This window comes from Diplotaxodon limnothrissa, linkage group LG11 (assembly GCF_057381915.1).
Source record: "Diplotaxodon limnothrissa isolate DT_005_m linkage group LG11, D_limnothrissa_male_GT1.1, whole genome shotgun sequence".
In the NCBI taxonomy this organism is placed as follows: domain Eukaryota; kingdom Metazoa; phylum Chordata; class Actinopteri; order Cichliformes; family Cichlidae; genus Diplotaxodon; species Diplotaxodon limnothrissa.
In genome coordinates this window covers 6,682,104-6,826,282 of record NC_140606.1, presented here as the reverse complement: position 1 = coordinate 6,826,282, position 144,179 = coordinate 6,682,104, and the positions used below count along the sequence as shown (strand labels likewise).

Below are 144,179 nucleotides of genomic sequence, written 5' to 3'. Positions count from 1 at the left end.
ATACTACACGATGCACGATGAAGGCCAAAATCGGGCCGATCACCAAATCGGTCGCACGACTCAAAAATCGGCTCAAAATGGGCCAAAAATCGCACAGTGTAAGCCCAGCATTAGAGCAGCAATGTTTGTTCGCTCAGAGAAAGAAAAAAAAGGCTGCAAAAGTACAGGGAGGAATGGGAAAAGGAAAACACCTGGCTGGAAAAGTGCACTATAAAGCGCACTGCACTGTGTGCTGGCGCACTTTTTCCATAGGCATGCTTCTAATGGTGGGCACATGAAGAACACGAGGGGCGTGAAAGCTCGGGGAACCCTTAACCAATTTCTTGTCCACCAGGCATGGCAGAAGCAGATATGGTATGTAAACACTGGTTTGTTGTTTAAACCCTCTGGTTAAGGTTAATATGGGCATGTGCGGTGAATATCAGCGCTATGTGGCCAGAAGTGTGATAATATAATTTATTTTGTGTAATAAACAACTGTAAGGATAGATGATTACAACAAATACATGACTAATACATAAAAGTAATACATAGATGAATAATGATGATGAGTTAAGATGCGTAATCATGGGAACAAGCGGGTTTACAAACAGGAGCAGCTGCTTAGCATTAGAAAAGCTGAAATAATACCTCAGCTGAAGCCAATTGTACTAAATGCACTATATGTGCACTGTTACAAGAATATTTTTGTTCTATTGCTTTCTATTAATTTATATAATTTTAAGTTAAGCAGGACAGAGTTCTTTTAAAGAAAGATTTACTTATATTCTCAAAAGTTAAGCATGACAGGCTTCTGTTTAAGAAAGAGACCTGTTTTACTGTGTTAATGTTGTCATTTTGAGCTAGAAATAAATGGCTAAATGATCATTTGTTTCACATATAGTCATATCACAAAGAATATGCATCTGCTTAAATCAAGTTCAAGTCAAATGGTTAAAAAATTATTTCACACACAAAAAAAGAGCTACCACACTGGGAAGGGTGAAGACAACTGGGTTGCCCAGCCCTGGCCACGAGGTGTCCCTTATTTATTTTTCAGGGAGTTGGCAACCCTAGTCACCATCATCATCATCATCAATGATTTCACAAGGTACATGCTTTAGTTTCGCCATGATCCTGTGATAAAAAGAAACAATGCAAAGAAAATTCAACTATAATTCATTTTTTATCTACTCCGTTTTTTGCAAAGACTAGTCAGACAGTAAAGAAAAAAACAAACAATTTTACATTGGTAAATGTTGACACTGACTTGTCAAATAGTCCAGTACTCTGAATAATTCAGTGCTATCTACCAGGATAAATAATTAATTCTTATACTTACAAACCTGTCCGTTTTTGTGGGAGAACAAAATGTCAGAATATTGAGGCTTGAATTCATTGAGATGAAATGGTAAATGGTAAATGGCCTGTATTTATATAGCGCTTTACTAGTCCCTAAGGACCCCAAAGCGCTTTACATATCCAGTCATCCACCCATTCACACACACATTCCCACACTGGTGATGGCAAGCTACATTGTAGCCACAGCCGCCCTGGGGCGCACTGACAGAGGCGAGGCTGCCGGACACTGGCGCCACCGGGCCCTCTGACCACCACCAGTAGGCAACGGGTGAAGTGTCTTGCCCAAGGACACAACGACCGAGACTGTCCAAGCCGGGGCTCGAACCGGCAACCTTCCAATTACAAGGCGAACTCCCAACTCTTGAGCCACAAGATGAAATGTAGCGAGGGCCACGTGGGCATGAGCTGATAACATACCGAGCACATGGTTTGGATCTTTGTCTGACCCATCTGGATACGCTACATATGTCACAGTGGGGCAATGCTCCTGTAAGTATGAGTATATCCTATTTTTATTTAATTACACAACGGCCAAATCGGCCAGTGTATTCTTAAGCCTTTTGTCATCGTGACCTGAGTCATGATGACGATGTTTCTTTTTTTGTTGATGATTATGAGACCGATTATTGTTATAGTGACAATGCTAAATTACACTGATCACTGCCTTTGCTGCCACAGTGTATGGCTGATAATGATAAAATATTCGGTGCTCTTAGACACAGAAAGAGAGAACGAGAGATGAAAAGATACAGGCTGAGAGGGGAGGCTGACTCACCCGAAGGTAAGGAGGTAAGGGAGATGACAAGTGGACAGCTGGTGACTGGTGTCTGGTGGCTGTCATATTAATGACTACGGAGACTCAGAGATACTGGGACGTTCCACCTGCAGTCTTCGTACAGGGGTGTTTGCAAAGCACGACTGTGCACAAGCCATTTCACTTTGGCAGGCACAGCTACAGTGTAACAGAAAGTTACAAACACAGATAATATTAAAAGGAAGCTGTGACTCGCTGTTAAAGTCCAGGGGAATTCAGCCTCGGGTCCTGTAACAGCTCCTCCTGTGAAAGGATGCTGCTGATGCAACTGTCTGCACCTCACTGCGTATTTTTTTGTATCACAGTCTCCAGTCACACTGAACTGCCAGCTATACTGAGTAATATTCAGTAACTACAGTTTTAAGTAAAGCAAAACTATAGTTAAATATAATTAATTAAGTGCATGTGTACTAAATGCATCTTGAATAAAAATTATTTTATGTTTACCAGATGAATATTTTTTCATGCTGATTTGCCTTAAAGGCTAAATGCCACATGGTGAACTTGTTGGTGCTACTTTAAAGTACAAATAAGTACAGGTAAGGTTAAGCGCCCCCCGCGACCCTGAAAAGGATAAGCGGAAGCGAATGGATGGATAAGGGTTAAAAAAGTACACCCTACTCAATTTAGTCCTTAGTCTTAAAAATGGATAAATAGATCCTCAGATGAGCAAAAACATAGAACATATTCCACGTTGTCATTACTTATTTAACAAAAACTAGGTATGCTGTTTTCCTAAATATGGTTCAGTCGCTTGCAGCTCAAAGTAATTGTTTTCAGTATGACTTGATCAGCCTGTCACACTGTTGTGGAGGAATTGTGTCCCAGTCTTCGTAACACCTGATTTCATTGAGGTTTATAGGCATCTATACATCGCTTCTCTTAAGACACAATAATATTTCAATGAGGTTGAGGTCTGGAATTTAACTGGGCCATTGCAACACTTTGTTATATTTCTTTTTCACCTTTCTCTGTTGTAGATTTGCAACAGGTCCTGTTGCACAAACCAATTTTGACCAAGTTTTAGCTGTGAGACAGATGGCTACACATTTGATTATAGAATACTTAAGCATAGAGATTTCATGACTGCAAGGCTCCCAGGCCCTCTGGCTGCAAAACAAACCCAAATCATCACCCAAAGATTTTCTCCTGGCAACACTTCCAGACAAACCGCACTCACTGTCTTACTTTTACTTGTCATGATCTTTAACATTTAATGTGCTAACTGAGGTCTACTCTGAAGTGTATCTCTTGTATGTATATATATATATATATATATTAGTGCTGTCAATAGATTAAAAAAAATTAACTAACTAATCTCACAATTTTCTGTTATTAATTGCGATTAATCTCAATTACTTTATTAATAGCCTGGCTCCAATTACATTTTTTTATTCTTTATATTTTAAGTAATTATCGTTGTTCACCGAAGTCCAGTGGTCTCCGGTGAGAGTGACATTCCTTACTTGCACAAGCTTGCTGGACTGCTGAGCCCTCTGGTCCCCATACAAAGTGTGCAGTCTCGACACAATGGTTCCTCTCGAGGGCAGATTGTAACACTCATCTCCTGATGCAGCACGAATGACTTCTCTCAGTCCATCATCTTCTACTATGCTAACTGGTCGGCAGTTTTTAGCTATCCAAACAACCAAGGAATTGGTTACCTTTTCTCTCACATTTTTTGTTATTCGTCCACAAGCACCATACTCCTGAAGCGTAGACTGGCGAGGTCCCGTAGAGGTGGATTCAGTTGGGTGTTTTGCTCTCAGGTGATACGCCAGTGATGAACTGCTTCTGTGGTACTTGAATTCAGCGTTGCAAATTGTGCATCTTACTCTCGTTTTGTCCAACAAGCCATCAGGCAACTTCTTAAAGAGAAACTTTCCACCCAAAAGTCCGCCCTCGTCCATGCTTGCGTGTGTTAGCTAGTGTTAGCTAGATAGTAGCATGGTGTCACTTCTTCTTCTTCTTCTAATCATTTCTGTCAGGCCAAATGCCAGCATAGCACACTGTTGCCCCCTCCTCCAGAGGTGCTCATGAATTTAAAGGTCTTAGATTACAGGAAATTAATAAAAAAAACAAAATCAGCGTTAAATTTTTTTAATGCATTAAACATTTCGTGTTGATCTTAACAATTAACGCGATAATTTTGACAGCACTAATATATATATATATATATATATATATATATATATATATATATCCATCTTCATCCGCTTTATCCGGGGCCGGGTCGCGGGGGCAGCAGAGAGGCCCAGACCTCCCTCTCCCCAGCCACCTCCTCCAGCTTATCCGGGGGAATACCAAGGCGTTCCCAGGCCAGCCGAGAGATATAATCTCTCCAGCGTGTCCTGGGTCTGCCCCGGGGCTTCCTCCCGGTGGGACATGCCTGGAACACCTCACCCAGGAGGCGCCCAGGGGGCATCCTTGTCAGATGCCCGAACCACCTCAGCTGGCTCCTTTCGATGTGGAGCAGCAGCTGCTCTACTCTGAGCCCCTCCCGGATGGCCGAACTTCTCACCCTATCTCTAAGGGAGAGGCCAGCCACCCTTCGGAGGAAGCTCATTTCTGCCGCTTGTATCCGCGATCTCGTTCTTTCGGTCACTACCCACAGCTCGTGGCCATAGGTGAGGGTAGGGACGTAGATCGACCAGTAAATTGAGAGCTTCGCTTTTACACTCAGCTCCCTCTTCACCACGACGGACCGGTGCAGCGTCCGCATTACTGCAGCTGCAGCCCCAATCCGTCTGTCGATCTCCGGCTCCCTTCTCCCATCACTCGCGAACAAGACCCCGAGATACTTGAACTCCTCCACTTGGGGCAGGAACTCATCCCCGACCCGGAGTGGGCACTCCACCCTTTTCCGGGTGAGAACCATGGCCTCAGATTTGGAGGTGCTGATCCTCATTCCCGCTGCTTCACACTCGGCTGCGAACCGTTCCAGTGCGAGCTGGAGGCCCTCACCCGATGAAGCCAACAGAACCACATCATCTGCAAAAATCAGAAATGAGATTCTGAGGCCACCAAAGTGAAAGCCCTCCGCCACTTGGCTGCGCCTAGAAATTCTGTCCATAAAAATTATGAACAGAACCGGAGACAAAGGGCAGCCCTGGCGGAGCCCATCACCCACCGGGAACGAGTCCGACTTATTGCCGGCAATGCGAACCAAGCTCCTGCAACGGTTGTATAGGGATCGAATGGCCCGTAGCAATGGGCCAGACACCCCATATTCCCGCAATACCTCCCACAGGACACCCCGAGGGACACGGTCGAATGCCTTCTCCAAGTCCACAAAACACATGTAGACTGGTTGGGCAAACTCCCATGCACCCTCAAGTATCCTGGAGAGGATAAAGAGCTGGTCCAGTGTTCCGCGACCAGGACGAAAACCGCATTGTTCCTCCTGTATCCGAGGTTCGACTAACGGATGAACTCTCCTTTCCAGCACCCTGGCATAGACTTTCCCAGGGAGGCTGAGGAGTGTGATCCCCCTGTAGTTGGAACACACCCTCCGGTCCCCCTTCTTAAAGATGGGGACCACCACCCCGGTCTGCCAGTCCACAGGTACTGCCCCTGATCTCCACGCAACATTGCAGAGGCGTGTCAACCAGGACAGCCCTACAACGTCCAGAGCCTTCAGGAACTCGGGGCGGACCTCATCAACACCAGGGACTCTGCCACCAAGGAGTTGTTAAACTGCCTCAGTGACCTCGCCCCCGGAAATTGGCGGGTCATTCCCCTCATCCCCAGACTCTGCTTCCTCCTCGGAAGACGTGTCAGTGGGATTAAGGAGGTCCTCGAAGTATTCCTTCCACCGCCTGACAATTTTCTCAGTCGACGTCAGCAGCGCTCCGCCAGCACTATACACAGTGCAGGTAGAGCACCGCTTTCCCCTCCTGAGACGTCTGACGGTTTGCCAGAATCTCTTCGAGGCAGTCCGAAAGTCTTTTTCCATGGCCTCTCCGAACTCCTCCCACACCCGAGTTTTTGCTTCAGCCACTGCCCGAGCCGCATTCCGCTTGGCCTGTCGATACCTGTCGGCTGCCTCCGGAGTCCCACAGGCTAACCAAGCCTGATAGGACTCCTTCTTCAGCCTGGTGGCTCCCTTCACCTCTGGTGTCCACCATTTGGTTTGGGGATTACCACCACGGCAGGCACCAACCACCGGTAACCCTATCCCGGGCAGGGTAAACTGTTCCCTCGGTGTCCTTTTCATAAGGGTCTTATGAATCGCTCCTTGTCTGGTCCCTCACCCAGGGCCAGTTTGCCATGGGAGACCCTACCAGGGGGCAAAAGCCCCCAGACAACATAGCCCCTGGGATCCCTGGGACACACAAACCCCTCCACCACGATAAGGTACATTAAGGTACAAGGAGGGGTATATATATATATATAATTTTTTATTTTTTATTTTTTGGAGGGGGGGGGGGGGGGGGGGGGGTCTCTGAGTATTGCACAGTAGCACACCTGAATGCCTTCAACCAGCTTCTGCTTTTGTTCTTTGCACAGTTGCTGATGATAACTGAAATCCCTTTTCGTAAGCCTGCATAGTCCTGTGATAACTTAGGGCTTCTCTCCACATTTTCATACTTTACTTGAGCGTCACTCTGGATCTGAGGGTGTGTAGCTGCTAGATTTGTGTTAGGATCATAGACAGTGTGTAAAATAGCATGTCTTTTGCAGGTGCTTGTAGATCTTCGATGTTGTGTCCACAGCAGTGAACTATGGATTCTGGACTGAGTAAATGTGCTTTTTATTTGCATATTCTTCTCCCCTTATGGTTGAGAAGTTATCAATAAGTGTCTCACTTGAACTAAAGTCAAGTGGTGGTTGTCTCAGTGTCCATAAAAAGGCAAGCTGAAATATTTATTGTCTATCCATTCATTTGTGCACACATTTGAAGAATATATTTAGCACTGTCAGTTGATGCCAACCATGTGCTTTGATTTTTTTTTTACAGCTCTGCAGGACTATGGTATATTCCAGGGGTCGGCAACCTGCAGCTCCGGAGCCCTCTTTAGTCCTTTTAATGCGGCGGTGGTTTGGGAAAATAAATTAGAAGTATTTAGCTGAAGTGTATTTATTTGTGTTTAGTTCTTTTTTTAACTTGTAGTTCTAAATTGGAAGATTATTGTGATTTTGAAATATAAAAATAAAATTATATCTTATTATTTTTTCATCGCTCAAAATAAGCGTCACACTCGCAGAAGCCGGTATACCCGCCGAAACGCCGTGCAATTAATCGAGACTTTCGACCACAGGTAGGCCAATTATGGATCTTCGGATCCACAGTATGTCGGCAGCTCCACTTAGCTGCTGCAGCTGAACTTAAAAACAAACACCGCTCACGCCCCACAGATGACAGCTTACAGTCCCGCGTAAAGATGAAAGCCCCAATTTGCAGACGCTGTGCGCAGAGGTTCGGGACCATAAGTCTTATTGTAAACATATCACGGCAGACCCGACGATGTTTCCATGAACACGCTTTTCAGCATCTCTTTATTGACCACTTTTCACACACGGTTGCTGTACGCACACAGCCGGCTGTAGCTTTTCAGCTCACAGTCTGACAACACAACAGCATAGATAGCACAGACTTTAAGGCGGTGAGGCATGATTGCGGGTGCCGCTCAGGTGCGTCCGACTCCCCTGCAGCGGTGCTGCAGACCACGCCCTGCCACACACATTAACCAGGTAAAATACATATTTAGGCAGAATTTTGCAAATATCTATTTTTTTTTTAGCGCCATAGTGCTTTTTTCCAATTATTTTTTAAAAGTCAGGTCAAAGCTCCAAAAGCCCAAAGGCAATATAAGAGTGGCGGCTCACAACAGTTTTTGTTTGCTACTTGGATCATTTTAGTTCAGCTGGGTGCCTTTCCTTTTTTTATATTTCTTTAAGAGTTCAAAATGTGTTAATTACATAAATAAAATGTAATTTTCTCTGTAGCACTTCTTGGATTTCATAAGCAACACACTTTAGTTGCTCTGTGGATTCTTTTAAAAAGCAGTTAAAAACTTTTCTGTTCAAACAAGCCTTTTGTTGATCTACGTATTTTATATTCTTTACATTATTTACATTTGATCTTTTACATTGTGTATAATGTCTATTGATTGCATTGTTTATTTTAATATTTGTGTACAGCACTTTGTGAATGCATGTCTGTGAAAAGCGCTTAATAAGTAAACTTTACTTACTTACTTTAGTTGTTCACACAAAGCATAAAGGTAAAAAAACCAAAAAAAAAAAAACAATATATGCAATGTTTTTTTCATTTTAGATGTCAAAAAGTATTTGCGGCTCACAGTGTTTTCTTTTGCGTGGAAACCGGGTCCAAATGGCTCTTTGGGTGTAAAAGGTTGCAGACCCCTGGTATATTCTATCCTGTCCCTTATATGTAATTTTTTTTTCCAATTTAATAATACACTTTGAATTAAACAAAAATGAAATAAATTCCATCTCTAATTCATATTCAGTCAGTAAGATGTAAGATGTCACTGGTACCACCTAGACTGAGTTTGATTATCTGTTATTCATCATGAATAACTACACACCTTCACATTGCCTTCTGCTAGCTTATTCTGCAGCTGCAGCTAAATGTTCCCTGTCTCAGTGCCTCATATCCAGCCATTTCAATACACATTTCCTGATTCACCATTTTGTCTTCCACAGAATAATATGAATATGCTAACATACGTCCACATAGCAGTGGTTTTGGAGATGATGAATTTAGCAAAATACAAAAACATGCAATCTGCCTCACAAAAGAAAGTAATTACAAGTTTAGTGGCTTGTTGCCTGCGGCCATGTTGGTTATGAGACAATCTGAAAACATACAAAGACATCCACTTCATGGTGCTACAGTTTGTCTCTCCTTATCTTTAATTGGTATGCCAGTGGCCTCGACTTTCTGAAACCCCCTACTGGAGCTTTTACAAGTCTTTCTCGTGTGTGTCCTGTATGACTCAGCCACTCTGTAAAAATGTTTTGAAGTGCCTCTTGTAGGTTCATACTCGAGCCCTGATGAATATCAGTGATGAGGTTTTATTTCTGCATATTTTCTCTTTTAACCTCTTGATGTGCAGATGACTATTACCTCAAAACGTGTAATGTGACTCTTCCAGGGTCCCTTTTGAGTGTCAAATTGTGGTCATGACTAGTACTAAAATGTTGCCCAGGTTCGTCCATATTGCTGCTTTGTGTGCAGTCTGTCTCTCCATTTTTATAGTCTAACAAACAGACATAATAAGGCTTTGCTTTACTCACAGCCTCAGTCCTCAGCTTAGAGTCCTTGATATTACTTATTTATCTTCCTTCAGGGAGAATCATGAGAGCTGGCAGCTGTATACAACAAGGACAAACATATAGAACCCTATAAAGAAGGCTCAAAATTAACTTGAGACAAATTCCATCTGATTTTATGTCAGTGTGGTCTCAAATCTAAAAATAATTTGACTTTTAAAATAAGAAATATTAAACATTTCATATCGAAAAATTCAAGACCATAAATCTTTACCCACTGAAAGCCTACCAGGAGTAAAGCTTGAAGCTCTTTTGTTAACTGAGTGTTTTCTGTCATATTTCAGGCCAAAATATCCATCAGAAGTTAGTGAGGGTGGTTTCTGCCTATGCAGCTACCCTTTGAAAAATCCGAAGTTATTCTAATGGTCAGCAAACCATGTCTTTATTGATATCTAATGAAGTATCAAATCTCATCATTAAGGATACTGGAGAGGTTGTCAAATGTTATCTATATGGGGGAAAGACAAAATTTTGTAATCACAACTTTAAGATAATATAATGCACAAAGAAATGCAAGAAGAGAATGCAAAAAAAATACCATTTGTGCTTCCTGTCCTTTATTGTTTTAAATAAGCTTGCAGACTCCTGCACCTTGTAGCACTCTATGTGGAAATTTTCACCTTTCTGCACTCCTTCCTGGCTGAAGAGCTGTAAAATATCATTACTTCTTCAGGTGAATAAATATCTATTATATTACCAAAACAATTTTAGTGGTGGAAGACTATTTAAAACATTCCTACAGGAAAAGAAAACAACATGAAGACACTAAAATAAAACTATATTATTGTAAAAAGTGTCAAAAGTAAAACTAAATAATTAATGATGATTACAAATTATTCTGCAGAGAAAAATGTTTACCATTAATGTTAAATAAATTAATATTTGTGCTGCATATCCTTTCAGGCAGAGCTCATTTTGAATGCTTTATACTTTTATACAGCATCAAGTTATATAAATCATATCACAGGCTTGTTGTACTGTCCTGTGAGGACACCATATCTCTGAAATAGAAAGTTGTTCATTAACTCAGAAACACAGGCCAAAATCTTGATTTTAAAAAGTCAGACATTAATTAGCAAAATAATCAGCTAAATCCCCTCCGTGAATCACCACCTTATCACGGTGGAGGGATTTATGTGTTTCAGTAATCTCAGGAGCTTTGTTGTTTGGGGCAGTTTACCTCTGGTAGGGCTCCTGAGGCAAATTGGTCCTGGGCGAGCAGTCAGAGCGTAAAAGTTGTTAGATACATTTACCAGTCAGTCTGTGTTCTTACCCTCACCTGTGGTCACAAGCTTTGGGTAGTCACCGAAAGACTGAGGTTGCAGATGCAAGTAATGAAAATTAGTTTCCTTTAAAGGGTAGCTGGGCTCTCCATTAGAGATGAGAGAAGCTTGGTCATTTAAGAGCAACTAAGAGTAGAGACACTGTTTTTCCACATCGAGAGGAGCCAGTTCTGCTGGTTTGCGCGTCTGATTTGGACACCTCACAGGAGAGGTGTTTCGGGCATGTCCTTCAGAGAGGAGACTCTGGGGCAAGCCCAGAACTTGTCAGAGAGATTATATACCTCAGGTGGCTTGGAACGACTCAGTTTCCTCCCAGAAAATGAGCTGGAAGGGCTGAGTCTGGGCTTCTGCGCTCATCTGCTGCTGCCACGGCCCAAATGAGTGGCAGAAAATGGATGGATCGATGGATCAGCTTAAGCATTCTGCCACAAAGTTAACTGTCAATTTCTTCAGAGAGATTCAAAATATTACTGAAAAATGTAAGTGGAGTGCTAGAAAAACAGACAATTAAATGTATTGTATTTATTCAACTGAGTCATTTCTCATAGTTGCTGATTTGAAAGTGCTGTTGAGCCTGCATCTGGTGAGCTTTTCTGTTTTATTAGACCAGTCAGACATGGTCAGAGCTATCATCCCTTCTCCATCATCGTCAGAGCGTTCTTTCCTAATGTGCTAAAGAAGTTCTAAACAAGTTTTCCAAACCCCACCTTCTCTACATTGCACATGTTGGACAAGGTGAAACACATCTGTCACAATGACAAATCACTGGATCTTGTCTGGTTGAGAGCTGGTTCTCTATTAATCAGAAGGTTGGTAGCTTGGCTGCTCAAGTCTGCATGTCAAAGTACACTAGGGTGATGCCTCTGATGCATTCATCAGTGCGTGTGGTCATTAGGTAAAGCACTTAGGGACAGAATAACAGTTCTATATAAATGTGTGTAAATGAGATGTGTCGTAAATAAACATACTGAGTGCTCAATTAGAGTAGAAAAGTGCTTTATAACTATTATCCATTTGCATACTGTCACTTGAGCAGAACCCATGTATGGACTGGGTATTAGTCCTGAAACTAAATAAAGCAGAGTCTACACATGAATTTAAAAGTGGTCTAACATAATACTCTAACCCTAGTGCCCTGTATAAAAATCCACTATTTGTCACTTTCACATCCAAATGTGAAGCTTTTGCTTCTTTGCCAAGAGAAAGCCATTCTGTTTCTGTCTTTCTGTAAGAAAATATTTTTCCCATTCAACCTTATTGTATATTGCATGTCCGATTTTGCCAAATAGTTATTCAGTCAGTGTTACTAGGCAGGTAATAACAATTACCCTTTTAGATTAGTATCTTCTACCATAGAGGTAGGATTAACTTGTACAGGTTAGCTAAGAAGGTTGCTAACAGCTAAAACTAACTAAGCATTATATATAAAAATGCATCTGGTGCTGTGCAAATTGGAGTTCCTGCTTTCCATAGTATTTCAATACGAAATGGCAATTGGTGGAATTGTCAGCCAGTACTGTATACAATAAATAAAACTGAATCTAACTGAACTGAACTTACCACCAGTCATTTGTTACAAGGTCAAAATAGAGATTAGAGGACGTGGTTTAAGTTAAGGACAGTTGGCCACTCTTTCTGTCTCTCACACACACTTAAGTTTATAAAGTATGCCACAAAGTTATTGAAAATTAAACTGCATGGCTTAATTGTTCTTAATCATTACATCTGTAATATGACATCTACACACACATATACACATCACATGCAAGATAACTCCAGAAAACTGCATGGCAAGAAATTCTCTCCCTATAGAGGAGATAATCTGATTAGATTTTGGATCACCCTGATGCCTGCATTTGCATATTAATGAGAAAAATTTCCTTCAAAACTACCATACTGATGATGGCTCCATAAGACCAAAGTGGGTTAAATGAAGACAAGAGTGGAAAGATAGAAAGACAGATTTGCTCATTTATATCATTTAATTACCATAGTTTGTTTTGGTTAATAATAATAGTAATTATGTTTTCAAGCACCCATGTTTTTCTCACTCCTCAAGCAACACAGGTAGGGAAAAAGTCAACTGCATAAACTCACACCAGCAGATGTAAACAGATGTGGAAGGCTCCCTCTAAAAGCAGATATTTTGTGTTTGTCTTTAATGGTACAAATGGTTCTTTTCTATGAAAGAAAGCATTTTACGCTGCACATTGGTAAAGGAAATAAAGCGAGGGTGACCAATTTACCAACACACTTAATTGTTTACTTAAAAGCCACATTTGGAAAATATAAGAAAACCACAAACTCAGCTGTCATTTCAGCATTCACAGAATCTTTCTGCATCTTACTCTTTTCTCCATCCCATTAGCATTGTTGGGTATGATAATATAGCAGCTAGCTTATGTAATCATAACAGACAGAGGAGTGGGTTTACAGCCTCCTAATGGCCTCATCACTGTTAATCTCTTGGATAATAATGAGATGAAATGTGGGTACATGCACAAGCTAATGCACTGCACTGAGAAGAAAATAATTAACGCACATAACTTAATACTTAGACTAGTTTGCTAACATGGACTCATGTACTCTATAGTCTATAATTTGGTTGTAGGTGTCATTTTGGTGTTAATACCCACAAAACTGCTGTGGTGGTTTCATTTTGGTATAGCTGTGTATAGAGGTTGAGCAGTTAAAAAGACAATCTGTTATACTAGCACAGCTTTAATTGTAATTTAAGTGAACTTAATTGGTTCTGCTTTTTTCTAACATTTGTAAAGGTTACAGTTACAGTAACGGAAACTCATATTAAACATGGCTAAATTTCCACTAATGGGGTCACAATATGTACAAGTAATACCTGTAAGCCAAATGCCCAAGTTTGAGATTTCTCTAAACACTCGATTTTAAGTGATTTTTGTTTCATCTCTTGTGCCTGGATGATGCCAACTGGAGGTAATTCACTGTGCTGGTGGAGCACTTCGACCCTCCTGTTAATGTTCAATCAGATTTGGAAATATTTATGCTCTACTTATGAGTACTATTCAAGATTTGGAGGATAACCAAAAAATGTTTGTGGAGTAAATTGAACTTAGTCAGTGGGGATTACAAGCAGGTGCACTTCTAATGTTGGTCCCAAACCAAGATAAATAGGAAGGGTTGCATTAAGAAGGGCAATTGGTATAAAATATTTGAATAAACAACTTTGCAGATTATCTTTTCATACTAGATGGGTGGCGGCTGGAGTTAACAATCACAGCCACAGGTATGACTGACCAGCAGGTTATTGGTGGAAACTCTGCTACTGATAACCAGAAACATTTGGCAATGATAAAGATAATTGACAGGGCTATTACATCAATATAAGACAATACTGAGAGGTCCAAACAAGGATGAGCAATGGTGATACTATGCAGTCACAAAGTAACAGCACTAGCTACGTGCTACATTATCTTCCGAATTTCCTGATAGAAGTTGTGTACTTCGGTCAGCATTTTAGCACATTATTTTCCATGCATAAACTTATTGACTAAGACATGCAGTATACTGACAAAATACAGTTTTTGACTAAAAAGATTACATCCATTGTTATGTCCTTTGCAGATAATGAAAGTAGCATTTACCAGACATGATCATGCAGTAATCATTTTTGCTGTAGGTGTTTTTTTTTTTACTGTTTTCCAGTGTCACTCAGCTTTTTTTCCACTAGTACCTACTCAGCTTGACTCAACTTGGTTTCAGTTGTAGGTCACGTAGGTCACTTGACATTACTTGTATGCAAAAGAAACAACGCAACAATAGAAGACATTGAAGCGATGCTATACCTGCCACCTCATCAGTGGACAACACAGGGAAATGGTTTGTCTGCAGCCATTTAACTCATTCCTCGGTTTCAAAAATGGCGGTTTTAATTTTAGTAAAAGAGTCCCTCTCATGTCTCATTGAGTGATGCCACTGACTGGCCAATCAATGGCATGCAGTCTATTGACGTCACATTTTCAGAATGACTCATCCCACGTGGAACCACAGCTGAGCAGGTAAAAAAGTACCTGGTAACAGGTCCTACCAGCTAATGGAAAATGGGTACAAATGGAAACCAATTTACTTCTCTCAAAAAACTATCGGTCTTCTTCCAAAATGTGAAAATTAGTATCACTAAAAGAGTGCAGATGTGTAGCTCAGTCTTGTTCTGGTGAGACGGCTCTGTTTTGTTGTGAAGTGCGCTTGGAGTTGTTTGGTCTCTCCTATGTAGAGTCTAAGCACTCCTCAGTGCGCTCACAGCCTCTGGAATGAGAGGTGAAATGGCTTCACAAACCCAAACCATTTCAAACCCTCAAGAATTCACATGACACATATGTTCTGTTCGAGGTTTAGATTCTGACCTAAGAATGGTCTAGTAATAAAAACCGAGGAAGAGGCTGAGGTATTTATACTGGAAGCCTCAGAATTCGGACATCAGAGTTCCAGAAAAAATGAGGAAAACAGGATTTGTATTGGTCCTTACCAAAGTACAGACATTCAGATTACACAATACAAGACAATTACTTTTTTCAAACACTGCTGCATCACAGTTATGGATAGAGCCATGGTAATGCCCTGCATATGCCCAGGCTCTGTCCATGCCAAAGTGCATTTACTCCATCATAAACAAGCAACAATGGCAGTAGAGATGAAAGGTTTTATAGTTTTACTACTGTTTGCATTCAGCATTGTAATCTTGGATTGTTAACTCTGATTACTATCTGTTACACGGCACTAAGTTGGCAGTTTTAGCAACAGTTAACTTCAATGTTTAACCTAATTGAACCTATTTTAGAACTAGTATTTTACTATCAACACAAGAGACAAAAATGTTTATGAGTATGCCAAATTTAATCATTAGCATTAATAATTTAATAGGTATTCATTTAAAAATACCTATTAAAAAAACTATGAAAGATTTGTGGACCTGTGACTATTGCTCATGTATAGATATAGACATAAATGCATTACCAAGTCCAGCTCCTCTTAAACAATATGGTGGCTGCTTTGACACATCACTCAAAGGTATAGCAGCAACCAGTGTGCCATCTGTGTGTATATACCTTTGTAACATAAGATAGCTACAAGAAGCTCCACTTAGGGGGGTGGTGCAAAGAACACCAGCTGTTTCAGAATCTGAGAGTGTGCTGCACAGTTCTATAAAGTGCTGTTGTGTTTGTGTGCATGCACATAGTTTGATCATGCAGTTGACCCCACTTTTTCACTTGATGCCGTTTTTGTAGGAGCAACGACTGACATGTGCCATAATGCACCATAATATGCATATTTATGGTGTGTATTGTTCATGTCAGTTTGTATGCAAAGAGAAATATTGCAGTCAGTTGTACACCCCCACTGCTGGAACAATGCGCAGCCTGCATTATTTTTCATATGTTTATGTGAAACTGTTGTATCCAATTAGTGGCAGTGTGGTAATAAGGTTTTTTTCTTTAACAACAACAAAATTAAATATTGTTTAAAAAAATAATTTTCAGAGGAAATAACAACAGCTGATTTTCATATTGCAGACAAAATGAGGATCCCTAAAACTGCCATAGCATGCTCACTATGTGGTGGCAGTGCATGTGCAGATGTGCCACATCTGTTAGCTCAGGAATCAGAATAGCAGACACACCACATCACGTCTGGACGCTCTCATACAATGTTTCGCTTTATGGATATCGTAGACATACAGTGCTGCATACAATACACTTACAACTGGAAGTATACACACTCACGAAATGTCTCAAACACACAACAAACTGTCTGTGGATACGAGCATGAGTGCTTTGTCTCGCTTCTGTCATTCTCCCTGACCGACACACAGGCAGAAGTACAGAACACGACATCAACTGATGCACTCTTGACACAGCTACGTGAAAATGCACATGGATAATAATGTGCACATTAACATAACTGGATGGTACACGTTCTGTCTTATGTTCTTTAAAATGCAGCATAGAAAGATGTTGATATCTGTGCCTGAGCCGCAGCACTTCTTTTGCAACAGAATGTCACAGAGATGCAGTGTGACTGAAATTAAGGCTTTAGAAAAACACTTCACATTTTTGAGTGGCATCTAGCAGCGGCATCCTCCTCAAAGAAGGCTACTTAGCTTAACATGCGGCTCATGAAGCTAAAATAGGTTAATGATACAATTTGTTACACAAGCATAGTGGTTAAAATCGGTTTCCGAGCTGCAAGTTACTCCACATGGCGGCATGTAAATGGGGCAGTGAAGAATATGGCTGCAGCGAGCTCAGCCTTGACTGCAGGGCTTCTTTGTGCACCTGTCAATCATACAGCCTGTCGATATGAGCCCCGGCGCCCATTAGCCTTGCCTTATGGTGCCAGTAACTGCAGGAATCTGCTGTATGCACTTATCTTGTGTGTTGAGTACAACACTGATATATATCTGTAGATAGAATGATAGATAGTTATGCTGTAGGCATAACACATATGCCTACAGCATGCCTACAACATGTCTACTAGCTATGTAGACATGTTTCTAAAACAGAAGGAATTTTCTTTGTTTTCCAGTTGTAGTTCACTGATTTGCCGTTCTGTTTTTAATCATATATGCATTGTTTTGCGGATTGTTTTTCTTCTGAGTGTGTCTGTGTGTTCTTCCGTGTTTGCAGTGTATTCATTTCTTTTTGGCCCTCCTTTTGCTTACTTCCAAAAGGGTTAGTTTCTTATGTGGTTTTCTGTGTTTTACTTCCCTCCTTTGTTGTTTTCCCACCCACATTAGTGTCTGTTCCTTGTGTCTCTACACTTCCTAATGTGTGTATTTAATGTGCATTCTCACTCAGTCTTTGTCAAGTTGCTGTCACTGCATCTCCCTCATGTGAATCCACATTATTTCATCTCCTCTGTCCTTTGTCTGTCTCCTTCTTCTTGCCAAAGGAACTATTATCGAGGGTGCATAAGATGTATCCTTTGCTGATGAGTTTGTTGAGTTTTTTATTATCTTCAGAATGCAAAAGAGCACACCGTTGGAATATACAAACTATGGCAGGAGGAGGCCTCTTTAAATGGCTTTTTATTCATAAGCTGGTTAATTTATTTAAGTTAATCAGACTTTGTACTGTTCCGTGATTCTGCATGTGCGAAATGTAACAGTAATAAACCGCTGTTGTGAATGTTGTCAGTTTTACATTATTATGTTTCAGATCACAAAATACAGCTATAGGTGGGCAACAAGCATAAATGTTTATGATGCAGTTTTGTCAAATGTCATGTTTACAATGATGGACCCCCTCATGCCTCTTCTCCATCCGCTCACTTCTCTGTGGGAGGGACTAAGATGCCAGGAAATGAAGGTGAGCTTTCATGGTTCTTGGATGGTTACTGTTCGACGTTGGATTCTTTTATTGAATTGTCATTGGATTTTCCTCTCTCTGTCTATAGTTAAGGCCACAAGTCCAATATTTTTAACAAAACTGCCGGTCTCTGTTGTCTACAACTTGGCTTTTCTTGAGGTAATATACCCAGTGTTGGTCAAGTTACTTGAAAAAAGTAATCAGTAACTAATTACTGATTACTTCCCCCAAAAAGTAATCCTGTTACTTTACTGATTACTTATTTTCAAAAGTAATTAATTACTTAGTTACTCCGTTACTTTTTAAAAACACGATTTACAACCTGAATAGGTGATAAAGCAATAGATTTTTCAGCCCAATTCTACTTTTTCTGCATAATCCATCATACAAAATGTAATCAAATGGAAAAGTCTCTTTTTAAAACTTGTTTTATTAGTTTTAATCTTTTAACTTTATGCATCAAGCAAAAATTTTATTAAATGCAACATTCTCTGACTGGAAGAAATTTGTTTAATATTTAAACCTATCTTCTGCACATTCCAGCACATAAATTTTTTTTTTTGTGTTTGTGTTTACACTCAGTCTTTCAAATAGATGCAAGTAAAACACAGCAGAAAATAAATAAAGTCAAAGACTAGCGGTCCTGTCGCTCTACTTTCACCTGTAAAGCAGGAGCAGGGTAGGCGGAGGTTTACCCTGGTGCAGGTGTGCCGCAGCGGTCAGTTGAAGAATCCGCGAGTTTCTCTGTGAGTTTCCCATTACGTCGTTGCGCACTCGGTACTTGCTTGGAAGTTTAGGGGGGTTTTTCGCTGTAAAAAGAAGTTTTCTTCCCACGCACAACGGACACTAATGTTTTTGTCACTTTTTATGGAATCAAACTCAAAGTAAGGTCAGTACTTCCACGCTTTAAACGCTGCACGCTCATACTCTCTCCCGCACTCGATATATGATCCACTGTTGATCTGCACACAGCTGTTGTCACGAACGTCGCACTCGCTTACGTCACTGTCATGAGACACTCTTGCAAGAAAATCACGGTTTTTGTAACGCAGTAACGCAGCGTTCCTACGGGTAAGTAACGGTAATCTAATTACCGTTTTTGCAATAGTAATCCCTTACTTTACTCGTTACTTGAAAAAAGTAATCGAATTACAGTAACGCGTTACAAGTAACGCATTACTGCCCATCTCTGAATATACCAATACGGCACAATTGTGTACATCACAGAAAAAAAAATTGTTTTAAAAAAGTCTTCAAAGCTACACAGAATTGTAACCCATTTTAACACATATGGTTAGGAAAGTTTCACAATTGCTTGCAGACATTTAGGCACACATGACTTCATAAGCAAACATGATTAGATTGGTGAATGTGAAATTGGAAATACGTTCAATACTGACATTTATTCAAGTTGTTAAGTACTTTTTTATGGGAATGGCAGGAAAGTTTAATGGACCCAAATGCAGGAATGATCTTTAAACAAGCTTTAGTTCTTTGTGGTCCAAAAATCCAAAATCCCAAACATAGCAAAGACTCCTAACACCCAGAATATGGTTGTCCTTATATGAGGTCCTTGTCAAAACTATTTCACAGACTAAACTTAAGTCTGGTGGCAACAGAGCCTTCTCTGTGGCAGGTCCCAGACTCTGGAATAGCCTTCCTCTTAATATTAGATCTGCACAAACACTCGAACATTTTAAATTATTACTAAAGACACATTTTTAAGGTCTGGCTTTAAACACACTGATAGGTTTGTAGCTTGAACCTATTCGCTGGAACGTTGAAGACAATATAATTACACAGCAAGCAAGACACGAAGTAGGCAAAGTTCTTCATGTTTCTCGTGCACGGGAGAGAACCGGACAAACGCCGTTCCTTCGCTTGACCCCAGTTGCTCTCGTCCGCTCCCCCGTAACACTGCTGTTTTATTGAGGTTACATGAATATGCATAGGTTCATTAACATACGACGTCTACATACAAACAAAGAGTACCTTGCCTGTGTGTGTGCGTGGTGGTGGTGGTGGTGGTGGTGGTGGGGGGGGGGGGGGGGGGTCAGAGTGTGACCCCATAAATGACTTCCCTAAACCTGCTGGTCTGGAAGTCCAACAGTTCATCTAAACAAAAGGCACTTAGCCTAAAACAGATATAGATACGTTTATCCTACCATAAAACAATAAAACAAGGTACGACCTCTTCCCATGCTCCCAGGCTGTAGGTGTGCAGAATGCACACCAAGCCTTTGCGGCCTGCTAAAGATCACACATCCTATCACTACACAATTGATTATACACCTCTAAGCATATATGGTTAAATATTTCTAAGCATAAATGACAATCAACAATACAAAACACAAATCTAATTAAGCATGCACTCAGTACCCTAAGAATTATTATGGTAGTTAAACACAGTGATAGTTGTATATCATATTATATCACTTCAAACAGAGGTGACCCAATAATGCTGCACTAATGAATTAGACTAACTATTCACTTTAGCTAAAGTTATTAAGTTAGCTAAAGAGTTGGGATGCTGTGTAAGACATAAATAAAGCTAAAATACAAAGGTTTGGACACCGTTTTGCATGTTTCCCTACTGTAGGGGTCTCTGCAAGCATACAGAGGGGGTACTCTGAGAGGGTACAAGATGACAACTTTGGAATTCTACTAGAAACAGTCGATCATATTTGTTTGTCAAAGCTGAATCCAGGGCAAACAACGCTAAATTAGCGTTTTTAGCTAACAGCTACAATAAGCATAAAAGTTACCTTACGGCTATCATTTGTTAACATTGACGCTTGTTCTTATACATGTAATACATTTATTACCAACCTGAGAGTTTATCCGCTGGTCATTCGACATGACGAATGACTTCTGAAGTCTTAATTCAGCTCAAGACGCTGTAGATTCCCGTCGGTAACACTTTCGGTCCGCTAGTAAAACGTAGTTCTATTAATCTGCGCTTGAACCGGAACCGGATGTAAGTTCCAAAAAACTGAATTTTGGAACTGAAACTGAATGGTGAGAAGTGAAACTGAAATTATTTGAGAGCTGAATTTTTAAAGGATAAAATGTAGTTTCAAAGAAAATAAATTCATTTTCAAAATTTAAAATGCAATTTGAATTTAGTGATGATCATTTTCAAACCATAAATTCAATTTCAAATTAGACTAATTCAAATTCAGTTTTCAAAAGCATTTATTCAAGTTACAATTCAGATTTAATCTGAGCAATTCAAATTCAAATTTAACTTATTCAAATTCAGTTTCTGATGGCACAGATTTCTGCCCATACTCAAGTAATAAGAGAAATTATGAAGTCTAATATGTATATACAAGGTCTGAATGATGTCAGTTAGTGTGGTGTGGGCTAGGCTCATTTCCCAGTCCATTGTGATTGCATGTGGATGACGATCGATACCTCCTCTCACAGGCATAACTAACTGACTTCATCCATAGCTGAGCATGTGCATCAATCCATAGGTGGCACATAGTTGTGGTGACTGATGTATTTGGGTAAATGAATTGGAATGAGTGTTTTCAAATGGTTGAAGAAAAAAACCCTTCAGTCAAAATGCTGCCTTCATCTTTGCATTCGTCTCTGCTTAAGATGTAAAAGGAGGATGGAGCCGCGGACGCTGGGAGCTTTTTCCTTTTAACCACCATAAAAGTAAACAGCTTTGCTCTAAATAATGTTTGCCTATGTGTTCTCAGCACCATACTGTATCTTACATTCATGGATAATCCCTTTCACTTTCTCGTTCTTAAACAAAAATATATGGTTTTATTGTCTCCTTTTTACATAGTTTGACTATACTTCAGTGTTGTAGTGTTGTCACAGCTTTACGCCTCTGAAAACTATTCATATTTATTATCTTTAAATAATTTATATTAGTAATAATGAGGCATTTGCAATAAATAAGAATTAGATTAGAAAATTTCTTCCAATCCACCCTGGAAGGCTGCTCTTCATTTAGAGAGGAGGTGAACCCTTAGCTGGGCACAGATGTCAAGCCAGCTGTAGAAATACTCCTGCTCAAGACTTTTTATTCAGGCACATGCACACTCTGGTCACCTTCCTTCATGGTTTGGTGGGTATTCATTCAATCTGACCACCTTCCCTCTTCCAAACACACACACATAGTCATTCACACTGTACACATTAGCATGTCTCACCCCAGCAATTAAACCCAGCCTACTGTAACATATAGGCAAAGCTTGGTCATTAACAACTGATTAAAATATGCTTACATGAATTAATACAAGCAGTTACATATCAATGTGAGAATCAGTATTTTAAGGATAAAGCAACACTGAGGACATAATACTATGTTCAAGTGGTCTATGTTCAAAAGAGTGCCTACACAACTGAGATAATTGAGACAACAGGTTGGGTCATTAGAAATATGGTCAAATATATGAGATTAAAATTATATCTAATGGATAAAATTGTCAACTGTCATGTAGTCCAATTTTTATGCCTATTTATAATCACTGTATTCAGTTCTGTCTGAGTAGTCTCGCAAGCAGAATCTGATCAGTGAAGGATAAAGGTATGTGAGAGTTTGGTGAATCATTAAACAATATATGAAACCCTCTTCACAGCTCACATCTTGGACTTTGATGGACAGTGTCTGGTTTTTAAACCTGCTGGAATAAGACCACATATGACATTAAGTCAGGTGCAGCATGAAAAGGAGCAGCTAGGATGGAGGTTGGTTGCAAAGCAGCTTGCAGATGCACAGCAACTGTAGACAGCCCAAAGCAGTTTAATAGCATGTTTCTATACATTTATTCAAGGTGTGACAATTGGATGTGCAAAGGGGTATTAGCTTAGCTAATGTTGGCTTTGGTGAGATCAGCTGTTCTATAGGGATTGAGACTGAGTTACACTTTGTGGTTTGCCACAAGTTAACACTATGGCATTTATCCACCTATCAGTCTGACGTCATTAGCCGTTTCTGGGTCCAAACTCCTCGTCAGGTCCCAAAGTGAAACAAACACTGCAGTATCACTGAGAGTTACAAAGTGTCTAAATTCTTTAATCTTTAATAAAATGATCAGTGTGGCTGCTCTACCAGGTGAGTTTAACATCCAGGCATCCATGAGAAAGGGAATTTGTGAAATTTAACTGATTAATAAGTTCGCAGGGAGTTAGCTTGCTAGTTTCCATTTTAAGATAATATAACATATTCTGACTGAGGGATTTCTGTAAAAATTAAAATGTACAGCTCTGCTATTATATAAACACATTAGCTCAGTGAAGCTGGAGGATGAACGCTAACTTGATAAAAATTAACATGAGGGTTCTCGATGGTTAGGGACAAATGCGATCGCCAGGATCCTGTAAATGGACCAAACTTCAGACAGGAGAACAAGTGAGATAATGCATCCACAATACGAGGTTAGTCAGTAAAATACTGCTGCATGCTCTGGACTGTAGTTACAGCGTAAGGTTTTAAAAACTGAGCTTTAAAACATGCTGCTGATGAATATTGGTAATAAAAACCGAGAGATCACTGACCAATGATCACTGACTTTTTTTTAAGGGCTTGTTCCGATTAAATACAATAAGACAAAAACTGAACAGCCTTAATAAATGCAGAGTAGTTTGGACCCGGAAGCAGAGTTCATACACATCACTTAAAGATAATAGATAAGGAAATTTCTCCCCAATTCTGCTCCATAAGTAGCATTAAATGCAGGCATAATGTCCAGGCTCAAAATGGTAGCAGGATCTGGCAAATCTGTCATATCAATCACACTGTAACTGCTGAAGAGCAGCATCTTCCTGAACTGACTGTGGTGAAAGTGAGGATGAATGGACAGCAATTTGACCAACTGCAGGAGAGATGACAGCTCACAGCGAGGCAGACAGTCGCTTAGCCACTGAGTCCTAACCTCTGTCTTTTTCTTTGGCTGTCTTTCTACCGCTCTCTTTCTGCTCATCTGTTTGTTCCTTGCATCACCAAATCATGACTGCTCTCCTTGTTCCCGTTTTATCACACATTTGATTCCTATACTTAAAAAATATCTCCTGAAGAGGCATCATTGATTCAGTCTACAACCCTTCGAGGCATCCCTCTCCCATTCCTTTCCTCTATTCATCAGTATCTTTTCCTCTTCCTTTTCATCCCTCCTTTCATTCCCACACTTCCTTCCACTCCCATTCTCCCTCATCCTTCTTTCCTTCCTTCTTTCCTTCCTTCATCTCCTTCTTAAAACCTCAAACTCGCAGAGAGGATGTAGTGAGGCGAGACCTCGGCGTCGATGGGAAAAAAAAGGGAGAGACCATCAGCTCGCAGACGGAGGGATGCAGAAAAGGTATAGGTTGGAAGGTAGTAGTATAGGCCTTCTAAGTCCTCCCTCACCCCTCCCCTCCCTCTGTGCATCCCATCAGCCCCCCCCCCCCCCTTTTCCTGTGCCAGGGTGGTATGACCTGCTGGATTACAAAACAGCCCTCCCATGTGTCTGCCTGTTCTCTGTGCCAGCCGAGAGACAAGCGATACCAAGCTCCTGGAGCACTGATGAGGGCGACAGAGAGGAGGAGAAGAAGAGCGGGAGGAAAAAAGAAGGAGATGAGTAAAGAAGAAAGTGAGTGAGAAAGTGAATAAAGAGTTTCCAAATGGAAAGTAAGAGAGTAAGAGAAAGATGAGAAGAAAGAAGAGGAACGTAGTAGAAAAAGAGGCAGGAAGTATGAAGATATAGCACGGGAAGATAAACACTATAGAAACAAAAAAGAGTGTTCAGGAAGCAGAGGAGGGAGTTTTGAGTGATAACGAACATACTGTAGATGAAAGCTGTCGGAGGAGTGGGACGCTGAGAAGCGTCAGCATTGTCAGAGCATGTTCAGCCCTCAGGGACAGCCAGGGGTAAGTCACACACTACTCTGCTGCACATGCATGCATTCGATATCCACCGCTCTACACGCACGCACGCACACACACACACACACACACTTTCACTCAGGCGTTTACACACTACAGCATCTCAGTGTATGGATATGCTCCCCTTTCGGAAAGGCCTAAAGGCTACATTTCATACCTAGTGGACACTTGACAATCTTTCAACAAAGTCTTAAATGCTGTTCCAGTCAGGTTAAACGGTTTTCCAGTCGGTAGGAACATTCTCCTGATGTGGCCAGCCCTGCAGGTTAGAAGCTTTATCGCGCGTTTAGCGAAGGAAGATCTCACAGACCTGAAAGGTACCAACTTCTGCACGCAAAATCAACTGTGACAGTGTTTAACGGACATTAACGATGCCTCCATTTGTGATCTGTACTTTTCTTTGTCTTTGTTAGGATACTGTAGCATGTTATCACATAATAGGATTGATCAAGAGCGGAGTCATCAGGGGACAATGGTGTAGAGAGAGTGAGGGGAGCTTTGGCTGCATGGAATCAATTTCATATGATGTCTGACAGGCTGTCATGGAATCATTATGCAACCCCCCGACACAAAGAGATGCTTTAAAAAGCTGTGTGTGTGTGTGTTTGGATTGTAGTTGTAGTGCACTTACACATTCCTGTAGCACACAATCAACCTGTCATTTGAGCTCAGTTTCAAAATAAGCAAGACCCAAACCAGGTTACAGAAGCCATTTAGAAATTTTTCTGGATGGGAGAGTAATCATGGGTAGAGTTTTTCATGTGAGAGAGGCTTGCCAGTTCTAAGGAGTTGTTAGGCTGATAGTTAGCAGCACTGGACATCAAATTGATTCCTATGCTAGCAGGCAATGGGTCACTAAACCCAGTGGAACTGAAGGGTAGAGTGGGTTTTATTGTCTGAATGACTCCTTGGATTGAGTTGCTTTAACCCCCTGGGGTGGAGGAATTACAGGAAAGGAGGAGGAGAGGGCTGGTGCTCTCAGTGTCGCTGGGCGCTCCGCAGCAGCAGCCATATTAGCTCAGTTACAGGCCTCGGGAGGACAGCTGGGTGGCAGAGGTCGTCATGGTGAAAGGGGATGGGGGGGGGGAGGCGTCATGGTAAGTGGTTGTCATGGAGACTGTGCATGTGCTTATGATGAAGTTGAGTGGGTGGGGACCCTGTGGACGAGGCTCACCTGGTCTAGTGAGATCATTATGATTGTTTTCTACCTGGAGCAGTTTTCTTTTTTCATTATTCACAATGTAAGCATTCACATTGCTACTTGGTTTAGTATCTCTGAAAGTCTTAATACTTAATGTTTATTATTTATTCACCAAGAGTAAAAGAAACAGGTGTTAACATGGCAGGACTGGAGAGACAAGGCGGGGTCAGTGGTTTTTTGTCTAAGCTCTGGAAACAAGCTTGCAGCTTGTGTTGATATTGACAGAGTATCAACGCAGCTCTGACACCGTGTGCTTCATTCATTAATCCACAGATAAATTCAGCCTTGCACATGCTCAGAGCTGCACATGCAGAGATGCATTCAGAAAGCTGTTTTAAACAAAAAAGTTTTTTTTAAAAACCCCGCAAGGTCTTTTCATCGTTTAAACTGAGCTGAGTGTCAATTCTGGTGAAGTAAAATATCTCAAAGATGTTTAAATGATCGTGTTCGTGGGCTTGGGATCTCCTTATTTGCATTGAATGGCACAGAGAGGAGTACACAGAGCTGGGTAGCTCATTACTATGCCAAGATAGGGCAGGTACTGTACATGTGGCACCAGCCCACCCTGCCTCATCCTCCCCCACAGGTTCCGTTTATCTAAGCTGATATCACACGCGCAAAAACATATTTTTTCTCTTATCCTGTTTTCTTTTTCATACTCTATCATAGTACGATCAGTTTACACCCCCATCCCCCCATGTATCTAAAAGCTTCTTTTATGTGTTAATAATTGCCCAAAGCATTGATACTGATAGCTTATGAGTTTGTATATTTGGCCAGCTTTTATGCCATGAAGCCTCTGTGCTCTCACATGCCAGCGAGCACAAGCGAGAGATAATTTGAATATCTGAAATACACGGAGCAGTTGCTGTATGCAGCGGTGTACTGCAAAACCCCTCCACTCTTCTGTGAATCACACAAACACTTATTGGAAAACGTTTGAATATTTCTCATTAATTCCTATTGTTTCCCTGCTTTGTCGTGACAGGTGTTTGGAACCAGAGCGGAGCTCCAAGCTGGTTTAAAAACGTTGCATTTCTATTATAAAATCCAATAAAAAATTAATCCATACTAAGCATTTATATTTAAAAAAATCTGATTAGTTTTGTATGTTTTATTTGATCCGATCTGCACTAATTCAGTCTGCTTGTCTCGCTGACTGTTTGGTCATCCTTGTGCTCTCTTGTCAAGAGGCTGTGAGGCGGCAGCCTCGGTGGCCAGGCCATCTCAGAGAATACAGCGGTGTCATCATACACGGGGAAACTTGTATTTCACTGAGACTGGCCACTGACCCTGCTGCTGTGTGTGTGTGTGTGTTTGTGTGTGTCAGTGAGATGGCCTCTGAAGGAAAAGGAGTGGTTATCCATATACTGTGCTTGAGTGAGGGACCTTGGGTGTGGCATGCACTGACTGAACGCCTTTGTGCCACTCCGATGTGTTTAATCCTCTCGAAATTTGTCTGCATCCTTTTTCTTTTCCTTTAGCTTTGTTAGTTTTATTAAAAGCATTTTCAGAGAATGACATGGAGTGGTGGAAGGGCATGTGTAATAGAACACAGTGTACTATAAAGAGTCATATCTTCCACCGGGATCGCATTGAAGCTGAGAAAATGCAGACCATCAAAGAAGCTCTCACATACTCATACATTATTTTAAAGCGCTGCTTGATTATGGTTGCAATTAAAGGCTGTAATATATTTATAATGTTTTTCAGTCTATCAAAGAATTTCCTGACATTTAACAGTAAATACAGTAAAGTTTTCTGATGTTAATAAATACTATTCATTTAAAACATTTTTACACATTACATATAAACGCCTGCAGGTGAAATGTCTGTGTGACAAACTTTAACTCTTCATGGCTCCAAAGTCAGATCTCATTGTGTTCACATTAAATCCCAGACAGTAGACAAGTGCTTCTGCACTGCTCTCTACAGGTGAAAACACATTATGATATATATAATATATATATATATATATATGATATACTGATGAAATCTCACTGCTCACTGGATTTCACCTGCATGTGATCTTTAACAAAAAGGTAATATATGTATGTTAAGTGAAAGAGTACCTACTAGTTAGTAGAAGGACAATTACAATTATATAGATTTTTCAAATCTATCTTGGTTATAAAAAACGGACAATGGTACACATGGGTCAAGTTTCCTTGAGAACAAACTAACATTTGTATCTGTAGTAGAGCGAGCAATAATTATCATATATAAGCTGCACTAAGTGAACTTTGTGAAAATGGCAACTCCTCTACTCCACTTCATTCCCATTCACATCCTTGTCCATAGTTTTGTTTTGTTTTTGTTTCTTTACCATAAACCCAATTCCTACTAATACGTATTTGTTATTTCAAATGTATATAACAAGCTTGACCTAAAAAGAAATAGTAAGTAACGCTAAAATATACAGAAAATATGGATATGAAATGTAAGCCTTTTTAAAATAGTAAAAATGTTCATTCATTCTTAATGTTTCCATTATTTGCAGAAAATACCTGCAAGAAAAAGTAGTGAAAATTACCAACAGGTAGGTGTAAGTTCTGTACAGGTAACAGAGTAGAAGGCACATCAGACAACGCTTACTTGAGAATGCACGTGTATTCGTGCACGTTGCTGAAATCCTTTGTTCTCCAACACAGAGTCGATAACAAAGACACTTACCCACAAATCCAATTAGAGTTTTTTTTAAATGGGTGTTTCAACACATCTGTACTTGCAGACATGTTGCAAAATTGTCTAAATTTCACTTTCACTGCAGAGTTAATAATTACAAATGTGACTTCATTTGCACCCTTTTATTTTATTTAATTACACTTCATTTGAAAACTTGTTTAACAAAGCTGCTGAGGAAAGTACAAAGGCTTATCAGATAGGAAGTAAATTAATTTCATCTTATAATTAAAAAAAAGAAATCAAGCCAAAGCAAAAATACGATTTACAAACTTCAGCAGGTGTGTTCTGATTTATTTTAAATAAAAGCCATGAAAAAAAAAAACATAATGCACTTTGGTGCTGGATCAACACAGTATGGTGTGTTCATGGGAGAGCAGAGTGTCTTTTCTTGCATGTGTGTGTGTGTTTTTCTAATTAGTAAGACAGATTGTAAATGTTGCTTGGATAAAATCCTGACCCTCACAACCTGTCTTGTTTCCACAGCAGTGCTGCCTGCTACAAATGCAGCCGGTATGCAGATCAGAACAGGAAGCCAGCTCGGCTTTTTGTCACACACAACCACTTTGCTAAAAGGTAGCCGTCTGCTGTTTTTAAGATTTACGTCTATAAGATTTACACCCCATGTCTGCACATTCAAAAAATACAGACGGCTAAGTTGACGACTTGGCTGGACTCAAACGCCTCGGTCAGCAGGATATAAACCACAGTGGCTCGGCTCAGACCAGTACTATCACACCAAACTGCCATATCTTAGAACATTAATTAGCTGTCTATCTTTTTTATAAAGGCCTAGAAAATAGCTGAGCTGTGTTAGCGCTTGGACCACCATTCTTTTAGTAACCCTCATTCTCTGTGAAAACACTCCACTCTGCTTCCTGCTCCTCTCCCTTTAAAATGCCAAAGTTGGCCCAGTGGACTTTAATTCCTTAACGCTTCCTCATTAGCCCTGTGTTAAAACATCAGCAGCTTCCTATCCTTGTAACTATCCTTGTAATGGCACCATTACATCCATCAATAATGCAGTGGGGGTAAGTACAGGTAGCTTTACTGCCCCTCAGGACTAATAGAACGGACATGAGAGCAGTTTCCTCGCCCAAGTGGCCTCGCCAAACAAGGGCTTGTAAGGGTGTGTGTTTGTTTATCCTCACCCATAATGCCTTTAGTGGATAACACACAAATACGCGCTTATGTAGTCACATGTTACACAGTGTGTACGTGCGAGGAAAACACACATCCTACATTGCTGTATCACAGCAGGCTGCAAAAAGGAAATGTGCGCAATGTAGACAAAGTAACTGTGGAAATATACCACATGCTCTCACAAGCATTGTGCATCACACGCATCACATGATCACATGGTGTGTGAGTGGGAGTCTTTGTGTGCTGTAAGCATATAGAGTGGAGAAAGTGTGTGTGTGTGTGTTGGAATTCCTAGAGTAAAGAGAGGGTACAAGAAGATAGATTGTTGATGCTGCGTGTTTCTTTTTTACTAGACACTGAGAGAAAGTGTGTGTGTGTGTGTGTGTGTGTGTGTGTGTGTGTGTGTGTGTGTGTGTGTGTGTGTGTGTGTGTGTGTGTGTGTGTGTGTGTGTGTGTGTGGGAGAGTGCTACTCCTACATGTATCCATCCAGACAGAGCTACGCAGCCGTGTGGGAGGGGTTATGAGAACAATGATGGGTTCTCGTCTCTCCCTCCCTGCACACAGTGTGTATGAGCGCGTGGGAGCACATGCATGATGACTGTGTGTGTGCATGTGTGTGTGTGAGGGTGATGGACTCTCACATGTGGCTGTGGAACTGAAAGGTAAGCCATTTTTCTTTATCTTGGTGGACTCCTTCAGTCTACGGACTTTAAGAATGTTTTGAAATTAATTTTCATATTCTCTCTACACACCTGGAAGATATTTGACTCCTATCTATCACCCTAACATGTCTTAACTGTATGCTCATCTTTCTTTGTTCACGTTGCCTGCCTCTCCACTTTGAGCACTTAGGTACTTAGTGTGTCTAAGCGGGATTGAACATATTAAAGAGATTATTGGCTCACAGTAACTCCATCATCCACACCTACCATTTGTCATGTGTCAGTTTCATGTGTGCGTATATTAGCTGTGGGCTGCGACAAACCCTCTGAGACAGTTTACCCTCAGTCCCAATTTCTCCAAACGGTTTACGACAGGGTTCCCCGAGGATACACCTTCCATTTTTCATTGTCTTCCCACGCTTGTCTCGCTCTGTCTGACACACATACATACACACACACACACACACACACACAGAAGCACACAAATGCAGTGCATATGTGTGCATCGTACATGGTGGCAGTGGTGGCATTTCCATATCAAAGACTGTCTCCCATCAAAGGAGCTGTAATGGGCGGTAAACTTTCCATAATCATTTGTTGTGGGCTAATATTAGCTCCTGGCTGTGTAGTGGAATGACATCTGAGGCACAGACAGGAAGAGGAAGCATGGCGGGAGGTGGGAGAATTAGAAGGGAGTAGAGGGTGAAAGGTAGAGGGGTCGTGGAGATGAGGCGAGCGTGAATGAGATGAAGGAAAAGGACAGTGGAAAGAAAAGAAACAGAGCACAAAGGCGTCAGGAGGAAGAGGAAAGAGACAGGCAGTGTGGAGTAATTTCACACGCCTGGTTGCTCCCCGCAGACAGCACACCCCCCTCCACTCCAAAATCTCACACACATGCACACACACCCACATACTACATCTCTGCCCCCCACCCCCACTGGCTGGCGGGGTGGGGGTGGGGGGCAGGCATAGCGGCCCTTTGTTTGACATATAGCTGCACACAAAGACATTCAGACCTGAAATAGCAATGGAGAGTACACCCCTCCACACACACAGAGTCAGACACTCTCATCAGGACCACTTCTGATTGGCTCAAACTAAACAACGTGCTGATGCTGGAGGTTGCCTCTATAATCAAACAATGCTTCTGGTTGCATTTCTCTTTCCAAACGTCTGCACTCTTCTTCTCTGACATTATAAAATGCACTAATAATGAAGCTGCTTCCAAGAGAAGCTGCAAGAGACCTTTGTCTCCCCTCAGACAAAAGAGGAGCTATTGACTCTACAGAGCACATCAGCTCGCTCTGAGACCATTCCTGTCCTGAGGTGATGCGAGTCGACTGTCACTGGCATCCTCGCAGAGACCCTACATGAATCATTACACTGACTGTACAGTTCTCAGCGATCAATGTTTTTTTTTTCGTCTTCTAGTTTTGTATTCAGAACTGAAGCCAGAGTGTCTGTTGTGGGAAGGATTTTTTTTAAAGGTTTGATGCATATTGATCGTGAGTAAGAGCAGCATTTTGCCTCCATATGGTGCCTGAACGATGGAGGGGCATTCAGTGATAACCCGGCATGAAAGTGATTGTTGCACCAGCGTGCATGTCTGATGAAATCAGCCATAGGTTGTTGCATTGTCGGGGCACGGGAGCAGAAGTGCTGTAGTAAATGAAATGTTAAAGCTTTACTTACACCTGTTAGTGCTACTGTGCCGCGCACAAGGGGGCGGCTGCATACTGCATACAGACTTTATGAAAGATTAACGCCACCATGACAGAGACGCGGCAGCCATCTTTGTTTACTACCAGCTTTTCTTTTTGTGTATTACACTGAAGAAGAAACAAAGGTTCGGTCTCGAGGGTTGTGGTGGGGCTGATTTTGTGGCAGTAAAAGAACATCCTACTTTTTTTCTGTTTTGTAGTTAAGGCTTCTTTCCATATTTCAGGGGGGATCTTTTCAATGAGATGACAAGCTTTCTGCAGGAATCTGTGCTAAATGGATTTCACACCACACTCCTCGCAACAGGGGATTTATGGCGCTGGCGGGCAAGAGAGCAGTATCTGCCACCAGAATGTCAGCACTTTCCAATCCGCCATTTGAACTGCAAAACACTGTGGGAAAACACTGTACAAGATAGTTCACGGCATCAGCCCCCCTTGGAATCCTTTAAAAAAAAAAACACCAAAAAACCAAACTTGAAACATAAAACGCAGCTGGAGTTTCTCCACAATAAAACCAGAATAAAACCCACAGAGGACACGAAGTCTGTGGGTATATACAAAGTGTAAGGCATTTCTGTTTCTAAGAAGTCTTTGTGAACGTGAGGAAGCCCAACCCTGCATTTTTTTTTCAATATGGAAGTTATTACCACAGTGCTTAATCCTGCACACTGTGTGCAGCTACTTAGAGAGAGAGAGAGTTAAAGAGAGAGAGAGAGAGAAAGTGTGTGCATGAAGGGGAGGGGAGAGAGGGGGGAGAAAGAGGTGAGGCTTTAATTCCAGCTGAGGATGGCAGGTATGTTAAAACCAGATAAAACGAGACATTAATTGAGTGACAGAGTTTGCCAGTGGGTTTTATCACAGGATACGTGAGTGTGTGTGTGTGTGTGTGTGTGTGTGTGTGTGTGTGTGTGTGTGTGTGTGTGTGTGTGTGTGTGTGTGTGTGTGTGTGCAGGCTTGTGAGAAAAAGAGGATTTATGCTTGTGTGGTCTTACTGAGTCTCTCTTTTTTTGGTTTGCTGGTTTTGGGCCATTCCTAGGAGCCCGGTGTGTAGGCAGGAGGTGTGAGAGCGAGGATGGGTGAACCAGGTGCCGCTTCCTTCCTCAGCGTGTGCAGCTGTCTCAAAAGCCTCTTGATCCCAACAGAAACTTGAAATCAGAGAGCTTTGATAGGCCACTCGGAGGGGAGGCTTTAAAAGATGTGAACGTCCTTGCACGTCATTTCTCTTCAGATGCTGTGGTTTGTGTCGAAACCTTCAGATTCTCACACAGTTCGAATCACCTCCAGGAAAGAGCAAAAGTGACCCTTTTCTCATACACGGACATACGTGAGTCCCGAGTTTGTTAATCAGTGCTCAAAATGTTTTTGCCTTGTGTGAGTGCGTCTCCAGCAGCCTCCGTCTGACGCTTTTAGCGGGGCTTTGAGGACACATTTGCTTTCATTTGAGGAGCAGACCGAGGTAATTTTGACCAGACCCTGGAGCCTCTGTGCTCATCTTTTCTATTCCCATCTCTTTTTTAGGCTGCCCTGATTCCATATCCTGGTTTTTTTGTAGAGGAGGTGAGGGACTATTGTAGCACAAAGTACAGCATTCACTCCGATGGTAACAGAGATACATGTGAACATAACGCACCCCTGAGTGCGCCATATGACGGCTCATTATATTTCACTGACTGATACAGTTCAGGCTTTACAGGAATTAAAGGCTCGGTTTGCCTAAAATACAAACAACACTGTTAGCAAAGTCAGATAAAAGCAACATTATCCACATGGATGCATTAACCTAACCATGGATTTAAGAGTTGTTGATAATTATAAATGGTTTAAACAGCTTCTTGGTTCTTCTTCTTCTTCTTCTTCTTTTTTTTTTTTTTTTTACAAATACTAATATCAGTTTGTGTGATCAGTCAGATGATCTGCATATGCCTTTGAGCTGACAACGAGCAAAATGGGCCTCATTCATGCATTTGTAAGCCGAATTAATTAAAGCGCAATGTATGGAAGCCTAATAGGTGATTATGTATATGAATGTTATTTGCATAATATATCCAATATATCCATTTTGTTAATGCTGGTAATCGATTTTTGTGATTGCAGCCTATTTCCAAACATACACAAGAATAATAGCAAACAGTCACTTTTTAATGTGCTTACAAACAACGATAAACTACATTAATGACTTTTGTTATTTATTGTTATTGTTATAGTTCATTATTATTATTATTCACCCTGAATGAATAACTCTGTTGCATAGGATTTTGAATGACATAAACAGAATATGCATAAAACACAATAAAGATAAAAAAGAAATAAATCCCTGCATCAGTGGCATCCAGTACAACATGACATGATGTAAGCATGAAAAAGTGAATCGTATTTATCATTTAACATAAGAATTTATATTTTAGTAGCTCCATAATGTAAAGATTATCCACCATACAGTCTTTTCACTTCATAATGTGAAGCTTAAAATTTAAAATTCTATTTAGACGCTTCTTCCTTCCAAGCAACATTTTCAGATTAGTTTGTTGTTAAAAATGAAATATTAATACTTGATAAAATTGTAAATAGTTATGTAATTATTCTATAGCTTTTGCACAGTTATTGTCTTTTTCCACCTCCGTACAGTTCTGAGTAAATTCATTTGCCAAAAAATTGACAAACACATATTAAAGATGAGTTTTACACAGTATAAGTGTATATATAGTAATTACATTTTCTACTGCCATTTTAAGGAAATCATTATTGTGAGTCATTTTGAATGCAATAATCATGCTGTGGAAATTTGATATCATGACAGTCTGCAGCTGCACCCTGTCACAGAAGCAGGTAATCACCTTTCAGATACCTGTTATGAAGAAATCGTGGAAAAATTCAAATTTTTTACACAATATTTTTTATTGTAGGGTCTACCTTACATTATTAAGCACCTTGAGGCGACTGCTGTTGTGATTTTGCGCTGTATAAATAAGGTTGAATTGAATTGAATTGATGATATTTTTTACCATCTTTAATTCCATGTTGTGGTAAATATATTTTAGCCCTTTGTAATCTGCTATGACAGCACAACTTTTGTTATATTAAAAATTATAATAATAATTAATTCAAACAAAAAAAACAACCAGATGAGGTGTATTATTTTGGAACTTTTCAGTGTAATCAAAGTGATGTTTTACCGCTTTTGCAAGACTGGTTTAGAATCTAATGCATACAATAAAATCAACAGAATTGAATAAGAGTACAAAAACATATTTGCAGGGAATTTTGTGATCAAGCTGTTTAATTATTATAGACTCTTAATTAATATGAAGTTATTATATCCTGAGTGCAAAACTGAATCCATCCTTTTGGGGACTGTGTCTTGCTGACACACCCAGCACCACCAATAACTGTCTCATCTCTGAGGAAAAATATTCAGATTCCATTTAGTCTCCTCTGACACTTAAATCAATAACCATCCACTCTGTTACACCCCAACAACCTCTGCCTCCATTGGTCCAAAGACGGCAGTTGCTTTTTCTCTGAGCCAATTGATGCTGATAATCATAGGTATGGAGCTGCAGGCTGTGCGTGTGCATGATTAACGAGACTGCTATCAACACAAAACGGACCTCAGCGCCGCAGCGCTGCTTGGGACAGACATGGTCAACAGGGAGGTGCATGTATATGTACACACAGATGCAAAGCACATGCATCATATGCCTGTGTGCAGTCGCTGACCATGCTTATGTGATTTATTACAGTTAATTAATACAAAGATTCTATATGTGTGAGGAGTCCCAGTCCAGCCTGTTTAACACACACCACTGGCCCTCTATTATTATTCTTAAAGGAAAACAAATTAATTACTCTGACATTTGCTTTCCTCCCACAGGCCGGCCGTCAGCCTTTATTTGGAGAGCAGAAGCTTTTCCACACTACCTGAAATCAGCTGAGAGGTAGGAATTACTGCAAATGAGTCTGTTTACTGCCTGTTTGCTTCAGCCGTGTGAACATGAAGGTCACTTTCATTTGGCTTTGATTGCACTCAGTTGATTGCAATAAATTTATACTTCAAGTTTCTCCTTTTCAGATGTAATAGTTGCAGTGACACCTTGTAACCAAACTCTGTGTGAGAAAAGAAAAAAACAATGCTGTTCCACCCATGTCGGAATTTAATTGCACCTAATCATGGGTCCAAATTGAATAATAATATTTTTATTATATTTTATTTTTATATATATATATATATATATAGTATTTTAATTGAATAAAATAAATTACATTTAACAAGTATAGCTCCATAAATCAATGAAAAGCATTTGCTTTTTTGTGGTTTCCACTGGTTACTCTGGTTGGCAGTCAGGTCAAGGTCACACTCTGCATGCCTCCTCTGTATAAAACTGCCTGTTTGTTCAGTCGGGCTGGTTCCACTGCTGATTAGGAGGCCACTGTGGCTGATAGTGTGAGGTGGCAGCAGGACGACTCCTCGTCCTGGAAACTTCCATGATTCAGCTGAAATGCATCAAGGCAGCTATTTTAAAGGCGACTCTAACATTCGGAATTATCCATATTTTTCCAAAGACGATGATACAAAGGCAGTTATTTTAATTAGAGTCTCTTATTTTTATGCTAAGGTCTTATAAATTGTGTTTTATATATATACAAAAAAGACATAGTGACACAGTAACAAAGGACCATTATTTCCTAACATGTCTATAAAAATGAGTGGGTGCTCATTTATTTTCATATATGGATAAACTGTTTTTCAATTACTCTGTGATAAGAAATGTAATTACTAACTAAATGGGTTTTTGGAGAATTTTTTTCATGAATGAATGAAGCAACATATTCATAAAGTTCATCACAGTCAGTAGGAGGTGGTTGGGGTGTATGATGGCCATACTAAGTGCTGACTAATTTATGTCCAGCAAAGCATCTTTAAAGAATAAAGATAAATAATAACCTTGTATTTTTATTATTTTTATTTTTTAAATAATATTTTCTCACATTAAAACAACTTTTTATCGCATGTTCTATTTGTAATGATTCACAGGCACACATATTATAATCTACTTGCTCCAGTGTTTTTGGAGCAAGTCGGTTTTGCCTTGCTCCAAAAGCATTAAACCAGACATCAACTGCCTTACTGCACGCTGACGTCTTTTACTTTTTAGAATTTTGATATATTCTGCTACTTTCACTTGTGGTGGAGTAGTTTATTACTTGTACCTGCTGGCAGACATAAATCCAGTTAAATTCTCTTCTGTCAACACACACTGATGTCTACAGTGACAAAATATGATGAATAGGCTCTGGTTCTTTACACAGTGTGAGCTACATAATGCAGTGTTGGTCAGTTCTAACATGTATACTACGAAAATGGTTTCTGCCAGCCGGCTGAGCTTCACGTCAAGCGCTCCTCTGGCGTAGCTGTGTGTCCGCTGTGACAGACCACTTTCATAAAGTCTGCCTGTCAGTCCATTCAGCAAATCATGCCCCACTGGAACTACTCTCCTTCCTCTAGCTCTGTTTTCTTTCTCTCTCACACACACAGATCCCTGGGGAGTTTGGCAGACATCCTACTCAGTTAACTAGAGGGATAAAGCAAACTGTCTGCACAGCTCTTGAGGAACGCCATAGCAACCTTTTCTCTCCTCCGAATAATCCCACACTTTCACTCTTATCCCTGAAAGTTCTTCCTTTGCTTGAAAAATCGACACTAAACACACAACAAACTTGCTCATAAAGACCAGGAGATAATGCTCTTGTGTCTGAGAATGTTTTAATTAGTTTTGAGTTCTGGGTTGGATTCAATCAGATAATCCTGCCTCTGCTCGTCTGCACCTGCTTCGTGGCTGTGAGTCACTGTATTCAATTTGCATTTGCACTCTTCGAAGCATGGAACAAATTACATAATTGCTTAAATGCTTGAATGTATTTTTTTTTCTTTTCCTTTCTCTTTTTTGTTACACAACTGGCACTTCCAGCTCCTTGCACGATTAATCATTTTCATCCCTGACTTCATTTTTCTTCCATCATTTTCACATTAGGATTAATATGACAAAAGCTGTCTCCTTCACCTGGCTCAATCAGCTAAGCTATATTTCAGCCTTATTACAGATCTTATCATTTAATGTGGCCTGGAAATGACTCCAGCCACGGTGCAGCCTAAAGGTAGTTACCTCCCATTTTAAATTGCTCTGCGGGAAGGATTATAAAAGTGACACACATTCTGGGATGCTGGGCCTTAGAGTTCACACTGGAGCTAATTAGGGAAAGCAACAATTTAATCTGTGATTCGCTACCACAGGCTCTTGCAGATGACAACTCAATTTGGTGCTCTGTACACAGAGAGGAGAGAACCAGATGTGAACATTTCTCACATGTGTGTGTGACAAGAGTGCTTGTCTTCCATTCCTTTCTATCCCTCCTAACCTTCCCTCACCCTCCCTTTCTTCACCTCTGTCTCATAGCTTCCTTCCTGTCTCTTTCTGTTCCCGTCTTTCTAATTGTGGATGCCAGCTGCTTCAGAGCCTCTGCTGCTGCTGCTGTGGTGCCACGCCTGCGAAGTGTCCAGCCCAGAGTCCCTCTCTCTTTTCTCCCCCTCTCTGCAGCTTCAACACAATAGCTCCCCCATCATGAAATTATCAGTGGCTCCATGGCCTCTCCTTGCGACACCGTGACACACCACTTTGTTGCATTGTGCCTCTTACTTGCAGGCACAGATGGCGGTATAGTTGGTGTTCTCTGTCAGAGTGCTGACACACGGTTCCTAAAAAGGAAAAGAAAAACAGCAGGGAGAGGGATGAGAGTGACAGTAAACACTGGTTAGCGCTGTCCTCTTAAGGCAAAAGGTGGGAGTCCCTCAGGTAGTCCAGCTTCCTCCCACATCCCAAAGACATCCACATTAGGCTAACTGGTGATTCTAAATCAGGATGTGCAGTAAAGTTCTGTACAGCCTACAGACTTTTAAGTGGACGCTAAGACTAGAGCAGTATATAAATACAAAGTCCGGTTCCATTTCCACACCCATAAGATGCTTTAAAATTAATTTCATTAAACAGGATGCAGCAGGGTTTAGATTAAAGGTTGCTGATCCTACCAAAAAGGCACTAATATAGGTGACATGTCAAAACATTAAAGCAGCAAAGCTCAAGAAAAGATAACAACATACCAGATTTTTCCAGTTAAATAAAGCTAATACTGCCGTTTACAGTCAGCTACACCGTAAAAAAAAATCCTAAAAAAACAGTAACAGCTCAGGCGCCAAAATAATACCATAAAATAACAGAAAATAACTTGCATGAAAATACGGTTATTTTCAGTAATGACAATACAGTTTGTTGCCCTAACTTTACATGGAATTTTGCCTTTTTCAAGTGCTTTTAAACATTAAATTAGGAACAATTTAATGTGATTAAACAATGAAATTACCTATAAACAAGGTCAATGAATGTGGCAATATGAATAATAATACTTAAATGTACAGAAATATACAGTTAACAGTTGGTTTAAATAATAATGGATTGCATTCATATAGCGCTTTATGAGACCCTCAAAGCGCTTTACAATTCCACTTTATAATTCCCCTCTGGCCATCACCAGTAGATAGCAGGTGAAGTGTCTTGCCCAAGGACACAACGACCTAGAGTGTCCAATCCAGGGCTTGAACCGGCAACCTTCTGATTACAAGGCGAACTGCCAACTCTTGAGCCGCGATCGCCCTAAATAATAATAATAAATATATATGTAAACATTTTAGAACACTATATTTATTTAAGTCCACAGTATGCTTATAATTTGCAGAATTTGGAACTGTTTGCATTTCATCTTATATAATTAATTCTGTTGAAGCATATATATTTCACATCTTATTATCCAGTATAATTCCATTTTTATTTTGTTTCCAGTGTTAAAATAGTAAAATATTCCAGGTCTTTTGCATTATCTTAATCTCTTTGTGCTATGCTGCATAGAAACAGCCCTGTTGCTGAGCTATTTTCCTAACTTAAACCAAAATAGTGTCCTCCTCCAGTGTAGCTCTGTAAATTACACTTGAACTGACAGAACAATCAGTATGATATCCACATCAGTTAAATTAATTTTTTTAGAGATGGTAAATGTACTGCGCAACTACAAAATTTAAAACTCAGATAAGATTGCAGGGGTGGGAGTTAAAAAGCTTGTCTTCATCCCACTCCTTTTCGAGCTAAACTTGTTTTTTTTTTTTGTGTGTGTGTGTGTAATTGTACATTACAATAACTTTATTATTTGGTTGCTCGAATAAAGACATTCATTCATTCATTAAAAGGCATTAATATAAATATAATGTGGTGTACAAATTTAAAAACTAAAGATTTGACATGTTTTTGTGAGCTCTCTGGCACAAAATGGAAAAAGACATATTTGTTAGTTGGTTTTGGTTCTTTTCTTGGGATTTGTAGGCACAAAGAAAAAAATCTCAGAGTTTTCAGAGTGCTGTGCACATGTACCTACATTTGAGCATGTGTGTTCCTGTAGCATCCTCTAAACCACAGAGACTTTGATAGCAGCCCATGCAGAGCAACAGACACAGACCAATGGCTTTCTCTAATGAGCAGACTGTTGTTGGTCTGCCGTGGGGACCCTGCTTCAGGGCTGGCACACATTGCAAGATTTTATGAACTAATTAAGCACTAAAAGTTGCCTTCTTTGACAAGAAAGTCCAGATTTTTATGCAAAGTCAAAGAAAACTACTGGGGGATGGGAAAAACATCGGAAATTTCATTCCTATGTTTCATTTGCATTTGCAGTTCAAGTTTAGACCAGATCTACGAGCACAGAAAGAGACAGTTTGCTGTTGATAGGTGTTAATGAATCTTCCTGAAGCTCTGCCACTGTCCTGATATGACCTGGCGATACTGCCACATTTACTTTGGAGAGAAAATGAAGGGTTAGGTAAGTATTAAAACCAAACAGCTGCTTAAATTTTAGCATGTATAGCTAATTCTGCTCCATAAAACAGCTTTCTTATGTTTAACTGACTGTTTTAAACAAAGCTGACAGGTGGATGCAAACACAAGTTACCCCTCTATGGGGATTCACCTCTTCTAATTCCAGTCACCGCATTAGGTTGTCACGTTTGTCGTGTGAGTGGCAGTTTTGATGGAATTATCAAGAGTGTGTGTTTATGCTTTGTGTAGTCTTTGTGATGCCTTAAGTGCAACATTCAGAGTTTAATTCTTTATGGTTTTAAATGGTCACTTTTTTCTAATTAGTTAAACATAAAGTAATGAAACCTTTCTGACCTTGAAAACTGATTCTGACTCGAGGAAAAACAAATATCAAAAAGTTCAGTTCGTGTTTTTCAGAGCATTTACATTAATGCTCTTTCCAGGTGTTTCCCACATCAATGTTAAGAGCTCCTTTGTGCTGATGATCTGCAGCACTGAAACATAGTTTAAATGAACAGAAAAGACTAGATAAGGATGCTGAAAATGAACCGCCAGGAAACAGACACATCCACTGGGAGAGGCTAAAAAACAATATAAAGTTTTCCTTAATGCCTGGGGTTTTTTTTCCCCAAGAGTCCCTGCAGATACATTTGTGAATAAAAGCTGAATTACCTTCCCCAAATTCTGGAGCATGAATGTTGTAAAATTAGCTGCGATGTCACAAAATCCTGCTTGCAGATCCACGTGTCAAGCTCGGAGTTGAGGTGAGCACAGAGGAATGTTCCCTTCTTCAGCAGATGAAGATGTGGAAACAGCCCTCTGGTGTCAAACTCTACAACATCATAGTGACAAAAACATATTTTTGGTGAGTATCAAAAGGAATTTCCTCTGAGATCAGGCTCTGTCACTACATTTTGAACATGCGGTACCAGTCACTCAGCCCGGGGATTGTTCCAAATTCCTCGATCCTATTAGATGACGCATGTCAGGAAGTCACATTTTGCATTTCCTAAGCTGTAAATGCAGCTCAATCTGTAGATCAGCTACATTTTTCTGTGACTCATGAGAAGACTGCAACTTTAACTGTGCAGCTCCTTTCAAGCAGCAGTGGAGTTCACCTCCACGTTTCCCTCCTCGCTCTGGGAATCTGGAAAGACGTTAGATTGGCAGGTCGGGCTGCTGTCAGTATCTGTCTCCGTCACCTGTCCTGCTCGGCAGCCAGCTGCTCCGCCTGTGATAAGACTGGAGTTTATTCTGAGGCTGAAAATACCGGACTCAGTCTGGCTGCGTGCCGATCGCCTAGCCTCTCTGTCTTCTCACAAACCAGATTACAGATTTCTCACTGTCATTCAGTCGGCCGTGATGAGGGTGAACGAGCTTGTTTGTAAATTCCTTTTGTGTTTTTTTTCTGGTAATTTTTTTGAATTCATAGCTGAGAAACTGTTTTGTTTCTACACTCTCATCCTGTCACTAAAGTTGAATAATGGATTTGATTCACAGTTAAATCTTAAAATAGGAAAACATCTGCTTGAGCAATGAACAGGCCTTTAATGGCGGTACGCTGGAATCAAAAGATTCTGGTTATGCTTTAAACTGACATATTTATAAAAAAGAATGCGACTTAATGAATGACTGGGTTAATGCAGAATTCCTGCTGCTCTCCTCATTTCTCACAAGTGTCAGCTACCTTCAGCTCCTCGTTCTCCTCCTCCTCCTCCTTCTGAAATGAATGATGTTAAATCAATGATGCCAATGTCAGCCACTGCCTGCATGACTGATCTGAATAAAATGGGCAAGGATCCATTAGGAAACAAAAAGCTTGCTTTTATCCAGCAGGCACTCTCTGTTTCTCCTCTCCATCTTCTGTCTTCCCCACACTCTGCTCTGCGTAATGCAGCGTAAGCACAGCTGTCTAAAAGCAGCATGAAGGATAGACGTCTCTTACAGGAGCTGAGGGAAGAAGGAAGGAGGTGGGGAAGGCTTGGACTCTACCTCTTCAAAGACTATCAGAAGTATCACTTGAAGCTCTTTTCTCAACTGAGTGGTACTGGGGTTAGTGAGGGTGCTTTCTGCCTTTGCAGCTAACCTGCAAACTGTTCTGATGGTTGTCAAACCACATCTTAACTAATACATACGAAGGTGTCACAACTCGTTATTAAAGATACACAGTTGTTGTCTCTGTTGTCTTGTGTTTACAGGGGAAAGAGTTAAGCCCAAACCTTTAATAACAACTTTGATGATAACATGAACCTACGCGGTATTTTTAATAACCAAAGCTTTAATTGTCCTATTAGACAATGGGAAATCTTTCCCTAAATTTAAGTTCAGTCAGGACCACCCATCTGTCAAAGGCAGGTTGTTATTTCTATTCTGGGACCCCTGCCCCCATCCTTCCATGGAAAGCATAAGGCAGAGAGTGCAGCAGATAGACCCCAGCACACAACAGGACTGTCCTTAATTATTCTGATTAAGTCAGGTGCAGCAGAAAGGGAGGAGCTGGGTTGCAAAGTGGTATGCAAACACCTGCTGTAGCAGTGGACAGACTGAGGGAGCTTAAATAACACAGCCACTAGGAGATTTATTAGTAGGATGTCAGTCAGTAGTATTGCATTGTGGGCTGGCACTGAACTGCCAGCCTTGCAGAAGAGAGGCACCAAGAGGGTTTTGTCCTGTACTCAGTGCAGTCAGTGACCACCTCAGGCAGACAGCTGAGGCTTGATACAGAGAGAGATACACTGTAAAAAAAATTGTAATATAAAAGTATTTTACTGTGTATTTTACAGTTTTGTACTGTTCTTCTAGAATATCATTAAATTCACATAAATAGACTGTGATTTTACATTTCAAATGTAAATTAACGTAAAATCACTGTAAATGTAATAAAACATAATATTCTTGTTTTTTAAATGTATCAGTCTGTACATATGCATATTTAGATTGTTAAAATAGATTCACAAATGTATCATAATTTCATAAATATTTGTCCGTTATTTGAAAGATTGAACTGTTAAATTCAATGCTATGGAAAAATATATAAAATGATTTGTATAAACGTTTTTTACATCAAATAATAATAATAATTATTGCTATTTAGGGCGAGCGTGGTTCAAGAGTTGGGAGTTCGCCGGTTCGAGCCCTGGCTCGGACACTCTCGGTCGTTGTGTCCTTGGGCAAGACACTTCACCTACCACCTACTGGTGATGGCCAGAGGGGAATTATAAAGTGGAATTGTAAAGCGCTTTGAGGGTCTCATAAAGCGCTATATGAATGCAATCCATTATTATTTAAACCAACTGTTAACTGTATATTTCTGTACATTTAAGTATTATTATTCATATTGCCGCATTCATTGACCTTGTTTATTAGTAATTTCATTGTTTAATCACATTAAATTGTTCCTAATTTAATGTTTAAAAGCACTTGAAAAAGGCAAAATCCCATACAGTTTGTTGCCCTAAATCCCATGTAAAGTTAGGGCAACAAACTGTTTTGTCATTACTGAAAATAACCGTATTTTCATGGGAAAGTTATTTTCTGTTATTTTCTGGTATTATTTTGGCGCATCAGCTGCCGGAATATTACGTTTTTTTAGGATTTTTTTTTTTTACGGTGTACGTTGCAATAGGCCTAGGCTGCTGGGGCTTCCCATGATGCACTGAGTGTTTCTTCTTCATTCACTACGTGTCTATACACGTGCAGTTAATCATTAGTTATCAGTAGTCTCTGGCTCTTTTACATAACGTGTCTTTGTCCTGTCCTTCCTCCCATCACCCCCAACAGATCGTGGCAGAAGGCAACCCGTCGTGAGCCTTGTTCTGGTGGCGGTTTCTTCCTGTTTAAGGGGAGTTTTTCCTTCCCACCATTTCCAGGGGTTCTAATTGTTTCATCACTAGAGTTATAGCTCAGATATTTAAGGTCTTAACCTGTCTTAACCAGTAAATTACCTTGGCATTGTTGTCATAAACAGACATTTTTTTAAGACTCCAGTGATTAGCAAATTTTACACCAGGTGGAGGCATAGTGTGCTGCCACAAAAGCCATGATAGAAAAGCTTAATAAATAATGTGAAGAAAAAATATTAGATATATAAAACTAAAGCTGTTTAGATATCTTTACTTTGCATATTAGATATGTAAAGTAAAGAAAACTGTTAAAGAAATGTTCCCATTCTAACCATCAAGCCCCCAGCAAAACGTAATAAGACATGAAAGTCAAAATGATTAAGAAGGTCTGAACATTTAATATTCAAGAATTAAATAAAGCAATGATAAACATATGAGAAGGGAAAAAAACCCCAAAAAAGCAAGCTTGCGCCCAGACAAACGCAGAGCAGGAGATGAAGCATAGCTAAATATGTTTTCACCTGCACAAGTGCCAAGGTAGGTCTCCCCTGCATAATTGGTCTTTCCTTCGTCGGGAGCATGCGCTGGGCTCTCCAAATCACGGACAAACAGTATCCCACATTCTTGATTTTTAGTTCACAAACACTTCTTATAATGACTAACTACTCCTGACATTTTGGAGATGTTAGCTCTTTATACAGCAAAGTTACAGTGGGATACAAATAATATCAGGCTGATCCTGCCATGATTTGTTGCCCCTGTCTAAATCACGGACAAACAGGATCCCACAGCTGTTTATGTTTTTAAACCCATTTTGCACAGAGAGGCATTTTTTGAAAAATGTATTGATAGCAATGTTGAATATTATTTACACAGGAAAAAAACAACTACACGTAAAATAATCACATCGTGACGCCTCTGCCTTTCTAAACGGAGGGACAGTAACTGCGTGTGTATATGTAAGCGTGTAAAACCTGAAGATAATCAGATTAACAGTAACAGTATTTTGTCTCTATCTGCCATTCTGCAATTCATCTCATGTAAAGAATAACGTGGCGCGCAGCGTGACGTTAGGGTTGCCAACCGTCCCTTAAAAAACGGAATCGTCCCGTATTTAGAAACAAAAGCACACGTCCCGTATTGAGCTAATAAGGGACGCACTTTGTCCCGTAATACAGTGAGAATCAAAAGTAGTCTATAAATGTTCATGGAATTAACGCTTTGTTTGAAAACATAATTCCCAGCCCCTCTCCTGCTTTGTGACCAATGAGCTTACAGCACACTTATGACAATTCAGATTACCGCTCATCTCATTGGTTGAGGAAAGGTCGCTTGCGGAGAAAATACCGGAAGACAACAGATGACCACAACAAGCAGCATGGCCAACAGGGAAACAAACGCCGACACTGCGGTGCAAGTCTCGGACGACAGTACATCTAAAGCTGGGCAGACACTGCGATTTTTTCAGTCACGTTATTCAGCTCCTGCTCAAACTGCACGATTGACTCGCAGGGATGAGAAGTTGGTAGGTCACGATGCAGGTCTCACACTATACCGCCCGATGCTCTGATGCGACCTGAGCGCTCACACTGTGCGTCCATAAAATGAAGGTTATAACAGAAAATCTGTCGCTCTCTCTCTCTGTCTTTCCCTCACACACACACACCACCATCAGCTTTGCTAAATTGCTAATGAAAAACATGATCAGGCAGCTGTGATTGAGCAGCATGTAAATCCAACTATTTTCACGGTTGTTGTGGTCGTGATAATTTTGTGATGCCACATCGAAAAGGCTCGGATGAGCTTTCCAAAGTTCTACAAGTTGTGCCTCCATCGCTTGTGTCCAGATCACACGCCGCACTGCCGTGCTGCTCCATCTTTTTCACCGACGTTTACGTGTTTGCGCGTGAGCAGTGTGAGCAGCTGCGGTGACACGTCACGAGCGATTGATGATCGGGAGCTGCTCGAGGTGTTAATCGCTTCTCGTTACCCCACGTATACTACACGATGCACGACGAAGGCCAAAATCGGGCCGATCACCAAATCGGTCGCACGACTCAAAAATCGTCTCAAAATGGGCCAAAGATCGCACAGTGTGAGCCCAGCATTAGAGCAGCAATGTTTGTTTCCCCCAGAGAAAGAAAAAAAGGCTGCAAAAGTACAGGGAGGAATGGGAAAAGGAAAACACCTGGCTGGGAAAATGCACGATAACACCTATACAGCGCACTGCACTGTGTGCCGGCGCACTTTTCCCATAGGCATGCTTCTAATGGTGGGCACATGAAGAACATGAGGGGCGTGAAAGCTCGAGGAACCCTTAACCAATTTTTTGTCCACCAGGCCACGGCAGAAGCAGATATGGTATGTAAACACTGCTTTGTTTTTTTTAAACCCTCTGGTTAAGGTTAATATGGGCATGTGCAGTGAATATCAGCGCTATGTGGCCAGAAGTGTGATAATATAATTTATTTTGTGTAATAAACAACTGCAAGGATAGATGATTACAACAAATAGATCACTAATACATAAAAGTAATACATAGATTAATAATGATGATGAGTTATGATGCGTAATCATGGGAACAAGCGGGTTTACAAACAGGAGCAGCTGATTAGCTTTAGAAAAGCTGAAATAATACCTCAGCTGAAGCCAATTGTACTAAATGCACTATATGTGCACTGTTACAAGAATATTTTTGTTCTATTGCTTTCTATTAATTTATATAATTTTAAGTTAAGCAGGACAGAGTTCTTTTAAAGAAAGATTTACTTATATTCTCAAAAGTTAAGCATGACAGGCTTCTGTTTAAGAAAGAGACCTGTTTTACTGTGTTAATGTTGTCATTTTGAGCTAAAAATAAATGGCTAAATGATCATTTGTTTCCCATATGGTCATATCACAAAGAATATGCATCTGCTTAAATCAAATTCAAGTCAAATGGTTAAAAAATAATTTCACACACAAAAAAAGAGCTACCACACTGGGAAGGGTGAAGACAACGGGTTGCCCGGCCCTGGCCACGAGGTGTCCCTTATTTATTTTTCAGGGAGTTGGCAACCCTACGTGACGTGCAAACAGACACATACCTTTGACGTTGAGTGATGAACCCTGTATTCCTCGTCCACACATAAAAGGAGTTTTAAAAAATCTCAGTTTTCAGTGATTCGAAACGCCGTTTACGTGTGGACGAAACAGCTGCGTTTTCAGAAATACCCGTGTAGGTGTGGACGTAGCGTAAAAGAGTTAGTAGTTTATTTTCTTACTACCTGTAAGTTATTGCAGATTACTTGTATTTGCTTAATTGTTTACTAAATGTTTGAGGTGTGAAATAAACCGCAATGGAGCAAAACATGGTGTGTGTGGTTGGAGGATGTGTTTGTGCGTGAGTGCGTGTGTGTTCTTGTAAAACAAAGGGGGGCCTTGCAAAAAAAGTTTGGGAACCACTGCATTAGAGCAAGTGACCTTTGAGAGGAACCAGAAAAGAGGCTGAGTGGCAGCTCTGTTTGCTGCTCTCTTAATGTATCTGTTGTTTCAATTCTTAGCAGATGTCAAAATATTAGAAGTTCCTAATATTACAACGAAGTATTGGTTTAACACTGGATCATTCACTACAGGGAAACCTCCACCACCCTCACTTTCTGCCTCTGTACACACACTAACAGCATTGGCACTGAAGTCTCTGCAACTGTACACACACTGATGTGTACGGACAAATACATATGAGCCTTTTCTGACAAAGTGCACTGCGATCCACTTTTTCACAAGCTCTGTGCAGTCGTATGTGTGACTCGGTCCAAATGAACTGGTGATGTAAAGGCTGCTGAGAGAGTTGGGTGGTAAAGCTTAAAATCATTCTGGACAGTCAGAGAAGGAAAGAGTTCTGGAGTCATGCACTTGGATGTTTTAAAGGAAAAGGAAAGATCCTGTGAGCTGTGGTAAAATATGAAAGGTTTTCAGACTTGCTGGAACATAAAACAAAACAGAAATCAATGGAAGCTTTTAAAAAAGTCATTGCCCAAAATCTTCAAACTGAAATGCTAGATCTAAACTGCTTTTCCTCCAATAGCGTTTTGTGACTGAACTGTGACTGAGCTTCCCCCTCTATTTCCACACGCACACACACACACAGCGTTCTCCGGCTCCTAATCCCTCAGGCTAGTTTTGATTGTTACTTAAATCTTTGTGTTCCTTCCCTCTGAAAAGACAAAAAAATCCCCCCACATTTTCCACTTCTTTTCCTCCTTCCTCACTCAAGTGTTTCTATCCATTATGCGCAGTGACATTCTTTGTCTGAAGGACACTGGCGTTGAGCCAAGAGGCTTCCGCTGGGCTGGCCGAGGCGTTTAATTGAAACCTTAAAAGAACTTTCTTTTGGCACAAAAGCCCTTATGTGTGCTTTGTCACAATTAGATTGACCAGAAAGGCCAGCAGACCTGATAAAAAGGGATTAGAAAAAATGCTGGGATATTATGTTCAGTGTGACATGGCCGCTTGTGGAAGAATTAGTGCAGGCCTGACCCGTCCTGGATTAGTCAGGCAAAAGGACAAACCTGTGATTAATGGAGTGGTCAGAGGCTACACTTACAACCCAGTTTCACAACACCTCCTGCACACCTCCCATGGTATTGTAAACTGTCCCTCTCGACTGCTGTCCAGCACAGCACCTCAGAACAGCAGGGTGCAAATTCATCCTGTGAGGTCGCCCGCTGTGAGGGTGCAGAGTTTGGCCTAAAGGGGGCGACACAGTCAGGTTGCCAGGAAAATCTGTTACGTCAAACAGCCCAGTGTAGTCAGCCCCAGTCAGCAGGGCCCAAACTGGTGGAGTTAGGTGCCCCCACCCCCAGACCAAAATATGATTTATGCCAACATGGGTGGCCCAGGAAAAGATCAGATTTGACCATCCTCAATAAATCACATTGTTCTATTAGAATTACAATATGGATAAATATACAATATAGATGCAGTGCCCAGGTCTACAGTTACCACACACTGATGGTGACCTAGGCTAATATAATACATTATAATACAACAGCATGTTCTATACTTTGTTATTATTTTGCCACATTATTTTATTATGACTTTTTTTTTTACATGCATTACAGTAACAAATTATTACCTTTTAAATATATAACAATTAGAATACAAAAACAGACATTTCTGAACAGCTATAATTATCATAACAAAGTAAACTTGATATTTATTCCTAAACAGAGAAACAAATTTTCTAAACAATGAAACACATAGTATTTGTAAAATTGATATTTGTTTATTTAATGCATGTCCAACACGTAATTAAAGTAATAACCAAAACATTTTTTACAATGACGCTTTGAGCGTGAATTTAAAACTTTGGTACAGTATTTTGTAAAAGTTTATAGTACCAGGAAATGTGGAGGTTTTGATCAGGTCTTAGGTGCCGTAAAGATTTCATTTAGCTCACATCTTGTTATAAATGTTAGTCCGCTCCAGGAATAAAGGCAACCTGTCTGTTAGGACAGCCAGAGGTTTAAATGACAGTATAGGGGGAAACAATGATTTTAAGAATTCACGTTTATGTTAGCACAATAAACTGATACACTTCAGTTAATGTAGCAACAAGACAATCAGAGCACTTTTTAAACAAGAAATTCTCTCAAGTTGACAGATAAAACAAGACACACAGTTTAATTGAGTGAACACCATCATGAGGACAGATACTTCCTTCCACAGTATGAAGCCTCTGGGTCCCTGTCTGTCCCAGAAGGGTTAGATTAGGGTGAAGTGCCTACTTGGGCGAAATATTTTGGGTAACTGCCAAAGTGCCCAAGTGCCGTTTAAGATGGCAAGCATTTGGATTTTTAACAGAGCTCTGTGGGAGAGCTGACTAAAGGCATCCCATTAATAACAGAAATATAAATACTGCACATGACACATCCCAGATCTGACTAGCTGCTGCCATAAATAAGAAGAATCAAGCACACAGTTATAAAAGAGGAACAAAAGAGCCTGGCACAGCATGACAGACTCACCAAACACCCACATTTTAGTGGTCAGGAGTTCAGGTTTTTCCCTTTGATGCCCGAATGGCTGAACTTTGATTAACAGTAATATTTTTATGTTTTGGATTTTGATACCAAAGTATCAGGACACAAATTGGATGGCATTCTTCATATTTCATAGACTGACAAATTCTTTCTAACTCTATTTTGCTCCTGGCTCTTAAACGTCATGACTCTTTAGGACCTGGCCATTGCACAATTGCACAAAGCCTGTACACAATTCTGTTAACAATTCCAACATACAGACATACCAGGAAACTGATTTTCCAAACATGCCCTGTTATACTGAAGCCCTGCATGCAGATCATTTTCCTGTAAACCTACTTTACAGTGACATTACTCTGAGCTTTGGTACACAGCGGGCCGCTTCAAGGTGGATTAAGGCTTGCCGCTGTGAAACCAAAGTTATTCTCAGCTCCATCATGGCCCTAACCTCAATTCCAAAGCACTTTAAAAATAGGCAATAAATAGAGCACTGTTACATCCAAGGACCCTGCTTAGCATTTCACTTTGCAGTCACACACTTTTGGCTAAAGATGTGTTTATGTAGCTGAGTCCTGTGTGATGTTTAAGGCTGTCCTTGGGTCACAACCTGCTTATTCAACTTTAATTCTCAAACACTACATTTGCATTGAAAGCTAATCCTCCAACATGAAATTAATGTTCCTGTTTCTGCCTCATTATCTCCAGGTTAAGTCGTGGTGTGTGCAAGCTGCCAGCATCAGATCATCGTCCTCAAAGTGTGGGGGCAAGAAGGAAAGATGTTGGGTGCCCCCCGGTGGAGACTGTTTACTGTGTGCAAAGTGCTCTCCGCTCTCCTTTCAGTGTTTGTTAGTTAATCACCATCTGCTGCTGCTGCAGTTAGTTGTATAGCAAGAGTGGAGAGGAAAGGTGAGTATTCTCAGTCAACCAGCTTCTCATGCAAATAAATGGTTTTAATGGCTCCACAGTGTGATGAACAAAAAAGCTTCAAAAATACTGGTTGACAGTTTGACTTGGTCCTGTCACTGAAGATTAGCTTCCATTAGCTACTACAGCACTGATGGGTGGGGAGGGTCAGCTGGTGTTGTGAATCAGGCCGCTGAAGTGTCACGCACGGCTTTTTCACAACACCAGGGTTCCTCCCTACTACTTCCTGCTAGGACACATCCACCACATGTCTCTGCACAATGCTGTACATTAGAATACAGCAAAACACAAAGTGTAAATGTACGAGTTACTAACAAGTTTTTAAGGAATGTCATTTCATTGTTAAACAGTAAATAACTATTAACTTGTGACTTATTACCAATAGTATCGTGTTACCTACCAGCTTTGGAACAGTTTGCTATTATCACTATCATCTACACTGTTGTGCCCTTTTGAAACTGAAAAAAAAAAAAAAAATACACACATATATATATATATATATATGTGTATATTTTCTTGCCATGTTACACACAAAACTATTTAGACTATGGATCGTAATCTACTTTACAACTTTTGGACTTTGCAAAAGTCTTGGGCCACCCTACATTTCATTGCAATTCTAACAAGCTTGAAAGTCAACCCTTGCTTTGAGCACATTTATTCTTCAACACAGCATGAACTCTCTTAGACAAGCTTTCTTGTCATTTGTTGAAGTATTCTTCAGGAATACTTTGATAACTTTAGGCTCATTGAATGACATTACAAGCTCTTCTCTGGATGCTGGCTGTCTTTTGTTCTGCACTCATTCTTTCAACATGATCCCACACTTCAGTGAACAGCAGTGTTGGGTAAGTTACTTTAAATTAGTAACTTAGTTACATTACTAGTTACTTCTATTAAAAGTAACTCAGTTACTTCAAGTTACTCGTTACTTTCAGAGTAACTAGTTACTAGGGAAAGTAACTTTGATTTTACTCAGAATTCTCTTGTTAATGTGTTGCTTCCATAAATGGATACCCATCAAGATTGCCAGTCTTCTAGCTTCCTTACTTGCCACAAGTGCACTGTGCCACCTACCAATAGAAAGGAAAAAATAATGTGCACATTTCCACGAGAGAAATCCCACGCCTGATTCTATCCTAGCCTGCTTTTTACATCCAACACAAAAACTGCAGTCGTGGTGCTTTCGATTGTACTCAGAACTTGGAAATTCTGCCTTCTGAATAGGAAGATGTAGGCAACACCAGACTGAAGATGAGCTGCATACAGGGCTGGACTGGGACAAAAAAATCGTCCCGGGCATTTTGACTAGAGACCGGCCCACTATTATAGGAAAAATCACAAAGCCTTTGAATGAAAATAAACACTGTTGTGACAGTGATGTACACTGTTCTGATGGTATATATGTATCAATCTATCAATTGTTTGTTGTAAGACTCAGATAATTATTTTTTTAAAAGTGAGACATTTTAAATGAGAATAAGAAAGTATTTCCTTGTGCCCCCCTTTCCCTTTTAATGCCCTACATGGACCCCTGGCAACACTTTGCTAGACCCGCCCCTGCACAGTTACCAGCTGTCAGCTACATAGAAAAGGATCCTGGTGTTATTTGTCTCTCAGAAACAGTCCATAACTTCCCTTCAACTCATTCATGTTAACTAAAAGGTAAACCTGTTTCTCCATCACAGCTCTGATGATTCAGTAAGGACATCTCCTGGTTTCATCTTCATGTTTCCCTCTCACCAGATAACCAAACCGATATCATGACCAGCAGCTTTACAGCTGTGGCTCCAGCAAACATCAGCTGATACTAGAAACTAATATTAAATAAATTCTAACAACAGCTGATCAAGCTTAAAAGTGCTGCTGTTGTTTAGCGCGACATCCGCTGGTTTCCTCTTTCTGGCGCAAAGTGGACGATAAATAAACAAGAGGGAAAAGCCGATCAGCTGATCATTGATCAGTTTCATGATTGAAGTAGAAACAGGAGAGGGAGGGTGAGAGGATGAGAGAAGAAGAGGCAGCTGTGCAGCGCAAAGACAGAATAACTCCAGCTTTGTGTCTTTTTCATTGTAGCTGAAGTCCGGGACAAACTGTTCCTTTTCACCTAAATACGTAACACGTAATAATTTCTCTGAATACGGGACGATTCCGTTTTTTACGGGCGGTTGGCAACTCTAATAATTAACCTTATGAACAAAATAAAGTTCAACATCAGTAACATAGCACCACCCAGCTGTATAGAAACTCCGTCATGCTAGCTAGCACGCAGTACGAAAAAGTCAGCACAACGAAAATAAACTCCACCTAAACTTGGTTCATATCTGACCCAGATAGACTTAAGTAAAAAAAGTAAGTAAAATTTATTTATATAGCACATTTCACAGATAAAAATCACAAAGTGCTTTACAGTAAGATCAGACATACAAGTTAAAATTAATTAAATTAGTTAAAAGCCCGTTTGTATAAAAATGTCTTCAGCTGCTTTTTAAAGGAGTCAGTATAGAGTCTAGACAGCGTAAAGACAACGGCAGAGAGTTCCACAGCCTAGGTGCCAGTGCCTGAAAAGCCCGATCCCCACGTGTTTTAAATCTAGTACGTGGGACCACCAGTAGCCTCTGACCTGAAGACCTAAGTGCTCGGGATGAAGCATGAGGTTTCAACAGGTCAGAGATATACTGGGGAGCTTCACCATGCAGAGCTCTAAAAGTTACAACTAAAATTTTAAAATGAACCCTAAAATTTACAGGCAACCAATGAAGAGAAGCCAAAACTGGAGTAATGTGTGACCTCTTGTTTGTACCAGTTAAAAGTCTTGCCGCTGCATTCTGTACAGACTGAAGGCGATCCAGAGCTGATTTGTTAAGACACGTAAAAAGACCGTTACAATAATCCAAACGAGAAGAGATAAAAGCATGAATAATCATCTCAAGTTCTGCCTTTGACACCAGTAGCCTGAGTTTAGAAATGTTTCTTAGATGATAAAAACAGTTCCGGACAAGTTGTTTAGAGTGTTTCTCAAGAGACATCGAACTGTCAAATATAACACCTAAGTTTCTGAGACTCGACTGAAATGAAGGGTCTAAAAAACTGATATGCTGCCTAATTTCTGAGAGCATGTGATCAGGTGCAATAATCAAAGTTTCTGTTTTATCTGCATTTAACTGAAGGAAATTGTCATTTAACCATTGTTTGATTTCTGACAGACAATTATTTAAACAAGACAATTTATACAACTCAGAAGCTTTGAAAGAACAGTACAACTGAATGTCATCAGCATAGATATGAAGAAAGTTATTGAGAAAGAAATGTTATTGTAACATCTGATAATGTGGCCTAGAGGGAGGATATACAGCAAAAAGAGAATAGGACCTAAAACAGATCCTTGAGGTACCCCAGAAGACAGAACTGATGTTTCCGACAGCACATGATTTATACAGACAGTAAAGGATCTCTCAGATAGATATGACATAAACCATTTTAAAACAACGCCAGTAATCCCAAACAAGTCCTTCAGCCTATTTATCATGATGCTGTGATCAACAGTATCAAAAGCAGAGCTGAGATCCAACATAACCAGAACAGTGTACTCTCCAGAGTCTGCTGCCATCAGAATGTCACTAGACACTTTAAGCAAAGCGGTTTCAGTGGAGTGCAATTTGCGGAAACCAGACTGGAAAATGTCCAGAACATTGTTCTTTTCCAAAAAGTTGTTAAGTTGTTCTGCAGCTGTTTTTTCCAAAATCTTTGACACCAATGGAAGTTTTGATATTGGCCTGTAACTGCTTGGAAGAGATGGATCCAAATTTGGTTTCTTTAATATTGGTTCAACAATAGCTTGTTTAAAATAGCTGGGAACTGAGCCAGTATAAAGAGAAGTATTAATTATTTCCAGAATACAGGGGCCAATAGAATCAAACACACTAATGAAAAATGATGGAGGAAGTACATCAAGGTGGCTTGAAGTCAGTTTCATTCGACCAAGCAGAGCACTGATGTCCTGTAAGGTAACAGGAGTAAAAGAGGACCAGGTATCAGAGGTAAGCAACGTGTCAATGTGATACTGAGAGGATGATGGAGAAATATTAGACCTGACAGCAGCGACCTTATTAACAAAATAGTTTAAAAAGTCATTACAGTCAGATTTAGTATAGACTGGTACATGAGGAATATCAGGAGAGACAATGTTTTTAATTGTATCAAACAATACTCTGGGATTTTTCTTTTTTGAAGCTATTAAATTAGCAAAATATTCCATTCTGGCATTTTTTATCATGTTGTTAAGTGAGAAAATTGATTCCTTGAGATGTACCCTATGGACCTCAAGCTTGGAAGCCTTCCATAAACGTTCTAATTTGCGACAATATCTCCTAAAATTTCGAATACTTTCATTTATCCAAGGACAGAAATTTGAAGAATGGACAACATTTAGTTTCAGAGGTGCCACCGTATCTAAAATAGATTTACATTGATTGTTAAAAGACAAAATAAGTGAATCCATATCATTTTGAGCCATGCGAGGGACAAACATGGCAGAAAACCTTCTAGCAGCATCCTGGTTTATAATCCGCCTTTGGATCATCAATTTAGGAGGTGAAGGATCCACGTAAAATGACAAATTAAAGAATATACAACTATGGTCACTCACATGGACATCTTCCACACATACATCATATATATTTAAACCCAGGGAGAAAACAAGATCAAGAGTGTGGCCCTTCGTATGTGTGGGGCCAGAAACATGCTGCTTAAAGTTAAAAGACTCAGTGATAGTGATGAGCTCAGCAGCAGTGTTACAGGAAGCGTCATCAATATGAAGGTTTAAGTCTCCCAATATTACAACCTTCTCCAGTTTAATGATCGATGTCAGAAGGTCGTTAAATTCAGTTAGAAAGACCCCAGCAGGTCCAGGAGGTCGATAGATTAAAATACAATAAAAGGTTTTCAGAGAACCGACCTTCATCATCTGTGACTCAAATGAAGAGAAGAAGTCCGAAGTCACCAGTTTGCATATGAGTCTGTCCTGGTAAACAACAGCAAGTCCTCCACCACGTCCTAAAAGACGCGGAGTTCCAATGACAGAACAGCCAGACGGGCAGATTTCATTCAAGTGGACATAATCCTTATTTTGCTGCCACGTCTCAGTCAGACACATAAAACCTAGAGACTCTTTGATAAAAAGATCATTTAAAATAAATGATTTGTTCGTTATAGAGCGAACGTTAAGCAGGGCGAACCGAATTGATGACGGTTTATCTGCGGAATCTACAGCTGACTGCAGCGGTACTTGAATTAAACACCTGTGCAAACCTGTGGACCTGCCGGGCAGGGCAGCGACTCCAGAGTTGGAAAAAACCTTGATCGATGAGCAGACGTAGCTGTCACCAACAAAACGGGAAATGGGTGACGGACACAGAGTGAGCAAACTGCTTTCGAGCCATGGGGCTCGGGTCCCAGGCGGCAGCGTAACATCCCCAGCAAACGACAGGAGAGGAACTGGTCGCAGACACCGAGAGTCACCCCACAGCAAAGTAGCTAGCCTCCGGTACCTTCTCCGTTTGCAAACGACAAGTGACGGCAGTGAAAAACTACACTGTCGCCTCCAACGAGCTGTAGCAGCAGCGGCAAAGCCAAACACAGGCGCCATTGCTGTGCGGGTCTCTCCTCTTGCCTCCCTTTTCCTTCATCCACCTGCTGGCCTCCACCACTTGCTAATGTTACTGAATCTGTGGAAGCTCCGCGATAGCCACCACACGAAGTAACGAATAACGAGCCTATCTAAATCCCAGTAACGAGTAACGCGTTCATGGTTTTGGCATAATAACTAGTTACCGTGCTCGTTACCACAATACTAACGTAGTTACTGTAACGCGTTACTTAATAACGCGTTAGTCCCAACACTGGTGAACAGTAGATGGATCACCAGGTGTCAGGTGCATCTCTCAGGTTCTGTATTAGGTCTTTGTTGGATTTGTTCCAGTTATTTAAGGGCATGACTTTCAGAATCAGTTTAACTGTTTCAGCCCTGCCACTTATGTTTTTGTGCTCTGCTTGTCCAGTTTCCTCAGATTTTTACAGGACACACCGCATCTCATGTCAAGCTTTCACCACCTCTGGAAATATTATTTTCTGTCTGTCAAATTGTATTTTATTCGGCATTTTTCATAGTTTTAAATAAAGAAACAGGGTGGGAGGTTCTAATAACAATATGTCTGCGTAAAATAGGTTCATTGCTAAGTTGTCTGTTGTGTGTAGACACAACAATGGTTTTTCACTTGTACCTTTTTAGACAAGTGTCTTAAAAACATTCAAAAAATTCAGAAATCCAAAAATTCAGAAAATGATCCAGTGCAATGTCTGAAGAAAAGCTTTGAGAGACTTTCAGAAAGCCTGGAAAACAAAGAAAGAAAAAAAAAATTAAAAATAAAAACCAAAAATGGAAGTCTAGCAAATTGAAAGCAAAATATCAGGAAATGAGGGGTGGCTAGAGACTTTTTGTATATATTTTTGTATCTCTTTTTTCTTCTCTAAAATGCTTGTAGGGTTGCTTCATGCAAGACTGTCAGTTTATTCTGAATGTCCTGGTGTAAGTAGTATTGCATAAGAGTGTAAAGAATAAAAGAATGATTTTGAACAAATTCATTTGTTAATTGATCTAAAGTCATTGGGAGTTTCTTTCATTTTCTTCTTTTTTCATTTACTATAATTTCAATTATACTTCAATTTCACATTTAACATTTCTTAGAATAGAGACATGCATGCTCCTCAGCATTTACTTTCATAGCAGTCTTGTATTGTCTTTTCATTTAATTTGTATTGCTACAGTACAGTCATGGCATAAAGAAAGTCAGTTTTAAGAGTTTTCATATCAAGGCACAATAAAAACTCATTTGGTCGTCTATAGACCTCAGTTAACACATTAAATGTTAAAGCTCATGACAGTGCAATTAGAAAAAACTAAACTGACTTGTTAGGAATGGTTTCCAGGATGCTTGTTCTCGCTAAAAATGAAGATCGCAATACAGCTTAGATTTGCAAAGTTACATCTGTTACATCTGCAATTAACAAGATTTCTGGAACACTAATGTTTGGACAGACAAGTGGACGTGGTTGACCATAATGCACAGTGTGGCTACAACCAACCACAACAGTTTTTTTTTTTTTTTTGTGTGTGTGTGTGTGTGTTACTGTTCACTGGGATTGGGAACCACTGGACAGTATAAGGCAAGGGTGGGCAATTCCAGGCCCTGCAGGTTTTAGATCTCACCTTGGGTCAACACACCTGAATCACATGATTAGTTTGTTACCAGGCCTCTGGAGAACTTCAGGACATGTTGAGGACCTAATTTAGCCATTTAAATCAGCTGTGTTGGGTCAAGGACACATCTAAAGCCTGCAGGGACACCGGCCCTCGAGGCCTGGAGTTGCCCACCCCTGGTATAAGGGAAAGAAAGAAAGCGAGTGGCCTTCTTTAAGTTTCTTGAAAACATTTCACCTCTCTGTCTGCTTCTTCAGTTCTAAAACCTTTGATTTTAAAGCCCTCCATGGCCTAGCCCCATCTTATCTCTCTGAACTGCTACAGCCTTATATGCCCACCTGCTCTCTGATCAGCTGATCAGCTGTTCCTGAATGTACCCAGGACTGAGTGTAAACTTAGAGGAGATCATGCTTTTGCTGTAGCAGCTCCAAAACTGTGGAATGATCTGCCTGTAGAGATTAGAAAGGCTCTTCTCTGCCTGTTTTTAAATCGCTTCTGAAAACGCATCTCTTCACCTTGGCCTTGGCGCCTTGTGAGATGTTGGTTTTAGTTTATTATTATTTCAACTGTTTAAGTTGATTCCATGCTGTTTTATCTTGTTTTTTAATAAAGGGCTGTTTTAATTTTATATATTATGTGTTTTATTTTTTGCTGTTTTGTTTTATTCTATTGTTCTTAACTTATTTACTGTACAGCCCTTTGGTCCTGTGCTGGGTATTTTATAGCACTTTATAAAAGTTGGATTTGATTGGATTGGATCAGAAACCCAGTGTTGGTGAGTCCCAGGTATTTAATCCCTAGTAGGAGTTGTCCCTTAAGAGGGTCATTGACCCACTATTCACCATGTGCCTCACCACATGCACCAAGGTGTGAAAAAGGGTGTGGGTCATTATCAGCAGAGGCTTTGTGTGAAGAAATTGTGAGACCTTACCTCACCCTATCATATGACCCATTCAGATCACCTGACACAAGATGTGAATGGGGATTGAGGTGCCTGGAAAGGCACCTCAATCCTGATAGCTGGTGTTATTTGTGTCACCTGTGGTTTAATGCTCTGGTGGGCCAGATATGCTGTATATGCACTAGAGATTTAAGACACAAATCCATGTGTCTAATTAATAAAGCCAATCTATTTGACTGGATATTATTGAGTCTATTTTACAGTGAACTACTGACATTAATTTTTTTTAAATTCTAAAACTATAAAGAAAAAAATAGCATAACTGTTTCTTGTGCTAGGAGAAGAACAAACACATTTTAAATGTTACATTTAAGATATAGTCTTAGTCATTAAGCAAATCTGCCGCGATCTTAGTGAACAACGCCAACTGTCAGATGCATGAAGAATTTGCATTTATCTCAACGGGACTCATGGGGAACTTCAGACAATGCCTGGACTGTCAGTCTGCACATCGACTGCTTGGAGCAGAGCATGTGTCTTTGCAGCCACTCTCAATCTAGACCAGGTGCGGGGGAACTCCAGGCCTCAAGGGCCGGTGTCCTGCAGGTTTTAGATGTGTCCTTGATCCAACACAGTTTATTTACAGTTTTTCTCAGTTCCTTTGGTGCTTTTCTCAGATCAGAAAATTCTCAAAACCATTAGTGCAACCTCCACAACATTTATTCATTTGTACACATCATAGTTGCAATTTCTCCTTCCTCTGAACAAGAAAATTCTCAAAACCATTAGTGCAACCTCCACAACATTTATTCATTTGTACACATCATAGTTGCAATTTCTCCTTCCTCTGAACAAATTGCAAATGCTCTTGTACATGTATTAGTTGCTTTCATACAATTCTCTGCCGTTTTATAACATTATCATTTTCTTATGTCATGTCAGTCAAAATGAACTCTACTTTCGGATGCTGAATAGTCGTTCCCAATAAAACTAATAGACTTCATTTCATTGCTGGAGTCATTACATACAAAATTGTTGACTTAGTTATCAAATTCTGCCCAGAAAATTTTATACCTTTTGTTATTATTTTTCCTGGAAATGTCTCCTAAATAGAACAATTTCTCTCAGGTGAACTTCAGCTTTCACTGATGAGGTGTGGAAAGTATTAGTTGTAACCAATGACAAGCCACTCATGGATCAATCATGGATCAATCCCATGAACCCTCAACTGGCAAGCATATATGAACCGAGCAGGACATAGGCTGTATCCCAATTCAGGGTCTACAGCCTTAAAGTACGCAGCCTTAACGATCCTCAAGGGCCGCATACTCAAAGACCGCTAAGGCCGGAAGTGCGAGGCTTGTGAAATGGGACGGTCTAGCCTCCGTTGCGCTGCCCAGGTTGCCCAGCAACCATGATACTAACAGCTGGAAACGTGTCATACAGCTTTGTTTGACAGAAATGAAGGAGAAAATCTTTTGTTCATTTGTTTGTTTGTTTCTACATGAGCTTTGATCATTCTCTGTAAGATTAAGCTCAGCTATTGAACGGCGTATATTTTAAAGTAAAGGCTTTAAAACCAAGTTAGTAAAAACGTCACTAATGTCACATAACTTTGCCAACATGTGGCCAAAAGTAACGTTTTAATGTTCTTCGTCATTAAACATTTGCACATAAATAAGTGACATGATATTTAGTACTTACTTAAAGTTTACTCTTCGGGCGCCCCTCATCCGCCGTTTTTTTTCGGCAAAATTATCCACACCCGCCACCGCGCTATGCATTCTGGGATATGTTGGGCCACGAAGTCTACACCGCCACAGCCTTAAAATTCAGGGAAATGAAGGACACATTTCAGGGCCGCATTTCGAGCAGCCTTTGAATTGGGACAGCCTTCGGCGCGCTGCTGTGACGTAATCGGCCTTGAAATGCGTACTTTAAGGCTGCAGACCCTGAATTGGGATACAGCCATAGTGTGTACCATTTCTACAATTCTGTGACACAGAAATGGAAGGTCAGCATCGTGGAAGAGGGTTGAGGATGCGGGGGGGACAAAACAGGGGAAGAGGGAAAAGATGCCAAATACAGGCAGATTCCTAATTAAATTAGGGCAACACTTGTTGATCATGTTGTCAATCACGGCCTGGATGAGGCTGGTCGGAGGGTGTTGGAAGAACCACTGTGAATTTAATCATTTAAACATTTCGTAGGGAGAACAGGTATGTATAGTATTGGACAGTAATCCAACATCTCGTAATATCTCATGTTTAGTGTACATTATTGTAATTTTACTGTAATCTGCACCACAACGGATTGAAAGACAACCTCGCAGAGGTAGAAGAGGGCCCTTTTTTACCCCGCAGCAAGATGAAGCCATTTGTGCAATGGTGATTGCAAACAATGCAATAAAGTTGAAAGAAATTCAAAGCGCTGTAATTAATATACTTTGATGATGCGGGTTTCAATCTGGCCAAAGGCAGAAGGCGTGGAAGAAATCGCATTGGACAGAGAGCAACCACTGATGTCCCAAGCCGGTGCGGAGGGAATGTTACAATGTGTGCAGCCATCTCAGACAATGGCATTCTCCCATATTCCCCTTCTTGGCCCATATAATACACAACATCTCCTGACTTTTTTAGACACTCTTTACAGGGACATAGTCCCTGAGAATGAGAGGGGTGGAGGCCAACTCAACAAGTATGTTGTTGTGTGGGATAATGTCAGTTTTCACTACTCACATCTGGTCAGACAGTGGTTTGCAGCACATGACAGAATGCTGGTTCAATATCTCCCTCCCTACTCCCCATTTCTTAATCCGATAGAGGAGTTTTTCTCTGCCTGGAGGTGGAAGTTTTATGACTGGCATTCACATGTGCAAATGGCCCTGCTAGCAGCCATGGATGCAGCATGTGACAACATCACAGCAGAGTCATGGAGAGGGTGGAGCATTTTCTTGAGCATTTTCAGGTAGTGTCACCAAGTTCTGACCTTCTTTTGCATTGGAATACACTGAGAGAATACTGTACACTGTCATAATGAAAACATGACAAGCCATTTGACTATCTTGTTCATAAAGATGGTGTCACGACTTCTCATTTTGATGACACTGGCAGTTTCATTGACATGAATACTTGCTTTTGAGGAATGGATTATCGATTTTGAGCAAGTGACCTGCTTTTGCAGGTTATCCACTAGGTTTTGCAGTTTGCACCAATTGTTTTGAGAAATACACTAAGTGCTGTGCAAATGTTACTAGTGATGTGAGAAACGCACCAAAGCGACTGTAAATGGCGTAATTACCTCCTCAACATGTTTTGGAGATCTCCAGAGGCCTGGTAATGAACTAATCATTTGATTAAGGAATGACATACTATAAGAGTGAATTTTTCAGGAGTGAATAAATGACTAATGGCTAAAGAAACAGTATTTGTATATGTCTCTCGTATTATTAACATTCATAAAATAACATTTTGTATTTCTCATAAAATAAATGACGTATTCGTAATATTGCATTGTCCAGCTTTTACTACATGACACACATACAAACACACTCACAGTGCTGCCCAAGTTTATGTGAACATAAACACTGGCAAAAGAGATGGAAACAGCCAAAAAACCATGAGATAATGCAAAAATAGATAGACTTGAGGTGCAGATCAGTAAATGCGCCACAAGTTTCAAAACCTTATGAAATAAAGATAAAGGCACAGTAAAAATATCAAAACACACTTTTCTATAGCTGGAATGTTTTTGAAGAGGTCATGTGATCATACCATAAAACATCACACACTAGTCCTCTTAATCTGGGACACTTCATTGAGGTATGCGATGAATAACTTGGTTCCTTCAATATAATTGTACCTAGGAGAGAGAGAAAAACTATGGTTGGCAGAGTTAAAGGTCCTGTTTGTTTGGGTTGCAAATTTCCAAGTTTCCTTAACATAAATACAATAAATTCACATACACTATTATTTGCAGCAGTAGATGGCTACATTACACCTTCTTAGAAGTCCCCAAAGCATTGTTCCACTTTTCTGCTGCCAGCAGCTTGTAAGACTTACAAAGCCCTCTGGAAACAGACCAGTATGTCTTTATATCTGCTGCTTAAGTCTCACAGCATCCACCTTATAATCGGAGAAGTCTGCTTTTAACCATCTTTTCTGATTTCTCCAGAATTTGCCCATTTACCCTTGTTGTCTTATGCTGGATTCCAACAAATCTGCCCCTAAAATTTGTCTACTTGGGTCTGCTTAATGTTTCAGTGTTAAAATAATTTCCTGTGTCCAGGTCCTGTATGGTGTCTCTATGGTAGTTAAATTATTTTTCAGTTGTGGATGGTTCTAACAGACTGCAAAGCTTTCTCCCTCAAGCTTTTCTCTTAAATATTGTGTTGAACACTCAGAAAGACTCAGTACAAGCTAATTTCTTTAAACATTCCTGTGAAATGAATAAAACTGCAGGAGTGTACAGACAGTCTAACCTGCTCATTTTCTCATTCTGAGAGTGCAGACCATCATCAAAGCCTCCGATGGGCATCATGATGATACTTTTTCCCGTCACATCTTGGAAGGTCCTGGCAATTGGGATGGTTCCACCCTCACGGATTAGATCAGGGTCCATGTTGAAAACTAAAGGTAGAGCAAAGACAGAATATTTTCTGCTAGTAAAGTGGACATGAACATTAAGTGGGAACTATTCTGGCATGTTTGAATGACTAATTGTGAAAATTGAAAGACTAACTTGTTTTCTTTACATTGTCTCACATTTTTTTTATATTCCTATAATACTAAACAATTAAGGACAGGTGAAAACATACACTGTTTCTTTGGTAACCTTTCAAAACTCCTGCAGGATATAAATGCAACAAAGCACACTACAAAGGAATGAAGCTATAATAATAATAAAAGGATACAAAAGTTAAAAGTTAGCCAATATCTTAAGGCTGTGTCAAAACCACTGAAAATGCATTTCTTGTGTTTCTACTAAACTAAGAGCTCCAGGTTTTGTATTTTACTGGTGTAAAATACTGGTGGCCTTATAGTGCTACCCCTCAGCCCATGGTATCAATTTCTAAATCCTAAGTCACCTAGGTCCTACGTTGTTGCATTCGCAAGATTTTCGAAAACATGACCTCTGACCTTGGCCTTGAGATCAAGGTCACTGGGATTTGATCTCATCGAAGATTTTTAGTACATACACCTATATCATGTCAGTTTCTAACTCCTGTCGCCTAGTTCTCTGTCATACAACAGACGCTACAATACTTTGTGTATATACTAATGCTGTCAGTGTTAGTCTCGTTAAAATGACGTTAAGGTCATAACTGCATTAATGCGGCATATGTCCGTCGGCGACTTAACGCGGCTCGCCCCGTGCGAGGGGCTGCACAGCGCTAACGGATTAACAGGCTAACTGCGCTAACACGTTGACGCCGTGCAGCCCTTGCACGGGGCGATCCGCGTTAACTCACTAACGGAGATTTGCCGTGTTAACGCAGTTATGGCGTTAACATCATTTTAACGAGATTTACGCTGACAGCACTAGTTTATACAATAACTATAACCACCAAGAATCATTTTCAAATATGATGAAAAAGCAGATGACTGCTCCTCCCTGAGACTGGTTCTGGAAGTTTCATCCTATTAAAAAGAGTTCTTCATTCCCACTGTTCCAACCCACTTCTTTGATGTCATCAGTTTTCGTTAATACTCTAGAGTCTTTGCCTTGAGGAGACTGTTATGTAAGGGAAACTGAAGACTGCCATCCAAAACACCAATGTGATCATAATCATAACTAAGAAATCGTTGTTATTATTACTACTAATTCCACTAGGTTTAGGATGTACTCCTGTCAAAACAGAGTGGCCTTATGCCAACAAAAGTCATTTATAACTGCTGTGGGACAGGGAAAATCAGTATCAACACAATGTCCCAATTCTTTATCGTTTCATTAAAGTCTATTCAAATGACCGAAAAATGAAAAAAATTGCCTAGTAATGTTAACATATGAAAATGAAGATTATTTGGGTAAAAACTGTCAGTAATTGTCTGGCTTGTAAGAGCCAGTTTTGGTGAAATTTTATTTGCAGTTTATCAAACCCGAGACCCGACATTCTGATAGCAACATCACCGGTGATTAAAGTAAGGTGAACGGTCAATACCTCTCTTAATAGCAACCTTTCCAGCCTCGTAGAGTGGATGGTGAGTGTCAGCCAGCCAAGGTTTGGCTCCTATCACCATTGTGACTTTGAGCTTGTTGGGACTCTTTCTTTTGGCAAACACAGAGTGAAGGTAGTCTGTTACCTGAAGAAGAGCACATCAAGAAAACAGCAGAAGCAGTTTACAAAAAGTAAATGCAACAGAACAGAGCACGTACATACTTTTCATGTATTTTACCTGTTTCTTGACCATAGCAGGGTCCATGTCAGGAACTTGCCTAATTGAAAACTTAGCAGTAACCTTAGCAGGGATGACAGTCTTAGTCCCAGGGTCTGAAAAGGCCCCCTCAATACCGTGGATGGAGACTGTGGGGTAGCGCCACATGTGAGCCAACAAGTCCACCTTTGGGAGAGGGATATAATTCTTTATTTTCACTAATAATTTTACTTATATATTGTCAATGAAAACAACACTCATTTTAAGGAGCTTTATCCTGTAAAGATCTCACGAGATTGTAAGCGTTGATCTCCTATGACCAAGCACTTTCATGGAGAGAAGCAAATAGATGAACTATTTTTTCAGGATCATCCTAGTTCTGGTAATGTTTTACGTAAGAAATAAAGCCATATGAGAGACTTGTTTAAACAGTAGTTAAAAAGGTTCTTCACAGTAGCATTGGAAGCAAGGGTAATGACAATCTAAATTCTGGATTGTACTCACCTGCTCTTAATGATCTTCTGACACCAAGGATGCCTTACATTACCTTATTGCTGTACATGAGTTGGTTGACACCAATCTTATTCTTGTAGTTGTCCATGTCAAACTGGATATCCTGGTACATTTTCCATTCTTCATCAGAGAGGGGAGCTACAGCCTCTCTGATCCCAGGAATCAGGATCTTGCCACTGGGGCTGATCAGTGTGTCTAATGAAGTAATAATAGGATGATGCTATTGTTAATGGAACTAAACTTAGATTTTCCAAAGATAAGACTGGACTGGTTTATTGCAAATACTTATTTGATGCTTTGCTCAAGGACTTCAGTAGGGAAGATTCTTTCAACGCTGTAAGGACTAAAAAAAATCTCTATTATGATTACTGATTACTGTATATGACATTTGAAAATGTAACAAAATTCTCCCACTCCCAAATCAGCGAACACTTTTAACATTTTTCAACCAAATCTTAGATTTTATTTATATTTATATTACATTTATCTTTGACACTGACTTAGGCCTCACAGGGTTAAACACGTACTGATGAGACCCGATCCTCCTGATGCTTGAGTCCCACTGATTATTACGCATGCCTCTTATGCCTGATCCAAGAGAATGTAGCTTACTGAATGTTTTTATTAAATTTAATGTCAGCTAGAGTTGTCAACAAGGAAGTCTTGCATTGTTGAAAACACACAGGACAAAGATGATAAATATATTGTTAGATGTGACTGGACACCAGCACTGCTTATTGTCACCTGACTTTTGTCAGTTTGACAAAACATGAATTTGCTTGTGAATGTGCTAAATACGATCTAATGAACAAAATTAATGAGTGCATGATAACTGAAATGAAATAAGAGCATTTTCTTACTATTAAAATCCCCATCTTCTTCAATTTAAAATAGCCAACTTAGAGCCAGAGGTTAAAAAATGCATGTTTGTAATTACTAAAGTAAACTTAAACTTCAAACTTCATTGAGATTTAAAGTTGCAGCAGCCCTATGACAGGCCTTGGCTGCAGTAGGCAACCAAGGCCTGTCATAGGGCTACAAAGATTTATCAAACTGTAAATAAAAAACTCTCGTTGCAATTCTTTTGCTCTGATGCTCAAGGACTGAAGTGGGCGCCTGCTCAACGCACTGAGCTAAAACGGCACCCTAAGAAGACAATCTTTCTGGAAATGTGGTCTCATTTCACATTTCTGGCTGGAATAGTGGGATTCCTTATCATAGTGAGTTCAAAATGTTTGAAAGCACCAAGGGTTAACCTTATCACCACTGGGTTCATATAAACCCTGCTGAACAAAATCAATGAAACAGCGACTTGTCAGCAACAGACAGAACGCTTGATTGGCAATCTCTGTTTATCTGAAGGTAGGAAAAAGATTTCTTGTTGCAGAGAGCTCCTCCAGTTTCCATTTGTAGTTATTGCTTCCAGGGAACTGGAAATGCAATGTTGAGAGTACTGGGTATATTTTCTGATAACAATTTAGCTTCTACAATTTCTTTAAGTCTATGTATTGATGCATGCTCAATCATTTAGGTAGGTAAATCCTAAAAAAATGGCTGATTCTGTTAATTTTCAGTGAGGGAAACTTTTTGTCACTCATCCAACTGACTTCTGCAGCTGACTGCAGGTTTCCCCAACCATATAACAGTACATTTGCATGATAACTGAAACTAGTCCACTCAATGAACAATGGGCTGTTAGATCAGTTCCTCGATTATTTAATTTAAGTCTAATTTAATAGAACAGGGCGCTTGGGCGGGGGTGGGGGTGGGGGGGTGGGGGGATAACTGGTATTCTGCTGATGAGCCAAGAGTACTTTTAAAACAACAGTTTCCTTTACAGTAAGTATATACCCTTACTGGCCACTTCATTAGGTAAATCTTGCTAGTTGGACCCACTTTTGCCTCCAGTTTTGCTTTAATTCTTCATGAATTTCCTGAGATTTTGGGCTGTATTGACATGATGGCATTTCACAGTGTTGTGAATCTTCCACATCCCAAAAAGGTGCTCTATTGGATTGTGATTTAGTGAATTTGGAGGCCATTTGAGTAAAATTCAGTTATTATAATGTCCATGACACCAGTATGAGATGATGTGAGCTTATGACATGGTGCATTATGCAGAAGAGTACAGAAAATCGGCATTTAAACTATGCTCCACTGGTACTAAGGGCAGTATCTACTGAAATACTGTAATGCTGATAACAGGCAGGATTAAGAATCATTTAATGTTGTTAATGCCAAATTCAGACACTTCCATCAATGTCACAGAAGAAATTAAGATTCATCAGAACTGGCAACATTTTTCCAATTTTCTTTGGTTGAAGAGTGGCACCCAGTTCTGCTGCTGTAACCCATCTGCTTCAAGGTCTGATGTGTTGGACATTCAGAGAAGTTCTTCATACATTTGACTGAATTATGCGGTTTATGAACAAAGGCTGCTTGCTTACGCGCATTCAAATATGAGACTCACCGAGAATTCCAATGAGGTCGGTCATTGGTTCAATCACAGTCCCTCCATAAACACCAGAATGCAAGTCCTGCTTCGGTCCTTCTACCTGCAAACATGGCAGCACAAATCAAAGACTGGAGGGTGACTCTTTGAATAAAGGATGGATGGATGCTTCTTAATACACCACCTCAGCAAAGAAGTAGCAGTTGCCTCTGGTGCCATAGGTGAGGGCGGGGCGTCTGCTGAGCCAGCCACAGTCTGATATGATGATGTAATCCACTTCTGAGAAGAAGGTGTCTCGCTGGGCCATGATCATGGCATCCAGGCCGTTAGAGCCCGTCTCCTCCATGCCCTCTATGACAAACTTCACATTCACTGGCAGATCCTGGTGAATGGGGGGAACAGCTCCATGATGTTTGGTAGGAAGCAAACAAACAGGCTTTCTGGGCAGAAAATTATTGTTTCCATAAAAACCTAAATTGTCTTTTTGACATTGTGAGTGATTAGCTTTGTTTGAATCAGTCTTCTCAGCGTCCACACCAACGCATTTCTCCTTCCACAGTGCACTCAGCATGTGGCTGAGGCCTTCTGATGTGTGCATATTGCGCCATATTTTTTAACATGACAACAAAGCAGCATGGATGGAACAGACTGCTCTAGTGACTCCACACAACTAGCACTGACATGGAAAGTTAGTCTGCCTTAGACTTGGCTCTGCTGTCTCACTAGCCTGAGGGTACGCACTTTGTTCCCCATATATCTGCTGAGTACTTCACTCAACTTAAAAAAGTCTGCTACAGCAATAGAAGTTATCTCTTGAATCTAGCCTGCCGAAGGCATCTCTCTCTGTTCCCACTCTTTGCATTTTAAATGTTTCCATTCAGCTGGGACATGAAAGCCTATCTAACAATATGGTGAACTCAGTCTCTTACCATACTGAGAGCCTGGTAAGCCTCTACAGCATGGATCCAGGCTAAAACTGGGGCCTTGTTGTCTGATGCTCCTCGTCCATACAGATTGCCTAAAAGTATAAAAATTACAATATCACTGTATTTATTAATGATGTACATAAAACTTTTGCATTCTATTTTTCATCCTATTTTGTAAATGTATCTACATGCATCCATGAAGCCTCATATGAAAAAAGCATCACCTTCCAATTCGTTTTGACTCTTTACATAAAACGCCAAAAGTTGATTCTGTTCATCTGGACATTGCATTTTCAGTGGGAGAAGAGTTTCGTAAGCCATCCAAGTGACTTCTTCAGTCTCAGCTCAAGGTTTCACCAAGAAACTCAACTGCTCATTGTTCACCAGGGGTGCTAGTTTCAGCCATTGTGCAAAAGTACTGTATATAAGGTTGGAGAAAGCTGCAGTCAGTTAAGACTGAAGAAGTCACTTAGATGAGTGACAAAACGTTTTTCCCACTGAAAACGCTACATCTAGATGAACAGTCCCAAAGGTGCCCTACGGGTTGATATACTCTACATAGCTTGGTTGTGATGAGTAGTTATTACCCTCCCGACTCACCTCACCAATCTGAGTCATGGTCTGAGTAACCCTCATCACTCAAGCCACTCATATGTGGACTATACTCAGACCAAGTTCTTTGCACTACTTCAACTTTGCACTCCAATGTGTGTCTTTTCTCTTGTTTTGTGTATATTCCTCTAGTTTGTATATATTTCTCTTAACTGCATATATTTATCCTGTTTGTTATTTATTCCTGCTGTCTTACTATTTGTATGTTATCCCTACACAGTTGGCATGGAGCACCCATAATTTCCTTGTACATGCTTCTCTTATGCTTTTTTGGCTGTACCATTTCATCACATGAGAATATTCTAGCTGTTTAGTTGGAAAGTTGGAAATAGCTTTCTATTAAAATCTGGTATCAGAAATAGACTGGGAAAAAGTTTTTTGGTATGATCAGTGATGGGAATATCGGCATTACTTTTTTTTTTTTTTTGCCTGTCCCGTTTGGCTCTTTTGCCATCAGAATTGTTGTCTAAAGGCAAAGAAAGATGCCCAACGGATTTACTTTACCAAATTGACCATCCCAGCCTTGCCGTAATGGTCCATTTGATTCACCTTTTATTGTTTATTTTATTTTCACTTACTGAATACGGGACAGACTTGACTGGGGGAAAGAAGGGGAGAAAGAAAGAGGGAAAGAGAAACAGCTGAGAAGAGGGACGGGGGAGAAGGGCAAAAAACAAAAACCAACAGAACGGCAGAAAAAAAGAAAAAAAAATACATATATCGATCACCTGGGTCACCTGCTGAGAAAGAAAAAAGAAAACAAGCAGAAGAGAACAAGAGTAATAGAATAAACAACATCACAATGATATATGGGAATATGACAGTAAATACTAAATATTAAACATTATTGTGCAGCACATAAGATCGACAGAACACAGTGTGCTTTGAGGTAGGAGCCAAAAAGGGTGTAGTTTGTGGGTGTGATCACCCGTGTGTACACCTGTGAGCATGGACATGCTTGTTTTTTTTAAAAGGTTCCTTCATGTAATGATCTGCTAGAGGGTGTGGGGGGGGGGGGGGGGGGGGGGGGGGGGCACAGCCCCGTCCTCCAGGGCATGAAGCAGGTATGGAGGAGATCAAAACTCCAGACATCCAGAGGCCCTCAGAACACAAGAGACCAAGGAAGACCAACAGAGGGGCAGCCGCGCCACTGTCCCAGAAAGAGCTGAGGAGAGTCCCAGATGAGGGTTCACTCAGCAGCCGCGGAGCAGAAGCCAGGGGGAGTTGCAGTGACGCGCCCGTGAGCTCCGCCGGCAGCCAGCCGTGCCTGAGTGACCGAGCCCCAGGCCGAGAGGCCGGGGGCACCCCACCTCCGAAGTGGCCCGAGCGAGCCCCAGGCTCCAGGCCCCGATAAGCGGCTGCCAAGGAGTGAGCCGGTGTGTACCTGGACGCCCATCCCCGGACACAAAGAACCACCAACGCACCGACACCTGAGGGAGTCCGCCACTGGCAGGGGAAGTTCCCACCCTCATGCTCTCATATGCACTTACTCCACACTCAACCAACGTGGAGACAGACATAAAGAGACGCTGTACACACGATCACACTCCCCAAGCGTACTCTACGAACCGGGTCTAGGTACCCTTGCCCCTGGAGGGGGAACTGCACCCAGACCCAGGTGGTGTTACCCTTTTCCCTGCGGTGGGGGGAGGCAGACCGCCCCGACTCCACAGCAGCAGGGAGGCCCCACACTCCAGACCGCAGTCGGATGGCCAACTCTTCCTCCTAGCCCCCCCGCTCCAGCAGGCCGCAGAGAATGGGGGTGAGAGAAGACTCCAAACCTCCCTCCACCCGCTCATTGTAGTGTTGATGCATGTGTGTTCTAAGGTGCATTTAAAACCCAGGAGGGCATGGAGCTACCTGCCAGAGAGCAGCAGGTAAGCGCATGGTCCCTCCTGCTAGCCCTCAATGTCTACGTGTATTTAAAATTGAGAGGTGGGCAACGACGCCAGGGGTGAGGTGTACACCCTGATGGTAATTTGGATTCCGTGTATCGTGCCCACCCCCAAGATCCTATATGTATGTGTAATGAGAGTGTGAATAATGTGAATGTCTAAGTTGTGGGATAAAATTGAGGCAGAGGCAGCCAGAAGGGGATGGGGGGGGGGTAGCCTCCTCTGCACCCTGGTGACATACCCCTACTCCAAGGTCCTGCATGTGTGGGTGGTTGTGGTGGAGCGGGAAGGGGGAGGCAGCTGGAGATGGGGAGGGAAGGGAGGGGCAAGTGACCCCTCCCTGGGGCCAGCTCCCCCGCTGACCCCAGTAGTAACGCCGTTAGTAATATCGGCATTACTAACGGCGTTACTTTTTTCAGTGATGAGCAGTGTGAGAGCAGCTGATAAAGGATTCAGAAAGTTTATTCATGCGGGCCCATATGACAGAGAATATACATGTTCTTTTTGTTTTCATATTATAATTTATATTTAATTGTGTTGTGGTTTGCAATGTTTTGTGTTGTTTCACTTTAAATTTGTAAAAGGAAAAAGCTGAAAATTTAAATAGTTAAAAGTTGAAATGTGAATAGTTGATTTTTGTATTATATGATTTATTTATTACATTTTATGTGGAGTGAATAAATAAAAGTATATTTACGGTGGCCCCTACAGACAAAGCACATACAAACTTAAAATCACGTACGAACTCTGAAGCACGTACAAACCCTGAAGCACGTACAAACTCCAAAACACGTAAAAACTCCAAAACACATAAAAACACGTACAGACTCCGAAGCACGTACAAACTCCAAAACACGTAAAAACTCAGAAGCACATAAAAACTCAAAACACGTACAAAAGACAACAGAAGTGCTCCAGGATGCTAGGGGCAGTGTTGAGCTTTTGTTACGTAGTGGCTACACAAGCCAGCAAGTACCAATGACCGGATTTGGTGTGTGGTAATAACAGGTAAATGAACTTTTTTTTATTTTTTATTATTTGACTATATATGAATGCTTGTGTATAAATACACAAACAATACACATATGCTTTCATGCTTTCAATTGTGTAATTTAAGTGATCTAGGTAGCTCTGTTTTGGAAGTTCAGTTCATGCTAGAAATGTGTTTTGGAGTTTGTACGTGTTTTGTCTCTAGGGGCCACCGCATATATTTATATATAAACATATATAAATAAAACCACTTTTTTTTTACATTAGTAATTCCTTTTGTGCATAATTTTATATTATTGTTAATAATAAATTAAAGCAACAAAACAACCTGAAGAGCCGGTTCAGAGCCGAAAGAACCGGCTCTTTTTAGTGAGCCGAACCGCAAGAGCCGGTTCTCTAAAAAGAGCTGGAAATCCCATCACTAATGACCTGCAGTCTATCTGGGTCAGATATAAACCAAGTTTAGGTGGAGTTTATTTTTGTTATACTGACTTTTTCGTACTGGGTACTAGCTAGCATGATGGAGTTTCTATACAGGTGGGTGGGTGCTATGATGTTACTGATGTTGAACTTTATTTTGTTCATACGGTTAATTATTACCAACAATCCCGTAAAAAACGGAATCGTCTCGTGTTCAGAGAAAATATTATGCGCTTCGTATTGAGGTGAAAAGGAACACAGTTTGTCCCATACTTCAGCCACAATGAAAAAGACACAAAGCTGGAGATATTCTGTTTCTTTACCCTGCAGCTGCCTCTTCTTCTCTCATTCTCTCCCCCTCCCTCTCCTGTTTCTACTTCAATCGTGAAACTGATCAATGATTAGCTGATCGGCTTTTCTGTCGCAAGTCCCGTCTCTCTTGTTTGTGTATCGCCCACTTTGCGCCATAAAGAAGAAACCAGTGGAGGTCGCGTTAAACAACAGCGGCACGTTTAAGCTTGATCAGCTGTTGTTAGAATTTATTTAATATTAATTTCTAGTATCAGCTGATGTTTGCTGGAGCCACAGCTGTAAAGCTGCTGGTCATGATGTCGGTTTGGTTATCTGGTGAGAGGGAAACATGAAGATGAAACCAGGAGATGTCCTTACTGAATCATCAGAGCTGAACAGGTGATGGATGACATGAATGAGTTGAAGGGAAGTTATGAACTGTTTCTGAGAGATAAATAACACCAGGATCCTTTTTTACGCTCACAGCTGGTAACTGTGCTGGGGTGGGTCTAGCAAAGTTTTGCCAGCGGGGCCACGTTGGACATTAACAGGAAGAGGGGGGCACAAAGAAATACTTTTCTTTCTTATTCTCATTTAAAATATCTAGCTTTTAATAAATAATTATCTGAATCTTACAACAAACGATTGATAAATTGATACATACAGTGAGGCAAAAAAGTATTTAGTCAGCCACCAATTGTGCAAGTTCCCCCACCTAAAATGATGACAGAGTAATTTGCACCAGAGGTACACTTCAACTGTGAGAGACAGAATGTGAAAAAAAAATCCATGAATCCACATGGTAGGATTTGTAAAGAATTTATTCGTAAATTAGGGTGGAAAATAAGTATTTGGTCAATAACAAAGATACAACTCAATACTTTGTAACATAACATTTGTTGGCAATAACAGAGGTCAAACGGTTACTATAGGTCTTTACCAGGTTTGCACACACAGTAGCTGGTATTTTGGCCCATTCCTCCATGCAGATCTTCTCGAGAGCAGTGATGTTTTGGGGCTGTCGCCGAGCAACACGGACTTTCAACTCCCGCCACAGATTTTCTATGGGGTTGAGGTCTGGAGACTGGCTAGGCCACTCCAGGACTTTCAAATGCTTCTTACGGAGCCACTCCTTTGTTGCCCGGGCGGTGTGTTTTGGATCATTGCCATGTTGGAAGACCCAGCCTCGTTTCATCTTCAAAGTTCTCACTGATGGAAGGAGGTTTTGGCTCAAAATCTCACGATACATGGCCCCATTCATTCTGTCCTTAACACGGATCAGTCGTCCTGTCCCCTTGGCAGAAAAACAGCCCCATAGCATGATGTTTCCACCCCCATGCTTCACAGTAGGTATGGTGTTCTTGGGATGCAACTCAGTATTCTTCTTCCTCCAAACACGACGAGTTGAGTTTATACCAAAAAGTTCTACTTTGGTTTCATCTGACCACATGACATTCTCCCAATCCTCTGCTGTATCATCCATGTGCTCTCTGGCAAACTTCAGACGGGCCTGGACATGCACTGGCTTCAGCAGCGGAACACGTCTGGCACTGCGGGATTTGATTCCCTGCCGTTGTAGTGTGTTACTGATGGTGACCTTTGTTACTTTGGTCCCAGCTCTCTGCAGGTCATTCACCAGGTCCCCCCATGTGGTTCTGGGATCTTTGCTCACCGTTCTCTTGATCATTTTGACCCCACGGGATGAGATCTTGCGTGGAGCCCCAGATCGAGGGAGATTATCAGTGGTCTTGTATGTCTTCCATTTTCTGATGAGTGCTCCCACAGTTGATTTTTTCACACCAAGCTGCTTGCCTATTGTAGATTCACTCTTCCCAGTCTGGTGCAGGTCTACAATACTTTTCCTGGTGTCCTTCGAAAGCTCTTTGGTCTTGGCCATGGCGGAGTTTGGAGTCTGACTGTTTGAGGCTGTGGACAGGTGTCTTTTATACAGATGATGAGTTCAAACAGGTGGCATTCATACAGGTAACGAGTGGGGGACAGAAAAGCTTCTTACAGAAGACGTTACAGGTCTGTGAGAGCCAGAGATTTTCCTTGTTTGAGGTGACCAAATACTTATTTTCCACCCTAATTTACGAATAAATTCTTTACAAATCCTACCATGTGGATTCATGGATTTTTTTTTCACATTCTGTCTCTCACAGCTGAAGTGTACCTCTGGTGCAAATTACTGACCTCTGTCATCATTTTAAGTGGGGGAACTTGCACAATCAGTGGCTGACTAAATACTTTTTTGCCCCACTGTATATACCATCAAGACAGTGTACATCACTGTCACAACAGCATTTGTTTTCATTCAAAGGCTTCATGATTTTTTCTATAATGGTGGGCCGGTCTCTAGTCAAAATGCCCGGGCCGCTGTAAGCAGCTGCGCGCGCTCCCGCGGACGGCAATCATGATCACTTTCTGGCACAACACCTGGAGTTAATGGGGATGTCACTACCTGATCCGTACTGGAAACCTGATCGGTACCACGCATGTGCGAAAGGTGTCTACTTCCGGTCATGATAAACAATATATACGCCGTGTGTTTTTTTCTGAATAGTTTCGTCACGTTTATCATCAGTACAGTGGAAATACATTTCACATAAATAATTTAGTGCTGAAACGAGAATTAAAATGTTTAAAAATGACATTTTGTTTATCTTTGTAAAACAAATGTGTTTATTGTGGATGTGATATTGTCAATGGATTTAAGCAGCATTTTGTTCATGCTTTGTCAAAGTTGTGTTGAGAGATTAATACAGTCTCTAGCTCAGGAAACTGTGGCCATGTACTGTAAATTGGACTGAAGCATATGGACATTTCTTTGCAGTTAGTGTGGTGATACCTGAAGCTCTTGTGAAGAATAAACCTTCCTGTTATGAAACCGACATCAGCTCCCTTTTTCTATTCTTTATCACAGCACCACACATTGTTGAACAGGAAACCAGTTGCCCCTCTGGTCATCATCTTAGGAAGGCAACAAGTCCAGCATTTGTACTTCACCAAAGGTTTACTGTCACGGTTCTGGGCCAGTTTGACCCAGTATTTTGAGTTGTTATGTTTTGGTGTGTTTTTGCATAATGGATTGTTTTCTTATTCTCTTGTAGTGATGATGATGATGATGATTATTAGAGTTCCATGTTTCTGTTTATTCGTGTTTAAGGATTTGTTGTCTCATGTATTGTTTGAGTTCCATGTGTTATATTCTGTCTGCCTCTCAGTCTGTGTCCTTGTTTAGTGGTTTCTTGTTTCCTGTTTTATTGTGAAGGTCTGTGACTCAGGTGAATGTGTTCAGTTTTACTGTGTATGCCCTTAGTGTCGCGTCGTACCCTCAGATTATGCCTGTGTGTTTTTGGTCTCTGCATTCCGTGTTCACTTCATGTTTTGTTTTCATGCCAGCAATAAAGCTGAGGTTTTGAGTTGCATTCTGTTTTCGAGTGCTGCATTTGGATCCTCATATCCACCTGCCCGCACACAGAGCCCTGACATTTACCCAGACATGTTCCTCTTTTTTAGAATCAAATGAAATTTGTGAGTTTGGATAGCATTCCTTTGTATTTTTAATTAGCTTAAAGGCTCTTACCATTGATCTCAGTCAGGTTGTATGGATCTGTTGCCCAGCCGTCTTCCAGTTTTGCTGGCTGGACATCCACGTGGCCGTAGATGCACACTGTGTGTTTGCTGGAGTCATTACCAAACTGAGCCGTCACCACTTTAGGCAACTCTAATGTCTGGCCATCAGGAAGCTGCACATACAGTCGAGATCAGCACACAATTTCTTTTCCATCAATCGATCAATCCTTCTGATTTTAAAGTGTGTTCAAAACGCTTGCAATAGTATTCAGCTGGTCTATGTCTCTCTCACATATCAATGCAATTTCTTTTATAGTCTTGCACTGTGTGTAAGACTATAAAAGGGATACTCCTCCAGGAGGCCAGAAGATCTGCTTTTCTGGAGGCATTATAGTACAGTAACAGTTCACACTGGGTGGCACCTAATTAATGGTTAATGGTGAAAAGCTAGGCCCTCTAGTATGGCCTCTTTCTCGCTCTCTCTCTCTCACACACACACACACACACACACACACACACACACACACACACACACACACACACACACACACACACAGTGTGTTTAATGAGTGTGGAAAGCGGCTTTGTTGTGGCCCAGTCAGTAATAAGAAGGCAAAGCTAGTCCTGAGCCCTCTCCTGCTTTTTTTGAAGTTTGCCAATGAGCTGACCTCTGTGAGAAATCCACCACATTTACCAGCCAATTACACTGACAATTAGATACAAAGCTCCAATATCAACAAGCACTTCTAAAGAGCAGGGAGGGGTAATATTGCAAAGATAGGTGGTTCTTTCACTGACTTCTTGTTCTCCGATATCCACCAGCTGTACAGTCCCCCCCATCAACTGGAGTTTCTGAGCCACAGTCTCCATCATACGGTGCAGCTCTGGTCTCTTTTGGACATTGCTGGAGTCGCTTTCGATTGCAACCCAGTCCCTCAGCATCTGAAACACACAACCAAGATCCAAAACATTGTCACTGGACTTGATCTAATCCACCTGCCACTGAGTTTTATGTTATTTAATACTCCTGCCCTCAACTAGTGTCCAGTTCGCAAAATGTGCACTTGATTCTAAAGACATATTTTATTTGCAACACTGACATTCAGAAATAGTCAGTTGCTATATTGCCACTTTTTGACTTTGGCCACCAACACTCATTCATAAGACATTACATATTACATTTCCCCCTGTGGAAAATCACTGCGTTCAATATGTAAAAAAACACACAAAAAGTGTGAAATACTGTTGATGATTTATTCAAGTCTCCTGCAATGTCTTGGAATAAGCTGAATGTGAGAGTTGGCTAATTTCTTCTTCAAACTTGCTTTGTGCCTCAGCGGATGTATTCGTGGATACTAATGGATAGTAAAATTTTTAAAAGTTGTGACTATTCATGATATTTGGAGATTACCTAGGGCTGCTCGATTATGGCAAAAATGATAATCACGATTTTCACTGAAATTGAGATCTCGATTATTTGACGATATTTATTTAACAATAACAATGTATTGAATAATGACTTTAAAGATTGTCAAAAAATAATATAAAATAGTGTGCAAATACTGATAACAGTGCAAATGTTTGCAATATAAAAAATAAATGAAAGTTTACACACTATGTCTACTTGATCCACGTCTGACTCCGCGAACCCATAATGTTTCCACACCACTGAAGTTTTTTTTACCTCTCTTTTCAACCAACGGCAGTCACTCTCCTCTCCAAATAACTTCTGCTTAGCTTTCCGAGCTTCCCTCGGGTCCTCTTAATCAGCGGTCCCCAACCCCCGGGCCTCGGACCGGTACCGGTCCGTGAGTCGTTTGGTACCGGGCCGCGAGAGTTGAGGCTCAGGTGTGAAATGTATAGTTTTCAGGGTTTTTATCGGTTTTCAGCGTTATTTTGTTATCGTTTTTATCGTTTACTCGGTTTTCCTTGGTCTTTTCACGTGTGTTATGAATAAATTTTCTTTTTTTCGGTACCAGTACAAGTTTTATTTTGTTGTATTTATCCGCGACACCTTAAAGGCCGGTCCATGAAAATATTGTTGGGCATAAACTGGTCCGTGGCGCAAAAAAGGTTGGGGACCACTGCTCTTAATTGTTGTGACATGTGTTCGAAATGCAGAGAGGTGCGCTCGATTTGCCACACGGAGCAGCGCGAGAGTAAAGCACAAGGGAGGGGCTAATAATCAGCTCAGTCATTTTTAATGATCGTTGAAAGCCCAGATCGTAATCGAGATTAAAATTCGATTAATTGAGCAGCCCTAACTCTACCCCATTTTTTTCTAACTCCTGAGCCTTTATTTGATGTTTTTGTTTTAAATTTTGTCAAAATTTTGACAAAAATACATTTTAATGTCTCTTTAGTTGGAATAACTGCTTTCATATTCAAGTAGTCAGAGTATTATTATTTTTCTCAACAACAGCTGATATTGTACAGGTAAAAGTTGTGGTTGTTACTTCAGAGTCAACACCTCACCTTACTGTCTTTCCGTGTTGATGCCGAGTAAAGAAAGTGATCCAGAATCATTACAGTGTACTTTTGACCTCAGCCCCGACAATCTTCAAGGAGTCACACTTATATCACATGCAGATTCTTTTGTAGTTTGTGATTATATACAGCACGCTTAGCCTTACTTTTATTTCTTATTTGGTGTCTTATTCTAATGGCCTATCTATTGGTATTAAATTATATTCTTTCTTCTTGTCTAATAATGGTCTAGAGTGAAATATGGAACTATAAGTATGCTCTATTGAGATCAATGGGAGAATTTTGTAACAACATAGATTGCTTTCCACGATTGTTATTATTAGTTACGCTAATTATTACATTTGATTGGAGACTGTGTACATGCAGTTTGTAAGTCCTAGTCTCCACAGAAATTAAGTTAGTTGAAATAATCCATGTAGCTGCCAAATATGCAGCTACATGCATTATATATATATATATATATATATATATATATATATATATATATACATACATACACTAGAGGGTCAGTTCAGCCGATTGGTGGTGTTTTTGTTGTTGTTGTTGTTTTAAATAAAAATAATTACATTTTGGTTTGAAGATAATATTGATACATTTATGCATTTGCATGAACTGGGGATGGAGGCCATTTTTGGCCAAGGTCTTTAAGGTTGTCAAACTGTATGACACACTGACAGACAGAAGCCACACTGCAAGACCAACAAATGGACTGTGACAGGCACACACATACACCATTCTCCTCATAAAAACACTTAGCAGATCTAACTGAATCCCTCTCTGAGCTTACCGCTGCTAGCGGAATGAGTGTGATTGTTTTACACTTGAGTTTGCTGAGTATCTCGGCAAGCTGATTGTTATACAGTACTTTTATTTTTTACTGATTATTGCAGTATATAGGCTGCAATAATCATTTAATTTCAGTCTGTGTATTTTTGTAGATACCATACGAAATGACAATAAACCTTGACGACTTGACAGAATAATTTAATAAAACCAAAACTCATATATTTTGAATCTGTGTAGGGTTTAGGATTAGGGCTGGCACTAGGGTCATTATTGATGATGATTGAGATTTTGTTTGACTCACAAGCTCAGATATTAAAGTAAATTGTCTAAACCCAATACACCTAACGGCATAGATTACAACAGTTCTAGCATTCAGAGTTCAGTGCTGCTAGAGTAAGGAGCAGATATTTGTACCTCCACATATTCGTCCTGGTGGCTGTCAACATACTGCGCTAGCTCCGTGTACTGGAAAGCATGGGCAGCAGAAATGAGCAGCAGGATGGAAGGCAGGACTTGAGGGTTCATCTGTTACAAGAGTCAGAAACAAAATCAGCAAAACCACACACACAAAAAGATTATTACTTTATTACACTAGATGTGTGTACTCCGAAAGCTCCCACAGCCAAAACACAACAGATTAAAACTTCCCTATTTTAAATTTTTGTCACATTTTTGTTAATCTCCCCATCAGTTTAGAATATAAGCTGAATGGGAGGACTGTATCCTGAAATCATGCATGTTTTAATTTAGTTTGATATAAAATTCACCTACAAGCATTCTGAAAGTTACTGTCCGCTAACTTGTGTCTTACCTTTTCTCTGCTGGAAATGTGTAAGATAGTTTCCTCAGGCTCGCAGACTGTGGTCCTGTGCTGTTGACTTGATTTTTATACCGAGCCCCAGGGTCAAGCAGTGAAACATTTCTTGACATAAAGCCAGGACAGCTGACAAAGTGATTTTTTTTTTCTGCTGAAAAGTGCAGGAATTAAACTCTGATCTATTGATTTGACTCCAAGTATGTGTACCTGTGGGCGAAGAGTGGACCTTAGGAATGCAGGGTCAGCGGGAACAAAGGAGCATGTGAAAGTCCAGTTGTTTGTGTTTTGGAATCTCCAAGCAAACCCAGCTGTGAGGACAAAAGCAGAGCTCAGCAAAGCTTTTGTTGTTCCATATTAGCCTGGTGTCCCACTGTGGTTAACTTAATGTCAGCCATTTCTACCTGACATTATTAACCTAAGCTGGGATTGTCTGAACATATTTAATCCCGTCACCACCTCCTGTTCATTGGATAAATTGTCCTCGCTCACAACATCCTGTTTCTCTTTGTGTGCCTCAGTGTGAGACAGGAAAAGAGACTCAGGAGTTGTTACACTGAAATAAAAATGTACGGGGGGGTGTTTAAGAAAGCCAAAGACAGCTGCCAACTTCTTAGTTCTTACTTTGTTTACTTATATTCATTAATGCTCTTATGGTCTTTCTTATTTTCCACAATGAGCTGATACAGTCATGTCAAAAAGAAGTTTTTTTTAATGTAGCCCTAAACTAAGCAGACTCCTACTGCTTGCATAGGAATTAAGAGGGTATGTAGAAGCTGCTGCTATGCACTTGGTTTAACTGCTCATCGAAGAAAGTTTTGGCAGTTTGCTGATGTGGAGCACTCAGTAAACACTATACCAACAAGGAAAGACATTACCAGTGACCTTAGATTAGTAATTTTTCCCATCATTGTGGAAAAGGTCATATCGAAAAAATGTGAACTATCTAATTCTACACTGAGAAATTCAATTCACTTTTAAATTCAAGATAGATTACTCACAAGTGAAAAGGATTCAAGACAGAGAAAAACGATCAGAGAAAAAGCAAAAAACCCAGGACCTACATCTCTTAATTATATTTTATGGTTTATTCAATGGGTTACCAGGAGAAAGCCTGTTCTCTTTAAAAAGAATATGACACATTAACACAGCTTGTTGGGCTTGTTTTGCCCCCACAGGATCTGTACAGCCATTCTGTCAACCAACTCCTTTGTATACCACAGTAATGTAGAGTCAAATGTAACACCATCTGTTTCACAGACTAAAACTGTGTCATACATCAGGAAAACAACCCAAGCACATCAATAAATCTACAACAGAATGACTGAAAACGAAAAGAATCAATGTGTTACAGTAGCCCAGTCAAACCTCAACCTGACTGAAATGCTGTGTCAGGAGAGAGCCGAATTAAATGCCAGCAAACCTCAACTGATCTGAACTGAAGCAACATCATAAAGATGAGTGGGCCAAACTTCACCCACAATAATGTGAGAAACAATAAGTAAGTTAAATCAAATTTATGTTTGATCTACGATCACTAAATTGTCAATACTCTTGTCAATACTCTCTCTCCTAAGAGACATGAAAGAAGTCTCCTTGTCTGACAAATTTGGAAGGAAAAGGAAGGTTAGAGATTGGCCTATAATTACCTAAGACAGTCAAGTGATGTGTTTTTAAGTATGTTTAACTCCTGCCAGCTTGAAGATTGACTGTCTGCTTTCCGTTTGAGATCAGACAAAATTGGGTGTGCTCAGGGTGGTATGCTCTAAGCTCACTATAAAATGCATAAAGAGAACTAATAATTTTTTAAATAACCCCTCAGATATCTAAACTCAGTTATTTACATTTTGTATTAATCACAACATAGCGTAAAGCATGCATAGCTTTTTTAGTAAGTACCTGTTCTGCTATCGTGGCTTTTCATAAAACACTGAGCATGTCTAAATGTCTGTGAAGATTCTCCAGGTCATCGTAGTCTAAGGAGCTTGGAAAGAAAAGCGTCTGGACTTCTTTAAGTTGCTTGAAGATGTTTCACCTCTCATCTGAGAAGCTTCTTCAGTTCTAAGAGTCAAATGGTGGAGAGTCCCAGATTTAGGACACGCTGGTGATCCTCTACCTAATCACATGAGCCAAGGTGCGAAAGTGGGTGTGGGTCACAATCAGCCAGGGTTTCGGGTGAGCTCATTGTGAAACCTGGCCCCACCCTATCATGTGATTTCCTGAGGTCAGATGACCCAGGATGTGAGTGGGCCTTAAGGCGTCTGGGAAGGGATCTCAAAACTGGATTATAGATGGCAGACAGTTGGTGTCATAAACCACCGCCTCTGTTCAAAGATGGTCGCTCACAGTGGACATAGATGGCTTCTTTCACTCCTCTTTCAAACCATCTGTCCTCTCTGTCCAAATTGTGAACATTGGCATCCTCGAAAGAGTGACCTTTGTCCTTTAGATCCAGATGGACAGCTGAGTCTTGTCCCGTGGAGGTGGCTCTTCTATGTTGTGCCATGCGCTTGTGAAGTGGCTGTTTGGTCTCTCCGATGTAGAGGTCTGGGCATTCCTCGCTGCACTGTACAGCATACGCCACATTGTTAAGTCTGTGTTTTGGCGTTTTGTCTTTCGGGTGAACCAGTTTCTGTCTGAGCGTGTTGCTGGGTCTGAAATACACTGGGATGTCATGCTTGGAGAGAACCCTCCTGAGTTTCTCTGATACACCGGCTACATAGGGGATGACAATGTTGTTGCGTCTGTCTTTCTTATCCTCCCTCGCTGGTGTCTGATCTTCTTTTCTGTGCCTCTTTGCTGACTTTATAAACGCCCAATTAGGATAGCCGCATGTTTTAAGTGCTTCCTTTATATGTGTGTGTTCCTTCTTTTTCCCTTCAGGCTCAGAGGGAACATGTTCTGCCCGGTGGTGTAGGGTCCTAATTACTCCAAGTTTGAGTTCCAGAGGGTGATGGGAGTCAAAGAGGAGGTACTGGTCCATGTGTGTGGGCTTCCGGTAAACTTCAATGTTGAGGTTGCCATTCTCTTCGATGTGCACAGCGCAGTCCAGGAAAGGCAAACAGTCGTCCTTTGTGTCTTCCCTGGTGAACTTGATGTTTTTATCCACAGCGTTAATGTGCGCAGTGAAGGATTCCACTTCTTGTGTTTTGATTTTGACCCAGGTGTCGTCTACATATCTGTACCAGTGGCTGGTTACTCTTCCTTTGAAAGAGCCAAGAGCCTTCCTTTCCACTTCCTCCATGTAAAGGTTGGCTACAATAGGTGACACGGGGAGCCCATGGCGCAGCCTTGTTTTTGTCTGTAGAAACCCTTGTTGTATTTGAAATATGTAGTGGTGAGGCAGAGGGTAACAGTGTGCAAATCTGATCGGGTGTGAAGTTGGTCCTGTCCTCCAAGGAGCTGTCTTCTTGTTGTCGTTTTCTGACAGTCTCCACGGCCTCCGTGGTGGGTATGCAAGTGAAGAGGGAGACTACATCAAAGGACACCATGGTTTCATCTGGGTCCAGGGTAAGTTTCTAGACCTTGTCGATGAAGTCGGTGGAGTTCTTGATGTGATGTGGGGTGTTCCCCATAAGAGGTGCTAGGATGGTAGCAAGGTGTTTCGAGATGTTGTAAGTGGCTGAGTTTATGCCACCTACAATGGGTCTGAGTGGGACACCTTCTTTGTGGATCTTAGGAAGTCCGTAAATGCAGGGTATGGCATCCCCTGGGTAAAGGCGGTGATATGTAAGGCGGTCAATGATTTTGTCCCTTTCAAGGTCTTGAAGGCAAGCTATAACTTTCTTTTTGTAGCTGCTTGTGGGGTCTCGCTTTAAGGCTTCGTAGGTATTGTTGTCACTGAGGAGAGTAGTAATCTTTGTGTGGTAATCTGTTGTGTTTAGGACCACGGTGCACCTTCCCTTTGTCCCTCTTGTCTCCCACTGGGTGTCCTAAATCTGGGACTCTCCACCATTTGACCATTAGAACTGAAGAAGCTTCTCGGATGAGAGGTGAAACGTGTTCAAGCAACTTAAAGAAGTCCAGACGCTTTTCTTTCCAAACTCCTTAGACTACGATGACCCGGATGACTGAGAACCTTCACAGACATATTTATTTATTTATAAAGTGCCTTTTAAGACACCCAAGGACACTTAACAATAGAACAAAAATACATAATAGAACAATGGCAAAAGAAGTAATATAGGTGCTCTTTTTTTGCCTGCTAAACAAGAGCACCTATATTACTACTGACAAAATGAAGAACAATGTAAAGGGTTCACGGTAAGTATGCAGATAATAAAATCGCACAGCTCTATCTCTCAGTGCGTTTCTCTATTTTCTGCCTTATTTACTTGCTTATTAGACACCAGTCTAGCGTTGTATACAGCGCTGTCGGCCGCTGTATACCGCTTTTTTTTCCTCCCCCCAAAAAATTACATCTGGCAAAGCCTAATTTCTGCTATTCAATACCAAAAGAAAATCACAATTTATGCAAAATTTTGCAAAACCTTTTAGCTATGTCTCTAATAAAACCTCTCTTACTTTGTGAAAAAAAGAAAAGTTTTTTTTCCCACTTTCTGCTATATAATTCTATTTTTTATGACTACAGTTAAAAAAAAAAAAAACTAAAACAACAAAATGGACAGTCTGGGCAACGAGCTACCAGAACTTCTTGTGTAATTTTACACATTTATTTCTTACAATTTAAATTCCAAAGAGTTGTGCTTGACAGATTCTTTTCTTTGTCACAGCAGCTTTTTCTTTAACATGTAGTGTCATGTAATTAATATATCCTTAGTGCTTATTTTGTTTATTATATTGTTTTATGTACTTTAATAATGAAGGTTTGTAAAGCAAGGCCGCTTTTGACTCATAAACTAAGTGCTCAGCCAGACTGAAAAACAGGAAGTTCCTTGTACCTTGTACCTTACATGGTACAAGGAACTTGGGTGAAAGTGGTATGTTGTATTGATTGCTTTGAGTACTCCGGGAGAGCAGAAAAGCGCTATATAAGAATCATTTACCATGGTAACCCTCAATGTAAAGCACCACCAGCAGACTATTGTTGTTATTTGGTGCTATATAAATGAAAATGAATTGGATGGCCTCTGGATAATCTTTAGTTTTCCCCATTATAATATAAAATGTGGTGGAGCTTAGGGTTGCATATTTCAACAATCTTAATTTAATTTTAATTTTAAGCACTAATAACTGGATATTTCATTGAGCTGAGCAGCAGGCCTTTTTTTCACATTTGTTTCCATTTTTCCATTCCATTGAAGTGCAGTACTCAGCTCAATAAGATTGTTTGAATTTGATTTTATTTCATTAATATCCATGTTTTATATTCTCTCTATCCCAACCTACCTCAAATTGCTGAATGGTAAATGGTAAATGGCCTGTATTTGTATAGCACTTTACTAGTCCCTAAGGACCCCAAAGCGCTTTACACATTCAGCCATTCACCCATTCACACACTGCTGAACTGACGCAAAGAATTATATCTTTAAAATTGCTATGATAATAATAATAATGATAATAATACTAATGATAATAATTTAAAAAATATTACTATTATTATTATTAGTAGTATTGTTGTTATTCATAAAGTCAGAAATATTTCTGTTGTCAACAGTTTTACTGTATGTATTATTGTCACTAATACCGTACAGTATTACTGTCACAATTATACATAGGATGTGACCTCACATTGTAAACTAATTTCAGCAAGTAACCTGTTAATGATGAAAACACATTTTATTCATTGCCATTACACATTTACAGAATTTTCTGTTTCAGAAATCTGAACATCATAAATAAACATGTATTTTCGTTTTTAAACAACACAGACAGCAGACTCGGGGTTGTAATGATTCAGAATCTAAGCTTTTTACTTAAACGTGTTATGGCATCTGTTACACTGGGCTATTTAAAAGGGCCAGTTGCCAGTTCATCCAAACAAACAAAACTAATAATTTTCATAAGAAATTCTGGAAGGAGACTATTGCTCCATTACTGCTTAAAACTGTTAACAAAGTATGCCAATTTAGCAATTAAAAGTTATTACATACAACACTGTTTTTCTTACCCCTTAAAAAAGTGTTTTATAATATAAATGGGAAGCTATAAAATTAATACTATTGCCATAATAAATCAAAATAGCCTTTACAATTCTAATGCAACATCTTATTCTCTCTTATGGCGGCTTAATAAAAGTTGTGCGTGTGTATTATATAAACTACAAAATGGAGTAGATAATATATGTCAACACTGCAAGGTTGCAGGACATCTTACTGCAATGTTTTACTGTACAGAATCAGAAAATGCAAAAATAAAGAATAATTCTTAAGGAATAAAATAAATAATGATGTATAAGAATGTGATATTGTGCCTTTGATATCTGCTGAAGGGCGAAGTGGTTGAAAGCAAAGTGTTAGGTAGGTCTGAGTAGATCTGTTTTTTCAAGGACTTATTTCACATATATACACATATCACTTACATTTCCAGTGTTTGCTGTATTCTCACATAACTTGGTACTGAATACTATATCGGCCTGGATTTTTTGAATGTGTGCCACTTTAGCGCCACAACATTTCAAAAAGATATTGGAGATGACAGTACTTTTCAGTTTTTTTAAATTCAGAACTCTGCAAGTGTATGATTTAAAAAACAAACAAACAAGCAAATCTCTAGCCTCATGTAGTGAACCAAAAACAAACAAAACTGGTGGAAAGTTTGTTATGATCTAAAACGCCACTGGATTTTAACAAGACTCCTAAAAAGTCAATGACGAAGACTCAATAATAAAATTAACTGTAAATACTAGACTTGATAATTTTGTTATTGAGGAAAATATTTCAGTATTGCATATTGGTGAGGGAAAAAAAAAACTATGTGAATTATTCATTATTTATTTTTCTGATGGATTAAAGTGGACAAAGGCTAATTTACACCATGGAGCCCTGCTCTCAAAAACTGATATGGATTTAACACTCCTTGTAGCTGGATTTAAGATACTTGTGCTTGTTTTAAACATGTTTAGCACCATCTTGTGATACAGAATGCTACATCACCGAGTTGGTTGGTTTGTTTGACTTCCGTTTATTTCAGCAAACTAGTAACTCAGTGGAATATGAGGAGGCTAAAACTAAAATTTCATTTAAAGGGTTCACTTTTGTGCTGCCTACTCTGTAGGGTGGCTATAGCTCAGGAGGTAGAGCATCTACTGATCGGAAGGTCGGTGGTTTGATCCCAGTCTGCATGCCAAATATGCAATGTGGCGTGTTGTATAGAGCGCTTTGAGTATTCCGGGAGAGTAGAAAAGGGTTAGGGTTAGTTTTAGTGTCCTTATTTTCACCTGAGTTGGTTGGTTCAGTGCAAGTCTGTTAACAGCAACCAACAAACCAACGAGGTGACATGTTCTGTACTGACACAAGATGGCACTAAACATTTTCTAAAAAACTTTTAAGTGTTTGTGTAGCTGGATTTATCTATATCAGTTTTTGAGAGCAGGCCTTCATGGTGTAAATTACCCTTACTAAGAAATATTATTAAGAACTATTATTCTTCTTTGACCATTTATTAGGAGAACAGCACACAAGCTCATTTTACTTGCAAACCTGTGTCAATACAGAAATACAATTCTTCCTATATGAACAAAAGTAATGGGTTACCTATACATGAAGCTTCTGACAGCTCTGGTATGCAGTTCTGGTATAAATAATAAATTAACTCTGTAGTTATTGAATCAACAGAGCGTTAGCGACTTTTATGTACAACATGCTTCAGAACTCCGTTGTAACTTTACACGGTCTTTCACTTCCTGGATGAGTTGCTGTTTCACTTTGCGATAAAACTGCTTACAGTTGATCACTTCATATCTATGACAAATAAAATTTAACAAAATGACTCGTTGCAATCTTTAAATCTTATTATAGTACCATACTCAGTCAATGAGCTCTTTAGAATGACCAATTCTTTTACAGATCTTTTAAAGGCAGACTTCATGGCTAGGTGAATGTTTATTAACACCTGCAGGAACAAGACTGAACACACATGAATTTACATGAAGGCCCAACATTTTTGTCCATACAGTGCATCGAACTAAAGTTTTTGGTATTATAACTGCTCTGGTCCTGTATGTTGAATATGCATTGAACTCACATTGACTTGTTCCTTTTATTCTCTAATACACCATTCCTGGCCATGCCTGTGTGAAACGACTGCTGTAGGATTGCTAGTAAATGAGTGCAGCGGCACTTTGACGGTACGTTAACTCACTCCACTCTGGATGAAAGAAGAGTATGTATTTTCTAAGGACCTCTAGCTGCACTTGCAGGACTTGACCTTCATATTTGAGAGCTGTTCTATTTTGGGGGTCTTGCCGATGTAGTACAGGATAGTGAGAGGCTCCAGGTCTTGGGAGACACAGCAGGGGGATGCCGATGCTGCAGGGTTGATGGTGTTATACAGACCTAACACCTGGAATATACATATTAGAACCATATCATAAAATAAAATCTGATTTACAGTGCAGTGCGACTGCATTCATGTTTACGTTTACTGTGTAGCCTTTCAAACTTCCTCATTCAGTACCTTGGAATGCTGGGTGTCTGCACTCCACAGATATGGACAGGCCCCTGCACAAAAGTTGGCCTCATAGCCTTTGGGCTCATGGATCCACCTCCAGCCCAGGTCCCTCTTAAAATCAATGTAGAGCGATCGTAAGCAGCAGTTATCCTGAACATTTCTGTAAAGACATAAAGTGGAAAAGTGAATAACAGAGCTGTGGGAATCCTCTCGTCACTAGTGTGTGCAGTCTATAAAAAGTCACAGATGGAGAGATGAAGATAGGTGAAGATGCGCTCAGATTAGATTCTTTACTTATTGTGGGCAACCACTGAACCAGAAAAGATAAATATACATAGTTAAACAGATCAGCCAACAAGTTGTCCAGGGTGTTGCCTTTCACTTCTGCTTTCAGCCTGTTTTGAAAGCAGTTTGCAATACCAGTTAGTGGTCAACTTGTTGACACTCTCTGCATGCTGCCAAGCATCAGTGCCTTAGTATGTATGCCCCATTGGCTGTCCAGAGAGAGGGACTGTGGGAACTGAACCAATGCACAGTTTTTCATTTTAATTCACCAGGAAAGGGTACATCAAGCGTAGTTCACGAAGAAAAGGAAAGCTATATCCAGAATCTTGTTTTATTTGTTTGTTTGTTTGTTTGTTTTCAAATTGTCAGCATTCTGTTGGAAAAAACTTTGGAAAGCTGTGCTCTTCCTGGCTTCTTCGTTTAACAAAATTGTTCCAGTTTCTTCAGTTGGACTTGAACTGGTACAGACTTTTTTTCTTACAACACTGTTGCTACTTTTTCCCCTTCACCTGGAGGTAAAGATGTTTCCTTATTGAAAATAGGGACTGCATGGCATTATGAAGTATTGCACAGTGGTAAGAAAAATATAGCTTGCGTAGGGGTCATCACTCAAAAGTAACAATGAAACTCATTTGTTACACTATAGTTACATTAATGCATTGTCACATAATTACCAGTTAACAATATAAACCTGAGCACAATCCAACACATCAACACAAAACCCTATCCTAATGAGGATACACATAATATTTTTCCTTTTACACTTATGAACTCAAAGCAAAGATGAAAACAAGCACAAAGAGACTGAAACCAATCACCACGGTGATTCTACTTTAGAAACATGAACATGATCAGTGCCTTTTGTTACTTGTTGAAGTTTAGGCTGTGGTTGATGGGCTGTGGGTTAAAACACGCACTCACCTTTAACATCACTATGGGCTCTAGCCAAGAAGTCAGAGTGTTAACAGTTATTCTATATCTTTGTACCTAATGACAACCAATTCTGTGCAGTGCCTAGTGCTATTAGTGTTGCTTGGCCCCTTTTTACTTGATGACTCATTTCTGAAAATCTCCACAACAGATAGGGACATTGTTATTGCTTTGCATTTGGCAATTTGGTTTTCAGACAAGTACTTGGAGCAGTAGGCAGCATCAAGAGCTCTCTTGGATCGATGGTTCTTATGTTGGGACTGGGACTCCAGGCGGTATGAAGGTAGCAACATGAGGAGAAGATGTGGACCCCGAACACTGTGCTGCCACTTCCTAAAAACCTTTAGGTCACGACCACGGATTAGGTTGTCGTCGATACCTGAAAACATAAGAGATTAATAAGCAGCACTGCAAGGGCTGGTAATGACAGAAAAGTTCATTACAAAAAAAACATTATCAAAGTATTCAGAGTAAAATTATCAGCATAGCTCCAGTGCTTATAGAAAGGTGAAATTTCTGTTAAAGGGAGAGGGGGTCAGACAGAAATAATGACTGCATGTACTCTACTTAACACAGAACACAAAACCTGCATAGATTTGCAATGCCTTGACACAGTGAAAATGGCTAAATAGCACAAAAGAAAATGACAACACCTATTAATTAATGTGTGTGAATAAAAAGATTTTGAATCTGTTATTGAATGTACGCACAGATGTAATTGATCTCACGTCAGCAGGCAGCTTGTTCCAAAGAACAGGACAACAGTAACTGAAATAACCCTCAGCAGACTGAGATCGGATTCTGGGATCATTTAAAAAATCTAAACCTGATGATGTGAGAGGTCTGACTGGGTTGTAGATGGTGATTAATTCTAAGCTGTACTGGGGGGCCAAACCACAACAGCTTTCTAGTGTGAACTATTATTATAGGGTCTACCTTACAATAGGGCTGCCACGATTTGTCGACTAGTCACGATTACGTCGACTATCAAAATCGTCGACGACTGATTTAATAGTCGACGCGTCGTTTGAAGCTTTGTAAGATCACAAAAGACGCAGGAATAAGTGGCAGGATTTAAGAGTGTAATAACGGACTGAAACAGAAGATGGCAGCATTGCATGTACAAGGATGTCAGCTACCGTTAAACCCCGAAGAAGAAGAAGAAGAAGCAGCTGTGTCCCAGAATTCATAGCGCGGCCCAGCGCAGTTTCCAACAATGGCGGCAGCTAGTTAGTTTTAACTTTACTCTTATTATTCTTTCTGGGTCACAAAATAAACCTTTAACATATTTTCAGGCGAGAATGTAGCTGTGTAAACCTCAAATATCTGCTCAGTTTATCAAGACACCACATATTTTCAAAAGCGCTCTGACGTTTTCGGAGACATCTGTTACCCACTAGCTCGTTAGCGAGCCGGGGGGCTAGGCTCACTAGCGCCGTGAGAACACCGGACTCCCCGCAAATCGTTTTCAAACCCACCGCCGTCTTTCACTCCTCAGGTTAAATATATATGAGTCACTTAGATAACTTAAAATGTTATTGTTTGGCTTTTTTTTTTTTTTTGTATTTTATTTGTTCCTGAGTAAATCAGTTTGTCTGAGATTAAAGTTATAGTTTTTACACAGCTGAATAAACGTCAAGCAGACAACTGATTATCAGAAGTGTGAGATGCTCCAGAATATACTCCAGTGTCCTGTTATATTTTAGATAGCAAGGAGTTTATTAAACTTCACCGAAACAATCTGCAAATTTCATTAAAATTTAATAAACTATCATCTTGTCTTTATTTTTAGTTAGCACAGACCTTAAACACTTAAAGCTGTAAGCTAATGATAGTTATATAAGAGCAGATGCTGCTGGTGCAATAAGCTGTAGTTTTACGTCCAATGGATGATGATCTGATTAGTCGACTAATCGCAAAAATAATCTGTGACTAGTCGACTATCAAAATAATCGTTTGTGGCAGCCCTACCTTACAACATAAAAGTGCCTTGAGGCAACATTTTTCAAATAACCTGCAAATCGTGCCTCCAGCTCCTCACTCTTATTAGGAATGATGTAGTTATTTGATGGTACAAAAGTGCAGCATGGGCAGTGCAGGCTGATCTTGAATCCACTGTTTCGGTCTATGGAAAAACAAAAGTAATGAGAAGTTATTTAACACAAAGCATAAACAATTGGGAAAAGGCAATACTGATGGGACAGAATGTACTCACCTCTGTGGTTTAGCCATTCACTAACTGCCTCTGTAACATCAAAGGATAACCACTCCCCCTCTGTTTGTGTTCGTATTACCTTGCTGTCAATATACCGCTGTGTTGGGGATGTCACATCTTTATATCCTAAAATCTGTTGACAAATTAAAGGAATGTGAGGTCAAAGTTCTGATTAATTAAATGTTGAATGTTCAATAGTACTAATTTACACTGTAGATAAAAAGATGGATAAAATACCTGTATTAATACTAAAACTGTGCCAAAATTTAAATAAAATTATTTTGTAGCCTTGTAGTCATGGCCAACAATTTACAAAAAATATTAGTAAATGGTTTCTAAAATTACCTATAAAGGTCTTTTTAGACCTATGTATATCTATAAAGGTTTGCAGATGGCATCTGTGGGGCTAAGGGTTGTTAGAATTAGACACCCTCAAGACATAAATAGTTAAAATTAAAGCTGCAAGCAGCGTTAAGTGGGCCCTCGCACCCTGGCACATCGAGCCATGTCCAACACCTACACCCATCATGTCCGATCTGATGTAGCATTGATGGAATTCATGCGTAGAACCACCAGCTAAAATTTCATCTCGTTCAATGATGAGTATAGTCGTCCCACTAGGTGGTGCTCTAACCATTACTGACGAATGGCATATCAAATATTTCCGAGCTTGACTCTCGACTCATGCCTATGAAGTTTGGGAGAGGTTGGACATTGTGTTTCTTAGTGACAGCAGATTACTGCTTTTTGGCAAGTGATTGAAACTCCCCATGCCGTTGTGACCACCCGTTTCCTTGAACGTAAAAAGCTTTGCAATTTAACATCACAAAGCTCTTTAGATTCCCTGCACTGGAGATCAAGTCAATCTGATGAAATCCCTGGGAGGAGTTCGTCAAAGTACGAGACCTGAAAAGAAGGGAAAATGTCGCCAAAATTACACATTAATGTTAAAATGGCTGACTTCCTGTTGGATTTGGGATATTGCTCCAAGATACTTTTTTGTAAATCTTGATATCCTTCCATAAGCTTCCCAGGTTTCAGACTCGTAGATGAAACAGAGCAGAGGTTGATGTTTTAAAATTTTATAGAGGGCACTGTGGAGCCATTTTGCAATATTCCATGGAAATGATCACATAACAAGAAAGCCTTCATGACATTAGAGGTGTGGGCAAAATTTCAAGACTTTTTAAACTTTCTAAGCCCCTCAAAAGCTACTTCATCTTTCACGGTGAACCGCCATGCCACCAGGGTGCGCCGTTCAGTTTAAACTCACAATTTTCTCACTGAAGCATCATGAGGGACGGATGTTAATATTCACCGCTTTTGAGGTGGCCATCATGAACCTGTGAAAATCAGTATATCAAAGTGAAAGACATGACATTTCCTGTTCCCACTAGGTATTGCTCTGCGTATTCCTGACAATGGGCATATCAAACCTTCGCACTTTTAGTGCTCGGGCCCTAATTAAAAGTTATGGTTTAAAAACATTATGTCAACCTGAATTATCACTTCATTTTATGTCAGATAAAACTATCCATTTTGATGTCATGTTAATATAATTTCTACACAGGTTTTCAGCCATTATTTTGAGTCCTGAATGCATGTAATTATTAAACAAATTTGATTTACTGTTTAGCAATTTTGATTCATTTGTAATTATTAATACAGGATAAATAAGCAGCCAAGGCCTATAGCAACATAATTAAGAGAGGATTCAAGGTAACCTGATCCAGTGCTAACTATATCCTTGAAAAAAGGAAGGTTTTAAATCTAATCTTGAAAAAAACAGAGGGTGTCTGTCTCCAAAATCCAAGGTGGGAGCTGGTTCCACCTTACAGAGGACTGAAAGTTGAAGGCTCTGCCTCCTATTCAATTTTTAATTATCCCAGAAACCACAAGTAAGCCAGCAGTCTGACAGTAAAGTGCTCTGTTGAGTATAATTCACTCTCTGAAATGACTAGATAAGGTATTATGAATTCCTAAAGATGAAATGGGCCCTGATTATTCAAAAACTTGAACGTGAAGAGAAGGATTTTAAACTCAATTCTGGATTTAACGGGCAGCCACTGAAGAGAACACACTACAGTGGTCCCTCGCTATAACGCATTTCAACTTTTGCAGCTTTGTTATTTCACAGATTTTTTTGTGCAATTTTGCATGCTTTTTTTTCTTTTCTTTTTTTTTCACAGCACATTGTGTTCTGTGTCCTGATCAGTGTTGGTCAAGTTACTTGAAAAAAGTAATCAGTAACTAATTACTGATTACTTCCCCAAAAAGTAATCCCGTTACTTTACTGATTACTTATTTTCAAAAGTAATTAATTACCTAGTTACTCAGTTATTTTTTAAAAACACGATTTACAACCTGAATAGGTAATAAAGCAATACATCTTTCATCCCAATTCTACTTTTTCTGTATAATCCATCATATGAAATGTAATCAAATGGAAAAGTCTCTTTTTAAAGCTTGGTTTTATTAGTTTTAATTTTTTAACTTTATGCATCAAGCAAAAATTTAATTATATGCAACATTCTCTGACAGGAAGAAATTTGTTTAACATTTAGACCTATTTTCTGCACATTCCAGCACATAAAATAAAAAAATTTTGGGGTTTACACTCAGTCTTTCAAATAAATTCAAGTGAAACACAGCAGAAAATAAATAAAATCAAAGACTCAGCGGTCCTGTTGCTCTATTTTCACCTGTATAGCAGGCAGATGTTTGCCCCACACAGTAAACAGCGGACGCTAATGTTTTTCTTTTTACGGAATCAGACTCAAAGTAAGGTCAGTACTTCCATGCTTTAAACGCTCATACTCTCTTCCGCACTCATATATATTATCCATTGTTCATCTGCACACAGCTGTTGCCACGAACGTTGCACTTGCTTACGTTGTCATGAGACACTCTCGCAAAAAAAAAATCACGGTTTTAGTTATGGGAAAGTAACAGTAATCTAATTACCATTTTTGTAATCCCTTACTTTACTCGTTACTTGAAAGAAGTAATCAGATTACAGTAACGTGTTACTTGTATTGCGTTACTGCCCAACTCTGGTCCTGATTGGCTGTAGACCATTGTCAGTTAATCTCGTGCTGTGTCTCCTGTACAGTACAGAATGGGTTCAGTTTGTCAAATTTACATAAATCTTCGATCGCTAACAGTGTGACTCTGAAGTGCTGTACTGTATGTTTGTAAGTTTTCTCCCCAACGAACACAACAATGTCAACAAAACGCTTTGCACCGTCAACGGCACCTGCGGGTGCCTTTGGTTTCATTCTTTAATACTGGACTTATTTTTCTATGAAGGTTTGAACTTTGAGAGTGTTTAAGCAAGAGAGAAAAGTGTGAAAATGTTCGTGCCTGTCTGAGAAAAGTGTAGAAAGTGTGTAGTGAGGGGTTTACAGCCTTAAAACATCTATAATAATTGTAAAAAATAAAGCTGGCTGCTTCGGTCCGCAGTAAGGTCCCCTTTACTAAAGGGGATAAGAGAGGGGCTCTTTTATCAGCCAGCCTTAATTAACAGTTTTACAGTCCTCACCATAGGTCCATGATTATATACGCTGTTTAAAGTGTTCCTGCAGAAAAATTGAAAGTCTATAGAGAAATTAATTTACATATATTCCTATTATACTTGGCTGCATTCACAGCATTGTAAGATGGTGAATGTTGATGTACCCTTAGGGCCACTCCTCGATACATGTAATAATAAGTTGTTATTCAGCATTATTAGTGGCATCATTACTCCTGCTACACTTACTGCTCCTATATTGTCAAATAAGGAGTGTCAGTGTTTTCTTTCCTTTTTTGTTGACAAGGTCAAAAATGTAAGAAATAATTTCTTCCTCAGCATCTGTGTTGATGGTTCCCACACCAGTCAGCCTGTTATCTTGGTCTAGTGAAGCTTATTGGTACAATGAAAGACTCTTCTTGCTCCCTGGATGTTTCACCTACAGTACATCTTTGTTCAAAAATGTCTTGCAGTGGATTTGTTCCAGTTTGCTCAATATTCTAAATGTGTCCTGGCCTGTGGTAAGTTATCTACTTATTTCAATGCTGTCATCCACCCACTTTTGAAAAAAGACAACTTGGATCCTTCTCTCATTGGCAGTTATAGACCCAGCTCCAAGCTTCCATTTACTGCTAAGGTATTAGAGAAGGTTGCGGTCAACCATTGAACTGCTGCTCTGACTACTTTTAGTCAGGTTTTCTTAGGTCACATTCAACTGAAACAGCACTTCTAAAAGTATGAAATTACATTTTGATGCAGAGTGACAAGAGTAACTGTTCTATGTTGCTCATGTTGGACCTTACGTCAGCTTTTGATACAGTTGACCATCATATTCTGCTTAACAGGCTGAGGTGCTTGATTGGGGTATCAGGAACTGCCTTGGAGTGGTTCTCTTCATACCTATATGACAGATCCCTTTCTGTAGCTACTTTTAAAGTACAGATCTCCCCTTTATCCAGTCCATTTTGGTATAACCCAAGGTTCTGTTTGGGGGCCTCTGTTGTTCTTATTATATTTGCTCCCCCTTGGGCATGTTTTATCAACCTTTAAGGACATCCCTTGCAGATGATATTCAATTATAGATAGATTATAGATCAGTGGACAATAAGTAGACAATACAACACTAACCCTAAGTTTTATTTGAATTTAGAAGCAGAAAATTAGAGGATATGAGGGTCTCTAAGTCTTTAAGCCAGAGGTGTCAAACTCATTTTGGTTTGGGCATCTTTCTTTGCCTTTAGACAATAATTCTGATGGCAAAAGAACCAAACAGGACAGGCGGAAAACAAACAAACAAAAAAAAACAACTAATTTTGGTTCAGGGGCCACATAGAGCCGGAGCAGTACAATTATAACATAATTACCTATAAATAATAATAAGTCCATGTTTTTTTTCCTGCAAAGAAGTAGTACATTAAAGAACCTCCATGTTTAATCAAATATCCTTTTACAAAACATATGAAAACAAATAACAACCTCTGATTTCTTAAAGTAAGTGTTTGCACAAGTACAAACATAACTATAAGACAAAAACATTGGGAAATGGAAAATGTAGTATTGTACTTTAAAATTCATGGCATTGCATGAACAATAGGAGTCCACCAAACCAAACTCTTTCGCAGTGAAGCTGTTGACTTACATTAAATTTAATATTTTTTAACTACAGCAAAAATTCATTTTCACAGAACTGTTTTCTTTAAGTGTAATCTGTGTCTGAAGCAACATTTTAAAGGAGTTAGTCATTTCTGGGCTATTTTATTTTTGCTTCTGAAACTTGGCATCTTTTAGTTTGCACATGTGCATCAATATCAGGTGTCATGTCTTGACTAGCAGTCAATCTTAGAATGTCATCTAGATGCTTATGTGTGAGGCTTGAGTGCAATTTTGTTTTATTGATGTTCATTACTGAGAAAACTTCTTCACAAAGGTGGTTGTCCCAAACATGCACAACATTTTTGCAGCCAGGGCTGTTAATTTTGGGTACCCTGGCAAAAGATATTGATAAAATGTGTCCAAACCTATTGAGGCAAACTTGTCCTTTAAATTACATTGCAAATCAACCGTTGGATTTCGACAGGCACATCAGAAGTTTTGAGTGTGAAGGGTAAGCGAAAAACTGCAAATTCTGTCTCGAGTTCATCAAAAATTTGAAACAGTTTCTTAAACTCACACAGCAATCCTGCAATCTTGTCTTTATCCTGTTTAATGTCACCATTAATGCCTGTTGCACATACCTTTCTTAGGCAAGGGAATTGTGCAGGGTCACCACTTGACAGCTGTGTCTCCCACAAGTCAGCTTCAATTTGAATACACGTATGCTGTCATAAAACTGTGTGACAACTTTTTTGCAGCCTTGGAACATTTTGTTCAGAATATTCAAGTGCTCTGTAATATCCACCAGAAATGCAAGATCCTACAGCTGTTGGCTAATGTTGGCAAATGCTTGTCTCTTCTCAGGACACGAGTTCTGCAGCTTTGGTCATGCATCTTTTAACAAACTCACCGTCGGAATACGGCTTTGATGTTAATGCTATTTCATTAACAATTACATAGGTGGCTTTTACTGCTGCTTCACTGACCTCTCGGCTCCGGGTAATAATTGACCCCCCAGCAATTCATTTTTCCTCTCTCCTCAGTTGTCCTCGCAAGATGTTGTATTTTCTACCATGATGAGTCTTATAGTGAATATATTATATAAATATTATATTCCTTAGGCACAGACACACTTGTTGATTACACTCAAAGCACACAGGTCTGTATGAATAAATAGGAAGCGTGTATTTCTCTTGGAAAACCCTACACCCCATTATCCACTTTTCTCCTTTTTGACAAAAACATTTTGGCTAATGAGGGTGTCAAGGTGAGTAGGGAATAAGGTAGCCTACACCAAATTTGCAGAAGTCGTGTTGCTACCATCTGCTGTTCACAGTGGCAGACTTGCTGCTTCTTTTACTCTAATTGTGTGGATGCCTCAAAGACATCCACACTATTGAGTTCCTGTTTCTCTTTATACTTTGTTAAGTGTGCCTATGCCAAGAGGCACACTTACACTGGTGGGCCAGGTTCGAATCCTGCTCAGGGCAACATTTTCTTTTCACCACTTTTCAGCAAAAATTTCTCTGTCTTTACCCTTTCAGTAAAATTTTTTGCTTTTCACCACTTTTCAGCAAAAATTTTCTACTTCTTCACCTGTTTTCAGCAGAATTCTCAGTTTCTTCACTGCCATACAACTTTTTGCAACTTTTTCAGCTTTTTTCAGCAGACATCTTCAGCGTTAAGGCATCCACACAGCATTTTCGCAGGAAATGCAAATTTTTCTAGTTCTTACTATTATTCTCCATCTTCCGCCTAAATTTCGCCGCGTAACTCGCCCCACAGTTTTGAGACAAGGTTCACATATGTTATATCATTTTGTGCGGCTGGATCTGGAATGGTATGCTATGACTTTTGGTGTTTATGACTTTTATAGTTTTTTAAATATTAATATTTCAGTTCAAATTTTCCCGCGCTTATCTGACCCAGTTTTGAGACAAGGGTTACATATGTTATATCATTTTGTGCGGCTGGATCTGGACTAGTATCCTATGACTTTTGGTGTTTATGACTTTTATAGTTTTTTAAATATTTCGATTTTAGTGCAAATTTGACCAATTTCTAGGCCCAATGGGAAAGATTCAACTTTTGGCCCCATAGAAACAGATTTCAAACTTCATTTGTGGTGTGCTGGCTCTCTCTAGTGGTATGTCAGGAGTAGTACGGCCTGTCTACCCTTATTTGGATTACCGTAGTGATGACAATATCAACGGCGCGCACGGCATCGCTGCTTTCAGGAGCCATTGGCATTTTTAAGGTTGCGCGAACCATTGAATAGTTACGGTAAGCGAAAGGGAGTATGCTTGGTGGAAAACTCCATATCCCACAATTCATAGCACGCCTCTACCGAGTGAAAAAATGGCGGCTGCCACCTCGTTTTTATATTCCTCTTATTCGTGTTTCTAGGTCACAAAATAAACATTTAAGATATTTTCAGGCGAGAATGTAATTTTGTAAACTTCAAATATCTGCTCGTTTTATCAAGACTTCCCATATTAGCAACAGTTCTCTCACAATGTTGCTACTAGCCGGCTAGCGCCGCTTCGCTCGAAAGCACCCAGGCTTGGCTTTCAGTGAGGCGGCTTACACTCGTTTCACCCCCCGATCGCTCACAAATAGTCTGTGTCTACGTATATATGGGCCGATGATTCCTTTATTCATTTTAGTAATGGTATAAACAGTGAAAGGTGGTTGTCCAGATGCTGGTCGATGTGGAAAAATTAACTGAGTTGCTTGGTGGTGGCTAACGCGGAGCTACAAGAGAGGGCAGCTAGCCACTGGTGTATGACAGAAAGGGCATGCGGGGAAAGACACATGCGAGGCGGCAAGGCGGCCGCCGATTGACCGGTGGTGGCTAACACGGAGCTCAATCGTGGATAAGGGAAACCGAAGGCAGGAGAAGCAGGCGGCTGCTGGTCGGAGCGTCAGGTTAACTGAATTTCAGGTAAGAACTTATGAACTGCACTCTATTTGGGTCAGATATAAACCGAGTTTAGGTGTAGTTTATTTTCGTTGTGCTGACTTTTTACAATCACTTACTGCTAGCTAGCATGACGGAGTTTCTATACAGCTGTGTGCGCGCTAAGTTACTGATGTTGAACTTTATGACAGCCTCCCCTGTCATTCTCTCGCCTGTTGAAACTTCAATCATGAAACTGATCAATGATCGGCTTTTCTTTCGTTTGTTTATTGCGCTAAACAACAGCAGCACGTTTAAGCTTGATCAGCTGTTGTTAGAATTCATTTGATTTTAATTTCTAGTATCAGCTGATGTTTGCTGGAGCCACAGCTGTAAAAAAGGGCTGGTCGAAACCAGGAGATGTCCTTACTGAATCATCAGAGCTGAACTGGTGATGGAGAAACAGGTTTACCTTTTAGGTGACATGAATGAGTTGAAGGGAAGTTATAAACTGTTTCTGAGAGATAAATAACACCAGGATCCTTTTCTAAGTAGCTGACAGCTGGTAACTGTGAAGGGGCGGATCTAGCAAAGCCTTTGCCAGGGGACCAGGTAGGGCATTAACAGGGAAAGGGGGACACAAAGATATACTTTTCTTTCTTGCTCTCATATAAAATATTTACCTTTTATTAAATAGTTATCTGAATCTTACAACCAATAATACACAAGATTGGCTGTAGACCATTGTTAATCATTCAGAACACTGTGTAAAAATAACAAAAAATAAAAAGTAAATGCAAAAGTGCATAAATATTTATTTTACGTGTTTGATGTGTGTGGCAGGGCGTGGTCTGCAGTGCCGCTGCAGGGGAGGTGGACCCACAGGCGTAAAGTCTGTGCTCTCTCGGTTGTTTTTGGCAGGAGGCCCGGGTTCAAATCCCGCTTTTGGCAACAATACTTTCAGTTCACAGTTGAACTTTTTTAACTCTTTTCAACACAGATTTTAGCTGCTTCACCCATTTTCAGCACAAATTCCAGTTTTTTCAGCTGTTTTCAGCAAAAACCTCTTTTCAGTAGAAATTATGCTGATTCACCTCTTTTTCAGCAGACATCTTCAGCGTTGAGGCATCCACACAGCATTTTCGCAGGGTATACAAATTTTTCTAGTTAAAACATTGCGCTCCTCCCCTTTGACTAACACAGTGCTCCCCTCTCTTCTGACTAACATCCGTGTGGACGATTTAGGAATGGCATTTTGTTACAAATTCTGAGTTCCTGTCTTTTATGATTTTTTGTTTTTATATTTCAAAATTCATCCAGCAGGCTGGTTTTGGCCCACATGCTGTACGTTTGACACCCCTGCATCAGGCTGTACATGTGTGTAATTTGGCAGCATGAATATATATGGTGGGCATCATCTGCATAGCAGTGAAAATGCTATGTTTTTGATACTGCCTAACTGAAGCACCTATAATGTAAACAGAATTAGTGCAAACACAGAACCTTGTGGAACTCCATAATTAACCTTAGTGTATGAAGAAACCACTGCAGAACATTACTGTTAAATCCTACAGCATGCTCTAATTGTTATAATAAAATTGTCATGGATCGCTGTGTGGCAAGCAGGAGGAGGACCCAAATGCAAAACTCACAGACACGGGGATGAACTCGAGAAACACAGCTTTAATGCTGGCACGGCAGAACACAGGAAATACAAAACTAAACTGGGGAAAAGTAAACTAACACTCGCAGGTAGACACAGGAAGATCCACACAACATGGGGGAGAACGCGACGCCGAACAGAGGGAGACGCAGACAGAAATACACAGAGGGTTAACGAGGAAAGTGGGAACACACGGGGAACACAGCTGACACAGATAACCATAACGAGACAGGGCGGGGTGAACATAACACTGACGGGAGACAGGCAGAGTCAAACAGGAAGTACAGAGGTTCAGACAGGAGGAGAGAGCACGGGGAAAACACAGACATAACGGGCTGGGGAAAACATGGAATAAAACACGAAAGGGGACAAGGGCTCATGAATACATAGAGGGGCACACAGGGGGTGAGAGTCACAAAGGGAAAGCACACAGGGAACAACATAACAGGGTAACTCAGGAAACAGAACCTAAACAGGGAACTGAATACAAAAATACAAGAGAACTAAGAATACTGGGCCAACACGGCCCAGGACCATGACAAAAATATTATGGTCAGCGGTATCAAATGCTGCACTAAGGTCTTGTAGGACAAGCACAAAGATGAGTCCACTGTTAGAAGTCATATGAACATCTCTTTGTAAATTTAATTAAAGGTGTTTCTGTACTTTCATGAGCTCTGAAACTCTTTAAATAAACCCTCCTTCTGCAGATCATCAGGCATCTGTTTTACAACTACTCATTTAAGAATTGTTTAGATAAAAGGAAGGTTGGAGATTGGCCTGGTACTGTATATTGGTGGTTTAATTACTACCAGCTTAAATGCCTTTGGTACATAGCCCATTAATTGAGTTATGTTGACCATATTTAAGATTGAAGCATAAATTAAGTCGCCCTCAGGATTACAGGCCTGCATTCAATACCGTCAGGCCGACCCTCTTGGGTGATAAGCTGCCAGTGATGCAGCTGGATGCCCCTTGTGTCCTGGATTGTTTGAATACCTGACAGTAAGGCCAAAATATGTGCATGTTCAACACAAGGGACCATCCACTCCCCTTTTCTCTTCATCCTCTACACCATAAGACTTCAGCAGCTGCACAGTGACCTGCCATCTTCAGGAGTTTTCTGCAGACTCTGCAGTTGGATGTTGGATGCATCAGTGAAGGTGATAAGACAGAGTAATTGGCTCTGGTTTACTCTGTAAATGGTGAATGGAATGGTTCTTATGTAGCGCTTTTCTACTCTGAGCACTCAAAGCACTTTATACAACTCGTTCGTTCACTCAATTACACCCATTCACACAAGCACTTTTCTAAGGTTTTAGTGCTAAGGGAGACCCCTTCCCTCCATTGATATTTGCCTTAGTAATAGAGCCCCCTTGCTGAAAGCATATGTAAAGATCCAATTACAACGTTTTTGGTTATAATATTGACACAACTACTAATAAAATCTCACTCTACATGGATAATGTGTTATTATACATCACCCAGCCAGAAAAGACTATTCCTGCTGTATTTGTCAAAATTAAGTTATTTGGGTCCTTCTCTGGATATAGGATGAATCTGAATAAAAGTAAACTAATCCCTATACATGTGAGTAACCCATCTTGGCTACAAAACCTCCCATCCAGCATGGTATAGACAGAGTTTATGAGAAGCTCACTTATCTGGGTACTCAGCTGTTCCTCTCTATTAAAACCTAACTTCTCTCCTTTAATATCTGAGCTTCAGTCAAGTATACAGTTCTGGAACATGCTCCCTATATTACTCATTGGTAGAGTTTATGCTATAAAGATGATAATTTTGCCCAAGTGGTTGTACTTATTATAAAATCTCCCCATGTTCCTTCCTAAATCATTTTTTAAAAACCTGAATTCACTCATCTTACCTTTTTCGTGGAGCAATAAAACACATAGAATTTGCTAGGAAACATCTTTTCAAGTCTAAAATAGAGTGAGGGTTAGTGCTTCCAAATTTCCTGTTCTATTACTGGGCTTCGCATATAAAATTCATGACATTCTGCTTAGCTGACAACAGCAGTCCCCTCACGTGGTTGCAGCTGGAGCTTCTCAGCCTTATTGTATAGGAGCTTTACTGCTGTCTTCCCTGCCCATTGATAAGTCGATGTATGACGGCTACTAAACTATACTTTAATTTGAAGTCTTTATCTTCTATCACACCCACTGTAGGCAATCCATCTTTTCTAGAAAATACATTTAGACTTTGGAAACAGGTGCACAATCAGTTTTGCACAATCAGTAATCTGTACTGGGAGGGTATCTTTGCCTCTTTCAATCAGTTACAAGGGATACACAAGTTACCAGGGAGAGACATTTTCAGATACCTGCAGATACTGTAAGAGACAATGTCAGGAAATGCGTACAGGGTTTTGAGTGTCTATAAGCCACAGTTTAGTTTTTTGCTGTGGTCTCCTGTTAAGACTTGAGTGAGAAACTTTACAGACTAACAATACAAAAAGTAAACAGAGAAAAAATACTTGGCAAAGTTTTCATGATGTGATTTTTTTTACAAACTTTTAAAGATTATATAATTTGCTCTTGACTGTTAATATACACCTTATACGAGACAACAGTAAATGTGAAAGAAGCTAAAAAGAAATTGGTCTTCCACTAATTTAGAAAAATGTTACCTAGCATGGATGTCTTTATGATAAAAAACCTATATATTATTATTATTATCATTATTATTATTATTATTCATGATTAATAAACATTTCCATTCTTTCATCTAGTACAACAACAAGAGGCAACCGTAAGATCTATGACAGTAGATAAATGCTATATATGACCGAATCTATTTACCACCTTTGTCCTATTGACTCCCTCACTAAACTAGCTTTAACTGTCACTTGATCGAAATCATCAACATTTATTTAGCATGTCTAAAACAATTCAATATTTACAGTATTTTCCGCACTAAGGCGGACTTAAAATCCTTTAATTTTCTTAAAAATCCACAGTGCGCCTTATATTGCGGTGCGCCTTATGTATGAATTCTGGTTGTGCTTACGGACGTCGAACCAATTTTATGTGGTACACGGCGCAAAAATCTGTCAAAAATGCTTTAGTATGACTTTGGTAAGCCATGAAGCCGCACCGCTTGATGGATTGTTGAGGCATTACAGCTACTGTAGTCAGGAGCCTTGAGTAATCTGGGTTCAAAACTCTGTCCGCTCTAGGTCCCAAAGTCACTGCGGCATCACTGTGAGTTAAAAACTGTCTAAATTCTTTCATCTTTAAATGGTAAATGGCCTGCATTTGTATAGCGCTTTTCTAGTCCCTAAGGACCCCAAAGCGCTACACACTACATTCAGTCATTCACACACTGGTGATGGCAAGCTACATTGTAGCCACAGCTACCCTGGGGCGCACTGACAGAGGCGAGGCTGCCGGACACTGGCGCCACCGGGCCCTCTGACCACCACCAGTAGGCAAACATGGGGTTAGTATCTTGCCCAAGGATATTTGGCATGCAGTCAGGAGGCAGCCTGGGATCGAACCACCGACCTTCTGATTAGTGGCTGACCTGCTCTGCAACCTGAGCTACAGCCACCCCATCTTTAATAGAATGATCAGTGTTGCTGCTTTACCAGGTGTAAGAATTAAGTTAAACATCCAGGCATCCATGACAACAGAATTGATTAAATTTAATAGAGTTAGAAGTTAGCAGGAAGTTAGCTCGCTAGTTTCGACCTAAACATGATATACCATGTTCTGACAGAAAGATTTCTGAAAAAATTAAAACCTACAGCTCTGCTATTGCTTCCGACAGAAAACTTAACAGCAGTGACTTTTGTAGGGTTGGACTAGCTGGTATATAATGCTACGTGATCACTAGCGACACATCATAACGAACACAGTGAAGCTTCAAGATGAATGCTAACTTTTTTCCACTTGATAAAAGTTAATGGGGGGGTTCCAGAAGGTTAGGGACAAATGCAATCACATGGCAGGATGCTTTAAACGGACCAAACTTCAGTCAGGAGAAAACTGAGATAATCCATTCACAACACAACGTTAGTCATTAATATACTGTAACAACATGGGAATAGAGCAGCTGTGAGAGAATTCAACATTAATGAATCAATGGTACAGAAGTGGAGGAAGCAAGAAGAATAAGTTGAGTAAAGTTTGGCTTACCTGACTGTTTTGTTTCGTTTAATGCGCCTTATAATCTGGTGCACCTTATGTATGAAAACAGACCCGTTTATCGACAGTGCGCCTTATAATTCGGTGCGCCTTATGGTCCGAAAAATACGGTAGTAGGGTCATATAGCAGGCTGCACACCACAGGCTTTTAGACCTTCTGTAATCAAGTATTTTCACTGAACAAAAATGTGAACGCAACACTTTTGTTTTTGCTCCAATTTTTCATGAGCAGAACTTAAAGATCTGAAACATTTTCTACATACACAAAGGACCCATTACTATCAAATATTGTGCACAAATCTGTCTAAATCTGTGTTAGTGAGAACTTCTCGTTTGCCGAGATAATCCATCCCACCTTACAGGTGTGGCATGTCAAGGTGCTGATTAGGTAGCATGAATATTGCACAGGTGCGCCTTAGGTCACTCTGCAGGGCTCGCAAAATCGCTAGCCCGACGTCCCGGGGCTAGCGATTTTTCCAGTCGGGCTACCAAAATCTATCTCTGCCCTGCCCGTCGGGCTATTGTAGGAAGGAAAAATATATGTCAATGCTTTTGCATTCTTTCGGAAATGTAGCTGGGTAATTATGTCATTGGCATCGATGAGCCACTGTCAATATGTGACATATTGAAATCGCGTTTGAATTTGCGCTTGTTTTTTGCTTTCACTTTGCAATCGCGTGAACTGTGTATAGAGAGCGACAGCACTGATTGGTGAGTGACGATCATTTGCGCACGAATTCCTCTGACATCGTCTTATCAATCGTTAGCTTACTATGCAAACATGACAAGTGAAATCTCCCGCAGCTTAAACATATGAGAGGTTGATCGCGCAGAGAATCGCTGACCGTTATGTGTGTGTGTGTGTGTGTGTGTGTGTGTGTGTGTGTGTGTGTGTGTGTGTGTGTGTGTGTGTGTGTGTAAAAGCAGCAGGATATATATTTTAGTTCTGCTGAGCCAAATAAGACAGGTCAGGGTGAAGAAGTGACAGCCAAAGAAAAGCTTACCACAAAACGGAAAAGTTATGACAAATCAGACTATAAGGCAAAAAGAAAGTGCAGCTTTATGGTTTCATGGACAAAAGAATTTCTGTGGCTGCAATATGACGAGCTAAATAACCAGGGTTGCACATAAGTGGTCCGCAGGTGCGCATTCGCTGTCAAAATAAAAAGAGTGCACAAGATAAGAAGTTGCAACGCGTGTTTGGGTACATAAGATTTTCTGGAGGAAGACAGACATTTGTTTAGAACTCTTAAAGATGTCGAAGAAGCTCCTTTAAGCAATTACTTTGGTGTTCCTCCACCTACAAAGAAATATCAGGAGTCCGAACCACAAAAGAAGCGCGTATTCTCAGAAAAGTGGTTGCAGGAGGTGAGCTGGCTTCAAACAAATGATGAACGCACAGAGATGTGGTGCGGAATGTGCCGTGAAAATCCCACTCTAGCGAACAAAAACAGTGCCTTTTATATGGACGCAAACGCGCGTTGCAACTTCTTATCTGGTGCGCGTCTTTTATTTTGACAGCGAATGCGCACATGCGGACCACTTATGTGGGCGATCGTGGCTCAAGAGTTGGGAGTTCGCCTCGTAATCGGAAGGTTGCCGGTTCGAGCCCCGGCTTGGATAGTCTCGGTCGTTGTGTCCTTGGGCAAGACACTTCACCCGTTGCCTACTGGTGGTGGTCAGAGGGCCCGGTGGCGCCAGTGTCCGGCAGCCTTGCCTCTGTCAGTGCGCCCCAGGGTGGCTGTGGCTACAATGTAGCTGCCATCACCAGTGTGTGGATGACTGGATATGTAAAGCGCTTTGGGGTCCTTAGGGACGAGTAAAAGCGCTATATAAATACAGGCCATTTAGCATTTACCATGTGCACCCGTGTAAATAACATAATGTTCTGCCGGGTGTGTTGTTGGTTTTCCCTCGATTTCTGAGTCGACAAGCGCCTTTGTTACTGGGACCAGTAATTTTAAGAAAGGCCCCCATTAGAACCCATGAGAAATGCAAGAAATGCATTGCTCAGTCTGCAATATCTTTCCCAGAACAAATACCAATTGCAAATAACATACTAAAAATAAACCTGAAAATCAGTTTAGAACAGCGTACTATGTTGCAAAGAGTGAACTACCACTGGCACAATTTAGCAGTCTTTGCAAACTTCAAAAAGCAAATGGCCTCGATCTTGGTTCCACTTGCCTCTTACCCGTGACTTCAGTGGAAATTTCAAATTCAGGATCTGACACAGACTGATTCATGTCCTACACAGTTCTTACAAGTTCATAGAAATTGCTGTTTTCAATTAGAACCAAGTATTTGAGTTGATGATTGTAATTTTTATACAATGTTGTAATTTGTGTTTCAACAATTTTTTGATTAATGTTTTGTTTCCGTTACAATATTATACGGAAACAAAACAGGAAACAAAACATCAATCAAAAAATTGCTCTCTTTTTTTATTCGGGCTACTTAAATTTATTTTGGGCTACCAAAAACTGAAGAGTCCCTGCCCGAAGGGCTACCAGGGATTTTGAAATTTTGCGAGCCCTGCTCTGATATATGCAGTTTGATAACACAGCACAATGCTACAGATGTCGCAAAACCAGTCAGTATCTGGTGTGGCCACCATTTCTCTCACAATGGTGCCTCACACAGTAAGGAAAATGGTGTGCAGTGGGCATAGAGTTGATCAGGTTGTTGATTGTGGGCTGTGGAATGTTGGTGAACTCCTCTTCAATACTTGTACAAAGTTGCTGAATATTGGCAGGAACTGGAACATGCTGTCATATATGCTGAGCTGAGCGTCCCAAACAGTCTGGGGAGTATGCTGGCCATGAAAGAACTGGGATGTTTTCAGCTTCCAAGGAATTGTGTACAGATCCTTGCAATATGGGGCTGTGCATTATCATGCTGTAACATGAGGTTATGATCATGGATAAATGGCACAACAATGGTCCTCAGGATCTCAACAAGGTATCTCTGTGCATTCAAAATGCCAACAATAAAATGCACTTGTGTTCATTGTCCATAACCCCACCGCCATCATGGGCCACTCAATCCACAACGTTGACGTGATCATGCTGGATGTGGAGGTCCTGGGCTGGTGTGGTTACATGTGGTCTGCGATTGTGAGGCCGGTTGGATATACTGCCAAATTCTCTGAAACGCCTTTGAAGATGGCTTATGGCAGAGAAATGAACATTCATTTCACAAACAACAGTTCTGGTAGACATTCCTGCAGTCAGCATGCCAATTGCACACTCCCTCAAAAGCTGCGACATCTGTAGCATTGTGCTGTGTGATCAAACTGCATATTTCAGAGTGGCCTTTGATTTGCGGCAGTCTAAGGCACACCTGTGCCATATTCATGCTTTCTAATCAGCACCTTGACATGCCACATCTGTGAGGTGGGATGGATTATTTCGGCAAACGAGAAGTTCTCACTTACACGGATTTAGACAGATTTCTGAACAATATTTGATAGTAATGGGTCCTTTGTGTATGTCGAAAATGTTTCAGATCTTTAAGTTCAGCTCATGAAAAATTGCAGCAAAAACGGAAGTTGCGTTTATATTTTTGTTGAGTGTAATTGAGTGCTTTAGACCTACAACCAACATTCCTTTTACTGATAAAGTCCTTTAAAATCCCTGTGTCTGTGAAAGGAATCAATTGTTTGAAAAGTTTCAGTTAGCACAAAAACGGATGTCCAGTCAGTTACTAACAATCTCCTAATGGCGCCAGACAATGGACTGTCTCTATGCATGTCCTGCTGGATCATTGTTGCTTTTGACACCAGTAATCGCAAAATTGAATTGCACTGGAACAACTGAGAATAAAAACTATACTACAGTGATTTGAGTCATATTTATTGGATTAATTAATTTTTAAAATTTAAATGATGAGCCTTCCACACACAAAAGTTAGTTATACAATTCCACAGGGCTCCCATTCTGATAATCTCATTATACTAATCATTAAGAATCTTCAAAGTTTATGAAAAAGAACCTACAAAAATCAGAATATATTTTTTTGCAATGTAAAAAATCTTTGCATTTTAAAATTATATTAAGCAATCCTTCCTAGTCTTTATAAAACACAAAGCAACTCATATTTAGGAAATATGGCATAATGAATGTTACTCCAGACAAAAGTGTTTGTACCTGATAGAGCTCAATTCGTTGCTCAGACACTCGGGCCCCAGGGTTTTGAAGACGGAAGATCCTGAGCTCTGCCTTCACCAAGTTGGAGGCATTCTTCTCCATAGAGGACACATCAAAAGTCAGCCGCCGGAAGTAAGGGCTGAAGAGTGTAGGAGAAATAACATCTGCAAAAAAATGTAAAGGAATTGTGTGAATAAGGATTGGATACTTAATGACTGCTAATGGAACGCTTGCTTTGGACTGAGGCAGTCAATTCCAACTACTAAAATGAAACTACAATTAAGGAAAGACATCACAGCCTGAGAGGGTTGTGGGACTGAAGTTCAATGGTCCAATCCCCTACTAGTCAAGCCTGCTTGAGGAGTTCTTCAGCAAGACATTACAAAATTGTCACCACCAATTAGTGTTAGTTTGCATCTGATAAAGTGTTGTAAGGGGTGCTTTCAGTGGTTACCAGACAAGAAAAGTGCTGTATGAATGTTAGTGCATGTACCATTTACAACTGCACCCACAAATTACACATACTTTGTCATTATCTTCTAAACACAAGCAGAAAGGGAGGGGCAGCAGTCTTCCATTGTATTAATCAAAGACACAGCCAAGGCATACCAGTGGCCAAGGGAATAGTGGGTGCTATGGCAGGTTCCTTTGCTCTTACTAACAAGAGCTATCACCTTGTCCACCCCTAATCTTTCAAGATTAATGGATTAGGCAGGATAACTTGGTGGGACAATGCTTAGTGGTGGGCTCACAACAGATAGGGACATGTAGTGTCTGTGCTGCACTCAGTGGTGATGCTAGGTTGATGCTGACTTCGGGGTGGGTCTTCCCTCTAGACTGGTTAGAGAAAATCGGCCACAGATTTTTTTTCTCCCACTTGTGGCACTAGGGGTAGCAGTAGGCTAGGCCAGATGGCTCCCTGGCCTAAATGCTTGATTTAGACTTCTCAGGAAATCTACATCCAAACTTAGATGGTAACCAGAATCGCCTTTTAATCCCTATACTGCAACGTTACATTCCAATTGTTGTGGTATGCATCAAACTGACATGTAGTTACATTTCTCAAGAGTTGCACACCAGGCTACGTAGAAGCTTGTGGCGAAGGGTTAAAATGGGACTCCCAGTTATGGCTTAAGTTATGACGTAGATCTGATGCAGAAATATAATTCACACGTAAATGAAGTGAGGCTGGTTATTGCAGCTGTGGCCAGTTGCTTAATTATGCCTCCCCCTGTCTTTGAGAACAATAGTATAGTAAGCAAATAACCAGCTGAAAATGCAAAGGGAAATACAAAAAGAACTAAAAAGACATGGTGTTGCACCAAGCTGAACACCCCTGTGTTGTGTCAAGTTTCCTCAAATCAGGTGAACCAACACAAAGCCTACTACAGTCATTACAGTGTGTGGCTATTGATAAAGATGTTGACAAGGGCAGCTTCATTAAAACATTTAATTTATTAATAAAGTCAACTGACTTCTCTCAAATATAAATAAACCCATTCATTATTTTAATTACACCTTTCTGGCATACAGAAAATAAACATTTAATAGTACTTCTTCAAATCTTCTTTGCTCCTACCATTTTTTTAAATGTTAGTATTTATATGTGGACTATGTTACTTTTTGAGAAATGTTATTACAATTGATATCAAAAGTGCTGTAACCACATCTAAGAAAGTCATGAACCTATTGTTTACTTGCATTTCATGTACCATTACAGTAGAGGACACCTACCTACAATTCCCACACAAGTCAGCTATCTTGTTGACAGTGCTGCAGCCTCACTGTGTATGACACTCAATACTGTTGGTCCCTTTGAAAAAACAAGCATTGAATCAGAGAAGACCAGATTCTTGGTACAACTCAGAAGAGAATAGAATAGAATAGAGAATAGAAAAACAGTAAAGAGTAGCTGAAAAGCATGGACAGATATATTTTGTGGCTGGGCTTTTTCCATAAGGAGTGTCCCTTTCATGGCACAAAATTTGGGGGGAAGAGTATTTAAATCACATAAATATGATTTATGAAGATTAGTGTTAAATGTACTATTTTTCTGTTTAGTGTTAAACCTACAAAAGTTTTGGTTCCAAGAGTATATGGGGCTTGTGACATTTGAGGTGTTTTATTTATTGGGAATGAGAGTGGGAAATGTTTTCAGAACTAGTGCATAATAGTCCCAGGCAGATGGTGCAATGCTTTGAACATAGTCCAAAAATTCGACCCTGCCCTGTAACTCTTCACTGAGTCCTCACCTTGCATGTTTAAGTCCCTTTCTGTTCCTCTATAGTAATACTCATATTTTACTGAAACCAACCTTAACTGAGATGTTGCAGTTTTTTGTCACATTTCTACACAGAGATCAGTACAAAATTAAAACATATTTCCTCAGCAGAACAATTTTCATGTGGTTTCTTTCTTTTGGTTACTACCTTATTCACAAGCTACTCAGTGTGGAACTACCACACTGGGTAGCTCCACATTCGATATTGCAGAGAGCACGCCCAAACACGCAGATCGTCCCAAGCAGCCAGGAAATCAGATTTTTTCAGACATATCTTAAATTGAACATCATATTGACAACCAGGTTGGGTCATGGTTGGATGTCCAAATTGTGGGCTTAGTTTAGAAAACTTATGTCCAGAATTGGTCATGGAGCAACGGGCCCAATATAGAAATGATCCACGTATCTATCTGACACATCCCATGTTTAGTGGGAACGACCTTGATGACCTCTAATTTTCTGTTTCTGAATTCAGATAAAACTGAGATTATTGTATTAAACTTAGGCATAAAAGATCTCTTAGGAGTATGGCATCTAACCAGATGCTTACTTTGGTTGGCATTATAACCTCCAGTAACAATGAGGAATCTTGAAATTGTTTTTTTTCCTACAATGCGCATATTAAACAAATGCCTAGGAACACTTTCTTCCATTTTTGCAATATCTCTAAAATTAGAAACATCCTGTCTCAGGGATGCTGAAAAACTAGTTTATACATTTATTATTTCTAGGCTGGACTACTGTAATTCATTATTATGAGGCTGCCACAAAAATATCCTGAAAAGGCTTTGGTTCATCCAAAATGTAGCAGCAAGAATACTGACAGACTAGACAGACTGACAGACTAGAGAAAGCATATTTCTCCTATCCTGGCTTTTCTTCATTAGCTCCCTGTTAAATCCAGAATTAGTTTAAAATCCTTCTCCTTGCATACAAGGTCTTGAATAATCAGGACCCATCATATCTTATATTAATCTATTGAAAGTTGGTGCTACTAATTCCTAGAGGTGTTCCAACTCTTGGCTTTATAAAGTGAATTTCCTGATTTAAATCGATTTTAGTTTGAATAATGCTATATTGATTCATTAATTCTAAAAACTAGTGCTGTCAATAGATTTGAAAAAATAAAAAAATAAAAACTAATTAATCTCACAATTTTCTGTAATTAATCACAATTACTTGATCAAGAGCATGGTTGCAGTTACATTTTTTAACTTTATATTTAAGCTTGTAACTGACATTTATGCAATATAAGGAAGTAAATGCAGAATAAACACAAAGAATGTATGCTTAAATTCAAAGAGAATTTGAATAGTTTTCTTTAATCTTTTAGCACAGGTTCTCTCCTGTGAAATACAACTTTAAAAAAAAAAAAGTACACACAAATATATAATATATATTAGTGCTGTCAAACAGTTAAAATGTTTAATCAGATTCATCACAGGGTTACTGTGGATTAATTTTGATTAATCACGATTAAATATCATTCATTTTTATTCTATATTAATCACATTTCATTTTGCATGAGCAAACAGACTGGAGAAAAAAGGGAAAATATATGCACTTAACATGTTTATTGAACATCTTGAACATTCATGTTAACAAAAAACTCTGACAGAGAGAGTGGATAAATGTTTACACTCTTGGGGAGGCACTTCAATGTCCTTGAAACGAGGAACCAAAGATATACTCTGGCTGCAACATTTTGGATTAAATGTTTTTAAGACATCCTTATAATAGTGACATACAATAGTCCAGGCCAGAAGTAATAAACGCATGAACTAGGTTTTCCACTGGTTCTTATATAGCTCTTTTCTATTCTACTTGAGCGCTCAAAGTACTTTATACTTATCTCATTCACACAAGGACTCTTTTCCATGCTTAAGTGCTTTAACATTCAAACTCCAATAGACGTATCAGAGAGAAACTTCATGTTAGTATCTCGCCCATGATTTGACATACAGATTGTAAAGTCAAAAGACACGTCGTAGTCTCACTCCAAGCGCTTTATTCTTTACGCCATCATACACCACGTACACAAAACAACAACTCCTCGCGGGCAACAGTACTCTCGCGATATAACAGAAAATAACAAGTTAACAATCTCCCTCTTTCTTTTTTAAAATAAAAATATAAACACCTCTTTAAAACATTTGCATAAATATATATGTAAACAAAAAAATTGTCAACATTGTTGAACATTCAGAAAACATTTCAATGTACTTTACTTAAAGCATACTATCACTGCACAAAATAAACAATAGTGCATTTTAATGCAAAGAAAACTTAGTAAACAAAGGATCACAGTATCCAGAGTCCTTCGTCTAGTGCTTTTAGGAGGGTTAAAGGTGAAACTCCCTTTTTTGTCAGACAATCAGCAAGTTGGGATTTGGAATCTGACCAACAGTCTGATTTCCTTGGCTTGTATGAGCTCTTTTTGCTGCTCATTTCTAGCCTCTGTCTCTTCTCTGTAACCTGCTTAGTGGACTTGAGTGCATCAAACAAGGAATGATTGTCAGTCACACAGATCAACAGAAGAGCATTCAGACTAGTGTTATCAGTTGTAAGCTCAGAAAAAAGTGTTGCCTGGAAGACTGCACTGTCTATTCCATCTGACATGGCAAGAGTTTCTCCTGCCAGTGTACTTCTGACCACACGCCTGATTTTTTTAGACTGTCAAAAGAGAGGACAAAACTTTCCTCCTTTACCCATAAGGGCAATTAATGCCCCTGCTTGAGTACCGCCATCAGGAACGTTGCCAAATGATGCGACACTGAAAACAACCAATGCCAAATCCTCACTGTTACCCAAGTGCTGAAACTTAAGAGTCACTTTCTCTGCCTTAAGTTTACGGATAACTTTGTTCACATCATGAATGGACTGCACAGTTGCATCTTTAATATTAGATGCCAGGCTGTATATGTCAAACATAACATCTGGCCTCGTTTGTTTGGCAACCCACAAAATCTGTCCTATTTTTGACCTGAATTGCTCCCGTTCTGTTTCACTTAAGGAAGCATCCCCCTGTACAGCCCATGCTGCTTGTAACTGAACCGGTTGTAGGTTGTCAATGTAAAGTTGTTGATGCACCTCTATTACATCATTAACTGTACAAATGTCCATACCAACATAAGAAAAGCTGTCATATAGCCCGTCGGGCTATATGATAACCCAACGGGCGGGGCTGAGACAGATTTTGGTCGCCCGACCGGAGATATCGCTAGCTCCGGGACGTCGGGCTAGCGATTTTGCGAGCCCTGTAGCAAGAAATTAAAGTGTGCAGCAAAAACACTAAAAGGAAAAAGGGTTTGGTATTGTATAGCAACAAGTTACTAGAAGGCAGTATACACACACATCACAGCATGGCAGACAAATATTGGCTCAATAAATTAGGCCATACTTGAGACACAGCCAAAAACAAAGCTCCAACTCCCATGTAGCATGAGAAATGCTCCCCAGCCCAGGCTCAGCCTGAGCATCAAACATCTTCCCCCCCATTTCCCCAGCACTTCTGCAAAAACCATCATCTTACACCAGACTGGTGCCATTGCTGTAAACAATGCATTGTTGGAGGAAAATGTAGTATTCTTAACTCTCTCACTCAATCTCCCCTTTTCTCTCCCTTCTGTTTTGCAATGCTGGCCACCGTGGCTGAGCAGTTCAAATAGCAATAGCATTCACGTCCTGCATGCTAGACCATGACTTAACAAAAATGTAGTACAAAAAAGTATGTGGAGCACACTGCTAGTAATTCCTTACATTTCCATTATGCCTACTAGCCAATTTGTATTACTTGTAGAAAGTTGCTTGTTTTACCAAATATTACAATTCACTTTGTGGTCTGTCAGTATTGGATACTGTAGGGAAAGCAAAACTACAAAGTTGATAGAATTTAGAAAATACATGTGGGTTAGTATTTAAGAAAAATAGCCAAAAGGTGTTGGGTCACAACATCATGGCATAATGGCAAACCTTGGCATTGATTCTCCTAGTATCTGTAACTCTACTCTAGGGATCAAAAAGTATTATTTTAGAAAATTTTACTTCATGTTGTAAAAAGATAATTATAAGATAAGATAAGATAACCTTTATTAGTCCCACACGTGGGAAATTTGTTTTATGAGTTTACTCTTGCTTTACTAGATTGTGGGGCTTGCCACCGCTCTTGTGGGACAACCAATTAAAAAATATAAGATGAAACACAGTTTTTGTTTTTAAGGATATGAGGACATGAACCTTTTTCAGCTTCTGAAATGGAACAAGCCAGAAAAAGTTTCCTCTTCATCTTTGTATAACGGTGCATGTGTGTGCATGACCCATAACTATCGTAAAACGCTACGACCGGAAGTAGACACCTTTCGCACATGCGGGGTACCGATCGGGTTTCTGGTACGGATCGGGTAGTGACAGCGCTCAACACCAATGACTGTATAAAAGATGGACGACGCGACAGCTCCCAAAAATGAAGCCAAAACATCTCTATCGCCCCCTGGTGTCTGGCTGCAGTATAGGTCATAAACCCCGTCTCCTCCATGTTAGCGATGGGATTGGGGTCAGACTAAAATTAATTAATTCTCCTCAGAAATTTTTTTTCCAAAGATTCTTTCTTTTGTTTTCAATAGTTCTCATCACGCTGATTTATGTCCAAGGGGTCTCCTCTCACATAAGTTTGATTCTAATTCCTACCGCGGTGATGTTAAATTGGGGTGAAACGTCATCATAACAGCTTTGACTGGCAGCTGCAGTCACGGAGAAACTTGCGTATCTCTGTTCGGGAATAGCAGATAGAGCGTAGGCTCTGAGAGGAGGACCAGCATTTACATTACGAAAACATGACCGACTGTTTTAAACTGACAGCCTGAGGTGTTCTTCAGTAAACTGGACTACCCGACAGAAGGACCCGAGGCCCCGCTGCACTTTTTCGGTAAGTTAAACGTGTTTGTAAGCTAATCCGTAACTACCGTCCTTAGCAAGACCTCACTAGCTAAAATGAGCACTGAGGTTCGTTTAGCTAATCTGTGCAGGTGAATGAATTTACCCTGACTAAAGAAATCAAGAGAAACTTTTATTACAAGTATTATACTGTAAAAGCAACAGGCTGCACTCTGCTTCAGCTCCTGTGCAGAGCTGAATATTAAATATGTGCAAACAACAGTAGATTTTCAGTCTCTTGCCACATCTGTAAAGACAGTAACATTTTTTTAAAAGCTTGTACTTCAGTAACTCCTCATTAATCAGGAACTATGGATTAAAGTACTGTAGTGTACTGTAATACTGAAAAGAATGTAAGAGAAGAACTTCAGATCCTGAGTGTGTGAGGACAGAAGGATCAGCTTTATTTCAATTTTGAGGGATAAAATTTAGATTTGAGTTTGATGATTCTGTTCTCTTTGTGATTACAGGAGCTGCCCTCACATTCAGACCTCAGCACCACCCAGTGACAGCAGACAGATCATCCAACATGTTCACATGTTAACTGCAAAATTAACTGATGAAAACAGTACAAAGGTTAAAGTACCATACAGGGAGTGCAGAATTATTAGGCAAGTTGTATTTTTGAGGAATAATTTTATTATTGAACAACAACCATGTTCTCAATGAACCCAAAAAACTCATTAATATCAAAGCTGAATGTTTTTGGAAGTAGTTTTTAGTTTTAGCTATTTTAGGGGGATATCTGTGTGTGCAGGTGACTATTACTGTGCATAATTATTAGGCAACTTAAAAAAAAAACAAATATATACCCATTTCAATTATTTATTTTTACCAGTGAAACCAATATAACATCTCCACATTCACAAATATACATTTCTGACATTCAAAAACAAAACAAAAATCAGCGACCAATATAGCCACCTTTCTTTGCAAGGACACTCAAAAGCCTGCCATCCATGGATTCTGTCAGTGTTTTGATCGGTTCACCATCAACATTGCGTGCAGCAGCAACCACAGCCTCCCAGACACTGTTCAGAGAGGTGTACTGTTTTCCCTCCTTGTAAATCTCACATTTGATGATGGACCACAGGTTCTCAATGGGGTCCAGATCAGGTGAACAAGGTGGCCATGTCATTAGTTTTTCTTCTTTTATACCCTTTCTTGCCAGCCACGCTGTGGAGTACTTGGACACGTGTGATGGAGCATTGTCCTGCATGAAAATCATGTTTTTTCTTGAAGGATGCAGACTTGTTCCTATACCACTGCTTGAAGAAGGTGTCTTCCAGAAACTGGCAGTAGGACTGGGAGTTGAGCTTGACTCCATCCCCAACCCGAAAAGGCCCCACAAGCTCATCTTTGATGATACCAGCCCAAACCAGTACTCCACCTCCACCTTGCTGGCGTCTGAGTCGGACTGGAGCTCTCTGCCCTTTACCAATCCAGCCACGGGCCCATCCATCTGGCCCATCAAGACTCACTCTCATTTCATCAGTCCATAAAACCTTAGAAAAACCAGTCTTGAGATATTTCTTGGCCCAGTCTTGACGTTTCAGCTTGTGTGTCTTGTTCAGTGGTGGTCGTCTTTCAGCCTTTCTTACCTTGGCCATGTCTCTGAGTATTGCACACCTTGTGCTTTTGGGCACTCCAGTGATGTTGCAGCTCTGAAATATGGCCAAACTGGTGGCAAGTGGCATCTTAGCAGCTGCACGCTTGACTTTTCTCAGTTCATGGGCAGTTATTTTGCGCCTTGGTTTTTCCACACGCTTCTTGCGACCCTGTTGACTATTTTGAATGAAACGCTTGATTGTTCGATGATCACGCTTCAGAAGCTTTGCAATTTTGAGACTGCTGCATCCCTCTGCAAGATATCTCACTATTTTTGACTTTTCTGAGCCTGTCAAGTCCTTCTTTTGACCCATTTTGCCAAAGGAAAGGACGTTGCCTAATAATTATGCACACCTGATATAGGGTGTTGATGTCATTAGACCACACCCCTTCTCATTACAGAGATGCACATCACCTAATATGCTTAATTGGTAGTAGGCTTTCGAGCCTATACAGCTTGGAGTAAGACAACGTGCATGAAGAGGATGATGTGGACAAAATACTCATTTGCCTAATAATTCTGCACTCCCTTGTATGTGCTGTAGTGAAAACTGCAGCTGCAGTTGCAGAGTTATTCATACCAGAGTAACCAGAGAGGATCATATATTTTTAAATATATAACTTTCTACAGGACTGAATATAATATCTTTATGTAAAAGTCCGGAGCCTCTGGGGAGTATTTACAACATTACACAAACCAAAGGTCTCCATCACAGTGTTCATGAAATGCTGGGTTTATCCATCTCCCAGGGCAGGCCTACGGAGGAGTGCTGAAGATTTCCCTGTGAGGGAGCTGCTGGTGAAGATCATGAGTCCTGCTTGATCAATGCGATGAGCTTCAGTGTTCCTGGTGTTTCTTAAATGAAGCCTCTCTCAGTGGGTTAACAGAACTTCTGGCACAGGACAGCTGTCATGAAAAAAAGGGAAGAAGTTTCTCCAAACCTCTGGACCCAGGAAACCCAGCTTGGTCCTGATGGTCTCCCTCACTAGTTTCTCTCCAGGGTGAATGTAGCTGTTGATATGGACTCTATTATTAAATGAAATGAACAAATTAGACTACACTACTGAAACGTTCTGCTGATGTTTTTAAAGTTTCCATGTTACCAGGATGTAGACGGCTCTGAAGATTTAAACCGTTTTAGATCCATTACACTAACAGTCTTATGTTAATATCTCAAAGGACAGCATTACATTTTTGATATTAACAGTAACTCTGGGCCTCGGGAGAGTGTGCAGCTGAGCTTATCGCTGTCTAAAAATGGATTAATAAAAAAAACATAAGAAGTGCTGAATCCTTCAATAATACAGACTATTAGAGTAACAGGTGTGTAGCATCCTAACTAGCTAGCAACAAGCCTCCAACACAGTGCGTATGCTAGCGGCTAATCTAGCAAAAATTAATAACAGGGTGATTTTAGAACTATAAGATGAAAAGCTGTGTGTCTTTTTTTTTTATATAACAGTGACATGGTTGTATTTACCTTAATTAAACGAGTCGTCAGTCGCGGTAAACCAGCAAAAAAACTCGAGCCGCCGGGCTACGTAAAAAGTGTAGGGGGGCGTGTTTGCGGTCACGTCCAGCGGGTGTGTGGGCGGGAGCGTTACACAGTCACTCCACCTCAAGTCACTACTGCGCAGACTCTGGCTCCAAATTTGCAAGATGGCAGCCTCCACAAGCGGGATATTTTGGCTTCATTTTTGCACTATGGGAGGAGGCGGTGTCGCGTCGTCCGTCTTTTATACAGTCATTGCTCAACACAGACAGCATCGTCAGAAGAAAAGTTGCTAAAATAAATAAAAAATTTTGTATTGTTCAATACATATGCGTACCGAACCGAAAGCACTGTATCGAAAGGTTCAATATCGATACGAGTATTGTTGCACCCCTAGTAAATGGTGGAGTGATCTAGAGCAGAGTCATGGACATTACTTTTAATTTCTATTTTTATTTGGTTCTGGGCAATCAACATTATCCAGAACCAACAGTTTCTCTATTACTATCAATAACTCGCCGGTCTCCGTTTCTTCTTCTGTGAAGTTTGGGTGTCATCCTCAACAGTACTCTATCTTTTAATTCACACATTAATAATGTCACTCGGTTTGCATATTTTGAATTGCGCAACATTAATTGTCTCCGTCCTTTTCTTACTCCACGTGCCACTGCCATTCTTGTTCACAGCCGTGTTACTTCTTGGATTGATTACTGCAATTCACTTCTTGTTGGTCTTACTCAAAAATCCATGCACAAGCTCCAACGTGTCCAGAACTCTGCTGCCCGTATTATCACCAGGACCCCTTCTAATTACCACATCACCGCTGTCCCACAGCTCATTGTCTCCCAGTCAAATATCGCATCAATTTTAAAATACTTTTGTATACATTTATGGCTATTCATCGTTTCTCTCCTCCATATCTCTCTGATTTGGTTCAGATCACCATTCCATCTCGGGGTCTTAGATCTTCTTCTTCTCTCGCACTCTCTCTTTCCCTTTTCCCTGTCTTGCCACCATGGAGAGCAGGGCTTTCAGCTGCTCTGCTCCTCGACTCTGGAATTCCCTACCTCCTGACATAAGAAATATCACTTCCTTCTCTCTTTTTAAGTCTAGACTCAAAACTCACTTGTTCAAAATAGCTTATCCCACATAACCTCACCACTCTGCTATTTTAAATTTGTTTTATATTTTATGCTCTTATGATTGTGTAAACTGCTTGCTTTTATGCTTGTTTTTATTATTCTGCTGTATACAGTGTCTTTGTGTGTTCTGAAAGGCGCTTTCAAATAAAATGTATTATTATTATTATTATTATTATTATTATTATTATTATTATTATTATTACTACTACATAAGGCCATAAGCATGATGGTAAAGTGAAAACAGCATCCAGGGCAGAAACAACTGCATTATGCTGCTAATACAACCTCGGCTTATGCAAACAAAATGAACAGACAGCATGCTAATGCTAAGCTAGCCAAGAACTCAGAGAACCCAAAGATTTGTGACATTTGGCATGTTTGGTGTGTATGGTTAGTGTGCTGTGTAGTTGCTCTTTCTGTTTGTCAAACAATGAGGCCTACACCTACACCATCCTCCCTATTCTGGTATTTTAAAGAGTACTTAGCATAAATATTAAGCAACCTAACTAATAGGGTTCCAACTCCCAGCAACAACAAAAATAAATAAATAAAAAATAGGGAACCACCCCTCACGCTCCACCTCATGATGCTTAATCGACGTAATCAACCTTAATTTGATGCAGTGTGAAAAAAAATGCACAGAAATCAATTATTTTTCAAGAAATATTAAATAGATTCAACATCTTTCTTCAACAAAATTGCAGACTGCACAGATGGTACCTTCCCAAAGGAAAAAGTACTATAGCTTACTAGGGTATATATATTAGACTTAATAGTTACTATATACAGTAATTGACTTCTATTCATTTTACATCAAATTAAAACTTTGGGTGTCAGATAATTATTTATTAAAAGCTAGACATTTTAAATGAGAATAAGAAAGAAAAGTATGTCTTTGTGCTCCCTTTTCCCTGTTAATGCCCTATCGGCCCCCCTGGCTAAACTTTGCTAGATCCGCCCCTGCACAGTTACCAGCGTCAGCTACGTAGAAAAAGATCCTGGAGTAGAAAGTAATATTAAATACATTCTAACAATAGCTGATCAAGCTTAAACGTGCTGCTGTTGTTCAGCCGCTGGTTTCCTCTTTCTGGTGCAAAGTGGGCCAAAAGCAAACTAGAGACACTGACTCGCGACAGAAAAGCCGATCAGCTGATCGTTAACCAGTTTCATGATTGAAGTAGCAGCAGGAGAGTCAGTCGCTTGTTAAGCTTAACGCAGGAATGCTTTACAAACATTCAGAGATGGACTTACACACTTGCTTTACTTCTCTCGGGATAACTTTGTCGGAGATGAAATGCCGGGTTGCTAGCGAAGCTCCAAATGCTATCCAGACCACCGACAGGTCCCGCATGCCACAGCCGCTCTATCACGTGATGCATACTGCTCCGACGTGCTAACGTTCTGAGGTGAGTTACGGCGTGTTGCAAGTTTTGTGAGGTGCTTTCGTGATATTTAATGGATCGGATTACATTTTTTTTATTTTTCTCCGATATCCGATCCAGTAATTTAGGTCAGTATCGGACCGATACCGATACGTAATATCGGATCGGTCCATCTCTAGTACACATAAAATGGGTTTAAAGAAATTATGTACAGGTAGAACGCAGCAGCAAGCACAACAAAATTTTTGGGCCATTCGTGTCCAGCAAGTGGGGACAGTAGCAGATGCTGTTTCTTACATAAAAGGGTTTTAACAATCCCACCACTGAAGGTGACAGTGCTATCCACAGCACTACTGTGTTACTCCATTTGTACAATTAAACTTGAACGCATAAATGTTATTTTTTTTCAACTAGTCATTAGCACTGACAATTTATATTTATGGGAAAATCTCCTGGGAAGTTGTTACCTTGATAATCCTGTCAATAATAAGTTTAACATACAAAGTATGTTTTGTTACCCTACTTGACTAAATCATTCGTGTGTGTGACTGAATATAAACTGTAGTGGTCAGAGTAATGCGGGTAACATTCCACCTGGATGGTAAATGCCAAATTAATAAGTTAACAGACTAATCAATTATCACTAATCTATCATGAAATCCTGAGAGAATCTGGTCATATATTTAGTTAATTATTTGTCTCAAATTACAGTTTTAGCCCTAAGATAAAGGAAGGAGGAAGGAAAATAAACTTGCATGTGCAATATGTACATCAGGAAGCAAAACATATCAAGTTCAATTAGCTACATGATGAAGCGAACAAGAAGTCCAGTAATTTGCTTGTTTTTGTGCCACAAGTTCAAGCTCACAAATGTATTGTGGCCAGCTGACTTGGTATCACGTTACTCGGGCAAACAATAAAGCTCACACTTGACGCTGTCGTTCGAGTGAGAGACTAAACTTGTGTCAAGCCAGCCTCCAATTCGAGACTTGCCGTCAAGCCAGCCTCCAGTTTGTTTTACGTTCCCTGTGTATTCAAAGTATTACGGGAATGGATGTGGAAACCGGATTTCAAAATAAAAGCCAACTTCGAGTGAATTAACAGATATGTTAAGAACATAATAACATATAATTTAGGCTTTTTTTTTTCTTTTTTTTTTAAACAAACTCTAATGTTAGATCTATATGACACAGCCTTGTACCCCAATTGTGCCCTGTCACTATCAAGGCCATCTTATTTTGGATTTCAAAGTAAAAGCCCTGTGAATCTTCATTTTTGAACTACTCTTTCAATGACTTAATAATGCTCTTAAAAGCAAAAGTCGTATTTCCAAATACTATTTGAACTTTATATCAACACTTTCCAACCACAGTCTTTTTCACAGTGATACCATATCAATATCAAGTCAGTCTGATTTTGCCTTTCATAGTAATGTCCCTTTGAAATTGCCGATATTTGACTTAATCTTTTAACGATTCAAAATGATCTAAAATGCAAAATTCGTGTTTCCACAGGGTAATTCCACCTTAGATCAACAGTATACAGCCCCACAGTGATACCATATCAATATCAAGTCATTCTGATTATGCCTTCCAAAATAAAAGACTTTTTAAATTGTCCATAATTGACCTACCTTTCAGTGATTTCAAAATGCTCTAAAATGGAAATTTCCTGTTTCCACAAGTTAATTCCACTCCAGATCAACAGTATACAACCTCACGATGTTACCATATCAATATCAAGACATTCTGATTTTGCTTTAAAAAATAAAAGCATTTTCAAACTGCCCATATCTGACTTGATCCTGGAACAATTTCAAAATGCTCTAAAATGGAAAATTCCTGTTTCCACAGGGTAATTCCACTCCAGATCAACAGTATACAGCCCCACAGTGATAACATATCAATATCAAGTCATTCACATTATGCCTTCCAAAGTAAAAGCCTTTTCAAATTGTCCACAATTGACCTACCTTTCAGTGATTTCAAAATGCTCTAAAATGGAAAATTCCTGTTTCCACAGGGTAATTCAACTCCAGATCAACAGTATACAACCCCACAGTGATACCATATCAATATCAAGTCATTCTGATTATGCCTTCCAAAATAAAATACTTTTCAAATTGCCAAGATACGACCTGCTCTTTTAAAGATTTCAAAATGTTCTTAAACAGAATTTTGCTGTTTCCACAGGATAATTTCACTTTAGGTCAACAGTATACAGCCCCACAGTGATACCATATCAATTTTGAGTAATTCTGATTATGCCTTCCAAAATAATGGCCTGTTGAAAATGCCCATAATTTACCTAACTTTCAGTGATTTCAGAATGCTCTAAAAGGGAAGATTTCAGTTTCCACAGGGTAATTCCACTTTAGATCAACAGTATACAACCTCACGATGTTACCATGTCAATTTCAAGTCAGTCTGATTTTGCTTTTCAAAATAAAAGCTTTTTCAATTTGCCCATATATGACTTACTCTTGGAGCGAATTCAAAATGCTCTAAGATGGAAAATTGCTGTTTCCACAGCATAATTCCACTTTAGATCAATAGTATCCAACCCCACAGTGATACCATATCAATATCAAATCAGTCTGATGTTGCCTTCCAAAATAAAAGACTTTTCAAATTGCCGATATACGACCTACTCTTTTAACGATTTCAAAATGCTCTTAAATGAAAAATTCATGTTTCAACAGGACAATTCCACTTTAGATCAACAGTATACAACCCCACAGAGATACGATGTTAAGATCAAGTCACTCTGATTTTGCCTTCCAAAATAAAAGTATTTTTTATTGCCTGTAGACGACCTACTCTTTTAACGATTTCAAAATGCTCTTAAATTGAAAGATGCTGTTTCCACAGGATAATTCCACTTTAGATCAACAGTATCCAACCCGACAGTAAAACCATGTAAATTTCATGGTGGTCTGATTTCGCCTTTCAAATTAATGGCCCGTCGAATTTGTCCATATGTGATATACTCTTTCAATTATTTCAGAATGTTTTAAAAATGAAAATTGCTGTTTCAACACATATTGGGTTTTCATTTTGAAAAGCAAAATCAGACTCAATTGATTATGACAGAATTGAATCATAAAGATGATGTAAAAGGAAGCTGAAAAAGCTTTTATTTTGAAAAACAAAATCAGACTGACTTGAAATTGACATGGTAACATCGTGAGGTTGTATACTGTTGATCTAAAGTGGAATTACCCTGTGGAAACTGAAATCTTCCTTTTTAGAGCATTCTGAAATCACTGAAAGTTAGGTAAATTATGGGCATTTTCAACAGGCCATTATTTTGGAAGGCATAATCAGAATTACTTGAAATTGATATGGTAACATCGTGAGGTTGTATACTGTTGACCTAAAGTGAAATTATCCTGTGGAAACAGCAAAATTCTGTTTAAGAACATTTTGAAATCGTTAAAAAAGTAGGTCGTATATGCTCAATTTGAAAGGGCATTTATTTTGGAAGGCATAATCAGAATGACTTGATATTGATATGGTATCACTGTGGGGCTGTATACTGTTGATCTGGAGTGGAATTACCCTATGGAAACAGGAAATTTCCATTTTAGAGCATTTTGAAATCACTGAAAGGTAGGTCAATTGTGGACAATTTAAAAAGTCTTTTATTTTGGAAGGCATAATCAGAATGACTTGATATTGATATGGTATCACTGTGGGGCTGTATACTGTTGATCTGGAGTGGAATTACCCTATGGAAACAGGAAATTTCCATTTTAGAGCATTTTGAATCGTTAAAAGATTAAGTCAAATATCAGCAATTTCAAAGGGCCTTTACTATGAAAGGCAAAATCAGACTGACTTGATATTGATATGGTATCACTGTGAAAAAGACTGTGGTTGGAAAGTGTTGATATAAAGTTCAAATAGTATTTGGAAATACGACTTTTGCTTTTAAGAGCATTATTAAGTCATTGAAAGAGTAGTTCAAAAATGAAGATTCACAGGGCTTTTACTTTGAAATCCAAAATAAGATGGCCTTGATAGTGACAGGGCACAATTAGGGTACAAGGCTGTGTCATATAGATCTAACATTAGAGTTTGTAAAAAAAAAAAAGCCTAAATTATATGTTATTATGTTCTTAACATATCTGTTAATTCACTCGAAGTTGGCTTTTATTTTGAAATCCGGTTTCCACATCCATTCCCGTAATACTTTGAATACACAGGGAACGTAAAACAAACTGGAGGCTGGCTTGACTGCAAGTCTCGAATTGGAGGCTGGCTTGACACCAGTGAGACTAAGTGTGTAATGGTAAAGTTACAAGGCAACACACAGCCTCGTGAAGAGTAGAAGCGACCGATATATAAAAAGTGTAGCTTATTTTTAATATTAGCACTACCTGGTTTTCCTTACACTCTCCCAGCACAGCGTGATGGAGAGGATTTTCCAAAAGAATCACAAACACGCGTAGCAGCGGTATTCGAAGTTGTGCCTTTTGGCCTGAAATGGCATCAGTGCGGGCACACAGACTTACTCTCTGACGGGTAGAAGCGCTGCATGTCGATCTTATGCACCTCTTTGGCGTAGTACTCCTCCTCGCTCCGCTGCCGTTCGCAAGTCGCCGCCCGTTCGTTCGCTTTTTCTTGCAGTAAGTCCCGGGTGCTGTTATAGATAGAGACGATGTCCCGGGACACCTCCTCGGGTTCGGGGAAGTCCTCTGGGGGGGCTGCGAGTTTCAGCTTACTCAGGATCTGCCCTCGGATGGCTTCGATGCGTTTTTTCTTGAATTGATCCATGTCCAGCGTACTGCACGTAGACAGACTGAAAGCCACGGTGGCTATATCCAAAGTAAGGAAAAGGCACACGAGATACACGTTCATTTTCTCCACCAGCGTATTCAAATATCACAATAAATAATCAGGAAACAAAATCAAGAGCACTTTGCCTTTGAATATCGCCAAACAGATATATTCCTTTATCAACGATCAAAGTGGAGCATTTACGAGTAAGCTGGTACCGAAAAATTATTTGAATCTCGAACAGTTCGTTTTAACCAATTTTAGCAGTGTACCGGAAAATCCATTCAACTGCCTCAGTCCAAAAAGGAATCCGTTACTGTGGGACAGCGAGGGTCTGCTCCCGGCTTGTTTAATCGTTTAAGGGGGTGAGGAGTAAATCTGGTACTGAATGTGTCCAGATCGCCAACCAAACGGATCTGCAATAGCCCACACGGATTTAAAAAAAAAAAAAAAAAAAAAAAAGAGACGAAGGGGAGCCTAAAACTGAAGCGCTATCTTCAGCGAGCCTGAGTATCCGAACGCTCTTCTCATCGCTCTCCTGGAATCCAAACAGTCACTCTGTCACACTTCAGCGCTTTGATGGTCCAGACAGATAAATGGGTTTACACTAGCATCAAAACTCGAACGTGCTCTTAGCAGCGCCACAAACTTAAGCTGCCGCCTCGAAGTCGAATCAAAAATAGCTCCAGTCTTGTTCTCACAACGCTAAAGTCTTCCTGCAAAAGCAGAGCACTTCAAAAAAGAGAGAAAGAAAACAATAAACCAACAGCAAAAAAAACTCGGAGGTTGTTCTTGGTACGACTGCAGAGCGTCTCCCTTCAGCTCATCCAGCTGGAGGAAGGATCGTTTCTTATTTACAAATGCTAAATTGTTAGTAGTGGCTGTTTACTGGACCATTTTAAGGGACTGGTCGTACAGCGTGCTACCCCTTCTACCAGCTTTGAACCACAGTTATCGTCCTCACTTTTCAGAGCAGGATATGCTTTCAATTCCAGGTCAACAGACGATTTGTAGTAAACAGGAGTGTTCGTTTTGCACAGTGGGACAGCGCGGCAACAGTACGCTGGCTCATCACAGGTCATGAATGCGGGGTCTTATACCCGGGGTTCTGTCCTTTCTAATATGGCCTGGGCATGTGTACATGGGTCCACGATCTGTTACAATAGACAAATTGATTTTTTTTAATTATTATTTTTAACCAGAATTTGACTCTTAAACTTTAGATATTGAAACCATACATTTTTCAAAAACACATATTATCTTAATAAAATTGCATAATGAGATTAGTGGTTTTTATTTCCAAAATCAAAAGCAGAAATGGGGTTGCCAAATGACAGGAAAAAAATAAGAGCTGCATAACTTAAGAAAAACATCATGGAAAATTGATTGGTTCTTATATAGTAATTTTCTATTCTACCTGAGCACTCAAACCCTTTGTACAGCATTCACCCATCTGTGCAAGATTTTTTTTTCTTCTATGCTTATTGTTATTAATATTTCTATTTGACTTTCTATTTAAATGTTATAAGGTATAATACTCCCACACTCCAATGGATGCATTGGTAAGCAACGTGGGGTTAGTATATTTAACATGCAAACTAGAGCAGCCAGGGATTGAAACAAAATGACCTGTGTAAGGACAAGAAAGACACTGTGGACAAAACAGGAGCCATAAGCCCAGGCCTAAGTCTCCGTGATATGTTGGAGATTAAAACAGACCTCACCCCCATGCAACTTTGTACCACGCTGAGGGGACACTACAAGGAGGATAGCTCTACTGACCTCTATCATCGGCTGCTAAATATCACTCAAGGAAGTAATGAGTCCCCACAGAACTTTCTATTTAGGGCAACAGAGCTGAAAGAAAGACTCCTAACATCATCAAGGGAGCCAGGGACAGATGAACAATACAGTGTCGAACTGATTCAGAAAAAGTTTCTGCGAGCCGTTGGCACAGGTCTGATCAGTGACAATGTGAAATACCAGATCAATCCCCACCTGGATGATCCAGCAGTCACTGACGATGTGCTGATTGCAAAGACAAATGAAGCGGGCCAGCCTTGAGTGGGAGAGGCAACAAAAATTCAGAAAGACTACCCGAGAAATGAAAGTAAGAGAGATAAAAGCAGAGGCACAGTCAGTGCAAGAGGCAGCAGTTGGTGCAGTGGGTGGGCAAGACCAGCCATTCTCCACCTCGACAAAAGGTAAAGCTGCTAAAGCACCAGCAACAGTGACTCGGAAGGAAACTGAGCTGTTTGAAATCATCAATCAACTAAAAGGGGAAATAGATGAAATAAAAGGAGTTATTTGTGAGTCGCACCGACCTTCTCCCTCACACCGCCCAAGTCTCAAACGTGGCTGCAGGGATTGTCAGGACAGCAATAGAGGAGAAAACTGCAGCCACTGCTTCAAATGTGGACAAAGTGGGCATTTGTCAAGGGGATGCTGCACCCGGAGAAAACTTCCAGACAGGGAAGATCAAATTGGTATGTCAGCTAGCACGGTGAACCCACGCTACTTTTCAGCTACTAAACCAAGGTGAGCAACAACAAGATGTTCACAAACTCTTGACAGACAGTATAAAACATTTGGAGACAAAAGTAGCAGCTGTCACACAAGATAAGAGGAATGAAGCGGTCTCTATCAGCCTCCTCTCCCCAAGACAAAGAGCCCAGCTCCTCAATCTTATTGGGAGGAAGCACATGATCACCTGCCTGCTTGAGGGAGTAAAAAGCACAGCATTGTGGGACACAGGATCACAGGTCTGTCTCATAAATGAAAAATGGAGACAACAGAACATCCCACACCTCAAAGTTAGGAGTTTAACTGAAATCATTGGGCCTGGTATATTAGATGGGAGGGCAGTAAATCAGACACCAATCCCATTTTCTGGGTGGGTTGAAATCAAATTCAGGTTGCCCACAGAAGAGGCTGCGCAGTTAGAGCTTCTCATGCCAGCTCAGGAAGATGGGGTGGCGGAGGAGGCAATAATTGGCTTCAATGTGATTGAACACATGCTAGAGAGGGGAATAGAGTCACCTCGTGCTGTAACAGAAGCTGTTAGCACAGCATTCTCCATTGACTGTAAGAAAGCTGAGGTCTTTATAAAGGTGATGAAGAGTGGAGACAATGAGGTGAGGGCAGAGTGAAAACTGGGAGTGAATTAATGAGCATCCCACCTGGTCAGACAAGAGTTGTCAAGTGTAGTGTGAGAGCAGGCCCACTCCCAGCAGGTCAGGATGTCCTGTTCGAGCCCAGTCCCTACTCCCAGATGCCAGAGGGATTGGAGGTGCAAGAGAGAGTTGCCAGGGCTGGACTGGGACAAAAAATCGGCCCGGGTATTTTGACTAGAGATCGCCCCCCCCAGGTATTATAGGAAAAGCCATAAAGCCTTTGAATGAAAACAGAGGCTGTTGTGACAGTGATGTACACTTGTTTTGTTGGTATATATATGATTCCTATACATTTTACGTCAGATTAAAACTTTGGTTGTAAGCTTCAGATAATTATTTAATAAAAGCGAGACATTTTAAAGGAGAATAAGAACGTATATCTTTGTGCCCCCTTTTCCCAGTTAATGCCCTACCTGGCCCCCTGGCAAAACTTTGCTAGACCCACCCCTGCACAGTTACCAGCTGTCAGTGTGGATTTTTTCCCCATATTTCTAACATATCAATTAATTTTGTTGTGATTTATTATCAGCCAGACCCATATTTGCTTTAAATGACAAATTTATTTAAGACAGAGTGATTTATGTAAGTCTGGGATGGTACGTGTTAACAGCCGCTCATAGATCCTACCTGCAGGATCTTCTTTTCGTTGATATTGCTGTTATGACTGATGAAGCCGAGCTGGTGAGTTTCTGTGTTAACTAAATAACGTGTTAAAGATACAAATATGACTATTACCAAACTGTACTGTCATTAATAGTGTTGCAGAGGTGTGGACTCGAGTCACATGACTTGGACTCGAGTCAGACTCGAGTCATTAATTTTATGACTTTAGACTTGACTTGAAAAAATGTTCTAAGACTTGTGACTTGACTTGGACTTTTACACCAATGACTTGGGACGTGAATTGGACTTGAACCGGTTTACTTGAAAAGACTTGATATTTTACCCCAAATATAAAATTTAACATGCATATTATATAGAGATTGAAAATGTGACGTCATTCACGGGTAGAACCGCAAAGGATTCTGGGAACTCGTGGCAAGCGGTACTAGCGCACGCAGGCTTTCAATTAAAATCAGTTATACAGCGATAAAAAGAAACACAAAAATGTCAAGAAGCCGTTGTATTATTAACTGCAATAGCCGGTCGCATGACAGCCACGGGAAGCCGACGGGTAAAGAGATCGGTTGTTATCGGATTACGTCGTTGAAGAGAAATTGTTCAAGCCATGTTTCCGAAGTAACAAAGACGCGACGGATGGCCTGGATTTCAGCCATTCAAAGATCAAATATAACGTCCCAGAACACTCCAGCTCACAGGTTAGTCTGCTCCAAGCATTTACACGAAGGTCAGTGTTTTTTAGTAGTTAATACGTCATTTTCATAACATAATTAGTGATATAGGTTACAAGCAAGTCTGGCGCTGAACAGAAATTGTCGCGCTATGCTCCTTTATTTATTGTGCATAAATAGTGAATTGTCCTGACACAATATTGCGTTTCGCTTCTGTTATTATGGTACATTGACAAAAACATATACTTTTATTCACAGGATAAAACAGGTTTTTTGTATCACTAATTGCCCAGTACGATTACAGCATACAATATTGTTGTCACTGCTACATTTCTGTGATGGGTACCAGAAATTATTTCCACTACTAATTAATTACCGTTGAGCTCAAAGGTCCTATTAATAAACGGTTAAGGAATGTGTATTTATGACGACAATTTGTGAGACTGGTAAACTTATGATACGTACGATGGTCTTTCGTTCTACATGGTGCATTTCAAGGTCCTGTACCCATCCGTCGGTAAACTGTACCTGGGCTTGTTGCAGTGACCTGAAGTTACTAAACTTCATGAGTGTATGCGCTCACTCCAAGAACCGTATGATTATAAATATGCATATAAATATGCTAAGATGAGATAGCTGACTTCATCTAACTAGCAAATGTTGTCCAGGCTACGTTGGTGATACAGTTTTTTTTAATGTGTATGATATTTTTGTCATGCGATTTTAAAGCTGGTCCTACAACCGCATCCAAGAATAACATGCAGCTTATCTCAGAACTGTCGGTGAAAATTATTCTTGGAGCTAGGTTTAATTGAGCTGCATTTTAAAGAGGTGCAATTTCACAATTTGTGTATATTTTCTAAGTTCACTATTTTGTCATGTGTTGAGAAAAACACAGATTTTAAAATTACATGGTCTAATATTTACATTTAGCATATAACTGCAACATTATTTTTTCGTTTTTTTTTTTTTTAAAGACTCGAAAGGACTTGAAATTCAAAGTTTCAGACTTGTGACTTGACTCGGACTTTTACACCAGTGACTTGAGACTCGACTCTGACTTGCCTGACATTACTTGAGACTTGACTTGAGACTTGAGGATAAAGACTTGAGACTTACTTGAGACTTGCAAAACAATGACTTGGTCCCACCTCTGTAGTGTTGCTTTGTTAATGTTTTATTTTGTGTCTTTCAGTTGATTACCTGGCTTCTGTACTGGTGTTAGCTTATGCTTGTGCAGTAAAGCTTATAAAAGGCAGCAATCAGCCTGAGTACGACACAGTTTCATCAGTTAAAACACACCCTTACGGTGGGAGTTTACTATCTTAAAGGTAGTTAGCTTAGTAAAAACTGTACAGTCAGCATAAAAAAGGAACCTGGTGTTGTTTGTCTCTCAGAAACAGTTCATAACGTCCCTTCAACTCATTCATGTCACCTAAAAGGTAAACCAGTTTGTCCATCACCTGTTCAACTCTTATGATTCAGTAAGGACATCTCCTGGTTTCATGTTTCCCTCTCACCACCTATCCAAACCGATATCATGACCAGCAGCTTAACAGCTGTGGCTCCAGCAAACATCAGCTGATACTTGAAATTAATATTAAATAAATTCTAACAACAGCTGATCAAGCTTAAACGTGCAGCTGTTGTTTGTGGTTTCCTCTTTCTGGTGCAAAGTGGGCGATAAACAAACAAGAGAGAAAAGCTGATCAGCTGATCATTGATCAGTTTCATGATCATGTTCATTGAAGTAGAAACAGCAGAGGGAGGGGAAAGAATGAGCAAAGAAGAGGCAGCTGACAGCGTAAAGACAGAATAACTCCAGCTTTGTGTCTTTTTCCATCCTACCTGAAGTACGGGACAAACTGCTCCTTTTCAGCTCAATATGAAACACGTAATATTTTCTCTGAATGCGGGACGATTCCATCTTTTTACGGGACGGTTGGCAACTCTACTAACTAACCTTATGAATAACATAAAGTTCACTATCAGTAACATCATAGCACCCACCCAGCTAGGGTTGCCAACTCCCTGAAAAATAAATAAGGGACACCTCGTGGCCAGGGCCGGGCGACCCAGTTGTCTTCACCCTTCCCAGTGTGGTGAATTTTCTAGCTCTTTTTTTGTGTGTGAAATTATTTTTTTAACCATTTGACTTGAATTTGATTTAAGTAGATGTGTATTCTTTGTGATATGAACACATGTGAAACAAATGATCATTTAGCCATTTATTTTTAGCTCAAAATGACAACATTAACACAATAAAACAGGTCTCCTTCTTAAACAGAAGCCTGTCATGCTTAACTTTTGAGAATATAAGTAAATCTTTCTTTAAAAGAACTCTGTCCTGCTTAACTTAAAATAATAGAAAACAATAGAAAGAAAAACATTCTTGTAACAGTGCACATTTAGTGCATTTAGTACAATTGGCTTCAGTTGAGGTATTATTTCAGCTTTTCTAATGCTAATCAGCTGCTCCTGTTTGTAAACCCGCTTGTTCCCATGATTACGCATCTTAACTCATCATCATTATTCATATATGTATTACTTTTATGTATTAGTCATCTATTTGTTGTAATCATCTATCCTTGCAGTTATTTATTACACAAAATAAATTATATTATCACACTTCTGGCCACATAGCGCTGATATTCATTGCACATGCCCATATTAACTTTTTCCAGCCAGGTGTTTTCCTTTTCCCATTCTTCCCTTTCTCTGAGGGGAACAAACATTGCTGCTCTAATGCTGGGCTTACACTGTGCAGTTTTAGGCCCATTTTGAGCCGATTTTTGAGTGATCGGACCGATTTTGGCCTTCATCGTGCATCGTGTAGTATACGTGGGGTAACGAGAAGTGATTAACACCTCACGACCAGCTCCCGATCATCAATCGCTCGTGAGGGTCTCACCACAGCCGCTCACACTGCTCGCGCGCAAACACGTAAACGTTGGTGTAAAAGATGGAGCAGCACGGCTGTGCAGCGTGTGATCTGGACACAAGCGATGGAGGCACACAACCGTGAAAATAGTTGGATTTACATTGCTGCTCAGTCACAGCTGCCCGATCAATGTTTTTCATTAGCAATTTAGCAAAGTTGATGGTGGTGGTGTGTGTGTCTGTGTGAGTGTAAGACGGAGAGAGAGAGCGCGACAGATTTTCTGTTATAACCATCATTTTATGGAGGCACAGTGTGAGCACTCAGGTTGCATCAGAGCATCGGGCGGTATAGTGTGAGACCCTGCATCGTGACCTACCAACTTCTAACCCCTGCGAGTCAATTGTGCAGTTTGAGCAGGAGCTGAATAACGTGACTGAAAAAATCGCACAGTGTTTGCCCAGCTTTAGGTTTACTGTCGTCCGAGACTTGCACCGCAGTGTCGGCGTTTGTTTCCCTGTTGGCCATGCTTCTTGTTGTGGTCATCTGTTGTCTTCCGGTATTTTCTCCGTAAGCGACCTTTCCTCGACCAATGAGATGAGCGGTAATCTGAATTGTCATACTCGTAAGTGTGCTGTCAGCTCATTGGTCACAAAGCAGGAGAGGGGCTGGGAATTATGTTTTCAAACAAAGCGTTAATTCCATTAAAAGTTATAGACTACGTTTGATTCTCACTGTATTACGGGACAAAGTGCGTCCCTTATTAGCTCAATACGGGACGTGTACTTTTGTTTCGAAATACGGGACGATTCCGTATTTTAAGGGACGGTTGGCAACCCTACACCCAGCTGTATAGAAACTCCGTCATGCTAGCTAGTACCAGTACGAGTTATTGTAACTGACGGTAAAAAGTCAGCACAACGAAAATAAACTCCACCTAAACTTGGTTTATATCTGACCCAGATAGACTGCAGGTCATACAGTGGGGCAAAAAAGTATTTAGTCCGCCACTGATTGTGCAAGTTCCCCCACCTAAAATGATGACAGAGGTCAGTAATTTGCACCAGAGGTACACTTCAACTATGAGAGACAGAATGTGAAAAAAAAATCCATGAATCCACATGGTAGGATTTGTAAAGAATTTATTCGTAAATTAGGGTGGAAAATAAGTATTTGGTCAATAACAAAAATACAACTCAATACTTTGTAACATAACCTTTGTTGGCAATAACAGAGGTCAAACGTTTACTATAGGTCTTTACCAGGTTTGCACATACAGTAGCTGGTATTTTGGCCCATTCCTCCATGCAGATCTTCTCGAGAGCAGTGATGTTTTGGGGCCGTCGCCGAGCAACACGGACTTTCAACTCCCGCCACAGATTTTCTATGGGGTTGAGGTCTGGAGACTGGCTAGGCCACTCCAGGACTTTCAAATGCTTCTTACGGAGCCACTCCTTTGTTGCCCGGGCGGTGTGTTTTGGATCATTGTCATGTTGGAAGACCCAGCCTTGTTTCAACTTCAAAGTTCTCACTGATGGAAGGAGGTTTTGGCTCAAAATCTCACGATACATGGCCCCATTCATTCTGTCCTTAACATGGATCAGTTGTCCTGTCCCCTTGGCAGAAAAACAGCCCCATAGCATGATGTTTCCACCCCCATGCTTCACAGTAGGTATGGTGTTCTTGGGATGCAACTCAGTATTCTTCTTCCTCCAAACACGATGAGTTGGGTTTATACCAAAAAGTTCTACTTTGGTTTCATCTGACCTCATGACATTCTCCCAATCCTCTGCTGTATCATCCATGTGCTCTCTGGCAAACTTCAGACGGGCCTGGACATGCACTGGCTTCAGCAGCGGAACACGTCTGGCACTGCGGGATTTGATTCCCTGCCGTTGTAGTGTGTTACTGATGGTGACCTTTGTTACTTTGGTCCCAGCTCTCTGCAGGTCATACACCAGGTCCCCCTGTGTGGTTCTGGGATCTTTGCTCACCGTTCTCATGATCATTTTGACCCCACGGGATGAGATCTTGCGTGGAGCCCCAGATCGTGGGAGATTATCAGTGGTCTTGTATGTCTTCCATTTTCTGATGATCGCTCCCACAGTTGATTTTTTCACACCAAGCTGCTTGCCTATTGTAGATTCACTCTTCCCAGTCTGGTGCAGGTCTACAATACTTTTCCTGGTGTCCTTCGAAAGCTCTTTGGTCTTGGCCATGGCGGAGTTTGGAGTCTGACTGTTTGAGGCTGTGGACAGGTGTCTTTTATACAGATGATGAGTTCAAACAGGTGGCATTCATACAGGTAACGAGTGGGGGACAGAAAAGCTTCTTACAGAAGACGTTACAGGTCTGTGAGAGCCAGAGATTTTCCTTGTTTGAGGTGACCAAATACTTATTTTCCACCCTAATTTACGAATAAATTCTTTACAAATCCTACCATGTGGATTCATGGATTTTTTTTTTCACATTCTGTCTCTCACAGTTGGAGTGTACCTCTGGTGCAAATTACTGACCTCTGTCATCATTTTAGGTGGGGGAACTTGCACAATCGGTGGCTGACTAAATACTTTTTTGCCCCACTGTAACTTCTTACCTGAAGTTCAGTTCACCTGACACTCGGACCGGCGGCCGTCTCGGGTCTCTCCTTCTCCTGTCTCCCCTTTCTCTCATCCACCTGCTGTCCTCCACCACTTGCTAATGTTACTGAATCTGTGGAAGCTCCGCGATAGCCACCACCAAACAATTGAGTTATTTTTACACACCGGCCAGCATCTGGCCAATCCACCACCTTTCATTGTTTATACCTTTACCAAAAATTTTTTTAAAATCATTGGCCCATGGACAGTCCAGCTATGAGTGTTGTCCATTAACAGCAAGGCAGCTGGACCTGTATTAGTCTCCCAGTCACTAGTACCATAGCTTATGATATAATACTGTCTCCAAGAACTGTTTTGGGACAAACTCAGAGGGTCCGAACTATTTACCCAGCTAACACAGTGGCAGTGGAAATAGAACAGTTGGAAACAACAAGACCTACTGTAGAAGCAACAGCTGCACCTCCAGCTAGCCAAAGTGGGGAACAGGAAAACAGAACAAGAAGCAACAGTGAAGGTGTATGGGACCCCCCAGTTCCCCTTGACCATCTCTCTCCGGCACAGCAGCGGAAGATCAGACAGCTATTAAGAGGGGAGAGTAATGCCTTTCCTCGTGATGAACAGGATGTTGGCAATATACCCTCACTGCAGCTTAAGATCCGCCTCAGTGACCCCACACGTGTTCGCCGAACATATACATAAGTGCCTAAGCCACTTCATATTGAAGTAAAGGATTATCTGGAAGACTTGCTTAATAGAGGGTAGATAAAGAAATCAAAATCCTCCTACTCCAGCCCAGTATGTGTGCGGAAAAAGGATGGCAGCCTCCGCTTGTGCTGTGACTGGTCTGGTCTGACCAGTCACAGGGTCAGACCAGTCAATCCCTGACCGCCATCCCATACCACGCATACAAGATATGCTCAACACATTGAAAGTAAGCTCCTGGTTCTCGGTCTTAGACCAAGGGAAGGCTTTATCACCAGGGCTTCCTGGAGGAGTCAAGTCGCCCTCTCACTGCATTCATCACACCCTGGGGATTGTATGAATGGGTAAGAATCCCTTTTGGGCTGTCGTCTGCGCCGGCTGAGTTTCAGAGGGTGATGGAAGAATGCCTTGCAGGGCTGCGGGACGACATATGTCTGCCCCTACTTGGATAATAATAATAATAATAATACATTTTATTTGAGGGCGCCTTTCAGAAACCCAAGGTCACCTTACAAAAAACACAATTAATAAAAGGAACAATAGTCATAAAATACATAAAATAAGTTAAAATTACAAAACAGAGCGTGACAACAGATAAAATCAGCATTAAAGCGAATAAGCCAGTTTAAGCAGATGTGTTTTGAGCTGTGTCTTAAATACGGAGAGGGAGTCAATATTTCTTAGTGCAGGAGGAGCAGAGCGACTGAAAGCTCTGTTCCCCATAGTGATAAGGTGTGAGGACGGAACAGTAAGATGAATAGCAGATGATGATCTGAGAGTGCGGGAAACAGTGGTGATATGGAGCAGGTCACACAAATATGAAGGAGCAGATTTATGGATACACTTGTATGCAAGAAGTAAGATTTTAAAATTTATCCTGGCTTCTATGGGCAACCAGTGAAGCTGCTGAAGAACTGGGGTAATATGAGCACTTAACGGAGTGCAAGTTATGACCCGAGCTGCAGAATTTTGAAGAAGTTGGAGTTTATGAAGGGACCTTTTAGGGAGACCAAATAGGAGGGAATTACAGTAATCAATACGGGATGTAATAAGACTATGGACAAGGATGGCAGCAGCATGGGGAGTAAGGAAGGGACGGAGTCGGTGAATATTACGTAAATGGAAGTAAGCAGACCGTGTTATGTAATTAATGTGAGACTGGAATGAAAGAGTATTATCAAGTATGACACCCAAACTCTTAACCTGAGGGGAGGGAAGGGTGGGAGAATTTTCAACGTTAATGGAAAAGCTGTGGGATTTGGTTAAGATAGATGGTGTACCAACAAGTAAAACTTCAGTTTTATTACTGTTAAGTTTGAGGAAATTGGAGGAGAACCAGGATCTAATCTCAATAAGACAGTCTGAGAGGGAGGTAGGTGGGAGGGATGAATTCGGTTTAGAAGAAAGGTAGAGCTGGGTGTCATCGGCATAACAGTGAAAATTTATATTATATTTTCGGAATATATAACCAAGAGGAAGCATATAAATAATGAATAAAAGAGGCCCCAATACTGAACCCTGGGGCACACCAGCAGAAACAGGATAGAGAGCCGAAGAATGGGATTTAAGTTGGATAAACTGAGTGCGGTCTGAGAGATAGGAGGTAAACCAGGTAAGTGGGGTATGACTAATACCAATGGAAGCTAACCGGTTCAGGAGAATATTGTGAGAAATGGTATCAAACGCCGCACTAAGATCAAGAAGGATGAGAATGGATAGGACACCAGAATCAGCTGCCATCAGAAGGTCATTGGTAATCCTTAACAGAGCAGTTTCTGTGCTATGATTGGGGCGGAAACCAGATTGAAATTGTTCATAGAGATTATGGTCATTGAGATGTGAATGAAGCTGGGCGGCAACAACTTTTTCAAGAATTTTTGAAATAAAGGGGAGATTTGATATAGGGCGATGATTATCAAAGTTATTGGGGTCTGCACCAGGCTTTTTGAGAGTTGGAATAACAGAAGCCTTTTTCAGTGCTTCAGGAACAATCCCAGTGTTCAGGGAGGAATGAATAATATTGGTTATGAGAGGTGCTAAAGAGGGAAGACAGGCTTTAACTAACACAGTAGGGAGAGGGTCAAGTTGACAGGTGGATGGCTTAGATTTTTTAATGAGATTAGATACGTCAGTTATGGAGGGAAGAGTAAAGCTTGAAAATAACTGACAGGAAGACAGTGGGGGAACCAGGAAGTCTACTTCAGAGTCAGGAGCTCCTAAAGAGTTAAGTTGACGGTGAATGTCTGAGATTTTACAAGTGAAAAAAGAGATAAGAGAATTGCAAAAATCAACAGAATACATCTGGGAGGGGAATGTGTCTGGAGGTTTTGTAATTTTACTGAACAATGAATAGAGGGACCTGGAGTTACCTTCATTAGAACTAATTAAACCAGAGTAGTAAGCAGATTTGGCTGAGGCAATGCAGTCCTTATAGAACAAAACATGATCATTGTGCATTTCTTTATGTACAGTAAGTCCGGTTTTCTTGAATAGACGTTCGAGTTGGCGTCCTTTAGCTTTAAGGTGACGCAGGTCGGAGGTAAACCATGGAGCTGAACGGGAAAATGAGACAGTTCGATGTTTAAGGGGAGCAAATATGTTAAGAAGGTTATGAAGGTTGACATTATAATGACAAACGAGTTCATGAGGGGTTGAGGAGCAGTGGATAGATGGAAGGTCATGGACGGCAGATGAAAAAACAGCTGGGTTGATATTACTAATTTTCCTAAAAGTGATATTACGAGAGATACAGGTTTTGGAAGCGGTTATGTTTGCATCAAAAGAAATAAACATATGATCAGACTGGGGAAACAATGTGGCTTTACAATGGGTGGGGGTAATGCCAGAACAACAGACCAAATCCAGGATATGACCTTTGGAATGGGTAGGAAATTTTATGTACTGTAGAAGCCCAAAACTTTCCAGGCAGGAGGTAAAATCTCTGGAAAGAGGGATTTTATTATTGTCCATATGAATATTGAAGTCACCAGCAATGATCAGATTTGGAGAAAGTACAGAAAAATGAGTGAGAAGAGCAGAAAATTCATTTAAAAACTCCTTGTTTGGCTTAGGTGGCCGATAAACAGTACATATGATGGTGGGGGTAGATCCAGGGAGCTGTAGTGCAGTGTATTCAAATGAATGGGAGGGAGGGGCAGAGACAGGGAGCACTTTCCAGTGCCTCCGGTGAATTATCGCGAGACCTCTGCCCCTCCCCGAGATGCGAGGTTGACAGGTGTAAACAAACTCAGATGGAGTGGAGTCGTTGAAAGAAACAAAGTCATTAGGCAGTTGCCATGTTTCAGTTAAACAAAGAAAGTCCAACTTACGATCACAGAGGAGATCATGGACGAGATGTCCCTTACCAGTGAGAGAGCGGATGTTTAATAGACCAAACTTGATGCTGGAGTTACCATGCCTGACAGTAGGCTTAGTCGATCTAGCCAGGTGGGCCAGCACACTGTGGTCAACAGCCCGGTCAGTCTTGCAGGGAGGACGACGAGTTTTTGACCAGATGGAAAATATTGAGTTAGTGTCACTGATGTTGAACTTCCGCCGAAGCCCTC

At 40.3% G+C, this 144,179-nt stretch overlaps 2 protein-coding genes and 1 pseudogene across 2 annotated transcripts; all 3 read right to left on the bottom strand.

Moving 5' to 3' along the window:
- Positions 1 to 58,410: 58,410 nt before the first annotated feature.
- cndp1 (carnosine dipeptidase 1) lies at positions 58,411 to 82,681 on the bottom strand. The gene is made up of 13 exons (XM_085364993.1): positions 82,366 to 82,681; positions 81,969 to 82,079; positions 79,080 to 79,223; positions 78,292 to 78,454; positions 70,501 to 70,589; positions 69,756 to 69,953; positions 69,590 to 69,674; positions 67,154 to 67,314; positions 66,628 to 66,792; positions 66,393 to 66,534; positions 64,713 to 64,860; positions 64,006 to 64,093; positions 58,411 to 58,463 (listed from the first exon to the last, which is right to left on the bottom strand). Exons 2-12 carry the CDS (start codon positions 82,077 to 82,079, stop codon positions 64,015 to 64,017), a joined length of 1,485 nt encoding a protein of 494 aa, XP_085221119.1. The 5' UTR covers positions 82,366 to 82,681; the 3' UTR covers positions 58,411 to 58,463; positions 64,006 to 64,014.
- A 1,803-nt stretch (positions 82,682 to 84,484) lies between these two features.
- LOC146622235 (uncharacterized) lies at positions 84,485 to 90,557 on the bottom strand (annotated as a pseudogene).
- On the bottom strand, positions 88,435 to 130,390 carry tgfb2 (transforming growth factor, beta 2). The gene is made up of 7 exons (XM_085366114.1): positions 129,704 to 130,390; positions 112,350 to 112,513; positions 94,370 to 94,502; positions 94,169 to 94,279; positions 92,359 to 92,533; positions 90,946 to 91,099; positions 88,435 to 90,831 (listed from the first exon to the last, which is right to left on the bottom strand). The coding sequence occupies exons 1-7, from the start codon at positions 130,047 to 130,049 to the stop codon at positions 90,673 to 90,675; spliced, it is 1,242 nt and encodes a 413-aa protein (XP_085222240.1). The 5' UTR covers positions 130,050 to 130,390; the 3' UTR covers positions 88,435 to 90,672.
- Positions 130,391 to 144,179: the final 13,789 nt, after the last annotated feature.

Bases quoted from the DNA above. Each gene is read 5' to 3' on its own strand.
- cndp1 (XM_085364993.1), bottom strand. From the start codon at position 82,079: ATGAACCCTCAAGTCCTGCCTTCCATCCTGCTGCTCATTTCTGCTGCC. The intron at 66,793-67,153 runs GTAATGTAAGGC...CCTCTCCCAAAG, and splicing joins AACTCATGTACAGCAATAAG to GTGGACTTGTTGGCTCACAT. The intron at 64,094-64,712 runs GTTAGACTGTCT...TCTCTCTCCTAG, and splicing joins CAGAATGAGAAAATGAGCAG to GTACAATTATATTGAAGGAA.
- tgfb2 (XM_085366114.1), bottom strand. From the start codon at position 130,049: ATGAACGTGTATCTCGTGTGCCTTTTCCTTACTTTGGATATAGCCACC. The intron at 91,100-92,358 runs GTACTTGTCTGA...ATGTCTTTACAG, and splicing joins GATGCTGCCTACTGCTCCAA to AAATGTTCAGGATAACTGCT. The intron at 90,832-90,945 runs GTACTGAATGAG...TGTATATTCCAG, and splicing joins CAGACACCCAGCATTCCAAG to GTGTTAGGTCTGTATAACAC.